The sequence below is a fragment of the Ovis aries genome, chromosome 1 (genome assembly GCF_016772045.2).
Source record: "Ovis aries strain OAR_USU_Benz2616 breed Rambouillet chromosome 1, ARS-UI_Ramb_v3.0, whole genome shotgun sequence".
NCBI lineage: Eukaryota > Metazoa > Chordata > Mammalia > Artiodactyla > Bovidae > Ovis > Ovis aries.
Genome location: NC_056054.1, coordinates 14,831,694 through 14,962,092, shown reverse-complemented (window position 1 = coordinate 14,962,092; position 130,399 = coordinate 14,831,694). Strand labels below are relative to the sequence as shown.

The 130,399-nt window shown below is 43.8% G+C and overlaps 3 protein-coding genes, 1 long non-coding RNA gene and 2 pseudogenes across 5 annotated transcripts; 4 read left to right on the top strand and 2 right to left on the bottom strand.

Annotated features, from left to right (window-relative positions):
- The first annotated feature begins 36,186 nt into the window (after positions 1-36,186).
- On the top strand, positions 36,187-51,620 carry COL9A2 (collagen type IX alpha 2 chain). Its single transcript, XM_027968337.3, has 32 exons — positions 36,187-36,345; positions 37,645-37,719; positions 38,905-38,940; positions 39,024-39,086; positions 40,128-40,181; positions 40,306-40,341; positions 40,434-40,457; positions 40,777-40,830; positions 41,145-41,198; positions 41,319-41,366; positions 41,595-41,651; positions 41,734-41,787; positions 42,121-42,174; positions 42,550-42,603; positions 42,708-42,761; positions 42,882-42,935; positions 44,122-44,175; positions 44,571-44,624; positions 44,844-44,897; positions 45,847-45,891; positions 46,229-46,282; positions 47,027-47,080; positions 47,345-47,398; positions 47,484-47,555; positions 47,795-47,830; positions 47,960-48,004; positions 48,094-48,126; positions 48,343-48,489; positions 48,752-48,806; positions 49,097-49,285; positions 50,320-50,397; positions 50,841-51,620. The coding sequence occupies exons 1-32, from the start codon at positions 36,274-36,276 to the stop codon at positions 51,038-51,040; spliced, it is 2,067 nt and encodes a 688-aa protein (XP_027824138.1). The 5' UTR covers positions 36,187-36,273; the 3' UTR covers positions 51,041-51,620.
- Positions 51,621-59,244: 7,624 nt separating this feature from the next.
- ZMPSTE24 (zinc metallopeptidase STE24) lies at positions 59,245-104,562 on the bottom strand. 2 transcript variants are annotated; one of them, XM_004001840.6, is made up of 10 exons: positions 104,390-104,562; positions 102,347-102,493; positions 94,107-94,193; positions 88,659-88,775; positions 87,964-88,116; positions 86,518-86,659; positions 81,544-81,728; positions 67,807-67,911; positions 63,701-63,844; positions 59,245-60,856 (listed from the first exon to the last, which is right to left on the bottom strand). In XM_004001840.6, the coding sequence occupies exons 1-10, from the start codon at positions 104,510-104,512 to the stop codon at positions 60,632-60,634; spliced, it is 1,428 nt and encodes a 475-aa protein (XP_004001889.1). In that variant the 5' UTR covers positions 104,513-104,562; the 3' UTR covers positions 59,245-60,631. The 2 variants fall into 2 exon arrangements, with proteins under 2 accessions (XP_004001889.1, XP_042102132.1); XM_042246198.2 differs by lacking the exon at positions 102,347-102,493.
- LOC105604745 (uncharacterized) lies at positions 60,932-66,897 on the top strand. The gene is made up of 2 exons (XR_001024327.3): positions 60,932-61,308; positions 66,576-66,897. It is a non-coding gene; the product is annotated as an uncharacterized LOC105604745 (long non-coding RNA).
- On the top strand, positions 75,300-75,717 carry LOC114114393 (large ribosomal subunit protein eL33-like; annotated as a pseudogene).
- Positions 104,563-117,392: 12,830 nt separating the features above from the next.
- On the top strand, positions 117,393-118,440 carry LOC101121982 (large ribosomal subunit protein eL19-like; annotated as a pseudogene).
- Positions 118,441-120,929: 2,489 nt separating this feature from the next.
- TMCO2 (transmembrane and coiled-coil domains 2) lies at positions 120,930-126,861 on the bottom strand. Its single transcript, XM_004001839.6, has 2 exons — positions 124,859-126,861; positions 120,930-122,817 (listed from the first exon to the last, which is right to left on the bottom strand). Exons 1-2 carry the CDS (start codon positions 125,090-125,092, stop codon positions 122,503-122,505), a joined length of 549 nt encoding a protein of 182 aa, XP_004001888.1. The 5' UTR covers positions 125,093-126,861; the 3' UTR covers positions 120,930-122,502.
- Positions 126,862-130,399: the final 3,538 nt, after the last annotated feature.

Below are 130,399 nucleotides of genomic sequence, written 5' to 3'. Positions count from 1 at the left end.
GATTATTGACATCTTTGGACATTTTTTGCCTAAACACTTTCTTGTTTAATTCCTCAGTTCTCCCAAAATAGTGCAGTTTTGTGCAAAAGACCTTTACTGAAAGTTATTTGGAGAGGTGAGATGGAGAGGAGGGGCTATTACAGTAAAACACAAGAATAGATAACTAATTAAAATGGTTATTAAACATCATTGTCTAAAACCACCCTTACTACAGAGTGGCTTAAGTACAGAATTTCTCAATGGCTGTCCTTTTCTTTAGGGAACCACCTGCCATCTGGCAGATGTTTTCGTTCACTCATTCATTCTTTTAATCACCTAATAAATTGTTACTGAGAAACTTCTAAGTATGAGGCACTGTCCTGGGGCGGGGTGAGAGGGAACAATGTGATTCAGTTAATGGTTTTAAGAAGTCAGTCTGGCTGCTATGGGAAGAGTGGATTTGGGAAGCTGGTAAGACCAGATGTTCAGAGTTATCTCTAGTCAAATTTTCCTCCATCTCTTTGCTTCCCTGATGGCTCAGCGGTAAAGAATCCATTTGCAATCCAGGAGACACAGTTTCAGTCCCTGGGTTGGGGAGATTCCCTGGAGAAGGAAATGGCAACCCACTCTAATGTTCTTGCCCAGGAAATCCCATGGACAGAGGAGCGTAGTGGGCTACAGTCCATGGGGTTGCAAGAGTCAGGCACAACTTAGTGACTAACTACCACACCATCTCATTACTTTCCCCTCAAAGCAAAACTTTCATCAGAAAAAAACTAAAATTTTCTGTTACCGTATTAATCAAAACAATCTGATTCTCTGTCTAAATGTCTTTCCGTCTAAAGATTTGATTTTCATAAACACAGAAGTTCATTAAGGTATTTTTCCTAAACAAATTCTCAGTTCTTTCTCTAGAAGGAATTCTGCCTTCCTCTGAAGCTAATATTCTCAACCTATATCCTATTTGTAATCATTTTTCTTACATTAACTTACTTAGATTTTCTTACTTTAACACTTATTTTACTAATGAGCAAACGGAGACTTAGAATAATAAACTCCTTCATCTAAGGAGTAGTAGAGCTGGGATTTTTAACCTAGATCTCTATGATCCCACAGCCTTAGTAGTGTCAGAGTTTTTGCTTATGGTATCTATCATAATCCAGAGAAAGCCCCAACAGGATAAGTAATAATATTAACATAACAATTTTTCAAAAAAATGATGAAACAGAGTCTCAAATAGATGAAAGAAAGGCTCAGGCTTACCCAGTAAATTGTAATCACTGTGCCTTAGTTCAAATACTCATCTTCATCCCGACACTATGCAAATAGACTTTTTGCCTTAGTCTAATTTTAGTTAATTTGATCCTTCCCTGTACTCTTTGGAGTAGCTGCTGCTACTGCTGCTGCTAAGTTGCGTCAGTCGTGTCCAACTCTGCGAGACCCCATGACGGCAGCCCACCAGGCTCCACCGTCCCTGGGATCCTCCAGGCAAGTTTTTCTTGGGCTGCAGTCCATAGAGTCACAAAGAGTGGGACATGACTTGTCCCACTCTTTGTGACTCTATGGGACTTGTGCAACTCTTTGTGACTCTATGGACTGCAGCCCAAGAAAAGAAAATCTATCACTGCTTCTACTTTCCCCCTTCCATTTGGCATGAAGTGATGGGACCAAATGCCATGCTCTTAGTTTTTTGAATGTTGAGTTTTAAGCCAGCTTTTTCACTCTCCTCTTTTACCCTCAAGAGCCTCTTTAGTTCCTCTTCAATTTCTGCCATTGGAGTGGTATGATCTGTGTATCTGAGGTTGTTGATATTTCTCCCAGCAGTCTTGATTCCAACTTGTGATTCATCCAGTCTGGCATTTCACTTAACATACTCTGCATATAAGTTAAATAAGCAGGATGACTCTATGGCGAGAGCTTTCTAAATGGCAAATCTGGTTGACTGTCTCCTGCTTAAAAACCCGTTAGCGCCTCTCATGATGTATGGCAACACTTCTCAAAATTTCCCATCTTGAGAGAGATTGTCTAGTCTAGTAGTTAAGCACACAGATTATGGGACCAGAATGACTGGGTTTGAATCCTGAGCTTTACCACTTAGTATCTGCATGACTTCTACCGGGTAACTTAACCTCTCTGTGCCTCAGTTGTTTCATCTACTAAATGTGAACGATAGTGATATTAAACACCTCTTTCATAGGATTTTTGTGACGCTTAACTGAGATAACACCTGTAATATATTTAGAATAGCTCTTGGCACACAGTGAGTGATAGACAATCAATGCTCTTCACCAAATATTTCTCGCCTTCTGCCTTCTGGGCGCATGGTAGGATTTTATTTCCTGGCTCTCTTACTGTTGGATGTGGCCAATGAGTTTGAGCAGAAAGGTTATGTGTCCCTTCATGCTTTAAGCATTTAATCGCTGCTTTGAGACTCCTCAGATTCTCTTTCCCTCTGACGTGGAAACTATCAACGTTCAAGATGGCGTTTGTCTTAGTACCATGACAGAATACCATAGACTGGGAGGCTTATAAACAGAAATGTATTTCTCATAGCTCTGGAGACTGGGAAGTAAAAGATCAAGGTGCTGAAAGTTTCTGTGAGAGCCCACTTCCTGGTTCACAGCAGGGGATGTAACACTGAGTCCTCATAAGGTGGAAGGGGCGATAGAGCTCTCCGGGTTCTTTTTATAAGGGCACTGATGGACAGGGAGGCCTGGCGTGCTGCAGTTCATGGGGTCGCAAAGAGTTGGACACGACTGAGTGACTGAACTGAACTGAACTGAACTGAATCTCATTCATGGGGCTTTCCAGGTGACGCTAGTGGTAAAGAACCTGTCTGCCAATGCTGGAGACGTAAGAGACGCTGGATTGGGAAGATCCTCTGGAGGAGGGCATGGCAACCCTCTCCAGTATTCTTGCCTGGAGGATCACGTGGACAGAGGAACCTAGAGGGCTACAGTCCATAGGACGCAAAGAGTCGGACATGGCTGAAGTGACTTTGCATCCATGCACAATCTCATTCATGAGGACTCCACCCTCATGACCTGATCCCTTTTCAAAGGCTGAACTTCCTAATACAATCACATTAGGGGACAGGATCTTAATATATGCATTTGGGGAATTATGGACTTAAACATTCAGTCCCTAACAGTGGTTGTTCTATTATTCTAAATTCCCCAGTAGCTATAAGTGAGAGCTCTCTGCCAACCCATAAAGGATATGTAGCGTGGGCAAGAAATTAGCCTTCTTTGTGTTAAGCCACTGAACTTTGTGTACTCTACCCCAATTGATACACCAAACATGTGCTATTGTTATTATTATTATTATTAGCACAGGAGGGAATTCCCTGGTGTCCAGTGGTTAGAACTCTACTGGAGGGGGCATGGATTTGACCCCTGGTCAGGAAATTAAGATCCCAGGTGGTGCAGTTAAAAAAAAAAAAAAAAAAAGGCAGAGGAAAGTGAATGCATATTCCAGGGTCTCAGTATATGGCCAAAGCAAACTTCTTCTCTTCCCAAGTACATATATTTGTATTGAAGTCTTGAATTTTTCCTTGACAATTCTTGCAAAAATGTTCCCTCCATTCCATACTGTGACTGTGTTATCTTGTCATTAAACTGTTTAACATTAGCTACCACCAGAGAGAAGAGTTTCTAATCTGTCTCAGTGGCTACGGGATACAGTTTGGTTGCCTATGGATTTCAGAAAACTGGGATAAATTGAAGAGACCTGACACCATATATACTCAACTTCCAGGTGACTTCTCTTCTTGGTCTTTATATCAAAATATTCTGAAACCTCAACTCACATAAATGAAAGTACAAAATAGAAACTTGTTTTTAAACTGTTACATTAGAATAGTCACTGTGGTAAAATGCCCAGAATACTACAAAAAAAAAAAATGATATGGTGAATATTTTGGGACTGTTGTTATTGGAAACTATCATTAGTGTATCTTTTTGCTAAGAGATCAACTCTCCTGAGTCATATATTGAAATAAAGCAGCTTCTAATCCACTGGTCAGACACTTTACCTATTCAAGGTAATACTCAATAAAATGACTTTGGTCAAGCAAACTGAGATAACCAACCAGGACCCACTGTATAGCACAGGGAACTCTACTCAGTACTCTGTAATAACCTATATGGTAAGAGAATCTGAAACAGGATAGAAATATGTATATGTAAAACTGAATCACTTTGCTATACACCTGAAACAGACACAACATTATAAATCAATTATACTCCATTATAAAATGGTGGTTTCATTGCTAAGTCGTGTCTGACACTTGCAGCCCCATGGACTGCAGCCTGCCAGGCTCCTCTGTCCATGGGATTCTTCAGGCAAGAATACTGGAGTGGGTTGCCATTTCCTTCTCCAGGGGATCTTCCCGATCCAGGAAACAAAACCAGGTCTCTGCATTGCAGGCAGATTCTTTACCAACTGAGCTACAAGGGAAGCCTTCCATATAAAATAAAGATTGAAAATAAAGCTGGATAATTAGGTTTTCCATTTTATTACCAGCTCTTACGCTTTGTCACATGTAAATGAACTTCGTGTCTCAAGTGAACTCATAATCTAGTCAATAGCTCTCTTCAGGCAACTCTCAATTTTTTTCTCAGTGACGAGAACTTGTGATTATTTAAAAGCTTCCACTCCCTTGCAAACATATGCCTGCGCTGGAGGCCAACTCTCTGAGCTCTGAGGCTGAGCTAGGTGCCCCTCTTCTGCTGCTCCAGTTCCCGTTTGTCTATTTGCACAGCCTGAGATTCGAGGAAGAGCCTCAATTTTCTGTTGTTGATGGAATGCTCTGTGAGAAAGCCATGTTTCTGTCAACAGCACTATTTCTTGCTGTTCACAGCACTTTTTGGGATTCCAGGTGATCAGTTGTAGTCCCCTGCAAGGACAGAGAGATGGCTCCTCTCCAACTCCATCACACGTCATCTGGGCCCAAATGGCTGGTGTGTAGTCCTACAAGGTCTTGCTTAAAGGCAGCTTAGCTGGTGTTTGAACCTCTCCCTCTCACCTAGGGGCTCAGGCCCATTGTCCAGAAACCCAAGGAGTCTGAGGGGCACAGACTTCAATGCCGTATCAACCCACCATTTTTCTCAAGACAACTTGAGCTTCTGACCTCTACTAAACATCTCGACCTCTTTTCTCTCTCTTGGTGATGGTGGTGGTTTCGTTGCTAAGTCGAGTCCAACACTTGTGACCCCATGGACTATAGGGCTTCTCTATCCATGGGATTTCCCTGGCAAGAATACTGGAGAGGGTTTCCATTTCCTTCTCTAGGGGATATTCCCGACCCAGGGATCAAACTCGCATCTCTTGCATCTCCTGTATTGGCAGGCGGATTCTTTACTGACTGAGCCACAAGGGAAGCCTCTTCTCTTTCTCAGCTTCACAAAAAAACTTCCCATGACTATCATCAACCACCACTAATCTGGGAGAGGAGGCAGAGCCCTCTGTACCAGCAATACGTGAATCCCTGCCTAATTCACCATCACACCCTTCTTGCTATGTTGCTCACAGGTGCGTAATGGTGACCAGACATCACATGTGAGCAGTTGGATTGCAGCTATGGAATGATGCAGGAGAGTGGGCACCGATATTCCTATTTCTTGCATTTTCAGGGTCTAGGAGGAATTGAGCAAGTATGCCTAACATTGCCTGGCCTACTCTGGGGACCCTGTTGTATAATAACAAAAATTTAACCCTCATCAAATAGCAGGACACTGGGGGAAAGAGAGGCTCCTAAGTTTCCAAAAAGGAAAAACAAGTCACATAAAAAGAATGCAAGAATCAGAATGGCACAGAGTTCTCAAGAACAACTCTGGAGGCCTGGGGACAATGGAAATTGCCTCCAAAATCCCAAAGGAAAAAGAATTGCCAGCTCAGAATTCTATACTAGCAAAACTATTGCTCTAGAGGCAGCACCGAGTAAAGACACTTTCAGATACACTAAATTTAAAACTTTTGCTTCCTATGCTGTGCTCCATTGCCTCCTCCTGCCCCCATCCACTCTCCACCCTTCACCCTGCGTTGTGCCCCAAGAGGCTCTGTGCCTGGTATCAGCTCCTCCGCACATTGACTTCTGGTTGGATTCAGCCAACTGGAGGCATGAGTGGAATATAAGAGGGCAGGAGCAAGTGGAAGCTGAGTCATTCAAGGAGTTCCCTGGCAGTCCAGTGGTTCAGACCCCACGCTGTCAACGCAGGGTGTGTGGGTTAGATCGCTGGTCAGGGAACTAAGATCCCACGTGACATTGCAACACGGCCAGAAAACCGAAGAAAGAAGACGACGATGAGTTATTTATTTCTCTGCTCCCTCCCTGCTGACATAACTACCACATTTCTAAGTGACAGCCAGCGTGCCCATGAGATGGCCCTCTCCTGTGGCTGTGGGTCTCACTATGTTCTAGGAACACCTGCTTCTCTTGCCCCTTCCAGCTTTAAGGGTAAGAGCTTCCAGTTGTTGCTAACCCCAGTGTACATCATGCCTCTTGATTTTTTCTTTTAAGCCTGCCCACATTTTGTAAAATGATTCCTTCTTTAAATTCTCCTCAATTGCCCTCTTTGTGTTGGCCATATGCTTCCTGTTGGAACCCTAACTAATTCATCTCCCAGAACGCTTACTGATGCATACTTTGTCCAAAATGACAGAGTAAATCAAGAAAAATGAAAACACCAAGTCCAAAAAAGGAGAAAATTTAGGAGGATGAGGACAGAGGCTATTCCCAGGGTGATGGTGAAGGGAAATTCCAAGGTGACAGTGATACAACAGAATGGCTACCCTAGATTGCAGCACTGAATGGCCAGGGCCAAGAAAAATGAAATTCATAGATTAGCTGAAGTGTTGGAACCAAGAGGAAATTCTCTCTGTCAGAGGATAAGGGTATGAATTTATCATAGATTCATAGAAAATTAAACAAATAAAAATGGAGCAATTATTGACTCCAGAGGGGAAAAATTAGCCAGAAAAATGTAATCAATGAATATAGGACTCAACTGTCAATAATATTTAGTCATAATATGAGAGAGATTGAGTATTAATTGAACAAAATATTGTTATTTAACTACACTGGGAAAATGTTGGACAGGAAGTATGTGGCGCGGAATAGGGAAGGATATAAAGAAAGAAATCTAAGTGCTCATCTTCCACAGCAGTACATGAATAAACAAAGCCCAAAAGGTATATAATGGTAGTATAAGCATGTCATTTAGGTAAACTTGTAAATTCCAGAAGAAACAAGAAGAATTGAAAATGGTTGCTTCAGAGGAGTAGAAACAGTGTGGGTAGGAGTGGAGCGGGGCATTCTCCTTCATCATTATAAGCTTCATATAATCAGATTTTTAAATTTTTATACATGTTTTACTTTGATAAGAACATTTCTAGTTAACATAATATTTTTAAAAACCCACTGTCTTTCTACGATCAATACCCATGAACTCAGAGAGATGTTTCAAAACATTTCCTGTTGAAGTGATTTTTACTCCATGCTAAATTAGCCTCAGATAAGCATCCGCCTGGATTTTTCTCTCCATCTGCCCTCCGCACAGAGTTCCGCTCTCTGTAAATTCAGAATGCTTTTGAATGTGAGTCACAAGAAATCCAAATAACCATGGCTTAAACAAATAGTGGTTTATTTTCTCACAGAACAAGAAATCCATACGCAGAGCAATTATTTACATTGATTCAGCTGCCTGACAAGGCCATCAGCACCCATACTCTATCATTCTGTTTTGCCCTCATCAGGCTATTGAATTTTCACCTTCATGTTCAGTGGTTCTCAAGGGTGGTCCCCAACTCAGTAGCATCAGCATCACGTGAAAACTTACTAACAACGCAAATTCCCAGGCTCATTCCAGAGCTAGAAATAGGTCTGGGATAGGTTCCAGCAGTCTGTGTTTTAAGAAGTCCTCTGGGACTTCCCTGGTGGGCCAGTGGTTAAGAATCCGCCTGCCAATGCAAGGGACACAGGTTCAATCCCTGGTCCAGGAAGAATCTACATACCTCGGGGAAACTGAGCCTGTAAACCACAACTACTAGACCTGTGCTATAGCACCTGTGAGTCACAACTACTGAAGCCTGTGGGCTTTAGAGCCTGTGCTCCACAACAAGAGGTCACTGCAGTGAGAGGCCGGTGCACCTCAGGAAGAGATTAGCCCCCGGCCACCACAACTAGAGAGAGCCCACGTGCAGCAACGGAGACCCAGCACAACCAAAAATTAATTAATTAATTTAAAATTAAAACAAAAGAAGCCCTCTGGGTGATTCTGGTGCACGCTCAAGTTTGAGAACCACTGCTCATGTTTATCACCTCATGGTCACAAAACGGTTGTCACAGCTCAAAACATCACATTATCTTTGAAGATGGAAAGAGGGGAAAAGAATGCTTTAAATTCCTTTTATCAAGAAAGCAAAAAATTGCCCAGAACTTTCCAGCATATTTTCCCTTAAGACTCCTTAGCCAGAATCAGACTACATGACTCAACCCCTAACTACAAAGATGATGCGGAAGCCGTGTATAGCTTTCTAGGCCCTAGACTTGAAGGCAGCAGTAGAGAAAAGGGCTAGGAATGGCTGCGTACAGTAAGCAGACAGCATCTGCCGCAGGGTTTATGATGGTCGGGGCCATAGACAGCATCGTTCCTGACCTCATCATGGAAAAGCAGCATCAGATCTTGTCACTCTTCTGCAAAAATAGCTTTGTGTGTGCGTGCTCATTCAGTCACGTCCCACTCTTTGCAGTCCCCTGGACTGTAGCCCACCAGGCTCCTCTGCCCATGGAATTTTCAAGGCAGGAATACTAGAGTGGGGTGCCATTTCCTTCTCCAGGGGATCTTCCCCATCCAGAGATGGAACCCGCATCTCTTGCATCTCCTACATTGGCAGGAGAATCGTTTACCACTAGTGGCAACCCACTCCAGTGTTCTTGCCTGGAGAATCCCAGGGACGGGGGAACCTGGTAGGCTGCCTTCTATGGGGTCACACAGAGTCAGACACGACTGAAGAGACTTAGCAGCAGCAGCAGCAGCAGCGCCACCTGAGAAGTCCTCAATATAGCCTTAGAACCTGGCAAATTCTTCAGATGGGAGAATCTACAAGACATAGAAATTGAATTCTTATTAATATTATCTGCTTCTTATGGCATGGTGTTTCTTACCATAATTCATTATGCAGAAAGAATCCCTGCCCAGGGGAAAGAGGGGACAGAAAATCCTGTCCTACCACACTGGCTGAAAGAAACACTGTTTTACATGTTAACATGGAGATTTGACATAGTGACTGCTTTGATACCGTTGATCAAACAGCACATCAAGATGCCCTGTTTTGGTACACATAACACACAAAAAGGAGTGCTTAACTCTATCTTAATAGAGTTAGTTTCTAGGCAATCAAGCAGGACAGTCGAGGCAGAAAAAAAAAAAATGAGTATTCCTAAAAGAGCAGAGGTGGGAAAGGAGAACAGTGAATTGTTAGAAAGGGTCCAGGTGATGAGCATTAGGAGAAGCTGGAGAAAGAGCAAAGGGCCTTGTGTGCTGTGCTGAGGAGGTTAAGCTCTACACTGTTCCTGATATCATTAAAGCTTGGAGGATGTCTTAAGCTGGGCAGACAGATGGACTTTAAACCTTGTCAATCCTCTGAAATTAGAACAGGGACTTCATGGCTGTGCAGGTGTGTTCCCTCTTCTGAGGAGTAGGCCCTAAATTTTGCTAAGATATATACAACCCAAATGAGGTTAAGAATCACTTCTTTGAGGAGTCAAAGAATTAGTCATTAGATTTTGTATTTATCACCAGAATAAATTCAGACTCCAACCAGATTCTAGGCCCAGGTTAACTAGAGAAGGACAGAGCTCAGACTAGCACCAGAGTTCCATTTTCCTGTCCAGAGTCCTTTCCTGTGAAATCTCTGAAGTGGGCACTCTCCAACAGATGCCCAGAGAGATGGGTATTCCTCCAGTGTGTGAGAAACACCTGCTAGGCCCTACAGTTCCTCCTTTTTCCACAAACCTCTCAGTCCTGCCCTCTATCGCCCCTTTCACGTGATGAGAGAGGAGGAGATGGAGCATCTACAATGTAAGAACCACTGCTATCCATCACGGCTGGACACTCCAGAATGGCACACTTTGCACCAAGAAGTCACCAGAAAAATGGAACAGGAGTGAATGTTTCCAAGGTGTGTGGAATAGGTGCAAAGGACCTTGTCACCTGTGACTTGTCCCTGTGATTCCCCATAAAGAGTAGGACTAACTGGGGACTTCTGCGGTGGTGCAGTGACCTGAGACTCCAAGCCCCTAATGCATGTGGTGCGGGTTCCATCCCTGGTCAGGAAACTAAGATCCCACATGCTACAATGAAGACCGTGTGCGCAACTAAGACATGGTATGGCCAAATAAATAAATAAATAAATACATTTATATTTATATATAAATATATATATATTTTTAAGAGTAGGATCAATGAGATCTCTTCCCTCCCTTGTGTCTTCAGAAGTCTTTTAACTCTGGCAGCTTACAACCACTACTTATGATGAATGAACCAGCTTCAATTCAGTTCAGTCACTCAGTCGTGTCTGACGCTTTGCAGTCCCATGAACTGCAGCACGCCAGGCCTCCCTGTCCGTCACCAACTGCCAGAGTCTACCCAAACCCATGTTCATTGAGTCGTCAATGCCATCCAACCATCTCATCCTCTGTCATCCCCTTCTCCTCCTGCCCTCAATCTTTCCCAGCATCAGGATCTTTTCAGATGAGTCAGCTCTTCACATCAGGTGGCCAAAGTACTGGAGTTTCAGCTTCAGCATCAGTCCTTCCAATGAACACCCAGGACTGAACTCCTTTAGGATGGACTGGTTGGATCTCCTTGCAGTCCACGGGACTGTCAAGAGTCTTCTCTAACACCACAGTTCAAAAGAATCAATTCTTCAGTGCTCAGCTTTCTTTACAGTCCAAATCTCACATCCATACATGACCACTGGAAAAACCATAGCCTTGACTAGACGGACGTTTGTTGACAAAGTAATGTCTCTGCTTTTGAATACGCTGTCTAGGTTGGTCATAGCTTTCCTTCCAAGGAGTAAGCATCTTTTAATTTCATGGCTGCAATCACCATCTACAGTGATTTTGGAGCCCATAAAAATAAAGTCAGCCACTGTTTCTACTGTTTCCCCATGTATTTGCCATGAAGTGATGGGACCAGATGCCATGATCTTCGTTTTCTGAATGTTGAGCTTTAAGCCAACTTTTTCACTCTCCTCTTTCACTTTCATCAAGAGGCTCTTTAGTTCTCCACTTTCTGCCATAAGGGTGGTGTCATCTGCATATCTGAGGTTATTGATATTTCTCCCGGAAGTCTTGATTACAGCTTGTGCTTCATCCAGCCCAGCATTTCTCATGATGTCATCTGCATAGAAGTTAAATAAGCAGGGTGACAATATACAGCCTTGACATACTCCTTTTCCTATTTGGAACCAGTCTGTTGTTCCACGTCCAGTTCTAACTGTTGCTTCCTGACCTGCATACAGATTTCTCAAGAGGCAGGTCAGGTGGTCTGTATTCCCATCTCTTTCAGAATTTTCCACAGTTGATTGTGATCCACACAGTCAAAGGCTTTGGCATAGACAATAAAGCAGAAATAGATGTTTTTCTGGAACTCTCTTGCTTTATCGATGATCCAGCGGATGTTGGCATTTTGATCTCTGGTTCCTCTGCCTTTTCTAAAACCAACTTGAACATCTGCAAGTTCACGGTTCACGTATTGCTGAAGCCTGGCTTGGAGAATTTTAAGCATTACTTTACTAGTGTGTGAGATGAGTGCAATTGTGCAGTAGTTTGAGCATTCTTTGGCATTGCCTTTCTTTGGGATTGGAATGAAAGCTGACCTTTTCCAGTCCTGTGGCCACTGCTGAGTCTTCCAAATTTGCTGGCATATTGAGTGTAGCACTTTCAAAGCATCATCTTTCAGGATTTGAAATAGCTCAACTGATATTCCATCACCTCCACTAGCTTTGTTCGTAGTGATGCTTCCTAAGGCCCATTTGACTTCACTTTCCAGGATGTCTGGCTCTAGGTGAGTGATCATACCATCGTGATTATCTGGGTTGTAAAGATCTTTTTTGTACGTATGAACCAGCATAGTAGGGCAGAATATTATTACTTATTTTTCTTAACTCAGAGAAATTACTTCATAAAAAGTGTTTTAGAAGATTATACAGAAACGTTCTTCACAGAACTAAACTGTTTGACAATGGTGTTCTTTTTGGTTCTTTTCAATCAATTCCTGAGTTTAAGATGGCTTTTAGGTTCTCGGCCCTTCAAGTACCACATCCTTAAAATATTCATCCAGTAAACTCAACAGACCTCCAAGTAACTATCAGCACCCTTGAGCTGGGTGGGAATTTCCCTTGATCTAGCAAGGCGGGGCCCTATTACCCACGTATATTGCACAACTAGTGCCTAAACAGGAAGTAGCCCAGATTTGCACATTGCCACACAAGTTCAGTTTTGCACCAGCAAAACAATCTTCCTCTTGGTTTTGTCTCTTACCAGTAAACAGATGTATCACCCTTTGTTGAACTTTGGTCTGCCCTTGAAGTACTCACCAATTCCTGGACCTCGTCTGGGCAGGCTCTTATGGTGTCATAGACAGGGATCTCAGATTTGTGTGTTGCCTTCTGTGCCTTTTGTTGAAAACAGTGTGATGGGTCTGATCCGACTACTACATGTCCAGTGCTGATGTGCCCTGAGGTTTGGCTGGTTCTGTTTCGGTGTCTGCCGAAGGTCATGGCTGGGGGACCTCGTGACTTCTCCTCTGGCTCCTCTGGCCTGGTCTCTGGTACTGGATCCAGCTGGGCAGCTATTCCCTGACTTCTTGAGACAGGAATCTCATGAACAGACACCTGCTCCCCTTACTGATGGGGAATTTACCCACACATCCTCTGAGAAGACCTGTAGTGAGTACTGTCCACCCCACCAACCTGGACTCTCTGGAAAGGTTGGAGAAAATTCTTGCTGTCTGTCTGACTCACCAACCCTCTGCTGTTTCCAACAAGTGCCTATGAGATGCCATACTGGAAAAGGTGCTCCTGTGAGTGATCTTAGAAGGGATGGAAAATGGGTGTTTGAATTGCAGAGAAAATAACACTGCACGTGTTGTCATGAGGATGAGAAATAATGAAGAGCTTTCCACTTATTCTCTGCGTGACTGCAGGCAACCTACTTAACTTCTATGTGCCTTGGCATCCTCATCTCTAACATGGGATTAAAGGATGATTCTGGGACTTTCCAAATTAGAGATACCAAGGGAACATTTCATGCAAAGATGGGCTCAATAAAGGACAGAAATGGTATGGACCTAACAGAAGCAGAAGATATTAAGAAGAGGTGACAAGAATATACTGAAGAACTGTACAAAACAGATCATGACCCAGATAATCACAGTGGTGTGATCACTCACCTAGAGCCAGACATCCTGGAATGTGAAGTCAAATGGGCCTTAGGAAGCATCACTACGAACAAAGCTAGTGGAGGTGATGGAATTCCAGTTGAACTATTTCAAATCCTAAAAGATGATGCTTTGAAAGTGCTACACTCAATATGCCAGCAAATTTGGAAGACTCAGCAGTGGCCACAGGACTGGAAAAGGTCAGCTTTCATTCCAATCCCAAAGAAAGGCAATGCCAAAGAATGCTCAAACTACTGCACAATTGCACTCATCTCACACACTAGTAAAGTAATGCTTAAAATTCTCCAAGCCAGGCTTCAGCAATACGTGAACCGTGAACTTGCAGATGTTCAAGCTGGTTTTAGAAAAGGCAGAGGAACCAGAGATCAAAATGCCAACATCCACTGGATCATCGATAAAGCAAGAGAGTTCCAGAAAAACATCTATTTCTGCTTTATTGACTATGCCAAAGCCTTTGACTGTGTGGATCACAATCAACTGTGGAAATTCTGAAAGAGATGGGAATACCAGATCCACCTGACCTGCCTCTTGAGAAATCTGTATGCAGGTCAGGAAGCAACAGTTAGAACTGGACGTGGAACAACAGACTGGTTCCAAATAGGAAAAGGAGTATGTCAAGGCTGTATATTGTCACCCTGCTTATTTAACTTCTATGCAGATGACATCATGAGAAATGCTGGGCTGGATGAAGCACAAGCTGTAATCAAGACTTCCGGGAGAAATATCAATAACCTCAGATATGCAGATGACACCACCCTTATGGCAGAAAGCGGAGAACTAAAGAGCCTCTTGATGAAAGTGAAAGAGGAGAGTGAAAAAGTTGGCTTAAAGCTCAACATTCAGAAAACGAAGATCATGGCATCTGGTCCCATCACTTCATGGCAAATAGATGGGGAAACAAGGGGCTCCAAAATCACTGCAGATGGTGACTGTAGCCGTGAAATTCAAAAACACTTGCTCCTTGGAAGAAAAGCAATGACAAACTTAGACAGCATATTCAAAAGCAGAGACATTACTTTGTCTACAAAGATCCGTATATTCAAAGTTATGGTTTTTCCAGTAGTCGTGTACAGATGTGAGAGCTGGACAATAAAATAGGCTGACTACCAAAGAACTGATGCCTTCAAACTGTGGTGCTGGAGAAGATTCTTGAGAGTCACTTGGACAGCAAGGAGATCAAACTAGTCAATCCTAAAGGAAATCAGTCCTGAATATTCACTGGAAGTACTGATGCTAAAGCTGAAGCTCCAATACTTTGGCCACCTGATGCCAAGAGTGAACTCATTGGAAAACACCCTGATGCTGGGAAAGACGAAAGCAGGAGGAGAAGGGGATGACAGAGGATGAGATTGTTGGATGGCAGCAGTGGGACGTGAGTTTGAGCAAACTCCAGGATACTGTGAAGGAGAGGGGAGCCTGGCGTGCTGCTACCCATGGGGTTGCAAAGAGTTGGACATGTCTGAGTGACTGAACAACACAATATTCCATTGTATATATGTACCACACCTACTTTATCCATTCATCTGTTAGCAGGCATTTAGGTTGCTTCCATTTCTTGGTTATCGTAAACAGTGCTGCTATGAACGTTGAGGTGTATGTATCTTTTTGAATTAGAGTTTATGAGAGCTGATTGCTAAGCCTAGTGTTGCCATTTATGGTACAATTTTGATTAACTCATTGGAACTCTGGAGGAATTGAAACTATTAGGTCTGTAAAATCCTGGGTACAATTCTGATTAAAACATTCATATTCATAAACATAGAGTGAAAATGTCAACTTCATCAAAATTGTGTCAGTGAAATGTCTGGCACAACCTCCCTACTAATAAAAAGAAAAGCAATTACTTGGCTAGTGCATGTTTTTCCTATCACAGGAGCAAACACATGAAAGATAGATACGGTCTGGTGTTGGTGCGGGTGTAGAAAAATGTCCAGGCTCACAAACCATGGTGGGAGCATAAAAGGGGCTCCAAACTTTTTGGAAAGTGGTTTGATACCTTTTTTGCAGTGATATTTAAATGCACATGCTACTGAACAAGGGAGTCCTCCTCTGGTGATAGATCCTACAGAAATAATAGCAAAAACACCTTAAGAAGCACAGTCAGTGGTATCCACTGCAGTGCTGTTTGGTAATCCTAACACATCCAAGCAGCCCAGTCTTAACATGGAGTCACATTCAAAGATGCTCAGCAATCATGGGTGGACCTAGAGATCATCATACGTACGAAGTCAGACAAAGACAAATATTATATGGTGTCACTTATAGGCAGAATCTAAATATGATGCAAATGAATCTACATACAAAACAGAAACAGACTCACAGGCAAGGAAACAAATTTATGATTACTAAAGGGAAAGGGGGGTGGGGGACAAATTAGGACTATGGGATTAACAGATGCACACTACTGAATGTAAAGTAGATAAACAATGAGGATTTACTGTACAGCACAAGGACTATATCCAATATCTTGTAACAAACTCTAATGGAAAAGAGTCTAGGAAAAAGAATACAGATATATACCTATGAATATTGTGTATAACTGGATCACTTTGCTGTGCACCGGGAGCTAACGCAATATTGTAAATCAACTATATATCAGAAAAAATGTTCAGCCATCAAAGTCAAGTGCCAGTCCATGAAAAGATGTTCAACATCTCTAATTATTAGAGAAATGCGAATCAAAACTACAATGAGATATCATCCACTGTACCAGCCAGAATGGCTATTATCAAAAAATCCATGAACAATAAATGCTGGAGAGGGCGTGGAGAGTAGGGGACCCTCCTACACTGTTGGTGGGAATGTAGACTGGTGCAGCCACTACGGAGAACAGTATGGAAGTTCCTAAAAAACCTAAAAATAGAGCTACCATATGACCCTGCAATCCCACTCCTGGACATATACCCAGAGAAAAACACAATCTGAAAAGATACATGCACCTCAATGTTCATTGCAACACTGTTTACATCAGTCAAGACATGGAAGTAACCTAACCTAAATGTCCATCAACAGAAGAATGGATAAGAAGATTTGGTACTTAGATACAATGGAACATTACTCAGCTGCTAAAAAAACATGAAATAATGCCATCTGCAGCAACATGGATGGACCTGGAGACTGTCATACTGAGTAAAGTAAATCATACAGAGGAGGAATATCATAGGACATTTCTTATATGTGCAATCTGAAAAGAAATGATACAAATGAACTTACTTATAAAACAGAAACAGGCTCACAGACTTAGAAAACAAACTTATGGTTGCCAGGGGGAAGAATGGGGGTAAGGGGTAATTAGGAGTTTGGGATGAACATGTACACACTGCTATATTTAAAATGGATAACTGACAAGGTCCTACTCGATAGCACATGGAACTCCGCTCAGTGTTATGCAGCAGCCTGAATGGGAGGGGAGATTGGGGGACGATGGAGACACGCATATGTACACCATGTACTTGGCTGTACACCAGAAACTCTCACAACATTGTTAATCGACTATACCCCAATACAAAATAAAAAGGTTGTTTTAATTTAAAAAATAAAATAAAATAATCAAGTGCCAGCAGAAAGACATTTCAATGCTTTATTTCCCAAAGGGCGTTGAAGGGAAGCTGCAGCCACACTTCATCCCCTATTCTCCAGGCATCTCCCTGGCCAAACCTCCAAAGGCTCGAGGCTTCAACCTTTTCCTCTGGCCTCCTCCACTTCCTCTCTCTACCTGTACCTGGTCTGGAATAAAAGAACCTGGGAAAGGACAGAAATTTGTGTAGAAGGCAAGATAGAGGCAGGGTAAGGGGAGAAGCTGAGCAAAAACAGATTTGAATTTGATTGGGGACAGATTGTTCCTAAGGTTCAGATTGGAGAACATTGGTAACTGCAGAAAAACAATAATTGGAAGCCACAACAGAGTCCTTCATTTGTGGGATATGGTTTTAACACTACGTGATTGTATACAATAGATGCAAGCATTAAAAAAAGAGTATGTACTGATCAATGAAATCCATGGTATGTTGAAGAAAAGCAGATTACGTGTGTGTGTGTCTGTGTGGGTAGAGAGAGAGAGCTTGAGAAAGAAAGCATTTTTAAGAGGTGGGAATCTGGATGTTACTTCTTATTTTGTTTTTTTTACACACAAAAAAATTAAAACAAATAAATGTGAACCTTTAGAGTTGAGAAGTCTCCTTTCCATCAGCAGAAAGGAAACTCCTTGAATATCCCAGGGTGTGATAGTTGGGGCTGGAAGTGTTGCCTTCTGAGCTGGGAATCAGCAGCACAATCATTAAAGAAGCAACAGTCTGGCCACCCAACACTCCTGCTTCTGCCTCTGTCATTCAAAGCTCGCATCACTCCCACAAGCACGATGACTGTCTTGGACACCTCTGCCAAAATCCTCCAGCATACCCTGCAGTGAGAGTTCACAGAACAGAATGTGTGAGCTGGAAGGAATCGTGTCCATTATTTCTCAAAGCAAACTCAGGAAGAGCCTGCTTCACAGTGGACCCTGGCGGGACCACACGCAGAGACATGGCAGCCGGGCAGGCACAGCCCCTGGCCTCACAGACTTACAGTCTAGTGGGAGAGACTGAAAGGTTCGCGGGTACTCCAATGCCATAAAACACAGCTTGCCTTGGGAAAAGTGCTGGAAGGCGTTGCAGGGGGACCACTAACCCAGGGAAGGTCCAGAAGAGGACGATGCTCGACTGGACCTGATGCTGAAGGCGATGAACAGTGACCTTGGTCATGGCACTGTGCAGCTGCAGCAGTTCAGTGAAGCCGTATAGTCAGGTGCTTGAGGCTGGACAGAGGGCAAGGTGAGAGCGTCCAGTAGATAGGGACGAACAGATCGCAAAAGCTGCTTTATAACAGCTGCAGTAGGAATCTGATCGGTAACCCGAAGTCCGTGCTCAGTCACTCAGTCGTGTCTGACTCCTTGTGACCCTAAGGACCATAGCCTGCCAGGCTCCTCTGTCCATGGGATTCTCCAGCCAAGAATACTGGAGTGGGTTGCCACTGCCTCCTCCAGAGGATCTTCCTGATCCACAGATCAAACCCACGTCTCCTGCCTTGCAGGCAGGTTCTTTACCACTAGCACCACTTGGGAAGTCCACCCCAAAGTCTACAGGGAGCCACTTAAGAGGTTTTTTCCATTGTTGGTTTTGGGTTTTTTAATTGAGGTATAACATATTAGTTTCAGGTATACAGCATATTTTGATATTTATATATATTATGGAATGATCACCAAAATAAATCTACTTAGCATCCATCACCATAGTTTCAATTTTGTGTGTGTGATAAACAACATGTAAGATTTAGTCTCTTAGCAACTTTCACTTATGTAATACAGTATTATTAACTATCGCCATCATGCTGGACACCACATTTCCAAGGATTACTTATTTTACAACTGGAAGTTTATACCTTTCGACCACCTTAGCCTATTTCACCCACCCCACCATCACCAGTCCCTGCCTCTGGCCACCACCAATCCGTTCTCTGTATCCATGAAGTTTTTTGTTTTTCTTTTTTTGGTTCCACATATAAGTGAGATCATATGATTGTTTTCTTTCTCAGTCTGGCTTCTTTCACTCAGCATCATGCCCCCAAGGCAAAACTCATGTTAAGAATTTTAAGCAGGAGACTAACATGATTGAATTTGTTTGGGGAAGGCCATGCTGGCTAAAATTTGCATGGGTATGGTGGTAAACAGAATAATAACCTCCCACAGATGTTCACATCCTAATCTCTGGAATTTATGAATATGTTACATTATGTGACCAAAGGGATTTTGCAGGCATGGTTAAATTAATGCTCCTGAGATGAGGAGACTATCCTAGTTTAAGCAGATGAGTTCATCTTAATCACAAACATTCTTAAAAGTGAAAGTGTGGGGTTAGGAGCAGAAGAGAGGGGCAGAGGAGCTTTTGCCATGGAAGAATGGTAAGAAAGATGTAACACCACTGGCTGTGAGAAATGGAAGGGAGAGATGTGAGCCAAGGAATGTGGGAAGCCCTTAGAAGGTAGGAAAAGGAGACTTCTCAGGCAGTCCAGTGGTTAAGATTCTGTGCTCCCAACGCAGGGAGCACAGGTTTGATCCCTGGTCAGGGAACTAGGATCTCACATGCCACATGGTGTGGCCAAAATTTAAAAAAAGAGAGAGGGAAAAAAAAGGTAGAAAAGGAAAGGAAAGAGACTCTCCACTAGAGTCTCCAGAAAGGAAAGCAGCTGTGCTCACCTCTTGATCCTAGCCCAGTGTTGGACTTCTGACCCACAGAATTTTGACATAACAAACTTCTGTTGTTCTAGGTCACTCAGTTTGTGGTAATTTTTTACAACAGCAATAAGAACTAATAACATCTGCTGTAGCAGATATCTGAACAAGTGGAAGTGACTTTGGAGTTGGACAGTGGGAAGAGGCAGGAAAAACTCTGAGGGATATGAAACAAGAAACCCCGGATCACCTTGGACAGACTTTAGGAGAAATCTGGGTGAACTGGCAAGGACTCAGAAAAAACCACGGCCAAGAAAACAAAACAACCTGAAGAATACCTAAAGCACATGAATATACTTGTAGCAATGTGGGAGCTAGAGGCGCTGCCTGTGAGAGCACCCGCTCGGAGGAGATGAGGGACATGTCATTGGAAACTGGAGGAAAGGGTGATCCTCAGGAGCTCCCTGCCCCCCGCCCAAATTAGAATTGCATGCCCTGCAGTTCTATAGACAGCAGAACGCAGATATTTCGCTGAGGAGACTTCCAAGCAAAGAGTGGAAGGGTGTGGCCTGGTTTCTTGTTACTTTTGGTAAAATGAGAGGGGAAACAGGTAAACTGAGGGAAGAACTGGTCAACAAATAAGAACCAGGACTTGATTTGGGGAGTTCTCAGCCTATCTAAACTGCATATGATATTAACATCAAAAGATTCACTGCCAGGAAAGCTCCTGGAGGGGAAAAGCTGAGGATGTGTTCGACAATCTTTTATTAATTTCTCTGAAAGATTACAAGACTGGAGTATTCAATCACACAAGGTTTTTTGGAGATGAAGTATGTAACCCACAAATTACCCTCAGGTATCTCAACAGAAGCCAAAAATAGAAATGAAACTATCTAGGGAATATCTATGGATCTTCTTGTCTAATGGAGTGCATTCTTGGGACGAACATGAGAGACCTACAAAGTTCTTGAGAATTTCACACCAGGAGACACAGTGGAACTTGGGCTGAAAGGGACAGAGAATGAAATAAAAGACTACACAACTCGCAAAATTCTATAGACAAGAAACAGGCTGATACAACTAGCCTGAGGGACTTCCCTGGCGGTGCCCTGGATATCTGTCTGCCAATACAAGGTACCTGGGTTCAGTGTCTGGTCTGGGAAGAATTCACACTCTGCGGAACAACTAAGGCCAAGTGCCACAACTACTGAACCTTGGTGCTGCAACTACTGAAGCCCGTGCACCTCGAGGCTGTGCTCCACAGAGACACAACCGCAACTAGAAGCCCATGCTCCCCAATGAAGAGTAGTCTCTGCTCACTGCAACTAGAGAAAGCCTACACACAGCAACCAAACATAATAAATGAATAAATATCCAGTTCAGTTCAGTTGCTCAGTCGTGTCCAACTCTGAGACTCCATGGGCTGCAGCACGCCAGGCTTCCCTGTCCGTCACCAACTCCCAGAGCTTACTCAAACTCATGTCCATTGAGTTGGTGATGCCATCCAGCCGTCTCATACTCTGTTGTCCCCTTCTCCTCCCACCTTCAGTCTTTCCCAGAATCAGGATTTTTCTAATGAATCAGCTCTTTGCATCAGGTGGCCAAAGTACTGGAGTTTCAGCTTCAGCATCAGTCCTTCCAATAAATATTCAGGACTGATTTCCTTTAGGATGGACTGATTGGATCTCCTTGCAGTCCAAGGGACTCTCAAGAGTCTTCTCCAACACCACAGTTCAAAAGCATCAATTCTTTGGCACTCAGTCTTCTTCACAGTCCAACTCTCACATCCATAAATGACCACTGGAAAAACCATAGCTTTGACTAGATGGATCTATGTCGGCAAAATAATGTCTCTGCTTTTTAATATGCTGTCTAAGTTGGTCATAACTTTTCTTCGAAGGAGCAAGCGTCTTTTAATTTCATGGCTGCAGTCACCATCTGCAGTGATTTTGAAGCCAAAAAGAAAAGAAAATATCTCACTGTTTCCATTGTTTCCCCATCTATTTGCTGTGAAGTGATGGGACCGGATGCCATGATCTTCGTTTTCTGAATGTTGAGTTTTAAGCCAACTTTTTCACTCTCCTCTTTCACTTTCATCAAGAGGCTCTTTAGTTCTTCACTTTCTGCCATAAGGGTGGTGTCATCTGTGTATCTGGGGTTATTGATATCTCTCCCAGCAATCTTGATTACAGCTTGTGCATCATCCAACCCAGCATTTTGCATGATGTACTCTTCATATAAGTTAAATAAGCAGGGTGACAATATACAGCCTTGTCGTACTCCTTTCTTGACAAAACGTGGTCCACTGGAGAAGGAAACAGCAAACCACTTCAGCATTCTTGCCTTGAGGACCCCATGAACAGAATGAAAAGACAAAAATAAATATTAAAATGTATACATGTATAATAAATCTTTTTTAAAAACCTAGCCTGAAAAGTGAAAGTGAAAGTGAATTCGTGTCCGACTCTTTGCAACCCCATGGACTGTAGCCTACCAGGCTCCTCTGTCCATGGGATTTTCAAGAGAAGAGTACTGAAGTGGGTTGCCATTTCCTTCTCCAGAGTATCTTCCCGACCCAGGGATCAAACCTGGGTCTCCTGAGTTGTAGGCAGACGCTTTTATTGTCTGAGTCACCAGGGAAGTCTGAAACAGGTGCTATCTTTAAAGAAAAAGCAAAAATGACTCAGATGGCAAAGCTGTAGGTCCAGAGGGCTGAACCTTGAGCTTCAGAGTATTATTCCTAAGCCTTGAAATCTAACGGAGTTTGTCCAACTTAATTTTGAAATTGCTTGGGACTGGCTATTCCTTTATCTTTTCTTTTTCTCTCTTTTTGCATGCAAATATCTATAACTGTGCCTTATGCCAGCACCACCATTCTATTTTGGGAGCAGAAAACTTGTTTTCTAGTTTCACAAGTCCACAGATGGAGAGAAACTTCGCCTCAGGATAGATTATACTGAGTGTCATCCAATTTCTAACACAGATAATTTCAATGATGAGATTTGGGACTTTCGAGCTTGAGAGATTTGGATGAGATTTTTGAACTTTGAGTTGATAATGTGAAAGGCTGAGACTTTGAATGAACTTTTGAATAGGTGAATGTATTTTTTATGTAGGACAGACACGAATGTTTCGCGAGCAGAGAGAAGATTATGGTAGGTAGAATAATAGCTCTCCAAAGATGTCCACTGGAAGGACTGATGTTGAAGCTGAAACTCCAATACTCTGGCCACCTGATGCGAAGAGCTGACTCATTGGAAAAGACCCTGATGCTGGGAAATATTGAGGGCAGGAGAAGAAGGGGACGACAGAGGATGAAATGGTTGGATGGCATCAACGACTCAATTGACATGGGTTTGGGTAGACTCCGGGAGTTGGTGATGGACAGGGAGGCCTGGCATGCTGCATTTCATGGGGTCGCAAAGAGTCGGACATGACTGAGCAATGGAACTGAACTGAAAGATGTCCACATCCTAATCCCCAGAGTCTGTGAATCTGTTAAACTACATGGCAAGAGAGTCTTTGTAGATATCATGAAGTTAAGGATCTTGAGATGGAGAGATTACCCTAGATTACGCCAGTGGGTCCAATGCAATCACAAGAAAATGTGATTTTTTAAAGAAAAAAAAGTAGAAGAAGAAACCAGAAGAGAGGAATCTATGAAAGAATGCTCAGAGAGAGGTAATTCTTCTGGCTTTGAAGATGGAGGAAAGGGGTTATGAACCAAAGAATCGGGGAAGCCACAAGAAGGTGGAAAAGGCTAGGAAATGGACTCTGCCCTGGAGCTTCCAGAAGAGAACACAAGAAACAAACAAGGGGCCAAACCTAGGCAAAGAGTCCAAGTCAGACAAATTCAAACAAAAAACTCAAATTCAAGCAAAAGAGAATGGAGTCCAGGGTTGCGGTGGGGATGGACTGATAAACACATAGTCCATGGGGTCGCAAAGAGTCGGACACAACTGAGCGACTTTCACTTCACTTCATAGCTCAGGGAAATCCAGCACTGTGGTTTATCAATGTCACACCAGACTGAGAAGGACTCAGATGGGAAAAAATAGGGGGAGATACGGAATCAGCACCAGGATTTGGCAGGTCACAGGAGTTCGGAAGATATTCGTTGAAGCTTGAGAAGGAAGTATGACAGTTGGCATTTTCTATCCAGGTATATATGAGGACTGCCAGAGTTCAGGGGAGCAAACCTGCTTAAGACGGGGGCTCAGCTTAGAGTACGCAGCTGATTCCAGGAAGGGCTTCCAGCTCCCCCCACTTTGCTATGGCCAAGACCTGTCCCTCCCACCCCAACCCCACTCCAGCAGGGAAGAGGGATCATGTCATCTACCTGGTGTTCTGAACATTCATCCTGTTCCCTGCCTTTGCTTACACAGCAGTTCCTTCTACCTAAAATAACTATCCAAAGCTTGCTGGGCACTATGCTAAGCACTTCATGGCCATCAAGAGGCATGAGTGTTTCCTCCAATTACAAATGAGGAAACAGGCTCAAAGAGGTGACATGACTTGCCCAAGGTCACACAGTTTGTGGTAGAATCACACGACCCAAGTCTAGCTGAATACAAATTCTAAGTCGCAGTTCCCCAAAAGTCGTGGTCTTTTCGCTCACTGAGTTCCCACCGTGTTTTCTCTTCTCTCTCCTTTCCATCTCCCTAGGATTCTTCTGCCTGAGAAAAGGGCTTTCCAATCACTTTTTCAGCATGGTGTGATGCGGCCGATAACCACTAGGTGGCGGCAGAGTACCAGAAGCCTGATTCCGGCTGGCCAGGAGCGCGGAAGAATTGGGCAGCAAGGAGATCAAAGCAGTCAACCCTAAAGGAAATCAATCCTGAATATTCATTGGAAGGACTGATGCTGAAGCTGAAGCTCCAATACTGTGGCCACCTGATGCAAAGAGCTGACTCATTGGGAAAGACCCTGATGCTGGGAAAGATTGAAGGCAGGAGGAGAAGGGGATGACAGAGGATGAGATGGTTGGATGGCCTCATCAACTTAATGGACATGAGTTTGAGCAAGCTTTCGAGATGGTGAAACACAAGGAAGCCTGGCCTGCTGCAGTCCATGGGGTCGCAGAGAGTCAGACAAGATTGAGCGACTGAATAACAGAAAAGGAGTTGGGCTCTCCCAGGGAGGGAGGAATGGGTGGGGAAGGGAGCCTGCCTTTTCTTCCTGACCTCCTTCCCATAAAAATGCAGAGAAAGGATCAGGAGATGGGAAGTTTAGAGATAAGAGGTCTGAGGATTGTAAACTTGAGTGCTCCAGGCCTTAATTCAAAAAGAAGACTTAAGAATTTGCCTCCAAGGAGAGCTGTGCTCACGCTCAGTCTCTCAGTCCTGTCCAACTCTGGGACCCCAGGATGCAGCCTGCCAGGCTCCTCTGTCTGTGGGATTCTCCAGACAGGAATACTGGAGTGGGTTGCCATGCCCTTCTCCTGGGGATCTTCCCAACCCAGGAATTGAACCCACGTGTCTTGCGTCTCCCGCGTTGGAAGGCGGGTTCTTCACCACCAGCGCCACAAGGACTAGGAGCAGCAGCGAATGCAATGGCAGGCTTGTGGCAGGGACGGATTTCATTCCACACCTCCCTCTGTCATCCACTTTTGTGCGGAGCTCAAATTGCGCAGCCATACACTGTGATTTCAGTGGAAAAGGGAGAAAATGCACATTCCTGGTACCCACCATAAGGCAGTAACTGTGGAAACCCGGCTGAGCATTTCTGGGCAGATCATTTCTCGGAGCCTCAGTCTTCTTTTCATGAAATGGGAGTAATCAAGGGACCTATCTCACTGATAGGTTCTGATTAAGTTCTGATTAAGTTCTGGAGACTTAACCAAACGCACGTAACACATGAGTGCAATGTCTGTCTTACAGCAAGTGCTTTGTATATTCTTATAAATACATAATTATATTATTACAATACAAATGTATACATGATGAATGCTCTACTTAGTAGTCATTTCTAGCTAACTTTTTTTTTCTAGCTACCATTTTTATGATTTTTGTCATTTAATTAATTCCTCACGCTTCAGGCCTGACACATAGTAAGTAGGTCCTTGGGAAATATTAGTGAAATGAACATTTTTTAAAACAATGTTCATGTTCTCTGGGCTAATCCAGGTTGTAGAGGCTTAGTTTCTGGGGGTGGAGTCTTTAAGGACCAGCTAAAAATAAGCACAACCTCTGTAGTGTACAGAACAGTATCTGTGTACAGAGACAACATTTTATTTCTCCTCCAAGTTTCCCTCACACAGTAGGCTTCCTTTTTATCTGAACTCCCAGCCCCAGGTGTGAGCTCTGTGAAGTGTCTACCTTGTTCAAAGTTATACCTACACAGTATAAAGCAGGTGTTCACTAAATAGTTGTTAAATTCCTAAACTGGGCTGAGTTCCAGTTCTGGTAAGAGTGGATGTCAAAATACTTAACATAAAAGCTGAACTATGGAACAGGAAAGTGACCAGAAGCAGGCATAAACTAAGGGAGGGACTTCCCTGGTGGTACAGTGGATAAGAGTCTGCCTGCCAATGCAGGGGACATGGGTTCGAGCCCTGGTTTGGGAAGATCCTGCCTGCTGAGGAGTAACAGCCTGCAAGTCACAACTACTGAGCCCATGTGTTGCAACTACTGAAGCTCGCGCGGCTGGAGTCTGCGCTTCACAGGAGAAACCACTGCAATGCGAAGCCCATAAACTGCAGCTTCAGAGTACTCCCTGCTCTTGGCAACTGGAGAAAGCCCACGAGCAGCAGTGAAGACCCAACACAACCAAAAATAAAACAAATAAATAAATTTAAAAATAAAGGAGCTACACTGAACCTGGATTTTCTGCTGAAGGTATTCCCCAATCTTCACAGCACAGGGAAGCTAAAAATCAGGCAGAAATCCAGAACCCTATTGTTTGATAAATCAGAGGACAAGGTTCAGGATGATCACAGTGTCTAAAATTGATGAGGAACCTCCAAAAACGAAAGCGCCAAAAGGAGAGACGGCCAAAACTCTGTGCATAAACTGCCCTCTACTCCTTTGTTGCTGTTCAGTCTGTTAGTCTTGTCCAACTCTTTCCAACCCCATGGACTGCAGCACACCAGGTCTCCATGCCCTTCACCGTCTCCCAGAGCTCGCTCAAACTCATGTCCATTAAGTTGATGAGGCCATCCAACCATCTCATCCTCTGTCATCCCCTTCTCCTCCTGCCTTCAATCTTTCCCAGCATCAGGGTCTTTCCCAATGAGTCAGCTCTTTGCATCAGGTGGCCAAAGTATTGGAGCTTCAGCTTCAGCATCAGTCCTTCCAATGAATATTCAGGATTGATTTCCTTTAGGATTGACTGGTTTGATCTCCTTGCAGTCCAAGGGACTCTCAAGAGTCTTCTCCAATACCACAGTTCAAAAGCATCAATTCTTCGGCGCTCAGCGTTAAGATCAAACTCTCATATCCATACGTGACTACTAGAAAAACCATAGCTTTGACTATACAGAACTTTGTCAGCAAAGTGATGTCTCTGCTTTTTAATATGTTGTGTAGGATTGTCATAGCTTTTCTTCCAAGGAGCAAGCATCTTTTAATTTCATGGCTGTAGTCACCGTCTGCAGTGATTTTGGAGCCCAAGAAAATAAAAGTGTCACTGTTTTCATTGTTTCCCTATCTGTTTTCCATGAAGTGATTGGAACCAGATGCCATGATCTTAGCCTTTGAATGCTGAGTTCTAATCCCTGGCTAACCTTGAAGAGCACATGCATGAACAAGACTCCAAGTACCGCACGGGGAAATCAATAATGAAGGATGAGAGAACTGAGCAAAGATTTTAGCTACTGCCCACTGTAAGAATGACGGTTGGGAGTTAAATGATGCAAAGTTAGAAATTCTTAGTAAATACCCAGGACATTCTATTAACATCTCAAAAGGACCACACCTTAGGAAAAAGCTATATATCCTAGAACTAAGAGTTAGACCCTAGAACTAGGAGCAAAACCAAAAGTAGACTTATTTTAACAAAGAGTAAAGCTAAACATCCACAAATTCAAGATGATCCCCCAGTAACTTAACTGTTGGCTGAAAAATATGTGACATTCTTTGGAGGAGTATTACAAAATTCAGAGTCACTATAACACATCACTCATGTTCAGCATATGTACTGCTGCCGCTGCTGCTGCTGCTAAGTCGCTTCAGTTGTGTCTGACTCTGTGCGACCCCATAGACGGCAGCCCACCAGGCTCCCCCATCCCTGGGATTCTCCAGGCAAGAACACTGGAGTGGGTTGCCATTTCCTTCTCCACAGTATATGTACATATGCAACAAAATCAAGAAAATGTGACTCATAGTCAAATAGAAAAATAAATCAATAGGAACAGAGCCATAGGCAACTCATATCCTGGAATTACCAGGCAAGGACTTTAAAATAACCATGAAAAATACGTTTAAGAGTCCACAAGAAAGCATGATTACTTACATTAGGTTAAAAATGAGGGAGTTCAGGGGAGACTCTGAAACAATAAAAAAGAACCAAGTGGAAAGCCTAGAAATGAAAAATACAGCTTCTGAAATTTAAAAATGTATTGGATATATTAATAGCAGATTTGACACAAAGAAATAATTCATAACTATAAGACAAAATAACAGGAATCAAGCAACCTGAATCACAAAGAAAAATAAAAGATTGCAGAAAAGTAATCACAAACTTCATGACCTACGGCATACTATTGAAAGCTCTAATATGTGTATAATTGGAGTTTCAGAAAGATTAGAGAGAGATTATGAGGAATAGCAAAATTTTGAAGAAATATTGCTGACAATCTTCTAAATTTAACTTTTTTTTAAATGTAGCAATCTATAAACTGTGGAAAATTCTGAAAGAGATGGGAATATCAGACCACCTGACCTGCCTCTTGAGAAACTTGTATGCAGGTCAGGAAGCAACACTTAGAACTGAACATGGAACAACAGACTGGTTCCAAATAGAAAAAGGAGTACGTCAAGGCTGTATATTGTCACCCTGCTTATTTAACTTATATGAAGAGGACATCATAAGAAACGCTAGTCTGGAAGAAGCACAGGCTGGAATCAAGATTTCCAGGAGAAATATCAATAATCTCAGATATGCAGATGATGCCACCCTTATGACAGAAAGTGAAGAACTAAAGAGCCTCTTGATGAAAGTGAAAGAGGAGAGTGAAAAAGTTGGCTTAAAGCTCAACATTCAGAAAACTAAGATCATGGCATCTGGTCCCATCACTTCATGGGAAATAGATGGGGAAACAGTGGAAACAGTGGCTGACTTTATTTATTTATTTATTTATTTATTTATTTATTTATTTATTTATTGGCTCCAAAATCACTGCTGATGGTGACTGCAGCCATGAAATGAAAAGACGCTTACTCCTTGGAAGGAAAGTTATGACCAACCTAGATAGCATATTAAAAAGCAGAGACATTATTTTGTCAACAAAGGTCCATCTAGTCAAGCTATGGTTTTTCCAGTAGTCATGTATGGATGTGAGAGTTGTACCATAAAGAAAGCTGAGCGCCGAAGAATTGATGCTTTCGAACTGTGGTGTTGAACTGTGGTGTTCAGAGTCCTTTGGACTGCAAGGAGATCCAACCAGTCCATCCTAAAAGAGATCAGTCCTGGGTGTTCATTGGTAGGACTGATGTAGAAGCTGAAACTCCAATACTTTGGCCACCTGATGTGAAGGGATGACTCATTTGAAAAGACCCTGATGCTGGGGAAAATTGAGAGCGGGAGGAGAAGGGGACGACAGAGGATGAGATGGCTGGATGGCATCACCAACTCAATGGACATGAGTTTGGGTAAACTCTGGGAGTTGGTGATGGACAAGGAGGCCTGGTGTGCTGCGGTTCATGGGGTCACCACGAACTGGATACAACTGAGCGACTGAACTGAACTGAACTAATATCAAAAAAACGTTTAGGATAATTATATTATAAATTAGGGAGGCTAAAAGGACATAAAGGGAGATAAGTTTTATGTTTCTCTGAAACTGATAAAATATGATGTTATTTATCTATAATGTAATATCTCTATAGTTTTGCTTTCAGACCAATGGTAGCTTCCTAAAGTGAACTGAAAAGTGTTCTCTCCTATTTTCTGGAACATATTGTTGAGTTCTTCTGGATTCTTGCTGATGTTCTAGCTGTAGTATCAGTTGTTGAGAGAAGGATGTGCAAGTCTCCAACTCAAATTGTGCATTTGTCTATCTCTGTTTCTCAGTTCTATCAACTTTTTAAATAACAGTTTTGTTGAGATAGAATTCACATTCACACAGCTTATCTACTTAAAGCACGTAATTTAACGATATCTAGTATTTTCACAAAGTCGTACAATCATCACCACAGTTAATTTTAGAATATTTTCATCATCCCAGAAAAAGAAACCTGTACCTATAAGAGTCACAGCCCATTTCTCTTCAGCCACTTCCTTCTCTCAGCTCTAGCCAATCAGTGATCTACTTTCCGCCTTTACAGATTCACCTGTTAGGAACATTTTGTATAAATAAAATAATAGAATATGAGGTCCTTTGTGACTGGCTTCCTTTCCTTAGGATGTCTTCGAGGTTCATTCACGTTATAGCATGTATCAGTACTTCCTTTCTTTTTATTGCCAGTTAATATTACATTATATGTATATGCAATTGTATGTATATATATCATTGTATTTTATTTATTCATTCATTAGTTGATGGACAAAAAGTGGGGTTGTTCCCACTTTTTGACCATTGTGAGTAATGCTATAATAGACATTTATGAACAAGGAACTGCCAGGCTGTTTCCAAATTGGCAGTACCATTTTACATTCCTCTTAGCAGTGTATGAGGGTTCCAATTTCTCCTCATCCTTGCTAACATTTTCATTGCCTGATTTTATATTATAGCCACACCAGCAAGTGTGAAGTAGTACCCCAATACTAGTGGTTTTGATTTGCATTTCCCTAATGAAATTAAAAGACCCTTACTCCTTGGAAGGAAACTTAAGACCAACCCAGACAGCATATTAAAAAGCAGAGACATTACTTGCCAACAAAGGTCCGTCTAGTCATGTATGGATGTGAGTTGGACTGTGAAGAAAGCTGAGCGCTGAAGAACTGATGCTTTTGAACTGTGGTGTTGGAGAAGACTCTTGAGAGTCCCTTGGACTGTAATGAGATCCAACCAGTCCATTCTAGAGGAGATCAGTCCTGGGTGTTCTTTGGAAGGAATGATGCTAAAGCTGAAACTCCAGTACTTTGGCCACCTCATTCGAAGTGTTGACTCATTGGAAAAGACTCTGATGCTGGGAGGGATTGGGGGCAGGAGAAGGGGACGACAGAGGATGAGATGGCTGGATGGCATCACCAACTCGATGGACGTGAGTTTGAGTGAACTCCGGGATATGGTGATGGACAGGGAGGCCTGGCGTGCTGCGATTCATGGGGTCGCAAAGAGTTGGACAGGACTGAGCGACTGAACTGAACTGAACTGAACTGAACTGAACTGAATGACTAATGATGTTGTGTCCAGGCTCTGTGCATCCACTGGGAGAGATGAGGGTGAAAGGGTGTGATGTCAGTGTTTCCTTCTGGTCTACTATCTGGCTTCCTGGGCCCCCGTTTTCAGGTTATTCTTGCAGAGGTAATGACTATGGCAGGTGGAAAGACAAGAGCAGACATTTGAGTTTCTTTTTTTGGCATTTTGAAATGATCTTAAGCTTCTTTAATAATGTGGTGAATCACATTAATAGGTTTTCTAATTTTAAACCCGGTATAAAACCAACTTGGTCATGATGTTTCCTGTAATAGATTGCTATACTCAACGTGCTAATATTTTAAATAGGATTTTTCCATCTGTGTTCATAGGATAGATTGGCCTCCAATATTCCTTTCTGTTACGGTCCATCACTGCTTTTGATATCAAGGTTTTCTTAGCCCCGTAAAATGAGCTTGAGAGTGTTACTTATTTTTCCATTCTCTAAAAAACTTGTAGAAGATTCAAATTAGATAATCCTTTGAAGTGTTTGTCAGAGCTTGTTTTATTGACTTGTAAGAATCTTTTGTATGTTATTCATATTAAGTCTTTGATAATGTACATGATGAATATTTCCTTTTTTGTTTTTAATTTTATCTAAACATGTTTAATATAAAGATATTTTAAAAGTGTTATGAAGTCAAATTTAAACATCTTTTCAGAGTTTTGTCTATTGCTCAGAATAGTTTTCCTTACTCTAAAACTGACTTTTTTTCTGACTATATATCCAATTACTTCAAAAGTTTTTGACTAATCTACCCTTTCCTCAATGACCTTAAATTTAACATTTATCATAAACTAAATATATAGGTCTTTATCATAGATTAAGATGAGTGTGATGAGTGTGAATACGTGTTCTCTCTCTTTCTTCTGTCCTTGGGTTGATAAAACTCTACTTGCTATATAATATGTTTTGATCTCTGGTGGTAAAGATGTTTCTCATTTACTTTTTAAAATTTTCCTGGCTATTTTCATGCCACTTCTCTCCTAGAGTCTCTTTAGAATCAGTTTGTCAAATTTCATAAAAAACTACATTCTGCTTCTTCCTGCTGGTCTTGGAGGGTCTCCTGGGGAGGCTGCGGCTCTCTCTTAAGACATAAAAGCTGGTGGCAAGCATACCCAGGAGTTCTCACCTGGTGATGCAGTGGTAAACAATCCACCTGCCAATGCAGGAGACACGGTCTTGAACCCTGATCTGAGAAGATGCCACCTGCCACGAAGCAACGAAGCCTGGAAACCGCAGCTACTGAGGCCACGTGCTGCAGCTATGAGGCCTGCACGCTGTGGAGCCTGTGCTCTGCAACAGGAGAAGCCATAGCAACGAGAAGCCCCTGCACCACCACGAAGAGCAGCTGCAGCTCGCTGCAACTGGAGAAAGGCCCGCACAGCCAAAAACAAATGAATAAAATTATGTTTTAAAAACTGCATTCCAATGTTGATTGGGACTGTGTGGAATTCATAGACTAAGCTGACATCTTTGCCACATTGAGTCTTCCTATCCAGGAATGTCAATATATGACTCTCCATTTATTCCCTGCTCCTTAATAGCTATATGAGATTGGCTGGAACATCTGGTTCATGACTTGTGTCTAAGATTTCTCTTGATCAGCTCCTACTTGGAGCTTAAGCTTCCACTGAATTGGTTCATTTTATAAGCCCAAGTATGGTAGATTGCATTTTCCAAAAATAGCTGCACCAATATATGTTCCATCTCCCATGCTGTTTTTTGTTTTGTTTTTTTGTTTGTTTGTTTGGCTGGTTCGTTTTTTTTTTTTTTTGCTTAAACAACAGAAGTTTATTTTCTCACAGTTCTGGAGGTTGGTAATTCAAGGTCAAGGTGCTGGCAGGACTGGTTTCTCCTGAGACCTCTCCCTTCTCATGTTGCAATGGCTGCCTCGTCACTGTGTCTTCACGTGGTCTTTTATGCATGTGCGTTTCTCGTATCTCTGCTTCTTCCTGCTGGTCTTGGAGGGTCTCCTGGGGAGGCTGCAGCTCTCTCTTGAGACATAAAAGCTGGTGGCAAGCATACCCAGGAGGACTCACCCAAAGGCCAAGATCTTGCTTGGGCCCCATGCTCTTGAAATGTGTCAGTGACACTCCATCAAGAGGTGGGAGTCCCTGTTCTTTCCCCTTGAAACTGGGCAAATCTTTGTAATTGCCTGGACCAAAAGAATGCAGTGAAGTTAACTCTGTGTGACTTCCAAAACTAGCTCCTGGGTGGCAGTTCTGCTTTAGTCTGGTATTGTCCCACTATCTCTGAGCTGCTATGTAAGAAGTTTAGATACACTGAAGCTGCCACGTGGGAGAGACCTTGTGGCAAGCCCACAAAGGGATCAAGGACAGAGACACCCAAGAAATTCCACTTATTCCAGCCCCAGCTATTGAAGGATTCCCAGTACAGACACCAGACACGTGAGTGAAAAAGCCTTCTGGTGACTTCAACTCCAGCCACCATCTAACTGCAACCTCATAACAGACCTCAAGTTAAAAACCAACCAACAGAGCCATTCCTGAATTTCCAAGCTAAGCAGGGTTGTTTTAAGCCATTCAGTTTTTGGATGGTTTGCTATGCTGCAATAGACAATGAATACACTCATGTATCCTGTTCAAAGATGAAGCTCATTCTCTTTCCATCTTTCCACACACAGGAAAAAAACAGTACTTACTCCTCAGAGACTTTTGTGTGTTCAGCCCACAAAGAGAGGAAGAAATGAACAACATGAAACCAACAACTTTGGACATCTTGTTACTTAGAAATCCTTTACATATAATTCCACACACTCAGGCAGTGCCCACCAGCTCTCTCTTTCCTCCTCCTCTCATCTTACTTCCTACAAACTCCTGATTCTCCTTCACTCTGTTGGGCAGAGCAATTCAGTTCTCTCAAAAGCTTTCTCCCAAACTCAGGGACACTTTTCAAAGCCCAGAGCCCTTTGCCAACATGCTGAATGGAGTTGAACTTTCCCAGGTTTCATAGAGTATTCTCCTTCACTATTTTAGCTGACCTGCTTGTGGTTATCTTCCCCACACAACAGGACTGATACAAAGAGTCCTCAATAAATCATAATGAAAGCAGAAATGTAGCAAGCACCTACTATGTGCTGCTTGTTAGGTTAAATACTTCATATGTATCATCTCATTCAATCTTCACAAAACCCCATAAGATAGGGACTACTATTATCTCCTTTTAAAGAAGAGCAATCTGAGACTTACCAAGTGGCTCAGTGGTAAAGAAAAGGCCTGCTAATGCAGGAGACGCAAGTTCGATCCCTGGGTCAGAAAGATCCCCTGGAGAAGAAAATGGCAACCCACTCCAGTATTCTTGCCTAGAGAATCCCATGAACTGAGGAATCTGGCAGGCTACAGTTTATGGGGCTGTGAAAGAGTCAGACACAACTTAGCAACTAAACAACAACAGCAGCAAAGACTTCATATAGTTTCAGGGCCTGTGGTCATACTTAGTGACAGAGTCAGACCCCAAAGCACTAAACCAGCATTGCTTAGTGAATGAAGGAGAAGGCAGGAGACTGGAGAGAGGCTATCGACTCTTTGCGACCCCGTGGACTGTAGCCTACCAGGCTCCTCCGTCCATGGGATTCTCCAGGCAAGAATACTGGAGTGGGTTGCCATTTCCTTCCCCACGGGATCTTCCCAACCCAGGGATCGAACCCAGGTCTCCCGCATTGGAGGCAGACACTTTAACCTCTGAGCCACCAGGGAAGCCCACTATATTTGACAAGTAGGTTTTAGAAACTCTGGTAAAGAAGCTGTGGGTTGTTTCTGTGAACATGGAGGAAATCACCTGGAGGTAGAGGAATGGTCAGTCCTACAGACCCTGGTGCTTAAGGGAGCTGCAGAGAAGAAAAGGCAATAGAAGAAGAAGTGCTTGGGATCTCCCTGGTGTTCCAGTGGCTAAGACTCAGTGCTCCCAATTCAGGGGACCTTGGTTCAATACCTGGTCAGGGAACTAGATTCCACATGATTCAGCTAAAGATTCCACATGCTCCAGCAAAGATCAAAGATCTGGAGTACTTCAACTAAGACTCAGAGCAGCCAAACAAAAAAAAATCTTTTTAAGAAGGATGAGTAAGTGGAAGGAGGAGGGTTGAATGGTGGATACCTGGGCAGTGAAGACTTCAAAGACAGAATGGCCAAGCCAGACCCAGGTGCCAACAGCTTCATGACTGGAGGACTAAAGAGCCTCACTGGTCTCCCAGCTGGGGTGGAAACACAGAGATGAGAGGGAGATGAGAAAGTTTAGAAACGGGATGCAGACAGATTGGCTAGTGTTAGCAGTGAAGCCGGGGGAGAAGGTGAAGGGGTATTCATAGCATGGCTGATCCAGGAAGGGCCTTTGCTGTTCAGTCGCTCAGTCTTGTCCAGCTCTTTGCTGACCGACCCCAGGGGCTACAGCACACCCGGCTTCCCTGTCCTTCACTATTTCCCGGAGTTTGCCCAGACTCACGGCCATTAACTGGATGATGCCATCCAAACACCTCATCCTCTGCGGTATGTTTTAATAGGGACGAGGCCTGATTGATCGTAGGTGGAGAGGAACTAGGTGGATGGAGAGCCGGGCAAAGCCTGCTACAAGGTCGGCAGAACCTGCGGTGTCCTCGGCCTGGGCCCTGGACCAGGGCACCCAGGCCCGGGCTCGCAGGCTGAAGTGGCTGAGGACAAGGCGCAAGTTATGGGAGGCAGACTGCGGGTCGGGGAAACGGGCTGGGTCCCGGAGATCGGGCTGGACAGGCAACTCGGACGGCCCTCTTCCTCTTCATGGAGGAACGGAGCCGTGGTCCCGGTCCCGCACCCTGGCCGCTCTTCGGATCACCCGGCCGAGGCCTCCGGGAAGCCCGGCGAGAGGATGGAGGGTGGGCGCTGGCGGCAGCACAGAGCGGGGCGGAGCTGGGCCGGGAACGCCAGCCTCCCTCCCCGGGTCCTCTCAGGTGACAGACCCCGCGGGCCCCCCGCCCCGCCCAGCCGCATATTCAGGAGGCCCTGCCCGCCGGGTCCGAGAGCAGCCGGAGCCGTCGCGCCAGGAGCTTCAGCCGTCGGTGCGTGCGTGGTGCCCGCATCAGTCCACCTCGAGCCCGACGCCCGCCATGGCCCCCGCGGCCGCCCCGCGTAGCCTCCTGGTTCTCCTGCAGGTGCTGGGGCTCGCCCTGGCGCAGATCGTAAGTCCTGCAGCCACTCCCGCGCCGGGCTCCGGAATGCGGGATCTGGGTCCAGGGTTCCGGATCCTGGGGTCTGGCGGAGTGTTCGGCTTGACTCCCACCCTCCATTGACACCCCCTCGCCTGAGGGGCAGAAGCTCACGTTCCTTCAGTAGGGGCACAAATGGGGTGGGGGGTGGAGATCTCGGCATCGTGAAAAGAGGTGGACGAGCCGGGGAGCCAGAGGGACCCTGTCCGGAGATGCTCGGCGCTGCCCGGCCCGGCGGCGTGGAGCAGGAGCTGGCGCCGCGTCCTGGCGGCCTGGGGAGCCCAGGTGGCGGGGGAGACAATGGTGCCCATTCACGGAGCTCGGCATCCTCCGCCCCCGCCGCCTCCCAGGGGGCGCCGTCTCCAGCCAGACGCCGCTCCGGCTCGGCTGACGCTCTCCGCCGGGCTAGCGCGCCCGCGTCTCACTTCCGAGGGCCGGCTGGGGGCAGGGGCCCTCACGCGACGCGGGCGCGGAGGGGCCTGGCCGGGGCGCCGTCTGGGGCCTTGGGCGGTTCGCAGCTCGCCCGTGGGACGCCAACCTGGCATTTCTCGGTCTGGGGGTGGGGGTGGGAGCGCGGGCACCTGGCAAACGCCGGACCCCTGCCTGGGTCTAGGATGGATCGCGTTAAGAGCGCCATCCAACCGAGGACGGAGGAGCGGTGCTGGGAGACGGATGCTCTCAAGAGGAGGAGAGAACAGGCTTGCCCTCCCTAGACATTTCGCCCCCCAACGGCCCCATCTCTCTTCGCCTCCCCAACTTTCCCGTCGGGCTTTATCTGCACCAGGGGGAGAGGTAGGGGGTACCTATCCATCTTCAATATCTGTCGTCCATCTAAAAATAATCCAAGCAACCGTTCATTGAGGATCAAGCATCTCTAGGTACCGTCTTCCTTAAGCATCCGTTATTTGAGTCATCAGCATCTCCTATTCTCCACCCACGACGGCGCAGGGGCAGCGCGGTGGAGTGGAAGGAGCTGGGCAAACCGAGGACGGAACTCTAGCTCCACAGTTTACCTCCTATAATCTTTCGGAGCCTGAATCCGAACGGAGGGTGGTCGCTGACCCCTGAATCTTTAGGAGCCTGTTTCCTCACCTGCAAACTGGGGCTCGTTAGTTTCGGCTCACAGTTCTGAACCAGTCAATAAGATAATATATGTGAAGGTCCACAGTGTGTTCTCAGTGAAGGAGAGTTTACGGCTTCTCAGCGGGGAGGTGCGCCCCTGGACGCCCAGTTCCCTGTAATGTCTGAGGGCTGCCCCCTTTGCGTTTTCAGAGAGGCCCGCCAGGAGAGCCGGGGCCTCCGGGGCCCCCAGGGCCACCGGGAGTGCCTGGATCCGACGGAATCGACGTGAGTCTCTAACCCGGGACCGGCGGGGCGGGGGGGCGAGAGGCTGCGGACCAGGGAATTTTGTGTGCTCTGGGAGGGGAAGCAGGGGGTGGCGGCGGTGAGGTCGGTGCCTGGAGGTGCAGTGCCCCCAGTTGCCAGTAGGCAGCGCCGGCCTGCCCCACAAGGAGCCCGTTTGTTCTACACAAACCTCAAAGCAGCCTGGAGCGGCAGAGCCCGTTATAGCTGCTGGTGGACAAGGAGCTGCTGTTCGGTCCGCCTGCCACAGCTCACAGCGATTCCTCATCCCCCGCCCCCTCCTCCCTTTTTGGGGTGGGAGAGGCCTTAACTTCGCGCTGCCCCCTGGCAAGTCTGGGTGCCTCTTCAGGGTAGTTTGGGAGGCTTGGCCAGACCGCTGTCCAGTGGGGGCCAGACTCCAGTCTCTTCCCTTTACATTTTTATTCCCGATTTAGAAGCAGCTGGGCTCGTTCCCTGCTCTCCCCACCTTGGTGAGAGTTAAATACCTTATTCTGGATGCTCCCCCAGGAGGTCAGCCCCATATTTACCCATCTCCACAGCTTTCTATTCAACTTGGTGCCCCCACCCTCCAACCATGGGCGCTGGGCCCCTGCCAGGCTCTCTGGCTGCCACAGGCCCTGAAATGCCTGGAGGCCTCTCTGGGGCTGAATGTGATTCCACTGGCCACGTATGTTCTCCATCAAGGAGCCTTTGTCACAGGGGAAGGAGGTCCTTCCTGCCTTGGGGACAGATTGAAGCTGCCCCCTTGGTACCTCCCCCTGCCCCATCTCATTCTCCTGACCCCAATATACCACTGCCCTCTTCGCTTACCTCCTCTTCGTGTTTTCCTAAAAGCCCCAAAGTTTCTTCTCACACTTGCTCAAATCCAAGAGGCACCACTCTCCGAGGCAACCCTTTCACAGATCTCTTGACTGGCACCGTCCCAACACTGGCATGTCTAGAACTCACTTGCATGTTGATATCACCCTCTCCAGCCTACATGGGGTTGGTCTCAATCCACCTATGGTTTTCTTGAAGGAAAGGGAGCTATTTTCCTAAAAAACACGAGGTTTGAGAGGACCCAGGACAGAAAAGGAGAGGAGCACGTAGACAGGTCAACCAGGGCTTGTGTGTGTCCATCTGGGGTAGCACAAGCCGTGGTAAGCTTTCTCAACAACTTATATCTTGCAGGGTGACAAAGGGCCCCCTGGGAAAGCTGGCCCTCCGGTGAGTGCTTTTTCCCCTTGACCTTTGATGCTTCCAGGTCTCTCCTGCCTGTAGCTAATATTTGCTCCACCTCTGTTTTCAAGGGACCTAAGGGAGATCCTGGCAAACCGGGAACAGATGGGCCAGACGGGAAGCCCGGGATTGATGTGAGTACCTACCTGACTGTCAGGTAGAGTAGGCTTGGGCTCCACCCCCTGACTTCCAAAACCCAGTTCTGGCATCTTCCCTGATCTGCTGTGCAGAGCAGGATGGAGACTCTACAGCTGTGAGTTCCCCTTACCTTCATGTGACTTGTGACGTCACACCCACGCCAGGAGCACTGAATCAAGGGCAGATGGGCATCCAGAGGGCTTAGCAGCAGTCAGAATTTAGCCTCACATTTCTGGCCTCCAAGTATTACACTTAATTCTCTGGGCAGAGCTGTCCTTTTGCATCCTCACCTTTCCTCCCCTTTACCCTTCCCCACCCCACCCCCTTATAGCCCCAGGCACTACTCAAGAGAAGAACATCATTTGGTTGATAGCGTGCAGTTCCAGGGGTTCATGGGCTCAAGGCCACAGGCTCCTGGACACAGGCTCCAAGGTCACTGGTTCCTGGACAGGGTTATTGGGAAGTCATCTGGTTGGGGAGACACTTGAGTCAGTCACTAAAAGATGGGAGGAAAAAGTGACCCCCCATGAATGGCCTGCTGGCTCAAGAAGTGCCCATTAGGGCTGTGAGCAGCCACAGGGTTGCTCCAACTCATCCACACCCTGCAAAGATTACAAAGCATATTGCCTTACACATCGATTTTCATAACCACCCCGAGAAGCAAGCATTGATTATTAACCCATTTTGCAGATGAGAATACTAAGGCTCAGAAAAAGTTGTCAAGGGCAGACATTAAGAAAATGGCTAATCCAGACCCATATCTATCTAGGTTTTCTAGATTCCTAGACTGGAGATGTGAGATCTGGGCCAACAAATCATTGGGCCTTGGTTTCTTATCTTTCAAAAGAGGATAATCATCAAGGGCTAGTATGGGAACTGGAAGAAAGAAAAGTGAGGTGTTGATGCCCATAGGCCTTCATGCAGTGTGACGAAAGGCAGCCTGGGCCCAACAAAGAGAGAGCTCTACCCACCCTATCCTCCCACTGGTCAAGGAGCAGGTTTGCCCCTCACAGATGTATCTTCTTTTTCTTCTCCAGGGTCTAACTGGAGCCAAGGGGGAGCCCGGTCCTGCAGGGATCCCAGGAGTCAAGGCAAGTGGCCTGCTAGGGGTTCAGCATGGGCAATCTAGGTACTAGAGTTTAGGAGGGGCTGTTGCAGAGAGGAGCAGAAATGCAGGAGACCCCAGCCTCTGAGCCTCTCCCATTGCTTTTGCAGGGCCAGCCTGGGCTCCCAGGTCCCCCCGGCCTGCCAGTGAGTATAACCTGCAATGGCTTTAAGGGCCCCTTTGTAGGTAGGGGGATTTGTAAAAGGAGCCATGAACCTAATCTTTCCTTCTGTTTCAGGGCCCTGGCTTCGCCGGACCTCCTGTAAGTCCTCAGGGGTGGGGCAGGGTCCCTGGGACTCTCAGAGGGGGAGGGTAGAGAAGGACTTCCAGGGGACTGGCCAGCATGGGGAGGGGCCAGCATGCTGTGATGGTGTCAGAAATGGGCAGACTTGTCAGAGAACCCTGGGCCTATCCACTGACTCTGAAATTCTCTGGTCCTTAAAGCCCTAATTTGTCCGCTTCTTTGGGGCTGGTTGCAAAGTAGAAGTGGGGAAAGGGGCTCTGGGCACCTGTTTCTATCTTTGTGGCAGGGCTGGGCTAACCCTCTGAGGCATCCTAGCCACTGATGTCTCTGTTCCTAGGGACCACCTGGACCTGTTGGCCTCCCTGGTGAGATTGGACTCACAGGCCCCAAGGTGAGCCCCAGTCACTCCTCTGCTCCCTCTGTCTCCTGCCCTCTGCCTTCAAGTGCAAGCTGAGCACCTCTCCAGGAGTTCCTGGTCCTGCTTCTGGCCACCAGGAATCTCCTCCAGGTCTGGGGCAGAAACCCCTCCTGCTGAGCACACCAACGGCAGGGCATCCTCTGCAGATCAGGCTTTGATCTCCCCAGATCTCAGGAGGGGACCTGAAGGGAAGGATGGACAGGGCAGTAGGGGGAACTGGAGCAGGGGGCAGAGGTGACCTAGCCAAGGCTGGACAAGGGTATCATTTGGGGCTTTCTTGCTTCCAGGGGGATCCTGGACCAGAGGGACCATCAGGGCCTCCGGGACCCCCTGGGAAACCGGTAAGTGTCCTCAGACCTCCCACATGGCAAGGTGTGGCTGGGGAAGGACAAGGGTCTCCGGCACAAGTCTGGGGAGAGGAGGGTTCGAGTCAGGTTCCATCTTCATACGTCTTTTCTCAGGGCCGCCCTGGAACCATTCAGGGTCTGGAAGGCAGCGCGGATTTCCTGGTGAGAGGCGGGGCCTGGGGCGGGGCTAGTCCGGGGAAGGGGCGGGTCATCTTGAGAGGGGCGGGCAAGGAGACAGGTCCCATTCGAAGGTAGGGTCCCTGGGAGACGGGGAGAGGCTGCAGCGGAGAGGCGCAGCCAGGTGCGGATGGAGGAGAGGTCTTGGGAAGCACTGCTCTGTTGGCCTGGGGCAGGCCAGTGACACAGAACCCTGCGGGATTTCTCTTCCAGTGTCCAACCAACTGTCCAGCGGGCGTGAAAGGGCCCCCAGGGCTGCAGGGCGTGAAGGTGAGCTTCTGGCCCAAGTCTTGGGGGGCGGAGCAGGGGAGGGGGGGACGGGACGTACTCTAAGCTCTCTCCTTCCCCGCAGGGGCATCCAGGCAGACGCGGGCTTCTGGGAGATTCCGGCCGCCAGGGGAAGCCTGTGAGTGCGAGGGCGGAGGGCCGTGGGAGAGTGTGTGTGGAGAGGGTCCTGCTGGAGCCTCCCCGCATCCTTCTCCCTTCCCTTCACCTGTGGGGCTCCGAGGATGAAGCCTTGAGCTGGGAGGCAGGAGGCCTAGGCGCTAAGTCAGTGTGTCCCTGGGCAAGCCCCTTCCCTTGCTGTGCCCCCATTGCCCTATCTGTCCTCCCTGGGACCCTATGCTTTCCAGGACGCCTTCCTGCCTGCTCTTGCTGAGAAGAGGATGTTGTCTTTGGTTGTCTGAATATTTGTCTCTCCATCTGCCTGCCTATCTGATCTCTCTTTCCTGGCCCTTAGGGTCCCAAGGGAGATGTGGGTGCCTCTGGAGAGCAAGGCATCCCTGGACCACCGGTAAGGAACACTTTCCCCGCCCCACCTCATCCCCTCAGGAGACCTTAGTGGAGTCATTCCCTTGCTCTGGGCTCTAACTGATGGAAGAGATGCCTGTGTCCAGCTGGTGAGGCTCTGGATGAGGCTGCCTGTGAGACACTGGGGGACTGGAACCAAGGCTGCTGTCAGCCAAAAGGCTCAGCTGGGGCCCTGGTTCTGCCATGGTTCCTTTGAGTGACCCTGGCGAGTCCCTGGCATCTCTGAGTCTCACTGACCATCTGTGACAGGGACTCTGTGCCTGCCTTAGGGAGACATCGAGAAGACTGGGCTGGGGTTCAGGGAAGGTGTCATGACGTGGGCCTTCTAGTTGCCATCACTGTCATTCTGTCTTGACAGGGTCCCCAGGGCGTCAGGGGCTACCCAGGCATGGCAGGACCCAAAGGAGAGACGGTGAGTGGGTCTGGGGGGTTGTCCTGCAAGAAAGAGCTGCCGGAACCAGCCCTCTGGCTTCTGGGGTCCAGCCAGGACTGACCCACAATCTCTCCTCTCCCCAGGGCCCTCAGGGGTACAAAGGCATGGTGGGCTCCATCGGCGCTGCCGGGTCACCTGTGAGTCTGCTCCTACTTCCTTGCGCCCACTTTCCTCCCCTGGATGCAGCTTCTGGGGTGCAAAGGATGTGAGTTCCCTGAGCCCATGTAACTTGGATTTCTGTCTGTCCTTCCTGCCAGGGTGAGGAAGGTCCGCGGGGACCACCGGGCCGAGCTGGAGAGAAGGGTGATGTGGTGAGTCCTCAGTCACCCCTGTTGCAGTCAGGGCCCCGTGGGATAGAGCTGGGTGGACTCGGCTCCACCCAAGCCTCAGGTGGATACACTGAGGTGCACACGTGTGTCTGGGTGTGTGCACATGTAGATGCATATCTGTGTGTGTGCACATGTATACACCCGTGCACATGTGTTATTCTGTGTGTCTGTGCATGTGGGTGGCTGATGTGAGGGGAGAATATCTGTGCCCATAGCCCAGCTAGCCCAGCAGCTCCTTCCTCCAAGCCTCGCCTACTGCTGGTCAAATTCAGGCTTAGGGAGAAGCTGGAGGATCCAGTCCCACAGTCACCAGGCCAGACAATGAAATTCCAGCAAATCAGTCATGGGGCTAATGAGATTTGGCCCAGATCCCAGATCTCTTAATGCTCTCCTTTTTAAAATTAATAAGAGTATTTCTTCTGAGCAATTTTGAGTTTACAGAAAAATTGAGCAGAAAGTAAAGTTAGGGGTTTTGTTGTTATTGTTAGGTTTTTAAAATTATTATTATTATGCAAGTCTTTAAACATATGCAAAAGTAGGGAAAATAATACAGTGAACCCTTATGTCCTTCTCTCCCCAAACTAATCTTTTGCCACACTCACTTTATCCATCCCCTTCTCCCTTTCTTTCCTTTACTCTGATATTTTCAAGCAAATTCTTAACATTATGTTGTTACCCATTTCACTTTTCAATGTATCTCTTAAAAATAAGGTTCCTCACATAACCACAATATCACTATCACACAAGCAACATTATCCAGTTATTCCTGAATATAATCTAATGATCAGCTTGTGCTCAATTTTTCCTAATGATTTCAACAGTGTCTTTTCAGGGTTCTTGTTCAAATCAAGACCTAAACCAAGCCCACACATTGTCTTTGGTCGCTGGGTTTCTTCACATCAGTGTCACTCAGGGCCTTGGTGGGTCACACTGGCTCCTCCCCTGTCCTGCCGCTGCTCCTGCACAGCCTGCTTGATGCCCACCTCTGCTCCCTCCCGCTGGGTCCAGGGCAAAGTCACACGAGCACCCTCTCCACCAGCCCCTGCACAGCATGGCCTGTGCCACAGGGACCCTGGGACTCAAGAGGTCACTGTTCTCAGCAGTTCTCTGAATAGCCAGACTGGGATTCAGCCTCCTGAAGGCGGTCTGCTCTCTGTCTACTTTGCAGGGGAGCCAAGGAGTTCGAGGACCCCAGGGACTAACAGGCCCAAAGGGAGCAACCGTAAGTAGATAGAGGGCAGGGTCCAGGCGGGTCTCCAAGCCCCCAGAGGAGGAGGAGCCTGGGGTTCTAGACTGAACTCTGTGGCCAGTGGGCTGGCTCTGTCACCTTGGGAAATGCCCTCTTTCTGTGCCTCGGGTTTTTTCACCTGTAAATAGAGTGGTGATGTAGGAGGGGTCTTGAGACACTCATCACCCACACAAGGGAAGGACTGTCATCCATCTCCTGAAATCCCTTCCCACTTCCATTCTGCTCCCCCAGTTGGCTGCTGGGGCTTCCCAAGCTGACCAGGCCCACTTCCCACTTGCACACTGCCCCCCACAGAGGGACGTGGAGGGGGGCCCTGACCCCAGGCATCTCCCCATTGTGAATCTCCCTTCAATTTTCCTGCTGAGCAGGGACCCCCAGGCATTGACGGCAAGGACGGGACCCCAGGCACGCCTGGAGTGAAGGTAGGAGTGGGGACGGCCCCTGGGATGGGGATGAGGGTCAGGGGTCCTCCCAGCTGAGGCTCTGAGTCCCACTGCACTGAGCCTGGAGGCCTCGGAGCCTCAAGTGTGTCACCAACACATCCTTCTTGCTTCGGGGCCTCAGTCTCCCTGCCTGCCCTCAGGGGCCATGGACCCCCCGGCTGGAGCTCTCATTTATGCCTCTGGTTCTGTCTCTCGCAGGGCAGTGCGGGACAGGCGGGGCGGCCGGGAAACCCAGGCCACCAGGGCCTAGCGGTGAGTACAGGGTGGAGCCATGGGGGCCGCCACAGGGCAAGTCGCTTCTCCTCCACTGAGAGCCCAGGCACTCTGTGGCCCCCTTCCCCAAAGTGGGGTGAGTGGCTGATGAGGTGGAAGTCACATACTCAGGACTTGTGCTCTGGACCTTGTCCCTGCTCAGCTCAGGCCTTCTCACCAATTGCGGCCTGGCTTAGGCCTCATCATTTGGACAGCCGCCCCAGCCTTCTCTTGGATTATACCAACCCTCCATGTTGGCTAAGTGGAATCTGACCGTTTCCCTGCTAAATGTCTTCCATGGTGCTCCACCCTCCCTGTTCCCCAACCCCCCCACCCCCACTGCCTGCAGGAAAATGTCATTCTGTCCAGTCATTCAGCAGAGTCACTGAGGTGCAGGAAGTGGCAGGGGAACGGTTATGACCAGGATAGCCACACTCCTCATCCTCACAGCTCATCTTAGCATCCAAGGACCACCATAATCTGACCCATCAGCCACTGCCCCTCTTCACCCTCTCCCTTCTCAACAGAGCCTTAGCTTTTCTACCACCACACCTTCAGGCCTTACTGGTTCCTCTTATTGGAATGCCCTTCCCATCTCTGAGTCTTCTCACAATTCAGGCCCGCCTCCGTCCCCCACCTTCTAGGAACCCCCATCCTTCCCTGCCAGGGATACTTGAGGACTGCTAACATATCCATGTGCAGACCATGTTCTTGTATGCTCTCGCATGTGCTCCTCTTCTCCCTGTGGACCACAGGCCTTGGAAAGCAGGTCTTTCTGTTGCTATCTCCTGTCTCAGCAGGGATTCAGGGCTGGGCACAGTCAAGTTCATGGCTGGGCCTTCTGCTCTTCAGCTCCCACAAGGCGAGAGAGGAATCTGGGAGGCAAAATAGCAGATGCTCAGGGCTCCCTGCTGCCAAGGGAGAAACTGACATCAGCTTCCTTCTACAGGGTGTGCCTGGTATGCCTGGGACAAAAGGAGGCCCTGGAGACAAGGTAAGGTGACCCCAGGCTGGGGGCAGAGAGTTGGCTTCATCTGAGCAAGGGAGCCTGAGGGCAGGGACCAGGGTTGTGGCTTAAAGACTGCAAGGTCCAGGCCTTCTCAGGCTCAGAGACTGGGCTTGAACACAGATTCATTGGGCCTAATCACCTCCCTCCTGTTGCCTCCCTCCCACCTCTCATCCTGGCTAGAGAACAGGATGGCGTGGCTGCAAGTCAGTGGAGTCCAGAGGCCCTGACTAAGAACCCGGTCCGCTTCTCAACTCATTGGCTTCTCCAATGCCAAGGGCAGGCCTAGGCTACACAGACTGACCTCAGAACTCTTTTCCTGCAGGGTGAGCCAGGCCGGCAGGGCTTCCCTGGAGTCTCCGGTCCCCCCGGGAAGGAGGTAAGTGCCCCCTCCTCTGACTCAAGGGCTCTTCTTGCTTTGCTTCCTCCCTATCCCTCCCTCCAGGCCTGAGGACTCTGCTTTTAGCCTGTGGAGCCAGAGTGAGACTGTGGGGTGGAGCCCTTGCTTCAGAGTGCCCTTGGGGCCAGTCAGGACTCTCACGCTGACCCAGGAAAGCTCTCATCTCTCTCCACCCCCCTTTCCCTATGTACAGTGCAAAGAGGATGGGGCTGCTTCTGTCCTGGGGTATGACCTCTCTAGATGACTGGGGCTGACAATCCAGCAGGCAGACTCATTCACTCATTGCATAAAAGAAAGAAAAGAAAGAAAGTGAAGTCACTCAGTTGTGTCTGACTCTTTGCGACCTCATGGACTGTAGCCTACCACGCTCTCTGTCCATGGGATTTTCCAGGCAAGAGGACTGGAGTGGGTTGCCATTTCCTTCTCCATCACTCACTGCATAAACATTCACCAAACATCTGCAACCCACTAGACACTGAGATAGACAGTCTCCTATTTACATAGAGCTTACAGATTTGTGAGAAAGACACTGAATTAAAGACTCCGAATGTATTGGGTCTTATGAAGGAAAAGGACAGGGACCCAAAGAAAGAAGGTGAAGGAAGTCTTCCCTGATGACGTAAATTAGCTGAGCCCCAGGAGTGGGTAAGGGTTGGTCAGGTGTGGAAAGGAGGGAGGGATCCTCCAGGCTACTGCTCACCTCCGGATTTCTCTGTCCCCCAGGGAGAGCCAGGGCCTCGAGGAGAAATCGGTCCCCAGGGCATCATGGGGCAGAAGGTAAGTGCCTGGCACAGTGGTCCCTCCCTGGGGGCCTCTGCAGCAGCTGGCACTGCTGGACCCAGAATCTGGGTCCTCTCAAAGCTCCATCGTGAGGCCTCCCCAGCCAGGACCTCAGTCTGCTGGTCTGTGAAGTGGAGCCAAGGACCTCCATGGTGGTGACCGCAGGAATAGAGGGCGCGCTGACCATGCAGGGTCTGGGATCTGGCAGGGAGAGGCTGCCCCCGCTGATGGCTAGGGTGTGACCTTCACTTTCCATTTCAGGGTGACCACGGGGAGAGGGGGCCAGTGGGGCAGCCAGGCCCTCAAGGTCGGCAGGTAAGTACAGGGCAGCTGAGATGGGCTCTGGGAGTACGTCTGGGCACCTTGTCTGACTTATTCCTCTGGTTTCTTTTCTCCTCAGGGCCCCAAAGGGGAACAGGGTCCTCCTGGAATTCCAGGGCCCCAAGGCTTGCCAGGCATCAAGGGAGACAAGGTACTAACTGGGACTGAAAAATACCAGGGGAAGAGGCCTTCAGATTCTGAGGGAGGGGTCAGTGGAGCTCCAGTGCCTCAAATCCACCTGGAGAAATGACCCCTTGCCGGTCCCCAGGGACCCTGGGGAGCGAGGTGGAGCTTCCGAGGCGGCTGTGGCTGGGAGCCTGGGTTGGGGAGCCAGGCCCAGCCTGCCCTGGATGGGAGCTCACCAGGCTCTGAACTCCCCACTTCCAACAGGGTTCCCCAGGGAAGACAGGGCCCCGCGGTGGAGTGGTGAGTGCCAGCAACCCGCCTTCCCCCCAAACCTCCTCACCCCCACCCCCAGGGCATCTCTCGCATCGCATCGGGATGGGGGTGCGGGGGTGTCGGGCCGCCGCGACCTGACCCTGTCTCAATCTGCAGGGCGACCCGGGGGTGGCTGGCCTCCCCGGAGAGAAAGGCGAGAAGGTGAGCGGGCTGCGCGGGGTGGAGGAGGGGAGCAGCGGGCGGGCCTGGGTACCCCACCGCCTTGGGACAGCACCTCCTTGTGCCTACAGGGCGAGTCGGGCGAGCCGGGACCCAAAGGACAGGTGAGTCCTGCAGCTGTGACGCCACCTTCCCCCGCTCCTGCCGCCCCTCCCGCCCACCCCCGCCCCGTTGCCTCAACGCCGCTGGGGACTAGGCCCTCGACTCTCCCGGCTTCCCTGCCCCCCACGCCATCCTTCCCTTACTCCTGCATAACCCCCACCCCCCACCCCTGCGCGTGCGTCCCCTGATTCCCGCTGGGAACCCAACCCACCCCGCAGCAAGGAGTCCGCGGAGAACCTGGCTACCCCGGCCCCAGCGGAGATGCGGGAGCCCCGGGGGTGCAGGGCTACCCGGGGCCTCCGGGCCCTCGAGGACTGGTTGGAGACCGAGGCTTGCCGGGACAGCCCGGGAGGCAGGGCGTGGCGGTGAGTTGGCCTCCAGGGGAGGAGTCTCTTAGAGAACGCGCCTCTTTGGGTTGGTTGCTGCTTATCCCCTCAAAGGCTGGGAGTTCCTTCCCTGAGGCTGGTACCCGAGATCAGAGAGGATGGGTGTGGGTGCTGGAGGGATTTCAGTCAGATGCTGAAAATACCGCGGGTGAGAAAATGGGAACAGGAAGGGGTCATAGCACCAGAGCAGTCAGACCTGGCAGCCAGGGGCTTCTTCCTGAAAGACCTCCTCTGCTTTCAGGGCCGAGATGCTAGTGACCAGCACATCGAGGACGTGGTGCTGAAGATGCTGCAAGGTGAGGGGGCACCAACTCCTCCTCACCTCTAGGGCATCGCCACCCTTCAGAAGACTGACTCTCCATGTGGCCTTGTGGGAAAGTCACAAGCTCTGCCTCCAAGGGGTTGGGGACCTTACCTATGTCCTCACCCACTCAGGACCTTTGATGTCTGCAGAGCAGCCTGAGGAAGGGGGAGGTTGACCCCCGGCTGTTCTGTCTGCACATCCAGAGGCCAGGATGCTCTGCCTTCCCAGTTTTTCTGAGCCACACCCACCTTACAGACTTCTCTGTCTCCTCCCTCTCTCCAGAGCAACTGGCAGAAATGGCTGTGAGTGCCAAGAGGGAGGCCCTGGGTGCGACTGGGATGATGGGTCCTCCAGGACCCCCTGGGCCTCCTGGGTACCCGGGCAAACAGGGACCCCATGGGCACCCCGGCCCTCGGGGCATTCCTGGCATCGTGGGAGCCGTGGGTCAGATTGGCAACACTGGGCCCAAGGGTGAGTGCTATTCTGTGGTGGCTGGGAGATGGGGATTTGGCCAAGACCAGCGTCCTGGGGTCTCAGTTATGCCAGCTGATGGCTCAGCCTCCTGTTTTCTCTCTTTTATCATTCCCCTTCCTAGGATGAGGTATAGACATTCTCATCCATGGCTCTTCCATATAACTCCTAGGCTTGCTTTTCAGTAGCAAATTGATAGAAACAAATGTACTAATTTATAGCCTGGGTTTTTTTTTGGGGGGGGGGATGTTGTTTCTGTTTTAAATTGACTTAGTTGTACTCCAATGGCAACCCACTCCAGTACTCTTGCCTGGAGAATCCCATGGATGGAGGAGCCTGGTAGGCTGCAGTCCATTGGGTCGCGAAGAGTCAGACACGACGGAGCGACTTCACTTTCACTTTTCACTTTCATGCATTGGAGAAGGAAATGGCAACCCACTCCAGTGTTCTTGCCTGGAGAATCCCAGGGACCGGGGAGCCTGGTGGGCTGCCATCTATGGGTCTCACAGAGTCAGACACGACTGAAGTGACTTAGCAGCATAAACATCCCTCCATGTCTCTAAAAGAGGGGAGGCAGATGAACAAAACAGTAAGGAAGGCAAGCTTGAGTCAGAGCAGGTGTTGAATCCAGACTCTCTCACTTTCTCATTGTGGCTCTTGGACAAGTTACCCATTAATATTCCTGGGTCTTAGATTTATCATCTGTGAAATGGAGATATTTATAGCAACAATCTTATAGTTGCCAGGAGGATTACATTTAGAGGTAATTTACATGGAGTTGGTATATACTAAATGCCGACTTTTGACATTATCAGACACTTTCCTGTAATGAACTTTTATCAGCTTTATAGCCTTCCATCCTTTGGACTTGCCTTTACTTAGTCAGTTCTGCAGTCATTTCCAACTGTCTCCTATTATAAACTAGCACAAAATAGAAATAATTATTGTGTGTGAAGTAAAAATTAAATAGCAAGCCAAGAAGAAAAAAAATTTTTCCTATTCTAAAAAATTAAGGCTCGGTTCTTTCTCTGCAGGAAAACGTGGAGAGAAAGGTGATCAGGGAGAAGTTGGCCGTGGGCACCCCGGGATGCCTGGGCCCCCGGGGATCCCAGGTAAGACCGTGGCCCTGCCCAGTAGCAGTCCTGTCCCTCAGTCCTGAGATTAATGACCCAACACAACTGGGTCTCTTCCATGGAGGCCTCCCTCGTGCGCTCACATGAGGCCAACTCAGTCCCACGCATCTAATTTTTGCATCCCTTTGGAGCAGCCAGGAGCCTCTGGGTCAGGTCTGGCTGGGAACTGGACAGCTGGGATTCCAAGGACTTCCTGGGTTACACAAAAATCTGCTTCATGGAGGGAAGGGAAGGGGCATTTATTCCCCCGACTCACTGACTGGGAGTAATGGACCATGAGACATGACTCTCTTAGAACCTGTGTCTGGGGCAGAGTCCCTTCTTTCTATGGTGTCTTTGACTTCAGTTTCCCTGAGAGACTGAGGAATTCGAAGGCTGAGATAGGAGGAGGCCTTGATGTCTTGACCTTTTCCCTTCCATAGGACTGCCTGGCCGGCCTGGTCAGGCAATCAATGGGAAAGATGGAGATCGAGGGGCTCCAGGGGCCCCAGGAGAGGCAGGTCGACCTGGCCTGCCAGGCCCCATGGGGCTGCCAGGCTTCTGTGAACCTGCGGCCTGCCTTGGAGCCTCAGCCTACGCCTCTGCACGCCTCACGGAGCCTGGATCCATCAAAGGGCCATGAGCATCAGGCCAAGACAGAGCCCAGTGGGCATCCTGGGGGGGAAAGGACTCAGGCCCCTCTGGGTGGACATGCACCCCATGCCTCAGTCCAGGAAACTAGCTTTTCCAGGACCTTCCATCTGGGATCCAGGAGTCCTGAGGAAAAGGAAATTCTAAAACATGGGGGAAGGGAAGGGAAGGGAGGCATCAGATGAAAAGGTGAGGCCAACAGGGCACGTGGCATTGGAGAGTTCACGGTCCAGAGAGGATGGGGTGGCCTTCGTTCCTGGAGCACTGCTCGGATGTCATCAAAACAAACGTGTCCTTGATCTGCACCATCCTCCACTGGCCATCTTGTCCCTGGGGCAAGTGGACCGAGGCCTTTGCTAGTTCCTGATCCCGTTTTCGCCCCCAGGCTTACTGGGTGACTGCCCAGAGGGGGCCATCCCTAAGCCAGTCCTCTGCTTCCTACCTGCCTTCCTCCCATCTGAGTATTTAAACACCCATCTCCCTTTCCTTCCTGGCGTCACCCTTTCCCACCAAACCCTAGATCCACCCAGGCCTTTCTGTAAATAAAAACCCTCAACTTGGGTACAAGCCAAGATGTGAGTGCTGAGCTTAATTTCTCGTAGGTTAGGGGTGGGCCCCCACGACCTGAGCAGGATGGTCAGGGGTTCTAGAAAGGGGAGGGTGGAAGGTGGGGTACTTTCCTCTGGGCACATCCTGAACTGTGAGGGTGGCCTGGCCTATTTTAGGAACACCTGTGGGAAAAGCCTGCAGGTAGAGTCAGGATGGTGGCCTGCTATCTAGCTGTAGGCAGATCCCTTCCCAGCCTTTGTACAGCTGGGCAAGGACCCAGGTTGCCTCATTTATCCTGTAGAGAGTACCCAGTGTCTCGCCAGAGCCTGGCCCACAGGAGGTCCTCTGTGAGTTTTGGCACTCAGCGTGTGCTGGTCTTGGGGCAGGAGCTGGCAGCCAAAGATGGGAGGACCTGGCTCTTGCTTTCGAGGGGTTACCAGGTCCGTGAGAAAAAACAGACCTGAAGCTGGATGATGAGAGCAGAAGTGACATTCAGTCACGCCACTTTCACTGAGAGGACATCCAGGGGAGACTGGCTCGGATGTGACCGTCTGGGGCCTCCCAGCCTCATTAACTGTGTAGGCCAGCAAGGCTACTCCAAGCAGCAGGAGCAGGAAAGGGTGTGGCAGGTGCCTCTGACCCATGCGATGGTGGGAGCTGTTGAAATTCAGCTAGTGACCAACCTCTTGGCTCCATTATTGAAGAGTTCTGCTGGCTCCCTCCAGGAGACACAAGAACTCCAGCCTGAGGTCCCAGCATCTGATGAAGTCTGGGCCCTCCTAGACCTCACCCTAAACTTGGTTGCATGTCCCCATTTGTACTGAAGCAGCCTTCTCTTCCCCTGGCCAGCAGAGGCCGGGACTCCCCTCAACAGCCTCCCCTGCATCCATCCACACACACACCATGGGTGACTTCTCAGCTCCTTTACCCCTCCAGGGACAGATGGCTACTCTCAGGTAGCCCTAGGGCCCACAGAGGTGGCTTCAGCGCCAGTGCTTTCGCAAATCCTGAGTCACAGCATCCCAGGCCCCTCAGAAGGCCCTGCTGCTGCCATAGGCTGCTGGGGGAACACTTGGAATGTGGAGAGAATCAAGCGTTCCGTGCAGGGGAAGCAGATGAGGGCTGCAGGGGGCAGTGAAGACTGGCCCCGAGCCGGCTCCCAGGTCATCATACCTGATGGGGAAGCATTCTCCTTTCCAAAGCCATGGCTCTTTACTGGTCCTGGTGCCTGAGACTTTGGGCTTAAAGAGCCAGTCTACCTAGTCCTTGAGGTGTCCTGGCCTCTTTTCTTGTCCCTTTCTGTGACTTTCTCTGAGTAGGTCCACTGGAGGATTTGATTTACATGATTCACAGATCTTAAGCAGGATTAAGGGTTACACTTCATTCCTTATGACTCAGGCATTTGAAGGAGCCAAAAGGGGGCTGACTCCCAGGGACTAGTGGAAGGTAGCCTTTCTGATACTTTCTGGAGGGTGATTCACTCAGGAAAAACCCACATCCTTACTGTGATCTACAAGCCTCTCTGACCTCATGTCCATGCTTGGACCCTGGTTTGTTTCCTTCCAGCTACTCGAGCCCCTGCGCTGCTCCTCAAACACGCCATGCCACATGCATGCTATTTATGCTCTGAACCTGGAAAGCTCTTTGCCAAAATGTAGTCCATGGTCTCAGGCCAGGTCTTTACTCAAAAGTGACCTTCTCATCCCTACCCCAATATTGATATTCATCTTGGGTTTTACTATTTTTCCTTAGCACTTGTCCCTATTCAATATATAACATACAACAAATAAGGGCAGAAACTCTGGTCTCATAGGCCACTTCATTCCCCACCATATAGAACAGTGCCTGGTAGGGAGCTTATGTAAAACATAAGTGACTATACAGTTGATAAGACTATATAATCGAAATTTGCTGAGTAGAATTTAAATGTTTCACCAAAGATACATATATGCATACATACTCTATACATCGGGAAAAAATCATGTGTAAAGAGAAAAATAAAAGAGTTTCAAAGACAAAGACTAAACAGTGCCTGGCACATACCAGGTACTCAATAAAATAGTGATTAAGTGAATGCATAATTATGTTCAGGGTGCTGAGAGAGGACCCCACCAATCATCAAACCAGGAAGGGATTTGGTCTCAGCTTGTGTGTGGCTGAGGCATTTCTTAAGATGGTCCAGAGCAGCAGTCCCCAACCTTTCTGGCACCAGGGACTGGTTTCTTGGAAGACAGTTTTTCCACAGACTGGGGGGATTAGAGGGGATGGTTCTGAGATGATTCTCATAAGGAGCGAGCAATCTAGATCCTTCGCATGTGCCGTTCACAGAAGGGTTCATGCTCCTGTGAGAATATAATACCACTGCTGATCTGACGGGGAGACGGAGCTCAGGCAGTAACGTGAGTGATGAGGTTGTGTTTATAGTCGCTCAGTCATGTCTGATTCTTTGTGACCCCAAGGACTGTAGCCTGGACTGTAGCCTGCCAAGCTCTTCTGTCCATGGGGATTCTCCAGGCAAGAATACTGGACTGGGTTGCCATGCCCCCCTCCAGGGCATCTTCCCAACCCAGGGACCAATCCCAGGTCTCCTGCACTGCAGGCGGATTCTTTACCAGCTGAGCCCCCAGGGAAGCCCGACTGATGAGGAGCAGCTGTAAATACAAATGAAGCTTTGCCTGCTCACTCACTGCTCACTGCCTGCTGTACTTCTGAGGGTCGAGGACCCCTGCCCTAGAGCATCCAGGTTATTCCCTCCACCGCGAGTGGGTCTCAATATGATGGCACTGGGTGGGCTTCAGTTCAGTTCAGTCGCTCAGTCGTGTCTGACTCTTTGCGACCCCATGAATTGTAGCACGCCAGGCCTCCCTGTCCATCACCAACTCTTGGAGTCTACCTAAACCCATGTCCATTGAGTTGGTGATGCCAGCCAACCATCTCATCCTCTGTTGTCCCCTTCTCCTCCTGCCCTCAATCTTTCCCAGCATCAGGGTCTTTTTATATGAGTCAGCTCTTCACATCAGGTGGCCAAAGTATTGGAGTTTCAACTGTTGGTGGGAATGCAAAGTAGTACAGCCACTATGGAGAACAGTCTGGAGATTCCTTAAAAAACTGGAAATAGAACTGCCCTATGACCCAGCAATCCCACTGCTGGGCATACACACTAAGGAAACCAGAACTGAAAGAGACACATGTACCCCAATGTTGATTGCAGCACTATTTATAATAGCCAGGACATGGAAGCAACCTAGATGTCCATCAGCAGATGAATGGATAAGAAAGCTGTGGTACATATACACAATGGAGTATTACTCAGGCATTAAAAAGAATACATTTGAATAGGTTCTAATGAGGTAGATGAAACTGGAGCCTATTATACAGAGTGAAGTAAGCCAGAAAGAAAAACACCAATACAGTATACTGATGCATATATATGGAATTTAGAAAGATGGCAATGATAACCCTGTATGCGAGACAGCAAAAGAGACACAGATGTATAGAACAGTCTTTTGGACTCTGTGGGAGAGGGAGAGGGTGGGATCATTTGGGAGAATGGCATTGAAACGTATAATATAAGAAACGACTCGCCAGTCCAGGTTCGATGCAGGATACAGGATGCTTGGGGCTGGTGCACTGGGATGACCCAGAGGGATGGTACAGGGAGGAAGGTGGGAGAGGGGTTCAGGATGGGGAACACATGTACACCCGTGGCAGATTCATGCTGATGTATGGCAAAACCAATACAATATTGTAAAGTAAAATAATAATAATAAATAAATGATAAATGGTTAAAAAAAAAAAAGTATTGGAGTTTCAGCTTCAACATTAGGCCCTCCAATGAACACCCAGGACTGATCTCCTTTAGGATGGACTGGTTGGATCTCCTTGCAGTCCAAGGAGGCTTCTCCAGCACCACAGTTCCAAAGCATCAATTCTTCGACACAGCTTTCTTTATAGTCCAACTCTCACATCCATACATGACTATAGGAAAAACCATAGCCTTGACTAGACGGACCTTTGTTGGTAAAGTAATGTCTCTGCTTTTCAATATGCTGTGTAGGTTGGTCATAACTTTCCTTCCAAGGAGTAAGCGTCTTTTATTTTCATGGCTGCAGTCACCATCTGCTGTGATTTTGGTTCCGCCACTCTTATGCTGTTCATAAGGTTACAACCAATTATAGTGGATGAGGAGAAATGTGTCCTCTGCCCCTTTGAATACCTTTCTGCTAAGCACCTCAAACTCAACTCATCCAAAACTGGTCACCCCTGCCCCTAACCTGCTCCTCCTCCTTAGTATCTAGTTCTACCATCCACCTAGTACCCAGGACTGTGAAACCCGCATCATCTGTAACTCTATCTGCCTTCACCTTGTCTTGCAAATTCATCTCCAACCCTGCTGACCATCTTTTCACAAATGAGTGAATATTTAGCAAAATATTCACTCATCCTTTGAGTGCTGTTCTTTGTCTCCTCAACAAGAATATAAGCTCCATGAAGCAGGGGATCTTGTTCTGTTCCCTGCTGTACCCTCAGAGCCTACAACAATGTGTGGCATTTAGCAGGGATTTAATACATACCAGCTAAACGCCTGATTGTATTATACAGGATAATATTCATTTGCTTTATTATGGCACACAGGCCTTTACGTGTGGCCCTCCCTCTCCGGCCTCACTTCTCACTCTAGCATCTCATAGTCCCCCAAGTACCCCATGTTCTCATAATTTTGTTCCCCCTTGCCCTTGTCTACCTGATTCCTTCTCTTTGAAAACTTAATCATGTCCTCTAGTAACCCTCTCCTCACCCCAACTGCCAGCTGCGTTAGGCACTTGTTTTTTGTGCTTATTTACACCACAGCAATTATGATGAATTATTAATATCATTATCATGAATCAGTTATTGAGCTCTTATTATCTGTTGTGCTAAACATCCTGCAAATGTGATCTCGCTCAACCCTTAAGATAGCTCCAAAAACCAGGTATTATCCCCATTTGTCATGTTAAAAAATGAGTCTCTCTCAATCCCACGTCTCCTTACAGCTACCATCCCATATTTTAGCTCCTTTTTATGGGAATAAAGTTGTTTTAAAAAAGTTAAACTTCAGCTTCTAGCTCACCACCCTGTCCTACTCAGATTCCTTTGCTGGGTCTCTCGTCTCCCCAGCATGTGAAAGTCAGAGGACCACATGGCACATCCTTTTCTCTCACTCCTCTTGTGGTCTCATTCAGTTCAGTGGCTTTAAATTCCGCCTATAACTCCCTAGCTTGAACCTCTCCCCTTAATTCATTTATTGGACTGCTCACTCAACATCCCTCCTTAGATGTCTAGTAGATATCTCAATTTTCACATGAGGAAAATGTTAAGATGCTCTGCCCCTCCAAAATCCCCCTGCTCGCCATCTCAGTTACTGGCAACGCCATTCTCTCTGTGACAAGCTAAATATGCTGGAGGCATTCTCTACTCCACTCTTTCTTGTACCTCTGTCTGATGCATCAGCAAATCCTGTTGGCTCAGCCTTCAAAATATTTCTAGAATCCAACCACTTCTCATCACTTCCCTACTACCCTAGCATCCATTTTTACTTTTTTGCTGGAAGTATTGCAAGAGCTTCCCAACTAGTCCCCAGCTGGTACCTTTGCTCCTCACCCTAGTAGCCAGTTAACACTTAGATTATGCCACTCCCTGGCCCCAAGCCCTCCAGTGTCTTCCCCTCTGCAGTCTAATCAAAGCCTGAGTCCCTCCAGTGGCCTATGGGGCCCTCTAAGTCTGCTCCATGTCTGCCCCTCAGACTATCTCCGGACGCATCTCCTTAGAACACCCCATCCCAGCCTCTCTGGCCTCGTGGTGTCTCTAAAACACTGCCTCACTCCCACATCAAGGCTTTTACACTTGCTGTTGGTGTTCACTCTTCCTGGAACGCTCTTCCTCCAAACACCTGTAGGGATCACTCACTCCCTTCCTCCAGGGCTTTGTTCAAACATTACCTTCAGTGACACTTTTACAACCATCCTGTTTAAAATTACAACTTCCCTCCTACCCCATAAACACCTCAGGCCTTCCTTTTTCCCTAAGACATGTACCACTGCTGAATTTCTACTCTGATTGTCCGTTTCTCCACCCTAGAATGTAAGCTCCATGAGGTGGGGCTCTTTCTGGGTTTATTTGCTCATGCACCCTGCGGCACCCAGAGGAGAGCTCGGTACCCTGTTGGGGCACCGTATGCGCTGACTAAACAACAGATGAGAGACATAAAAGCTCCGCTTCTTACCCACGGTCTGCCTACTAAGTGGTGTGTTACATTCTAGAGCCCTGCCCTGGATCCTAAGCCTAAGTGAAGCTTCCCTGCTGGTCGCTCATCAGGCAGAGAGCCAGAGGAGAGCTCTCTCCTGAAGGTGCAGGCTTCATCCTCCTCACCGGGTGGGAACAGTCCTGGCTTCACAGGGTTTTAGGACACATGGAGGTATCTTCCTACCTGTTCAAATTGTTTGGGAAACCCTCCTCCCTGGAAACCATCCTGGATAATAAGAGAAGGGCGGAGGTCTCCCTATCCATATTATCTGAACAGGGCTATACCATCCCACTGTGGATTGTTCCTGCTCATCCACCAGACTGTACATAGCCTGGTACCGAAGTTACTTGCTCACATCATCATGATCCTGAATCAGGAGTTTTTGGAAAGGGGTTCTCTGTACTTTTTCTTTGTATGGCCTCTAAGACAGAACTTAAGGCCCACAAGGTAAGCTTTCTGCTATGGGAAAACTTTTCTGCAAACGATGGCAGAACTCTCAGAACAATCAAAACTACATGAAGTACATATGCACACACACAAAAAAGACGGATGACAAAGACCAAGTGGAAGAAGGAGACCTCAGGGAGGGGAGTCATCACACAAAGGATTAGGGGTGACCATGAGGATATACAGGTCAAAGGGCAAGCTGGGACCATCATCGGTATTAAAATCACTGACTTGATCCCAGCTCCTATCCTAACAGAGGTATCACTTACTAGTAGCTCTGAGACTTTAGCATAGAACCAAGTCAGACAAAGGCAGTATATACACACAGCAAGGACTCTGCCTTAGATTCAGAAATCAACCCCGCTGAGGTCATACCATTTTATCTGAGGCTGTATCTACTGCATTCTGTCCACCAAGTATTAGCGTACAGAGTGCAACCTCCTTCCCTCCTTGGCTGGCCTTTCTCCCTTCCTTGACTGGCCAATACCTCAGGAACCTACCAGTAGTAGCCTCTGGCCATCCCTAGGCCTCCCATAAATTGTAGGGGACCAGGTCAAAACAATCGCGCATTAAAAAGCTAGTTATTGTTGCCACATGAAAGGAAGGCCGGAGAGGCAGCTGGAGTAGACCAAACAGACCAAGACAATGAGAAGTTACGGGAATGGAGAAGGATGGTTCTGAATGACGCTTCTGAGCAGACGTCGGCAAGAACTGGTAACGCTCTGGACTGGAGCAGGAGGAAGGCAGTGAAGAGGGCTCTGAGCGAGGTACAGCAGTGGTCCTGCCACCACGCAGCACGATGGCTGTCCCTTCTACTCTTTGCTACTAGCACTCAGCTCCTCTAGGGTAATAACCATACATCCCAGGTAACAAATGACAGACAGATTTTGTCAAATCACAGACAAAGTACATCAATCTGCACTGGCAATTTTTAATGTTTCACTGGTGTAGAACTGTATTTAAAGGCAAGAAAGGAAGGAAGGGCAGTTATCACAGCATGAATTCATAGGTAAAAGATGCTGGATAAAGTCACAGAACTGTTCCTTAGGAAAATAAATAATGCGGTACTAAACTAGAGGCTTGCTTTTATTATGTTTCCATGTAGAGACATCGTCCAAAAGCAAAAGACTTTCTGGCCAGAGGCCAAGCGCACACAGTTGATCCCACTTTGGAATAAATGCCCAGAAGGTATATACATCACCAGTGGGTGGGACTCTGGGCACAAAGTTGGGTCTCATTCAGAAAGTGAACAGAGATTTGAGTCAAACATGCAGCTTCAGAAACTGGAAATCTTTCATGACGTTTGTTTTGAAAATAAAAATTGCCTGCATATCAAGAACTATAATTTTCTAAAATGGAATTATGCCTGATTAAATAAAATAGTACTCATGACTTACTGATAAAAATTAGAAAAATAAAAACAAACTTTTCTGTCCAAAGAGATAGAAAATTATATTTTTTCCTGTAATATCATAAGAGAATCATCAGTATTTCACTCTTATGTCTCTTAAAATGTCACTTCTTCTTCTTTCCACAATTCTCCCACTTTTAACAGCAAAACCTGTTCAATATGGCAATTTCTGCTAAGTAAAAGGATGCACTATTTATTGAATACTTAAGAGTATGAATGAAAAAAGCTGAATGTTTGGGATAATACTATATTACCCCTAATGGGATCATACCCACCAGGTGGAAAGAAAGATAAAGACTGAAATTTTCTAAAAAACAAAAAGAAAACCCAATGATTTAAAATACTCTGTACATATTTCTAACTACTTTCAGTTGTATAACATCAGCCTTATGAATTATTACTTTTTTTTCCTTATTTAAAACACTGATTGGCCAGCTTAAATCATAACAGCATAAAAGTAGAAATAAGTTTCAACTTAGGTATGAGCACAGTGATTTGGGACCACTGTTTCTGCCTTACAGAGAGAATTCAGAGGTGGTGTTCCCTTTTAAACATATGCCCCCAAATACCTTATATGCAGGTTCCGTATAAACATGTAAATAAAACAAGTTCTGTATTTTCTGAAATAATTTTACAAGTTGATGGTAAACTAGATTTTAAAGATAAAACTATGCCTTTAAAAACATTAAGCCTCAAAATTTCATCCAGTGTTTTCTTTAAGAAATGGATTATTAAAATCATTTTTGAAATGAGATATTAAATGTATTTAAAGCTTCGCTTTTCTGTACTTAATCATTTTTCCTTAAAAAAAAAGTTAAAAACATCAAGAGCCAGAACATGCTGCCAGGACAGAAAATAATCAGAAATGTCTTCAGTTGCAGACCCTGGGCAACTCAGTCTTGTTTTGAATTTTTCAGAGCTTGAAGTCTCTCTAGTAGTGGAGGATGAGAATAATGCCACATGGAAAACAACCAGTCAGAAACAGGGAATCCCAAGTTGTCTTTGTTCAGTTTGATTAAAGCAGAATATAAGTCTTTGGCCTTCCCAAGTTTCTTGGCAAATGCATCGGCTTGAAACTCAAATCTGCGGCTGAGGACTGTTAGGCAAAAAGAAAGAACCTGAAAAAGGAAATAAAAGCATTTTAACCACTTCCCCTCTTTGTTGTCACTAAAGCTTTCATGAGCCAATACTGCAGAGGAAGTTCAGCTCAGGACAAGAGAAACAGCAAGCCAAAAGAAACCTCACTTGTATTTTGGAGACCCTAGGGTGGGGGAATTACTGGAAATTGAGCCTTTCCCTCTTTAAGCAAATAGACCAGAAACAGATATATATCCAAAGACACGTCAATCTTAATGAAGAGATACTTCTGAGGACCTGCCATGGGCCAAGCGCTGAGTCGGCGTTTTACATCCTCCAGCAATCCTACAAGGTGGTGACTCTTACTCCTGTTTTACAGATGAAGAAGGGGTATCTCAGAAGCGAGACAACTTATTTGTGGTCACACAACTAGAAGGTGGTAGTGCTGACATTCTCGACGACTCCAAAGCCCATGACACCGTCTTTCTCAGAGGTAAGATGTGGTGGTTTATACTCAGACTCTTTTTTCCATTAAAAAAAGATAATCTTGCTTACTTATCCACCTTTAGATGTTAACAACCGTCTTCACTGAGAATGTTCTAATAACATAGACAAGTATACATGTATACATGTATATACATGTATACACACACACTATAGCCTCTAATGATGGCCTCAAAATAGAATTTTTTAGAGTGTTCTGAGCTATGGTAGCTTCATTAAAATAAATATTCAGTCTCTGAGGGTGACTACTAGGAAGGGGACAAGTTTCATTTGAAAATAGAAATTTTTGAGGGAAAAATTATTTATTTGCATAAGTTGGATGACATGATGTCTATTTCTTACCTTAAAATACATCAGGCAATAAAGCAAAAAGAAAGTTTAAAGTCTCTCAACTGTACCTCATATTGCCATCAGCAGATCCAGAGCTTCAACATAAAGTCTGGGAGCTCCTGATATCTTCTTAGACATGTTCAAAGCTAATATCTGGCTCCTACCTGAAATGTCTTTCCAAATCTTGAATGTACTTTTTGGGTTATAATCATTAACTAATCTGTCTATGTGTCTCCTGACTTCAAGTGTCCCCAGGCAGCTGTCCCTTGAACCTCACTGTGACACAAATAAGCCCTGAACAGACACTCGCCCGCGCCCATCTGCTCCACTGTAGGTTTTCAAACCCTTCTTGATAAGGCATGTTTCCCGTTTCCCAAGAAAATCTCTCTTTCTTATTATGACCTCTTAAATGTGGACATTAAACATATGGTTTTCTGTTTAAATACTTAATCTTTTTGAAATGAATACCCTGGGCTCATTGAGGTTTTTAAAACAGTTGCTAATATCTCCAAATTAATTATATTTCAAATCACTCTAATATCCCACATTTACTTAGCTATTTTTTGAAGTGAACTCAACTACTCAAAATATAAGGAGATAAAATAAAAAACTGAGAGGCCAAATTAGATGCCCAAAGCAGGCTAACATTACTGGTGCCTTACTTATCAGAGGACACTTATACACTCGGTCAGAATCCAGTAACTTTTACCTAATGAATTTGATTATCTGATTTCCCAGTCTCTAGTTGGTTGAAGAAGAAAATTTGAAACAAATAATGACCATATCAGAAAGGTCACTGACATTAGCAAGGATTATCAGCTTGACAGTCAGCAAGAGATTATAAGAAAATTAGTTATATAAATAGCATGACTGCATAAAGAGCAGAGGATTCTGGGACATTTCATACACATAGCTCAGTGTCTTTAAGGCATTCCTGAATTGTGACTGAAGACAGAAATGACAGTGTCATTATGGTGGTAGTTTAGTCACTAAGTTATGTCCCATGGACTGCAGCCTGCCAGGTTCCTCTGTTCATGGGATTCTCCAAGCAAGAATACTGGAATGGGTTGCCATTTCCTTCTCCACAATATCATTACAAGCGGTTCTATAACCTCTTTGAGAAGTAACGATCAGCATACTTTATAAGTATCAGAATACTTTATAAGTATTCTCAACAAAAGTTGAAAAATTAAAACATTTAGAGTTTAATGATAATAAATCTTACTTCTCTGGAAAATGAATGTAGATTCTGTGGACAATGCTATACAAACATGATCTCTTCCTCCCTGTTTGTCTTTCCTGGTGCCTTAAACCTCACCCTACTCCTACCTTTTAAGGAGCAAGTTAAAACCTTAACTCTACAACTTGTCCCAAAGGAAGAATTCTTCTGAATGGAGATATCTCAAGATCCCTGATCTCTTGGCTTACTCTGGAAGCCTCATCAATTAGTATGTTGCCATCACTGGACTTATTCATATACAGTCTCATTAATCCATGTCTTATACCATATATGGCGTTCCCCTACTGAGCAGTCATGGAGCAGTGGTTCTCAAACTGCTTACCATGAAACATCCAACTTTGCTTCAGAGGGTCTGGAGTCAGATGCTAAGTCTGTTATGAAGCAGGTGGTCAGGAAATGCAACCAGAGGAACACTGTCATACAATCTCTCTTATCCAGTCATACACACAGTCAATTATCAGTTGTTTTGTCCCCTCACACACAGATTTTCGCCAACACTTGACGAAATGTGGTCTAGGACATAGTGTTCCAATAGTTAATTTCCATCTACCAAGTCTCTGAGGTACATGCTACATCGAGGTTTTCACCACTAAAGTCTAATTCTCCACTTTTTTTCCCCTAACAATATAGAAGCACCTTTTATTTGGGACTGGGTTTTTCTGCTACATTCTTATACTGGCCAGTAAATCAAGGGACTAAACTTGCTTGTTAAAACTATAGTTTTGTTTGTTTCTTTTTTCACTACTCTCAAGGTTCTAGATTTGAAACAGATAAGAGCATATGTGAGATAATTTTAAAGATTATACATTACCTCATTATAAGGTGAAAAAATAAACTGGAAGATGATCAATAGTCCAATCAGAGTGGGCTGGCTGTCATTAAAACCAAATGCAACGAACAGCTCCTTTCGACCAATTAATACAGCAAACAAGAAAAAACACAGGAAAGAATTCATCTAGAAAGAAGGATACAAAATTTCTAAGTTATTACTAAGCTAATTTCTTTTTTTTTTTTTTTTTTCACCAGAGAAAACAGCTTTTATTGATGAGTTATCTCCAGAAACCAGAAAGACTATGTATCCACTTTCGGTCACCCCCTATCCCTCTAGACCTCGCAGTGCTCCACCTAGGGAAGGGATATAAATCGCCTCTTGGTTTTTCAAGGCTCTAGTTTTTCCTCTTCCTCTGTAGCCCAACTTAAGAAATCCAGTAGCAATGCTGTTTTTTCCAGCAGTGTCTGCTGCAGCTACTTAGTAACAATTATGGGTGAAAGGGTGTCAGGGGAAGCAGTTAGATGAGTAAGAAGAATGATGCACAGGAAAACAGGAACTGCAGCCTATCAAAGGTCCCTCTGTCCTGCCTCAGTGGCTTGATCCTTCATTGGCTGCATTTCTCTTTATGCTGAATCACTCCCTTCTGAATCAGATCGGGGATTTCCACTGCCAGCCATGGACCCAGCCCCAGAGCCATGAGATGAGCTAGTCCAAACTTAGGCACATTCCTGGCCCACAAAGGCTTAAAGTGATCAGTCAGACATATTTTGCCACCCCTGTACATCTTTGCTGTTTTTCCATCTAGTTCAGGTAATGCAATTTCTGGAGCAGTAGCGGGATATGTGATAGGAATGTCAAACTTGATGTCAAACTCATATTTGAGGAGGTCATGGATGTACCAGCATTTTCCAAACCACCGAGTCCCTTCCTTGTTGGACTCCAGTCGGAACCAGTCATTGTCCGCATTCTTGTTGTTCTCCACATATCTCTGTTTACCCAACTTTTCTGACATAAGTTGAAGTCAAAGCCATATTGGTAAGTAGGGGACTTGTGCAGAACAGAGAATAGAATGCTTGGGTTCTACTCAATTTAACAGGCACAAAACATTTTATGATGTTGCCTGGCTTTTCTTCTCACTTCTGACAATGTCAGCGACAACTCATTTTATGGCATATTCCTTCCCAAGACTTCATTTTGTCTTGATTTTGACTAGCACTCATATGCTGATAACTTCTAAATCTTTACCTTTAAACTAGAGCTTTTCTCAGAGCTTCAAAGTCTATATCCAAATGTATTTTGAAACTTCTACCTTCATTCCACAGGTACAATTCAAACTTGGCAGTGCGAGTTTCCCCCTAGTCCTTCAGACTTGTTTCTCCACCGCACCAATCTCCATTGGCAGTATTAGCGTGCAGTCACCCACGCTAAAAACCTGGAAATCATCCTTAAGCCTCCTTCTCCTTTACAAACCAATCTTTTATGATATTCTGCTGATTTTACCTTCTGAATATTCTTCAAGTCTACCTCTCTTTACCATAACTGCTGAATTTATATCATCACTTTTCTTTTGCCTGGAATGACAGCCTCCAAACTTCAGCCTTAGCCCTGCCAGTTCTGTTTTCCTCTCTTCTGCCAGTGACTGATCTAAACCCAAATCTCATCATGTTAACATCCTCTGGTTAACATCCTTTAAAGGTATCCCAATGCCTCCAAGATAGAATTCAAGAGTTCCAATCTATTTATTAAGTCTTATCTACCACTCCCTGACACACCCTGATGCTCTAACAACTCTGAACTACTTGTGTTTCTTCATATAGGTCATGTATTTCTAGCTTCCATAACTTTGCTCATGCTGTTCCTTTTGCCTTGAATGTTCTTATGCTCGTTTTTTATAAGGCTAACTTATGTTTACCCTTTCAGTCTCAGCTCAAGCATTGCCTCTTCTAGAAAGCCTTCCCTGACCAGACCCAGGCTAGATTTAGGTATCTCACTTTCTGCTTCAAAATATCCTAGCAATTTCTCAGATTCCTTCTCCCTCTTTCTCCACCTTATGTATTATAATAATATGTTTCTGTCCATCGGTAGGCTCCACTTTATTCGGCTTTGGATGCCCCTCCTAGGTACTAGATGTACATTATTTTTTAAATTTATTTTTTAGTGAATACATGCATCAGGAAACCTTTGAAACAGAGACCACCGCAAGAAGTCAAATTCTTTCCACAGAACGGAGATTAGCTGAGAAAACGGTTCATTCCTAACTGAGCTGAGCTCCTCATCTCTCTGCAACTAATACCTACTTTAATTTTTCGATCTAACATGTATTCCTACCTTAGGACAAGTGAAAGAGCGGAGGGACACAGGCCCGGACTTAGGGCTCTAAGAAATACTTAAGACCACCTCCCCTACATCCAGGAGTGCAATCACCTGGGGCCAGAAGGACACGTCATTTTCCTGGGCCGCGTATCCCTAAAATTACTGCTGCTTTCAGGAAGAAAATCTGGCCCCACTGTAGTTCCTAAGTTGAGTCTCTTCTGCCTGCTCCCCACCGCGGCTCCTTAAGTCCCCCAGCCCCGAAGTCCACTAAGCTAATTTCATTGTGGGATCAGTAGAAAAAGACATCACAATGTGATTTTAAGAACAATGTTAGCGTGACCATAGAAAAAGTTACTTGGGTGGTTTTATAGTTTTACTTTTATTCTAGAAGTAGAGAGGGTCTGAGTTGAGGGTATATATATACTAATTCATTATTAGTGAGCAAATATTGGTTTAGCTGGGTGATTAGGGCCTTGGAGCAAACTAGAGGATGGATAACAAGCAGATGTGGAAAAGAGTTATGTGGGAAAACTTCCAAAACTAGCCCAGAGTATGATAATACTTAGGTCTAATAAGAATCTTCACCGAAACTATTCCACAGCAGGGGAGGCTCTGTCAACGCTCAGGTGGAGAAGATGCCTGTGGATGTTGGCCAGCTTCTGTGCCCAGCCACTCTAGGACTTGGCCAACTGCTCATGAACAGAGGGGCCAGGGTGACAGGGATGGAGTCAATGATTAATCAACAACGCAGACCTTCCCCACTGGCTCCAGCTGAAGCGCCCCATCTATTAGAAGAGGCAATCAACTCCAGCCCTGATGAGGCACCTCTGGGATCAGCCCACTACCCTCACAGTAGGCTGCTGGACCCCTTCTTTCATGAATGGAGCAGTGATTTTCCTTATTAAACTGAGTACTTAAATACACTTGCATTTGGACTTATTTAATGTCTTACTCACTGCCATGTATCCATACAACATAGCTTCCAGCCAAGGCGTTCATTTTTATACCTACAGATGTAAGGCAACAGAAGAGTACCTATAGGAGCAGGTACACAAGCCTTCCCATGTGATCCATCACCCAGAACCAGCTGACCTTTTAGAAAGCTACAAAGACCATTAAAGACGCATCTGAGACCATATATGCTCAGAATCAGTCCAAAAAACAAGAGTGCTATTTCACTCAGAGCCTGAAAACTATCGTCATTCTGTTGGTTTAGCGGTATAAATACCCAAAGAGGAATGTTACAGAAAGTATTTTCTTCTTTATATTTACTATTTTTTGCAATTTCTTTTCAATGTTTGTACAATGACTTTTTTAAAAGAGAAAAAATGTTTTTTAAAAAACATTTTAATGCCCAACTTATCTAGGCTCACTCCTTTTGATCTTCACAGCTCCTGCAGCTGAGCAACTGATAACAACAATAAACATTTATGTAGTACTTGCCCCATTTCAGGTACTACTCCAGACTCTTTACATGTATTAACTCATTTAATTCTTTCAGTCTTATGAGGTATCATCATTCAACAAGGGAATGGAGGCAGAGAGAGGCTCAGGAACTTGCCTGAGGTCACAAGGGTAGTAAGTCAGCAAGCTGTGATGTGAAGCTTGGCTACAGAGTCTGTCTTCACTTCTCTACCATGTGAACTCTCATGCCTGCTATACTTATTATTTGACTCTCCTGCCATAAAAAGAGAATTGTCAGGACCTCCCTAGTGGTCCGGTAGTTAAGACTCTGTGTTTCTACTGCAGGGGGCATGGATTCGATCCCTGGTTGGAGAAGCTGGCAGTGTGGCCAAGAAAAAGGGGTAGAGAGAGAATTACTCCAGACTTACCTGGCTAATAACGATATTTTTGACTGTGTGTCCCAACTTCCAGTGCCCCAGTTCATGGCCTAGTACAGCAAGCACCTCTTCATTTTTACATCCTTGTTTCTTATTCTGAATCAAAGAACAAATTGAAAATAAACTATCAAGAAGCTTCAAAAAGTTTATACCTTTTAACCAAGTAAGAATCCTTTTTAGAGTCTAACTTAAGGAAACAATCAGACTTTCGTGTAAAACTGTTCATTCACTGAACAAAACACTCCTCCAGCCACTCCACATTAGATACTGGGTTAAGCTCAAAATACAGAATCATGAACAAGACACACATATTCTGACTGCATGAGTCTAATTTAGGTTAGAAAAAATATAAATCAATAGGACAAGAGTTAAATAAATCATGACAAAGTCATGTAACAGCCATATTATAATCCCACTGGAAATTTTGCTTTCAAAGACCATTATAACATGGGAAACTGCTCATGATAGTGCCTAACAACATTTATATTTTACATCCATTAGAAATGTTTTGAAAGAGTATGTTCTGACATGGGAAAATGGTTCATTAGGTGAAGAAAGCAGGAAACAAAACTAAAAATAAATAGTATGATTCAAATTATGAAAAAGACCAATGTATACGTAAGAATACACAAATAAAGAAAACAGACTGAAAGTATATCAAAATGTTAACAGTTTTTTCTGTATGGGAGAAATACAGTGATGTTTAACTATCTCAGATTATTCCTATTTTCCAAATTATCTACAAATAAGTACATGTCACTTGTGACCTTCAAAAACACCATGAATTGCCATTTTAAAAACTGAGACCTCCAAGTTAAAATGGCAGAAGGAACATTTGCATCTAATTTTATGTCCTCCAAAAACCCCAGTAAAACTACAATCAAGAATTTGTTTTGTTTTGTTTTAAGACATAAACAGGATAGGGAAAATAGGACAGGGAAAACAGGAGAGCTGGCAATAGTAACAAGATTTTGGAAGCAGGAAAGCAGACAGATAAATAAAAATGGACTAGGCAGGTCAAGAAAGTTGAATCATAAGCCAGCAGTGGAGAAAATATATAGAACCAGTCAGATCTACACTGCAGTGTCTTCAAAGGACCCAGGTACTTCTGAAATGGGAGGAACAGGAAAGAGGTTGTGGCAAATATAAGAACTGGGTGAGAGCTGTTTGAGAAATGGTACAGATTCCTCTCCAACTCCACACTCAAGCAAAAGGCAATTGCTTGTCCCTCATCCTGGCAAAAGCCTGAAAGCTCACTTTGGATAGGGCAAAGAAAAGGACACTTCAACTGGAAGTTCGACATAGTTGAAGGCCTGGGTACACTAGCAACAGACCATGGATTTGCTTACCTAACGGTATGTATGGTACACTGACTATGGGGCACTCCCTCTCCCAAGCTAGCCCTCTCCCCATACCTGGCTCTCAAAACACTGCCCTCCCGGCAAAAGACTGGAAGAGTACTCCTTGGGAACTCCGATCCCTCTACCAGGAAAGACCAGGAATTCCCCAACTGCAAGCACCCCTAGGACATACCACAGTGAAGCTCAAAGTTCATAAGCCTTACCTACAGGCCCAGAGAATCTAACCAGCTTTTTAGTCCCACTCTCTTCCTAAACTGAAAGAAAGTCAAAGTTGCCTAGTCGTGTATGACTCTTTGCGATCCATGGACCGCAGCCTGCCTGGCTCTCCTGTCCATGGAATTTTCCAGGCAAGAGTATTGGAGTGGGTTGCCATTTCCTTCTCCAGAGGATCTTTCTGACCCAGGGATTGAACCCAGGTCTCCTGCACTGCGGGCAGATTCTTTCCCAACTGAGCCACTAGGGAAGCCCATTCTCTTACTAAGGAGTAGACAAACAACTGTATATATTATAAGATGTACAAGGTAAGGGTCAAGATGGAAGACCAGATACAGAAAAAATGCAATATGGAAGAAACAAATTACCTAAGAAGAAAATTTAGAGAGATACTGCTTTCATGGAAAAACTGAAGATACTATAAAAAATGGGAAATTTAGGACTTCCCTGGTGGTCCAGTGGTTAAGAATCCAACTGCCAATGCAGAGGACACAGGAAGATTCCACACATCTCAGGGCAACTAAGCCTGTGTACCACAACTACTGAGCCTGTGCACCACAACCACTGAGCCTGTGCACCACGACCACTGAGCCTGTGCTTGAAAGCGTGTGCTCTGCAGTAAGAGAAGGCACTGCAGTGAGAAGCCTGTGCAGCGCAACTAGAGAGCAGCCCTCACTGGTCACAACGAGAGCAAGCGTGTATGCAGCAACAAGGACTTAGAGCAGCCAAAAAAAACCCTAAAAATAACTTTTTAAAAAAAGGGACAGAGAAAAATAATGCTTAGAAATTAAGGCTTAATAGACTGATTGGAAGATGATGTATCTCCCAGAAAATAGAAGAAAGAGATAAGCAAATGGAAAAGCATGGAAGAAACAGTAAGAAAGTTCAGTATAAGGAAGCCAACCTTCAAATAATAGGAACTCTGAAAAGAACGAACAGAAAAAATAGAGAGGAGAAAATCATCAACAAAACAATTCTAATAAGTCTCCTAGAACCAATGAACTTCAATTTCCAAATTAAAAGGGCCAAATACATACCCAGCACAATGGGTAAAAACAGACTCACAAGGTTGTACGCTGGAAACTAGTATAATATTGTATATCAACTATACTTCAGTTTTAAAAAACAAAAGCCACACACCAAGGTATGTGAAATTTCAGAACACAGAGAAAAGATTCAACAATTTTCCAGAAGAATAAAATCAGGTAACATACTAAGGATCAGTAATTTGAATGGTTTCAGACACCTCACCAGCAATGTTGGAATCAAGACGGTGATGGAACAGTGCCTTCACAATCCTGAAAAAAAGTATTTTCAATCTAGAAATCTAAACCCCAATCAGGTGACAGGAAAAAAACGTGACAGAAAAATGAAGGCATTTTGATGCAAGAACTCAAAAACTTTACTATGCAACCTTTCTCAGGAAGGCGCTGGAGGATGATCTTTAGTAAAATGAAGGAGTAAATTAAGACCAAAAAGTCATGGAATACAGGACACAGGAGACCCCGTGAAGGAGAGAAGTGAAGGGAATCTCTAGCGGTGAAGGGCAAGCTCAGGATGACACCTGTACATCAGATAAAAGGGGGAGGCCCATTCAGATTTACACAATGTGTCTCAAAAGACAGTCTTGAGGACTGCCGTGACCGTACTCTCTCAGTCACCATAGCACCCTTTTAACCTGCAGAAACTTGTAGAAGACGTACACTATTGAGAGAACACAGTAGATCAACATGGATTTCAACCTAAAGAAAAGGAAAAGGAATACAAGAGTGACCTGGTGGTCCTGCGGCTAAGACTCAGTGCTCCCAAAGCAGGGGGCCTGGGTTTGACCCCTGGTCAGGGAACTAGATCCCATATGCCATCCCACACGCCGCAACTAAGAGCTGGCACAGCCAAATATAAAAGAATAACCACAGGGGAAGTCTATATGAGAGCTGGAGAGCAGGACTTAGAGAAATACCCCAAAGAAAGAGAACAGAGCTCTCTCCCAGGGTGTAGGACGGATGAGGGGGACTAAAACTAATAAGGTTAATGATGCAATTAACCTTGTAGGAAATTATACTGAGAGACAGCAGAAGTTGTGCGAAAAATTAGCAGAAAGAAAAAGGAACACTAAAAAAAGAAAAAAAGAAAAAGGAACACTAAGCACTTTTTTTTTTAAGCAATTATTAAGCAAGAGGGGAAAAAAAGGTAACATATTCTCAGCAGTGAAAAGGTACAGTATTATTTAACAATAATGTTTTCAATACTGTTTTGATACTGGTTGAAAGATAGACATAGAAAACAGACCTATGGATGGGGTGGGGGGTGGGGTGCGTGGGGGGGGGGTGGAAGGAAAGAGTGGGATGAATGGAGAGTAGCGTGGACACAGCACACTGCTGTATACAGAAAAAGATAGCCAGTGGGAATGTGCTGTATGGCTCAGGGAACTCAAACTGGGGCTCTGTGACAACCTAGAGGGACAGGATGGGGTGGGAGGTAGGAGGGAGGTTCAAGAGAAAGGGGACATATGTATACCTACAGCTGACTCATGTTGCTGTATGGCAGAAACCAACACAATATTGTAAAGCAATTACCCCTCAATAAAAACTAAACAAATTAAACACACACACACACACAAGCACTGCAACTGGACTATACTGGAAGAACTGGGGGAAGGCAGGAGCAGAGCACACGTTAGGCCAAGAGCTAAATCCTCGTCTACCATGATCAACAGGCAAGGTAGTGTCAGTAGATGATAGTATACACATATTGTATATATAAATGATACGCATAAATGTCAGAAGAAGCTAACAGAGTTGAAATCTGTAAGGAGAGGAGCCTGAGGGGGTGAGAGGCATAGAGAAAGGAGGAACATGAAACTACTACATTTCATTATATGCCTTTTTGTACTCTTAACTTTTAAACAATACGTTTGTATTACTTTAATAAAGTTAAATTTAATGTTAAAATTTATTGGCGTTCTACTTCCCTAATTTTACCATAGCTCCTCAAACCAACATTAAAAATACATATATGCAAATACATATATATATATATACACAAAAATATACATACACACATGCATACATCTATTTTTCTCTTTCAACACACATGAAGAATAGGCTAGGAAAGATTAAAAAAATAACAACAAATGTTGGTAACATGTACCAAACACTGACTATGTACCAGACCCTCTGTGCTATATACTGTATTATTTATACATCATAATCATGATATGAAATAAGTATACTTATTACCACTTTACAGATGAGAAAATCTAGGTACAGAGAAGTTAGCTAATTTTCCTATGGCCACACAGCCAATAAACAGAAAACCTGGGATTTGAAGCCAAGTAGTCTGATGCCAGAGACCTGTGCTTTCAACTTTCACACAAGTATAGATAGAAAAATAAATTATTTAACACTTATCAAATAAACAATTTTTAGTTAACAGATATGGAATCTGTTATAGTATTGTTATAGTATTGCTTTTAAAATAAACATAAATGGTAGGTGGTCATATGAATGACACAATATAATGTTTACAAAGCCAAATAAAACTCTCATTGTTTATAAACTTTCCAGGTTCAATTTAAATAGTGCCAAGACACAATGAACAATTTCTTACACACACACTCACATGTGCATACCTACATTCACTCACCAACACACACACACACCCTGAAAAACGTCTAAAAAATGCTTAATAAAGTAAAACAAATATCCTTTTAAACATACAGTTTAGTTTACTTTAAAGTAAGGAAAAGCCAAAGCTGAGGAGTTGAAATTAACATTCCTTGTATAAAACTATGAATGGCTATACTCTGAGTCAAAGAGCGAGCGAGAGGAAAAAACTGCTGGTAAAATAACCCAATCGTGTCAAGCTCACCTAAAGTGGAGAAAAACAAAAGTCTCTCATTGAAATTAAAAACATGGGACTTCCCTGGTAGTCCAATGGTTAAGACTCCACACTTCCATTGCAGGGGGCATGGATTCGATTCCTGGTTGGGGAACTAAGATTCTGCATGCCCAATGGCATGCGTGGCAAAAAAAAAAAAAAAAATCTAAAACATTATCTGCATGGACCAGAAAATGCCAAGCTGGCTTGGTAGCACTAGGGGCAACTGATAGAAGCAAATGCAAACGCTCTATTGAGGAATGTACCCTAAATCCAGACCCCTCAAGATTCCTGAAGATTAAGATCACTGAACTAATTTGAATTTACAGTAAAAATTATCAAATACTTCAGAAAACAAGCCACAGTAAGAGTTAGCAGAAACAATACAGGGTTGCAGTAGTTCCTTAAGACTTCAGATAATGGAACCATCAGATACAGAATAGGAAATAAACATGTTTTACATAAAGAAGGGTGGGCTTCCCAGGTGGCGCTAGTGGTAAGAACCTGCCTGCTAATGCAGGAGATGTGAGAAACGCAGGTTCAATCCCTGGGTCAGGAAGATTCCCTGGAGAAGGGAATGACTACCCACTCCAGTATTCTTGCCTGGAGAACTCCATGGACAGAGAAGCCTGGCAGGCTACAGTCCCCCGGGTCGCAAAGAGTCGGACACGACTGAAGCAACTTAGCACAGCACACATACAAACAAGGGAACTAAAAACATGAGAAAGGAAAAAGAGGCCACCAGAAAAGACTGATTTGAAAAAGAACCAAACAGAACTTTAAAACACAATGGACTGGTCAAAGAACAGACTGAATGCAGCTAAAGAAATAATCTATGAACTGGAATGTGGAGCTCTAAGAGACAAATTTAAAAGTGTCAGCATCTGTGGGAGACAGAATGAGATGGTATAACATTCATCTAACTGGAATTCCAGAAAGATAAACTACGGAGAATGGGAAAGAAGCAATACTCAAAGATAGAACCCATGGTGGATTCATGCCAATGTATGGCAAAACCAATACAATATTGTAAAGTAAGCCTCCAATTAAAATAAATACATTTAAAATAAATAAATAAAACAAAAAAAGATATAATGGAAAAAATTTTTTAAGCTTCAGGAAAAGACATGAGTCCTTATAGTCCTTATATCCCAAGCAGGACTGAGATAAAGTTCATACTTGCACAACACAAAAATCAATGAGAAATCTTAAGAATAACCAGAAAGAACTAAAAAACAAATAAGTAAAAGACAACTAAGCTCAGAGCAGACTTTTTTAACAGTAACAAAGGAAACCAGGACAAAATAGAATGGTATCTTTAAAGTGCTAGGATAAATAGTTGTCAATCTTGAATTGACATCAAGAATGAGAGCAAAATAAAAACAAAACCAGAATTTTCCAAAGAAATTTCTAAAGCATATACTTCTGGAAGAAGCAAAGTAGTTTCTAAAAGGAAGGTGTGAGGGACCTCCCTGGTGATCCAGTGGTTGAGACTCCGCGCTTCCACTGCAGGGGACGTGGGTTTGCTCCCTGGTCGGGGAGCTAAGATCACACATGCTGCATGCGGCCAAAATGAAAAAAGAAGAGAAAAATAAACAAGATAAAACTAAAATACAATATGAAAGGGCTAATTAGATCAAACTGTTTATTTAAGGTTCCTCGATTGTTTAGGAAGCAGTGAAGATATTGTATATTTTAAGATTTTAGGCTTTGTGGGCATGACTTATTTTTAACAGCAACCATAAAAGAACAGTCATATATGAACTTCAAACCCAAATGAAAACTCAAATATAATTTTTTAAAAACCTTTCATCAGTTCTAAAACTAAAGCAGAAGGAGGTGTGTTTGGGGTGTGTTTGGGGCAGAGGTGGGGTGAGGGGATATGAAAAGGATAAACGGGAAAAAAGGCCATAAAATAATATGGCAGAAATAATTCAAAATATATCAGTAATCACAATATATATGAAAAAACAAAGCTAGTCAAAAAAAAAGATAGTGTCAATTTGGATTTAAAAGCAATCATACTCTTGCAGCCATCTTGGACCCTGTGAAGGCCTGCTGGGCACGGGACTTCTAAAACGACAAATATGTCTGGAAGGCTGTGGTCCAAGGCAATTTTTGCTGGCTAAACGGGGTACGGAACCAAAGGGAACACACTGCTCTCCTGAAAATTGAAGGTGTATATGCTCGAGATGAAACTGAATTCCATTTAGGCAAGAGATGTGCTTATGTGTACAAAGCAAAGAACACCACAGTAACTCCTGGTGGAAAACCTAACAAAACCAGAGTAATCTGGGGAAAGATCACTTGAGCTCATGGAAACAGTGGCATGGTTCGTGCCAAATTCCAAAGCAACCTTCCTGCTAAGGCCATTGGACACAGAATTCGTGTGATGCCGTACCCTTCGAGAATTTAAACTTCTTGAAAATAAATAAAAGTGTGGATTTTAAAAAAATATATAAAAGCAATCATAACAACAAAGTATATCTATGTATGAGACAAAGATACATGGTAAGGTTAAAAGTAAAAGGATGAAAGTGATATGGTGATGGCTACACATTAAGAATATATTTAAAAAACACTAAATTGTACACTTTAAAATGGTTACAATGGTAAATTCTCTATCAATACTATTTTTAAAAAGTTAAAGGATGACATCCAGCAAATATTAACCAATATTAACACCAGAAAACATCAACTTAAAGGCAAAAAGGATTATTAAAGAAAGTCACAAAAGAATGATAAAAGATTCAATTTACCTGGAGGACACATAATTCTAAATTTATATGTTCCTAATACTAACGCCTCAGATATATTCATTCAAAATTATCAGATTTACAAAGAAAATCTGACAAATGTATCATAATAGAGAATGTTAACACGTCATTATCAATTAAAAGACATCAAGCAAATAAAATGTCAACAAAAGTAAATAATAAAAAAGGCTTAAAAAAAAGCTTCATCTATGGGAGACTTATTAGTTCTACAGCAAGCAAGGAGAGAATATATATTCCAAAAAGTGAAGGCTAACAGTTTTGAAATAAACTCCAGCTCCTTAAAAGAGTGAAGTACAAATAGATGAACATGGAACTGATTTTGTTTTATACACCTTAGAAAAACACAACCTAATGGGAACACAGGCAGCAAAATACTGGAATCTAGATATTCCACCAGTTTTCCATTTCTTCACCAATTCCTCATCTTTAAGGAAAATGACCACTTGAAAACGAGGCTGGGTAGATGCATGAAAAAGAGGGATAGATTAAAAGTGATCGGCAAGACAGCTTTTACATTTACTATCTCTTTTCCTTTTAAACATCAGAATCTAGGTCAGAATACACTTGGTAGAGAAAGCAAAGAAAGAGCTAACTAGCCTAGTTTCTTAAACAGCTAAAAGACACGTGTACCTGTACCTTCAGGGAATGGCCATCAAGAGGGAAGAACAAAGCACTAATTAATAGACACCTATTCTAAGAGATGCAACACAAAAATATTCATTGCAAGAATATTTTTAACAGTAAAAAACTGGAAACCCATATACCCAATAAGAGGGAAAATGATTTTTAATTAAAAAAAAAAAAACAGAAACAGATATAGTAAGATGTTTATAGTTAGTTGAACTACTCATGTTTTCTAATTTATCTATTACTTTAGTAATAAGCAAAATAGGCTGCTATGTTTAATAATAATAATAGTTTCCATTCATTAAATGACCTATGTACCTGACATTGTATTATTAGATACTTTACAGTTTGTTAAGCTCCACTACTACAAGGCAGATATCATCAGCCTCATTGCTTCTTAATATGAACTATGAATTAAACCTTTTATAAAACAAGTAGGTCTCTATTAGAAAACGTAGGCTCTTGTATCTTGGTTTGATGTCTGGGTTTAGGAAGCTATTCAGAACTCAAGGAATCATATTCAAAGATATGGAATGACAAGAGCTTAAATAAGGGTCATTTTTTGCAAAAACGAAACTTATTTATTTGTGGTAGATTCTTAAGATAAAATTGGATTTTCTTTTCTTCCCATGCTAATTTTACATATAAGAAAAAAAATAAGTATCTTTCTCTTTTCTATAGCACTTTCCTTTTCATAAAATAAAATTCACATGCTGATTCATTTGATCCTTACAACAGCAAGCTGGGCAAGTTGGGAAGTATTATCTTCATTTTAGAGATGATGGATGCCAGGAAGTTAAAATGTCTTAAGATTATCATGCTAATAAGCAGTGGGTAAAACCCAAACTCACACCTACGGATCTTGTCCTCTTTCTATTATACCTATCAACTGGGAAGACATTCACATGACCCTAGCTCTTGCTGGGGAAATACTTGTTTTCTTCTATAAAAGGACAGTTTTTATATATTTAAATTTTTCCTTTCACTTAAAATGCTTTTGAGACAGGTTGTTCTAATTATTGAATTTGTATTCTGAAGGATAAACTGCAGGAAGAAAGTCTCCTAGACATTTTTAAAAATGTGAATGGCCAGTATGGAGATACTCATCGAAATGTTAATAATAGTTATCTCTAAGAAGAGGGATTTAGTTTTCTTCTTTAAACATCTGCTCAAATTGAAACACTTCATCCTCTCTACACTATCCAGACTTAAAAACATTTCTGCTTTCCCCACTGTGCTGTATCAATATGTAGTAGGTGTACAGTAGCAGGTGCTGAATAAACCACTATGTCCTAAACTTCTGCCACACTTGTATATTTGCTGTGTGATTATTTAATATCTTTTAAAAAATAAATTCACTTTTTACAACTTAGCCTTATCCCAAATAACAATTTTCATGAAATCATGATACAGTAGTTTGATCTTTTTCCTAATATTCATTAATACACATATAGCCATTCAAATTCCAAATATTGATATCCTACCAAAATCACCTCACCTGTATACATGCACTGAAAAGCAGTACATGAGATCTGGGTCAGTCTTTGACTTTCTCCTTCAGTCTCCACAACAGCAATCACCATAAGTCCTTTAAATCCATCTTTTGTTATGACTCCACACTTACTCTGACCTCTCACTCTAGTGTAGGCCCTTATTTCATGCCTATCTTGGTTATCTTGATGCAGTAAGTCTCTAGTAGCCCCCTTTGCCTCTAATCTTTGCTCTATCATATATGTTGCCATCAAATCTTAAACTTCCTAAAACAAGCTTTGGCGTCTTTCTCCCAAGGGATCATCCTGACCCAGGGATCGAACCTGGGTCTCCTGCATTGCAGACAGATTCTTTACCATCTGAAACACCAGGGAAGCCCCTTGGCCTCTACCCAAATCAGTGGAAACTGCAGACAACCACTCAGAGAAGGTAATGGCACCCCACTCCAGTACTCTTGCCTGGAAAATCCCATGGACGGACGAGCCTGGTAGGCTGCAGTCCATGGGGTCACTAAGAGTCAGACACGACTGAGTGACTTCACTTTCACTTTTCACTTTCATGCATTGGAGAAGGCAATGGCAACCCACTCCAGTGTTCTTGCCTGGAGAATCCCAGGGATGGCGGAGCCTGGTTGGCTGCCGTCTATGGGGTCGCACAGTCGGACACGACTGAAGCGACTTAGCAGCAGCAGCAGCAGCAAACCACTAGAATGTCTTCAGGAAGAAGCACTTTAGAAAATGGTCCCGGCCTACCTTTCTATCCCCTTCTACAAGAATCCATTTATTCATTAGTCTTAGAATAGCCATTGTGCAGCTGTTTTTATAGCTTTATTCATTACATATCTTCATCCTGAAAAGCCCCAGCCCCAAGTCAAAATTCAAATATTTCCTCTCTTTTAAGAAATCTGTCTGACCATTAGAATCTGCATTCATTTCTTAATTTCTAAAAGTCACACTATTTCAGCCACTTATTTACCACCCCCTGCCTTAAACTATGAGCCATATCTAGTCTCCTCTACTACAGGTTCTCTAGGGCAAGACTATGCAATTTATATATAGATGCTAAAATATTTGCATCTGGACTTCCTCATGGTACAGTGGATAAGAATCCGCCTGCCAAAGCAGGGGACACCGGTTCAGTCCCTGGTCTGGGAAGATTCCACGTACTGAGAAGCAATTAAGCCTGTATGCCGTAACTACTGAACCCACGTGCCACAGCTACTGAAGCCTGTGCTCCACAACAAGAGAAGCAATGAGAAGGCTGCACACCACAACAAAGAGTAGCCTCCATCCACCACAACTAGAGAAAGCCTGCATGCAGCAGTGAAGACCTGGCTCAACCACAAACAAAATAATTTTTTTTAATTTGAAAAAATAAAATTTTTGCAGCTATCAATGAAATAGAGCAGGCTCTTCAAGAAGCTAGCAAAATAACTCAAACTACACTCAACACAGTTCAAAAGACTAACCTTTTCTAAGATCTAAACCAAAGAATACTGTTCCCATAGATACTGTGTTATATGTGTTAAGTCACTTCAGTCATGTCTGACTCTTTGTGACCCCATGGACTGTAGCCCACCAGGCTCCTCTGCCCATGGGATTCTCCAGGCAAGAATACTGGAGTGAGTTGTCATTTCCTCCTCCAGGGTCTCATAGATACTAAAGGTCAGTAATTTCATTAGATTGCTTGAAACCAGCAGACCACTATCTAACACGCAGGTCTGGCTATCGTCATCTACCCTGTATATAGATACCACTTCAGCAAATTGACTTGCTGAACATGCATGATTCCTCAGTGTTCTTACCTGGTTACTCTTTCTGGACTTCAGTTTTCCTATTTATAAGATGACCTTAAGAGCTCTTACTAGCTTAAAATCCTATGATTCTTGGTCAGACCAAAATGACTTTTATCCCAATAGCCTGATAAAATAAATCTACTTAAAAAAAAAAATACAATCCAAAGAGTTAACCCTCATCCAATGCTATTTAACCCCTTCACATTTTGTTCCATCTAGACATTTATAACAGTCCAGGCACTCTATTAGAAGATATCTATTAGACCGTCTCTTTAAAATCAAAACAGATGCTCAATGATAATAGGTTTTTACACTGGTACTCAGAATACACAGGTTTTTCTCATGTATTATTTCATTTAATCTTCACAATCCTAAAAGGTAGGCATCTTTATCTCAGTGTTTTTCAACTAGCAGTGATCTTGCCTCCTCTCTCCCAACCCTGGGGCCATCTGGGAATATCTAGTGACATTTTCCATTGTCACAATTGCTGGGAAAGGAGGGACTGATACTGGCACCTGGTAGGGAGAGGCCAAGGATGCTGCTTAACATCTCATGAGACACAAGACAGGCTCCCACAGAGAAAAACTATCTGGTCCAGATGTCAATAGTTTCAAGATGACAGCCCCTGCTGGCATTGTCTATCAGTTAAGAAATCAAAGATTTAGAGAGCTTAACTTATTTGCACAGTTACACAGACCTCAGATCATCTCTGAATGCCATCAAAGCCAATGACATGTCCCATCACATATGCAACTGCTAGAGACTGTTTTTGATTAAACATACATTGTTTTCTTATCACTATCTCCCCTTCCCCATTTAGTCTTGGTATACTTTATATTTTGCTAATTACCATCAGTTGACCTCATCTAGGAGAAGATTCAGAAGAAGCTTTCTCAGACTATAAGGTCAGATTAAAGAAATATCTTCTCTTATGCTATCACTGCATCCAGTACATATGGCTTTGCTGCAGCAACTACCATATGGAGCTGTGCTTGTATGACTTTCTCCCCTTTAGACTATTAGCTCCTTGACAGCAAGGTCTCCCTCTTCGTTTCTGAATTCCAAAGAAAGTATCTCAGCAGAGTTTACAATTCATAAATGTTTGTTAAGCAAACAAAAGAAAACTGACCAAGTTACACAGTATACTCCAAAAATGCACAGCTATTAAATGACAACAGGATTCAGATTGAAGTCTCTCCATCACCAAAGCCTATAATTACTACATCTCAGTGAAGTTAAAAATGAGATGATTATTATCTCCTCTTTATCTTGTCTGTGGGAATTCTTCAATCATAAACATATCAGGAATTATATATAAAGTCCCTGTTTTAAAAACAGTTTATAATCATACAAATTTTCCTATCTTATACTTGTGAACATTCTGTGAAAGCTTGAAAGATAGTTAACATGTAACAACAGTGATATTCTTTCCCAAATACCACAATTATAAAGGGGCAGTTATATTTTTATTTGACAGTCTCCCTGAGTTCAACACTCACTACATAGAAATTAAGGTTATTTTGAGCTGTCACAGAAACTGTTTATAAAAACTAAGCCAGGGTCTCTTAGGAAAAGAAGAACTCACTTTAACTTTAGCTTTTATTTCTTCACTGTCCCCTTCTCCATCATTGCGGGGTTCCATGCCAGACTCCTCCTGGATGTCTCTGTTTAGTACAGAATACTCTTCTAGTAGAGTGTCAAACAAAACTATTCGCTTGTTCTTGAAGAAGCCATAAAAATAAGCATTGCTGTGGGAAGAGCGTTTAGATCCTAAGGAAAAGACAGTTCAAAGCATGGAAAATAATTAAAAAGTCTGGGGTCTTTTGGAGAGATGCCTAGAAACTGAATTACTGGAAAGGATGTTAACATTTTCAAATTGTTTAAATACCTGAAGAATATTATATCAACATAAATCACCACCAGCAGTGGAGACTGTCTGTTTCTCTTCAGTCTTAACAACAAATATTTATGCTCATTGCAGCTTTCTAACAAAATAAATAAATAAATAAAGCCTAAATATCCAATGGTCGTGGAATGATTCAATTATGATAAAGCTATGAGTTGGAATTTTAAGCAGCCAGAAAAAAACTATACTTTTAAAATATTTTAACAAGATAGGAAAAGCTCACCAACATACTGAAAAGGATATAAAACCTTGTGTATACAAAGTTCCATTACTGTTGTAAAAAAATGTACATGTAAAAGAAAAGCCTAACACAAACCTATTAAGAAATATATTAAAGTACTGAAGTGTTTATCACTGGCTTATAGAAACATGGATTTTTGTTCCCTCCTTTATACTTTCTTCTCTTCCAAAGCTATTAAAGTAAGTATGGCACCCCACTCCAGTACTCTTGCCTGGAGAATCCCATGGGCGGAGGAGCCTGGTAGGCTGCAGTCCATGGGGTCGCTAAGAGTCAGACACGACTGAGTGACTTCACTTTCTCTTTTCACCTTCATGCACTGGAGAAGGAAATGGCAACCCACTCCAGTGTTCTTGCCTGGAGAATCCCAGGGACGGGGGAGCCTGATGGGCTGCCGTCTATGGGGTCGCACAGAGTCGGACACGACAAGCGACTTAGCAGCATACTTATTTAATCAGAAAAAATTAAAACTATCTTAAAATCAACTGGAAAAAAAGGCCCTAAATTTTTAGTAGTGGCTAACAGTAGCTAAACTATGGTTAATATTTATTTTCTTCTTTTTATTTTTCTTTATTTTCATTATATTTTATGTTCTGCCATGTGCAGTGAATTTATTGGTTAACAATAAACTTTAAGTTCCAATCTTGGCTCTGCCATGTATTATTTGTATAAATGCAAGAAACTTTCTTAATTTCTTTGAGCTTTATTTTCCTGTTTATGATATGAGGCTAGGACTTTTTGGTTTGATTGCCTGGAAGTTAAGAGCCAAACATGTGGTCCAATTTTATCAATGATATAGGATCTTAGCATCTGGAAAGTTGTATATCTGCATTTTATATTTCTATCTCATTTCTATCTTTCCTAATTTTTAAATTAATTTAAAAATATTTCTTAGAAGTTACCTAAAGTTATCTATGGAAGTAGGCAGATAAGCAAAACAAAATTAATGTCTTAGTATCTCCCACTGGCCCAAGGATCTCAAAGTATGGCCCAAAGAATGCCTACACCAAAATCACCTACAGGTACTTGTTAGACATAAATGGTAGAAACATCCAGTAAGTCAAAATGTCTGGGAATGGGGCCAAGGAATCTTTTAACGGATTCTCCGGGGAATTCTTATACTCACTGAACTTTAAGACCATAAGCTCTTGTATCACTGTGCCTTGCATGTAGCATTTACTCAATAATGCTTGTTTACTGAATAGATTTATCGTACCATTTGAGGTATGAAGTAATGTATTTGAGAATTCTGAACACCAAAATGTCCTATGTGATTGTATGGCACTGCCAGCTGTCTCTTCATCTTTTGTTTGTGATGTCTTATCTTAATCAACCTCTCAGCAGCATCTGATACAGTTGACCATTCCCACCTTGACACACTTTCTTCTCTTATCCCAAAAGAAACAACATCTTCTCCTCATTTTCTTCCTACCTCAGTGATCTCTCCTCCTCAGTCTCCTCTGCCCGCTCTTCCCCCTCAGCTGACCCTGACCTGAGTCCCCTTCTCTTCTCTGAACGCCCTCATGCATAGAAGTATCTACATGCCAGATACTTTCCAGACCACTATGTCCAGCCCTGGCCTCTCCCTAGAACTCTGGACTCATATATCCAGCTGCCTATTTGACAAGCCTACATCTCCACAAGGATGTCTATAGTGCATCTTTGTTGTTTATATTCTCACCTGTCATTTTCTCCCTGACCAGGATTAAAATCCCCTTGCAGAGTTTAGGGAATTTAGCATCATGCAAGCCTTGTAAGAGACTGTTTCTCATTTAAGAAATCCAAAAAAGCTGGATAGTGCTTCCCCAGCCCAGTGCCCTGGCTCAGTCCATCAGATGCACCCACTGGGGACTCTGAATAGTAGCTAATTACACAAGGAAGCAGGGCAGGGCAGTGAGAAATTAATTCTGCAGGTGCTAGTGGGAGGGTGTTAGAGATGCAAACTGCTAAACTCCAGCAGCAGTGTCCTCACCAGACTGGTTCTTCAGGGTGATTCTGAGTTCCTAGTCTCCCAGTGAAGAGCCCATTTCCCAAGTTTGGCAAATTTAACTTTCCTATGACCTTGTGACTTATCAAATATTGTTTCAATAAGGAATTTTTCATGTTAAATTAACCATAGTTGGTTTCTATGGCTGACTTGCAATGAATTATTGCTTGTAGAACTCTGGTATGATATTGAATAGGTATCTCAAATTATAACACACCTAGCAGAACTTCAACTCTCACACACTTGTTCTTCTCCCAGTTTTCTTCCATCTCAGTAGCCTACCATTCATCCAACTGCTTAGGCCAAAAATCTAAGTCATTATCTTTGAGGTTTCTTGCTCCCTTATTCCTTTACATGTCATCTATTATCAAATTCCATCAACCCTACCTCTAAAACACATCCTCGATACACCCACTTCTCTCCATCAATTACTACTGTTGTGTGGTTCAGTCGCTAAACTGTGTCCAATTCCTTGCAACCCCATGGACTGTAGCCCACCAGGCTCCTCTGTCCATGGGACTTCCCAGGCAAGCATACTGGAGTGGGCTGCTATTTCTTCCTCCAGGGAATCTTTCTGATCCAGGGATCGAACCCAGGTCTCCTACACTGGCAGGTGGACTCTTTACCACTGATCCATCAGGATAGACTACTCTCGTCTAATTAACCATTCTCTCCTCCTGAACGGCACCAGCCTTCTGATTGCTCACCCTGCTTCTACTCTTGCCTCCCTACCAACTTCTCTATATGGCAACCTAAGATAGGTTAAAAATTAAAAACCAAGGCCATGTCACTTTCCTGCCTAAAACCTTCCATAGCTTTATCTGTGGACTGAAAATTCAAGATTCTTATTCTGATTTACAAAGGCCTATGTAGTCTGACTCTTGCCTATGTCTCAGATTTTATGTCAAAACACTTTTCTGCCATGTGGCAGCCACACTGAACTTTTTTCTGTTTCTTGAAGATATCAAGCTCTGGACAGTCTCCCCATGGATGGCTCCTTACTTCAGATCTCAGTTTAAATTCATTTGCTTGGAGAAGTCTTGTCTAATGACCTAATCTAAAGTATCTACTCAGCCATTCTTCGTCATTTCACACCAGTTTAACTCTCTGTGCATCACCTGCTCTCTGATATTTTCTGAGAGCAAGACTACTAGTTTTTCACTTGATTTTTCCTTTCAGTTTACAAATCCATAATATGTGTTACTACTGTTAGTGACAACATTCATTCACTCAAAATATTTTTGAGGATTATTACCATTACTAACAACAACAAAAATATGCATTACAGATGAGTACCTACTGTTTAGCAGAGGTAAGTTCCCCAAAGTCAAAAAGGGACTGTGTTATAGAACTAGAATTTAAACCCAAGCCTATTGGCTCCACAACCCGTCCTCTGAAATGCTACCCCCACCTCCTCAAATCTTGATTTTCCCATAAAGTCCCATAAAACCCTCCATAAAGCTTTCTCTATTTCAGCTAAAATCATATAGTACTGATAGTGTATTTCACATATCTTCTCAATTACCTCTATTGTCATAGCATCAGCATTCACATTTTCTGATTATAACTTAAGTGGTCAGCAACTTAGGTTGCTCCCTCAGTAAAAGTGCCTCAGAGATTGTTCTACTATACTCATCATTGTGCTACTAGTTTAATATTAATTAAAAGAATAATAATCTCAGAGGCTAAAGTAGTATGCATTGGTTTATTTTTCTACCATTTCCCCACAGACATGTTCCAGTTGTGCCTTCAGCTGGCCACCAAATGTCTAAGGTTTCTTTACTCTTCCGGTCACTGTTAATTCATCTTTCCTTGATGAAAGACTCCTTGAGACTTTAGCAGTCTTACACAAGCTAACATAGATAGCTTAACTCTCAAAAGTAGCCATCAGAAAAGCAGAATATAACTAATATAAAGTACTCAGTGGTACCAGCCTTGGGTAATTTGCAGGTGAAATCAGAGTCTAGCAGAACACTGGAAGTCTTCTTGGGGGAGATAAAGCCAATAACACTGGTTTTGTTTCCAAGCCCCCAAACCAGTGCCAACGGATCTGACAAAGCCAGAGTCCAGTTCCATTACCTAAAGAAGCCAGGTAGGTAACAGGAGTGAATAAATCAGTCTGGTATCATGACATAACAAGGAGTGAAGAAGGCCTCGGCCCAGAATGAACAAAACTGTAAAGCCAAACAAACGCAGCTAGAGGCAAGAGCAGGATTTGGCATCAGGCCACCAGTTTCTATCCCTGGACTATGGTATCAACTCTTATAAATCTTCAAAAGCCAAAGTGGAAAATCTAATCTTTAAATAACAAAAACAAACAACCCCCCCAAAAACCAACTGATGCGCTCTTTTATTAAAGTTTTAAGAATAAAGTACTCAACTAAAACAAATTACTCAAATAAAACCTTCTTACCCCAGGGAGCCTTACCTTCAACAACATACACCTTAGTCAAAGGGAAGTCAATACTCTTCGCCATGACTTCGATTTCTTGTTTCAGCTTTCCCTCAGGAAGAGGGGTAAATTTGTCAAATAAAGGGGCAATGTAATCAGCATAGATGGTGACAAGCACCTGGAAAGCAAATGTTAGAACAACCTGATTATGTCCTTAAAGAGAAACGACTCACTATACAAATTCAATACAGAAACAATTATGTAATTCCCAGCCCTGAAAACAGGGACCTTATCTTATTTGTTCTGGTATCCCCAGCCCCAAATGGTACCAGACAGTAAGCACTTAATATGTGTTTGATGAAATAAATAAAAATGAGTAATCCCTAGATGATAATAATTAAGAAGCCAAATGGTCTGTTCAAAACTACCTTGGGTATTTCTGACACTTCATAAGCCCATCATAACTTGGAATTCTTTCAGGGTAATAATAGACTAAAAGCGTTTGCTAAAAAAAGAACTACTAGAGCTTAATTTGCCTGCTAACACTAATGACTTGCAGTTCACAATGGTACACAGTGGCTGAAACAGCACCTCTTTAAGCATTTTGGGAGCATCTCTTGTGCTCTCTCTCCTCTCATTTCAATTAGCCATACAACATATATTTGTAAGTCCAACTAGCACCCGTTTTGCAGTTATAATCCACTGGCTGGAAGTGAAGCGATGAGCATCATGGTAACCTCATCATGAGTGCAGCTGAGGAGCTGATAGGTGGTATTTTCTGGGGGCTGTTAATAGGCCATTTTGATTGTGTTGTACGTAGTGTTTGTGCCATGAAGCAGTTTAGAATTTGGGAAAGAGAAGAGGAAAAGAAGACATGAGGCAGGGAGAATGGGGGAGAGGAGAGGAAGAAGGGGAGGGAGGAGGATGAGAAGGAAGAAGAGGGAGCTGGGGGGAGAAAAGGGAGGAGACAGGGAGAAGGGAGGGGCACAGGGGACAGAGAAGAAGAGGCAGAGGGAAAAGGGAAGAAGGAGGAAGGGAAAGGCAGGGAAGGAGGGCAGAAGAAAGCAAATACAGTTACGCTTTCTTCTTCTTATCCCACTTACATCTATTCTCTCTTCAAAATATCCACGGTTTTTAGACACTGGAGCTCAGTCAAAGGTCATCAAAATTGTCAGTCATCACTCTGGTGGCAACTCACAAATGCACAGCCCCAAACTGCCTGACAACTGGATAATCAAAAGTAACTAACAACTAGCTTCTAGAATTTGTAAGAGTCAGTATAAGGAGAGGAAAATCTATGGTCAGAGTCAGCTCTCCTATTTCTATAGCTAAAAGCAGAAAACAAAAGGGGAATTTATATGAGTACTTATTTATATATCTTCTGCTTCTTAAGAACCGTACAGATGCTAACAAAGATTAAATCACAGTTATCCCATCAAGGTACGCTTTGTAAAAGAAAATCGAAACAAATATTTCACTCACCAGAGACACAACTAGCGTGAACAGCCAGGCATAAATAAAAAAATAGTCTCCCCCAATTTTAATAATGTAAAGTAGAAGTGAAGATACAGGTAATAAAATGCACTGAGTCACAACAAATTTCTTGATTGCATCTTTCATGAAGAACCCCAAAGTCTGAAAATATAAAAAGTCATCACAAGAAACTAAGAAACTGCTTTTTAAAATAATCAGTGAATAGAAAGGATACATTATTAAAGCAATTTTAAAAATGAAAAGGCAGTCATATAAAGACTATATGACAACAGGCAGCCTAAGACAATACATCAATGCCTTGCATTTTACAATTTAAAATAAACTTGTTTAAATGTTATTAGCTAAAAAACACTAGATGTTAGTAGAAGAGTTTATGGCAAGACCTTAAACTATGATCTTTACCATATCTGCAGTTCCTTTTTTCTAGATTAATTCATGCTGTAAAATAGCAAATTGTTGTTGTTGTCAGTCACTCAGTTGTGCCCAATGGGGTCCAGTTTGTGACCCCATGGACTGTAGCCTGGCAGGTTCCTCTGTCCATGGGATTGTCCAGGCAAGAATACTGGAGTGGGTTGCCATTTCCTTCTCCAAAACAGCAAATTATGTTTTAATTACTACCAGCAGAGGACAAAAGCACAAAAGATCTTCACACTGAAAAGAGAACATTGTATTCTTTATTTTACCTGTTGATTGAAACCATGTTTTTCTTCTATCACAAAAGTATTATAAAGACTCCATGGCAAACCAGTCAATGCACTGAAAAGTGTAGCCAGCAGCAGAAACACCAAGGACTGAGTGATCTAAACACAAGAGAAAAAAGGCAGTTTTTAAATATTAATTGATTCCTCAAACAAATTGCTAGGCAACAAGTCAATGAGTATACACTAAGTATAACTAGAGCAATGTGCTTGATTCTATGGCTAACACAAGGTCTAAAACATCACCTCCACCCTCGGCTTATTTGTAAGATGGGGAGGCAATAAAATACTTCTTTAATCACACAGGCACCATATGAAAGTTAACTTGAAGTCATACAGACAAAATGGTTAAAAGAACTTAAAAATGAGAGACAGCCACATATGCTGATGAATTCAGGAGGCTTACAAAGCTGATGAGACTGGGAGTGCTACTCTGAAGAAAGAGATAAATTAGTGGAACAGAAGAGACAGAGGAATTCCACAGAATCTGTAAAAGCAAGGAGAAAGAAAAGAGCACTCTGAAAGCAAAAGATGACAAGACGATGGGCCTGGAGAAACACAATGGGGCATCAGAAAAGCTGGGCCAGGGCAGGTGGGGCAGAGTGTGCTGAAATTTTCACAGAGCCCAAATCCAACAGAGACAGTTGTTCTCAAGGATTCCTTTCATTGCCTTTACAACAGATCCTTAGGAAATTAAAAGCTAAGAACTGCCTCATTTCTCTCACAAATGTTTTCCTAAGACAGTGGAAGACAAGGACTAATTAGCACAAAGGGACTTGTGGGGATGGGGAAAGGGCACTGAAGCAAACAGAACCCTCTCTTTCCCTCCCACCACATTATCACTCCCCCTCTTCCTCCCCAGTGGACAACTGAATTCTTTTTTAAAAAACATTAATTAATTTTTTGCTATGCTGGGTCCTCACTGATGCGTGAGTTTTTCTCCAGCTGCCGTGAGCAGGGGCTACTCTCCAGTTGCAGTGTGCGGGTTTCTCAATGCAGGGGCTTCTCTTGTGGAGCACAGGCTATAGGGCTTGCAGGCTTCAGCAGCTGCAGCAGGCAGACTCAATAGTTGCAGCTCACTGGCTCTAGAGTACAGGCTCAATAGTTGCGGTACTTGGGCTTAGTTGCCCCAAGGCATGTGGGATCTTCCTGGACTAGGATTAAACCTGGGTCTCCTACACTGGCAGGCAGATTCTTATCCAATGCGCCACCAGGGAAGCCCCTAAAACTGAATTCTTTTAGATGGGAGTATACCACCAAAGCATATTTGATTTGTCAGTAAAGATGTAGCCACTATGTTTCTAAACATAGAAAAAGGGAGAAGGGAAGAGGAAGAAAGGAGATTTGGCTACAACATGCAGGTGATTCATTTCAGCATTTGTCCCCAAATGGGAAATGAGATATTAAAAAACAAACAAACAAACAAAACAGATTCCAGGACCTTCTTTAAAATTACTGAGTCAGAATCCCATCTTCAAAAAATATAACCATATTAAATAACAGCGAGTAACATAATCTTGGTATAGGATATGCTTGCTGCAACTTCTGAAGCTCAAAAGCTCCAGAGCCCATGTGCCACAACTAGAGAGTCTGGGTGCTGCCAAAAAGATCCCGTGTGTGATGTAACCAAATAATTAATTAATTAATAAGTCTAATTCCCTAATCACTGGGCTTATTTCCCCCTTAAACACTATGATTGCAAGGGTGTTTTAAATTATTTTGCCTTAAACACTAAAACAGCCAGCACCATTCCCTGACTATTATCAATCCCTCCCCTTCCAATCCATCCTATATACACATCAGATGAATCTAAAAATGCAACTTCTCTACTTAAAAAATTTGTAATGGCTCTAAAAGACTGCAAACTCATTACGCTTTTAACGATTTTCATAATCCAATCCCCAAATGCTACTTTTCACTACGCTTTTCTAAGACCCTTCTACTCCTAACAGATAACTGTAAGCTAGCGTTTAGAAAGATGATTGAGTTAAGGAAGATATTAATACTCTAGTTGAAAAAAGGAGGTGTGACAGTCACACTGGGAAAACTGGAGAATACACAAACACTCAGGACCTTTTCTCAGAAGAACCCTAATTCTAACTCAGAAAGGAGAAAACATCTTAGAAACAAGATCTACTGGGCAGTGAGGGGAAAGGGTTTTGACTTATAGCTTCTCAAAGGCAACAAGATCTGGGCTCTAGCCCCATAAGTGAATAACTTAAGGTTCCAGGACACAGAACATTATAAAGTCCTGAGCCACGAGGGTGGAGTGATCCAGACCAAAATGGCCTGATGGCACACTTCACCTCTTGTCTGAGATGAACCTACTCATTCCAGCTCATATTTATAACAAGGGAACAGAACTCTGGAGCATTCTGAGTCTTTAAGTTAAGCACTTGCTGGAAAAGGCTGGGCCAAATCTCACTGCCAAAAAGTAAGGACGCTAATTATGAGGCCACTTGTTGGTATTCTTGAAAGCAGAAAAGTGAGTGCAAGTCACTCAATCGTGTCTGACTCTTTGCAACCCCCTGGACTATACAGTCCATGGAATTCTCTAGGCCAGTTTACTGGAGTGGATGCCTTTCCCTTCTCCAGGGGACCTTCCCATCCCAGGGACTGAACCTAGGTCTCCCACAATGCAGGCGGATTCTTTACCAACTGAGCTATCAGGGAATCCTGGAAAGCAGAAAGTCCTGTTGAAAAACACACTACCTATGCCTAAGGATACGTTGAGGTCCACTTAGTTCTCTTCTTTTTTTAGTGAAGAAATTGGTCTTCATTATATAAGAATTACATGCTCATTACTAAATTTTCTTAAGAGATAACCAAAAATAAGGAAATAAAAATTGCCAAAATTCTCTCCAGAGGAAACTACTTTTCAGATTTTAGTATGTACTAGTTCAGGTTTCTTATAGATGTGAAACCTGTCTACAACAATGGACACCTCTATATGCAATCAAGAAAAATTGAACCACCTTAAATATTCATCACTAGGACACTAGTTATATGAAAAATCTGAATGGACATTCACATACTTTTACTTTCATATGCTGCTTCATTACTGACTTTTCCATTCAACAATAAGTTATATGAAATAATAGTACAATAATATTTTCTCCCTGTCCAACTGGCAAAAATAAGAATATCATGTATATAACAAGTACTATTGGGATCCAAGAAAGAGGTACTTTAGTACTTCATACACTATGAAAAAACATAAAGCAAGAACAGTTGTTTTAGGTAAGAATTTGGTCAGCTCTTCCCTCTATACCATGTACGTTAGATGTGAATTTCAATACCAATCTTTCCCTCCTCTACTCTTTTTTAAGCGTTCACTCATCTGGCTGCATCAGGTCTTAGCGGTGGCCCACAGGCTCTTTGTTGCAGCCTGCAGGCTTCTCTCCAGTTGCAGCACACGGGCTTCAGAGCACACGGGCTCTCAGCTGTGTCACATACAGGCTTAGCTGCTTCGTGACACGTGAGATCTTCCCAGAGCAGGGGTGGAACCCAAGTCCCCTCCATTGGAAGGCAGACTCTTAACCACTGAGCCACCAGGGAAGTCCCTATACTTTCACCTTTGTTGGCCAACTCCCTCTTTCAGTGATCCATCTTTGTGAAATGTCAGGTGGGTTTACAGCTGGGAGACAGGAGACAACACAACTGCATACTCCGAATCACTGAACAGCACCTGGGCAGTGACCAGCCACTGGCAGAATTTGAAGAGTGATGTGATCAGTCACTATATGAGCATCTGTTATTTGCACAGTGATCTGTGAACTGAAGAGCTAGCAAGGAACTTGTACTTTATGCAGTGACGCACATAACATATTGTGGTAAGTGAAATTTGAAACTGCTGAGGGGCTGGTGTTATTAACTAAACCAGGGAAACTGAAATGTGTGTATATCAGAATGGTACAGAGTGAGGACTGCTGCCAGTACCAGGCACCCATCAAAGAAAATGAAGATCTATATATAGACAGAAAGAGAGCTCTAAAACATTGTTAAATGCAAGGATAATATCTAAGAACATTATATAAAAAGCTTCCTGTTAAGGTAAGGAATATTTTTATATGTATGTATATAGATTGGGTTCATTAATTCAACAAATATTTATGAAGTACCTACACTGTGACTAGCACTGTTCTAGGCACAAGTCACAGCAGTGAAGAAAATATGTAAGGTCTCTGTCCCCTTATAACCTAAAAGTTTTGTCAGGGTGATAGATCAAAAGTAAACAAATAAACAATAAGATAAATGGAGGGCTTCCCTGGTGGCTCAGACAGTAGAGATAAATGCAGACAGTGGTAAATGCATTTGTAAAGAAAATAAAATAAGGTGATGTGCTTCACTAAAGAGTGACAGAAGGATGATGTTTTAGCTCATAGTGGTCAAAGAAGGCCTCTTAGGAACCGGTCATGTTTACAGAAAACCACCTTAAACGGTTTACAAAACAATGCAGAGAACAGCAAGTAAAAAAGCAATAGTGCAATGGCAGGTCAGGACATGTCTACCAAAATACTGAGATATCACAGGAAGAGGAGGTCTTAAAAAGAGTTTGGCTTCCTTAGAAAATGGTATACAAAAAGCGATGCAGGATGAGCTGAATTAAAGCCCAAGGTACCTACACATGTCATGTTGAAGAGATGCATCATTTCACATAAACAGGAAGGAGAGAACAGACCAATTACCGAGAAAAAGTCAAAAACAGTGTCCCAGCATCCATTATAGGCAAAGTCTCAGGTCTAAGGCTTTGATTCCAACACTGTACCTAAAATTCCCAGAAGAAGTGGGCTGCCAATTCAAGGAGCTCAGTGGAGATACTAGGAGATATATTCTGTCTCTGTTGAAAGTATCTGCTATACATGCGTAGCACAGGGATCTGCTTAGCATAAGTTCAACAAAATTCATGCTTCACTTTTCACTGATTGCACAGAGCAGTTTCTAAGAATCAGCTGCCTACCCAGAGGCTACACTACCTAGCTCCCTTGCATCTGAGACTAAATGACTGGTTCACCAATGAAATGTGAATGCCAAGGACAGGTATCACTTCGGAGCCAAGGGAGTTAAGAAGGGGATGCACCTTCCCCACCCTCTCATCCCTTCTGCCTGCTGGATGCAGAGAACATAGGTGCACTTAGGCAGTGGCAGAGCCATATAAGAAGAGACTGGGTCTCTGGCTTACCACATAAAAGGATGTCACCTGTTGACTCCCCAAATACTCACACTGGACTATTATGTCATTGAGAAATAAACTACTGTGATAAGCCATTGAAATTCTGGAGTTTACTACAGTAATGTACATTATCTTAACGTAAGTGGATGAGAACTACACAGAGAAGCCTTCATTAAGTAGAAGCCAAAAAATTAACTTGAGTAGAAAGCTGGCCAAGGAAGAAGAAAAGACTGACAAATATATGCTAATGAATGACATACCTCATATTCTGGTCCAAAGCCAGCATAACCACAGAAGCGCCCTGAGAGTCTCCAGAGGTACGGAATTCCTCCAAAGAGAAGAATAAGCTGTAAAACAAAGCATATGTTGGTCACATTCAGGCAGTACTAGAAACTACCATATGAGAGTATGTTAAAAAAAAAAAGAGAGAGAGACTTATCTTATTTAGGATAAAATACACATTTAGACAAATAGAAACCAACTGAGATACTAAGGTTAGACCATTAAGCAAAAGTTTTTCACCTATACATTTTATATGGATGAATTGCATATGTTATTTTATCTCAATAAAGCTGTTTAGAGAGAGAGAGGAAAAAAAAACTTTTATCAAAAGACCTCAAAAGATCTTAAGAATCAGGAACTAAGCTTAGCATGACTGAGTCAACTTATCAAAAATCCTATGAGTGACAGAAATGGGATTTAAGCCAGGCTCTATGGCTCCATAACTGGTTCTCCTTGAAAGGAAACAGCTCTATTGGTTAGGACAAAGTTTTAGTATTGGTGTAACTAAACATGTCCACCTACCAAACTGGGGGACAGAACAGGCTATCAGAGCCATCTCTGGATAGGAAAAAGTGAATCCTGAGGAGGGAATCAGGGTTTCACAGGAGTAGGTCCCTTTCTCAGCACCACCCTTTGTCTTGAGCAGATAAAGTGAACAGAGATATTCACCAGACCAACAAGACATATGAATGAGGGAGCAGCTTTTAAAAATGTGAAAAGAATATATGCTTACGAAACATGACTTCTCACAACAGATACCAAGTTTGTGGAAGCATTTTGGCCAAGAGGAGTCAATATATTGTTTTTTCACCCATGGAGCCTTGGAAACACAATGATCATACTCCTTGGTTAGAAGCAAAATATTCCCATCCATTCAGACATGGTTCCTTGTGGCTTTGAGAATTTGGGGCATTATCATATATTGCACAGGTGTTCTTCCAATCCACTTTCCATTTTTATATATGTATCCATAAATAACATAGTGGTTTGGTGCTAGTGGTATTGTTGTTTAGTTGCTAAGTCATGTCTGACTCTGTCTGACCCCACAGACTGTAGTCTGCCAGGCTACTCTGTCCATGGGATTTCCCAGGCAAGAATACTAGGGTGGGTTGCCATTTCCTTCTCCATGGGATCTTCTCAACCCAGGGATCAAACCTGCATCTCCTGCCTGGCAGGAGGATTCTTCACCACTGGAGCCACCAGGGAAGCCTAATATAGTGGTTTACCTATGCTTTCTAAGAATATATATAACTGAGATCATATTGTATTTATCATTCTACAACTTGCTTTTTACACTCCACATCTTTTTAGATCCATATGTGGTGAGTTTTAACTTTATTTGGCATTATCAGCCTGTTCTCTAAAGTGTTTATACCAAATTATACCCCCATTAGAGCATTCCTGTTTTCCCCACTCTCTCTCTCATACTTGATCTACTCATCTTTCAGATTTTTATAAGTATTTATCTGGCTGCCTCAGGTCTTAGCTGCAGCACGTGGGATCTTTTGTTGTGGCACATGGGCTCAATAGTTATGCTGTATGGGCTTAGCTGCCCAGGGGCATGTGAGATCTTAGTTCCCCAACCAGGGATCGAACTCACATTCCCTGCAGTGCAAGGCGGATTCTTAACCACTGGACCACGAGAGAAGGCCCCATCTTTTGGAGTTTTACCAGTATGCAGGGGATTGATATAATACCACAGGTTTCAAATATGGTCTTTGGAACAGCATCAGCATCGTCTGGGAATCTGTTAGAAATACGTCTCCGGCTCCACCTTAAAACCAGAATCAGAAACTGGGAGAGGGGCCCAAGAGTCAGTCTCCAGTTGTATGTGATATACAACCAAAGTCTGAAAATCACTATTTTAATAAACTGCTTTTTAAAAGTAAGGCCCCCTTAACTCTATAGCCATCATTTCCATTTTAACTCACTCAATCCTGGATATAAACTATTTTCCCAGAGGACATGCTCTGGCACCACTCTGTGTGGTATGTGCTCCACTTGTTGAACTAATTGACTTGGAATGGCATTTCCTTCATCCTATTCTCAATACTAATAAATAATGCAGAATTAAGGATTTATAATGCTTTGGGGAAAAGACTGGAACACCTATGATTAAAAGTCCAGCTTTTAAGTAAGTATCAAGGGTAGCTTTAATATGAACTCTGAATGCATTTGGAAACAGCCATTGCCAATGTTGTTTAGCATGCTTTGGGGAACGAAAAACAAAACACAGCCAACAGTAAAGTTTCTCTGTATAGACAGGATGTCCTTTAAAAAGAACTAAAGATGCCAAGAAAGACAAGTCACCTGCTTCCACATATATTATTTCACTAAAGTCTTGAAAAGCAGCCAGGCTAGGGAGCACAGTAATCTCTGTCTTATAGATAAGGCGGCTCACACACAGAAATGTGAAAGTAACTTGCCCAGAGAAACCCAGTGACTAAGTCATTGCTTTGTGTTGAGCACTGTACTAATTGCTTCATTTATCTTATCTTACTCAGTCCTTGCCACAAATCATATGAAATACAATATTAATCTATCTGCTTCTCATCTTAAAAGAGGAGAAAAAATGAGACTCAAAGAGGATGAACTGCTCACTCAGAAGTGATCAGAAATTAGAGAAGCTAGTTTGAAAATTTTCCGCTCTGCCTTACTCTACTCCCCAACCACTCCATTTCTTGAGAGGGCTCTTTAGTGACACCTATGAGATATCGGGAAAGTTCGTCTCAGAAAGGGGGGACATTTTATATCTGGGTGCTCTGTCACAGTTGTGTGAACAGTGGCATCTGTAATTGGTCACATGAGCCTCTTATGTTCCCTTGGGTAGAAAGTAGCACAGCAAAAAAGTCTAATTTAATTTTTGTACTTTTTCTTTGTGACCAAAGCTTACAAACCAATTAATTTTAATCAACACAATGGGAACTAATGAACTTGCTTTCAAACAGAACAGGATTTCAAAGTAACACAAACGCTTCTTATCTAATGGCAAATATAGTTTACTAATTCCCCAAGGATAAATTTACTATATCCATGTTGCCAGTCCTAGAGTTTCAAGAATAGTTTCTTCTTTAGATTCAGAAGAACAGAGTCTGAAACTCCGTTCTCTCATTTGGCAGTGAGGGTCACCTGGCCATTATATGGTCAAGCTGTTTAATTTCTCTGAGCCTTTGCTTTCTCATCCATAAAAAGAGAATAATAACGCCTATATACTTTCTACTTCAATGTGTGTGTGGCTAAGTCACTTGAGTCATGTCCAACTCTGTGTGACCCTATGGACTGTACCCCCAGGCTCCTCTGTCCATGGGATTCTCCAGGCAAGAATACTGGAGTAGTCTTGCTCCATGCCCTCCTCCAGAGGATCTTCCTGACCAAGGGATTGAACCCATGTCGCTTACATCTGCTGCAATGACAGGCCAGTTCTTTACTAGCGCCACCTGGGAAGCCCTTCTAGAACCTCAGCGCACTGTTGCAAACATCAAACAAAACAATAAATATAAAAGCAATATATGAAGTGAAAATCACAACTCATACAATTATTATGAAGATAACTGTTACTGTCCCCAGGTTTAGCCCATCAGTGCAGCTTCTAGTTTGAGCCATAGCACATTACAAAGGTCTCTCATTCTATATATGGATTCTCCCTACCTCTGTCATCTCCTAGAACAAACTGTGCCATTCCTATGGCCATTAAGCATAATAAACAAGCTACCACCCATCTTTCCTAGAATGGTTTACGTGACAGCCAAGGAGACTGAAAATATTTTCCCTGTCATTGTACAATGGCCTTGTAGGGGTAAGTGAATGAATTTCAAAGAATCAAACATCAGTGAGGGAAGAGGACAGTGTCTAATTCTACCCCTCTACATGCATCTGAAGGCTGATTTCCTACTTGGACCATGTCTCTAATAGAAGAAATGCTTCAGATAAACTAGCCAAAACCAGATACAATCCACATATATCACACATGTATACCTTTCCTGGCTTGGCTGGAAGGCACTGAGTTTTGATATTAATCCTCAATATCTCAGTAAATAAACTTGGCTTGGATTAGTAAAAATATAATAAAAGGTCAAGTCTGAAAGACTAATTACTAGCAATCACTGTGTACCCCAAAAGGCAATATAATTTTATTTTTCAGACCATTTATTAATTTTTCTAAAATGCCTCTTCCAGAATCTTTGCCACTTTCCATAATCTTCAGGAAATGAGAGAAGTTCCTAACAACTCAGTTCTAACCACACTAGTCTTAATAATACATATTTGTCAATGCAATTTTTGTGACTTACTAGTCAAGGCTATGGTTTTTCCAATGGTCATGTATGGATGTGAGAGTTGAACTGTGAAGAAAGCTGAGTGCTGAAGAATTGATGCTTTTGAACTGTGGTGTTGGAGAAGACTCTTGAGAGTCCCTTGGACTACAAGGAGATCCAACCAGTCCATCCTAAAGGAGATCTGTTCTGGGTATTCATTGGAAGGACTGATGCTGAAGCTGAAACTCCAATACTTTGTCCACCTGATGTGAAGAGCTGACTCATTGGAAAAGACTCTGATGCTGGGAAAGGTTGAGGGCAGGAGGAGAAGGGGACGACACAGGATGAGATGGCTGGATGGCATCACCGACTCGATGGACATGAGTTTGAGTGAATTCCGGTAGCTGGTGATGGACAAGGAGGCCTGGCATGCCGTGATTCATGGGCTTGCAAAGGGTCGGACACGACTGAGCAACTGAACTGAACTGAGACAATTCTATAATCATTTAATAAAGCTACAAACAGCTCATTTCTTTAACTGATGAAACAATTATGGTAGCCAATCTCAACTACTTTCACTTGTCTGTATTTTTGCCATGAGCTTCTTTGCCTTAAATATGTTGCTGCAAACATTTTCACTGCATAACCAACTGGCTGTAAAGAAATTTCTTGTGAAAGATAAAACAACTGGTTGACAGTTTGGGGGTTGACAGTTTGGTTCCAACTGCAAAATTAGTTACCATAACCTGCAGTTAGTGATGTTATTGATGGCTTTACTGAATTGGCTTCTCACTTTGAAACATACTACTTCACAGGAGAAAGAGGCATTGAGGGTCTCAAAGGTGCACAGTTGAACCCATATTTGCCATAGAATTTTGGAACATCTATCAGTGGACATATTACAATACACCAGAAAAAAATACAGTACAGAGTCTTTAACAAAGCAGTACAGGGTTCAGTTACAAATATGCCTCCTAGTATTTATAAACCAATACTTCTCTTAACAAACGAATAAGTTTTAGTGAAAAAGTGCAACACTAAACAATGAGACAAATCTACAAGAAAAAAATGTATACAATACTATGAACAAAAGACTTGGATGACAAAAATGCTTATGTACAATTTACAAAATAATATTAGTTATTACACAGTATTGACACAAATTCACACACGTTTTAAATGCATTGAAATGTTCTACATTTTGCAATAATGTCTTCTCAATTTTGGTATCAATTTTACATGCTTCATTATGTCTTTTTTAATGTCCCTCTTTTATTTTTCATTATTTTATCTTTTATGGCAAAAATGCCTTACAGTCAATTGGTTATGTGAAGAAAATGTTTGCAGCAAAGACGAAAGTACCCAAAACCTTTGAAAGTACCTAAAACCAGTGAAAGTACCTAAAACCTTATTTTCAATTTAGGAATCTTTCTCTCAGTGATATTGAGGGACCTAAAAGAGTTCTGGAGAAATTATGACAGAATATTCTCTCAAAAGGAGTATAAAATCAAGCCATGAAAAGACACAAGAGACTTGAGTGCCTATTACTAAGTGAAAGAAGCCAATCTGAAAAGGTTATAAGCTATAAGATTCCAATTTCATGACATTCTGGAAAAGGCAAAACTGTGGGAATAATAATAAGATCAGCTGTCGCCGAGGATGAGAGGGCAGGCAGGGACGAACAGGCAGAGCACAGGCCAGTGAAACTATTCTGTGTGGTACAGTAATGCTGAATATTTGTCATTATACTTTTGTCCAAATCTACAGAATGGAAAACACCAAGGGAGATGGTAATGTAATTATGGATTCTGAGTGATATCGATGTGTCAGTGTAGGTTAATCCATTGAAACGAACATGTCATTGTGACTCAGGATGTTGACAGTAGGAGAGTTCTGCACATATGTGGGGTCTCAGGGTATATGGGGATATCTGTACTTTTCACTCAGTTTTGCTGTCAACCTAAAACTGCTCTAAAAGAACAGTCTAGTCTTTTCTCAAAAAAGAATATATACCCATTTTTCATTAATATAAACTTATGGATTCTGTTCATGTATATATTATTCTATACCGTACTATTTATCAATAGTAGCTCTTAGAAACTTCAACAAAATTTAACATATATAACTTAATTTTGTGCCTAATGAAATAAGTAGAGTATGGTGTTTGGGCTCAGTTAGATATATGATGGATACATAGAATGAGTCACATTTCAGAATAACAGAATGGTGCTGAGTTTTTAAGTTTTATAAATGGATAAAGAGTAGCAGATCTGTCTTTAAAACATAAACAAATAAAAATGTGAATAAATAAAAGAGTTCTGGGGGGTTAGTGATAACCATGACTATGATGATAAAAAACACAATAGACAACACTCACAGTGTTGAACATTTACAGTGGATCTGGCCTTGTTCTCAGCATCCTATGTATATTAACTAATTTTCAATCCTCTCAACAACACATGAATGAGGAACTATTATTACCATACGATTTTAATGGAAATTTTAGGCACAGAAATGTTGAATGACTTGCTTGAGGTCACAAAGTTAGTATGACTGAGCTGAGATTCAAACTCAAGCCACTGCAGTTCAGCCAGCTCTTAACCACAACAGCAGGCACTTTCCATTGTTCCTGCTGTTTACTTGCGCAGTCATGTCCAACTCTTTGTGATCCCATGGACATAGCCTGTCAGGCTCCTCTGTCCATGGGATTTTCCAGGCAAGAATACCTGAGTGGGCTGCCATTTCCTTCTCCAGGGTCCATGATTCTCAGGGGTGGAAAATCAAGAATCAGTCTTATGGGTGCCGGTGTGAAAAAATCTTACTCATTTTATGTATAAAGCACAGTTTTATATACACAGACAGTACAGAAACAGACATACAGATATCTGTGGAGGGGCAGTTAGGAAAATTGGCTAAAGAAGTACCCAGGAAAAATCACAAGGGTCAGGAGCCAGGAAAGATTACAAGAAGAAGACAGAGAAACGGCTTGGTACTTTACAGCGTCTCTTCTTTTAGCATGGGGAAAGACTGGCCCTGTTTTACTAAGTAAAAACTATCTGTCACTCATTATTTCATTCAGTAAATATGAATTATATGCTTATTATATGCCAGATACTAGGTATAAAATGATGAACAAGACTTTAAAGTACCCTGTCTTTAGGGAACTACCAAGCTGTCATCCAAACAGGCAAGTTCAATACAATGTGCTAAGTAAGTACTCTGATGGGAATAATGATGGGATGCTGCCTGACGCAGACTTGAGGGATGGGGAAATTTCAAAGAGTTTCTCAGAAGAGATGATGTCTCAGGTGGATCCTAGTGGAAGAGTAGGGATTAATCAGGCCCCAGTGCAAGAGTGGAGATGAAGGGGGACAGGAATGGCGGCCCAGACAGAGACAGCAGCATGTGAAAAGACTCAAGGTCATAAGAAACCAATCTGGGTATGAGATGGACAATAAAGAAGTGGGAAGAATCTGGGGGAAGGAATAAAAAGATGAGGCTCAAGTAAGCAATGCCCCAGCCAAAAGGACCTCTTAAATCATGCCAGGAAATTTAGACTTGACTCTGAAAGCAACAGTGGGCCAGCAAAAGGTTTTACATAGAATAACACGATCAGAATTGTGCTTCAGGATTCCTTGGGCTGCAATGTGGAAGATGGGTTAGAGTCATGAGTGAGGCAAGAAAACAAGCTGAAATTGCTACAAAAGTAACTTACAATGTAAGCCTCTTTTTGGTATGTGGCCTCAGGGTAACAGTTACCATATTCCACAATTTTCAACTGACAGTTATGTTTCTGCCTCCTTTGCTCCCACTCATTACTATCAACAATAAAGGTTAAGAAAGTATTCTGGGATTTGTAGGTGTGGTACCTACCCTCTTGTATCACAAAACACAAAAATGAAAGTAAACATTACAAGGTATTAAATAATTTGAGAGACTGTCTCTCGAAGAAGTAAGGTACTCACAGTGCCTTCAACCTCTGAATAGAGTCCTGACCAGAAGCTGAAAGTACTTTTATCCAGCTGATACAGTCGAGATTTCTCAAATGTTTCTGAATCCATGATCTGTCCTAACTCCAGTGGCACATGAGTTGTAGTTTTATATACCCGTCTCTGAAATATTTTGAAGAAAACACCTTAAGGAAATAGTCAAGCCAACTTGTTACTTATTACAATAGTTGTTTACAAATACTGACTGGCTTATAACATTAACTTGCCACTTAAGCCTGATGAATTTGCTCTATACATGCACAAATACTGCATTTGATCAAATATACTGACCACTAAAAACTGGTGGAAGAAAGTAAAAGGAGAAAACCTGAAACTAGTTGACTAGGTGAAATTAAAATCAAAGCTGTCATCACACTTAAGTTTGCACAGGTAAACCAAAATTGTAACTTTACAAAGACTACCAATCATTCCAGGAATAATATATATCCTATAACACAGAAACCAAATCCCTGGATAGAAGAAAGTAAATATGCTAACCACAGGTATTAACAGCTACAGGGACTAGTCATTAAATTTGCTTCTAGAAGCCAAATTAAGGGAAATTTGAGAAATGACAGAAATAGATCAGGTCTTCAAGAAAGAAACTCTTATCATACCAAACTCTAAAAAGTAATTTCAGCCCATGGTACATAACAGAGGGAACAGATTCCAAACAACATAATGGACAGCATTTTCTACAATGGTTTTACAACAAATGGTTTTTCTATTTATTGTTTAACAAACCCTTGATAGTTGGCGTTACATTAAAGCATAATTGAATAAAGAAGACTGCCAAAAAGTAGTTACTATAACTAGGCTTATTATTAAAGATAGGTAGATGTTCAATACCCCATCTTCAATTTAGACACTACATTGTGTGCTTACTTTCTGCAAAGGTATTTCTCTAGGCCTAAAGATTCTGTACTAATGAATCTATCCTAAGAGCTTAGTCAGAGAATCTAGTGCTATACAGCTTAACACCTCTTTGAATATCGTGGACTAAAAAAAAGAAATCTAGATAGAATCCAGACATTGACAGACATAGAAAAATTAAAATTTTCGATTTAAAGATTCATACAGAATGCAATCTGAGAGGAAAAATTTGCAGAGGAAAAAGAATGTAATGCTCAAGAAAAAGGTTCCAGCAGTTAAAAAAGGAAAGGTTTTCCTAACCATCACAGTTGACAATTCATTGCCAACATAGAAGAAAACCAGCAGTGAAAGACTGGTCAATTAAAATGGTCAATTACACTTAAATATCTATCTCATTTTAAAGCTCACATTTCAGGAATTCCCTGATGGTTAAGTGGTTAGGACTTCTGCCCTTCCACTGCCAGGGTGAGTAGGGAAACTAAGATCCCTCAAGCAGTACCGTGCTGCCAGAAAAAAAAAAAAAAAAAAAGTGTTCTGATCTGTAATCCATCGAACTGTTAATTCTGATTATCTCCAGGGAACTGTTACTAAGTAACTTTCACTTTCTACTTTACTGTTTGAACAAAAACAATAAATATGCTTTTAAGAAAATACTGTTCTTTGGGCAAAAACCAACATAGTTGTTTCTTTTTTTAAGGGAACAGTTCAGGTCCTTGGAAGGACTGAGAAATCTTTATTTTCAAAAAACGGCTTCCTAGTCCTACGGTTAAGCGAGAAACAAATGTCCTGGGGAAGCTGTGATTCTAAACTTTTAGCACCTTCCTTCTGAAGGCTTATGGGTTGCTGCTTCAGGAAGCTGTTGGGTAGGTACAAGAGCTCAGGCCTGACAAGGCGGAAGCCCTGATTGCCCTTTCACCAGGCCCTAATCGGCCTGGGGCCCGTGACCACGTTGCGGAAAACATTCTGAAGCACCAGATTCCCTCAAGGCCTACCCCGCCATCGGGCCAAGCTAGGAGGCTCACAGGGACCCATCACGTCAAGGTTGCTGCTGTGGCCGCAGCAATCATCCAGGGACTTGGAGTGGAGATCGAGGCTGGCCTAGGGCAGGCCGGGTGTCGGGGTCAGGTGGGCCCTGTCTAGGCTCACCTGCCGCTGTGCTAGGAAGGTCTCCCAGAGATACACTGTCCAGGAGAAGAGCAGCACGGCCCCGAAGATACGCTTCTCGGCCGGCATCTCCCACATCGCGTCCAGCAATGCCCACATCCCCATGGCCACCCGGTTCCGCCGGCTCCTTCAGCGTGCACTGGTGCCACACCGACACCCGTCCCCTCAGAGAGTCCCCGCAGTGTCACAGCAATACGCGTCCCTCCCGAACGCCCCTATCCCGACACCCCGCCCATCCCATTCCCTCCGCTCAGCCCGCAGTGTTACACAGACACTCTTCCCCATGCTGACGCCCCCTAGGGCCGCCTCGTGTCTGCTGGAGAAGGACAAGCCCCGCCTTTCTCACTTCCGGCCCGAGGAAGCTCCAGATACCGATTTCCGGCCTCCGCCAGCCTCAGCGTCCCTGTTGCTGCGCTGCCGCGACATTTCCCCCCTCCATTCCACGCCAGGTGCCTGCTAAGGGTTCCCGTTTCCCTTCTGTCCGAGGCAGTGTGGTGGGATCTCCGCTTTCTAGCCTCCAGAGGGGAAATTACTTCTTGTTCCGGGTCTTGTCCTTGTTGGGCTACAGTCTCTGCTGTACTTTCCGCGGCCAGGACCGGTCCACTGTATTTGGGGCCAAGTGGGAACGGAGTGGACCGCTGCTCCAGCCCTGAGGAAAAACGGAAGACGAGCCGGCTTCCCAGGCTCTAGAAATCGTTCCTCTAAACTGGTGCTTCGCAGACCATGGTGTTCATCCCGGGGAAGCTTTAAGACTAAAGGAATAGTTAAGAGTGGGAGTAGACATTGTAAGTGTAATATTTTTACTTTATTGAGCTGTTTTGAATTTAGGCATGTTAGAGAGTGGGCCGTAGTAAGGAATTTGTTTTCTTTTGCCACTTTGTACCGGTTAGGTTAAAAAAAATTCTAGAACGTCCCACAGAATTAAGGAAAACACCTCACTTACATTACAGGTTTGTTATAAGAATACAACTGAGGAACAGCCACATGGGAAGTGGTAAGGCACGGTATGGGCTACAGGGTGGCTTAGTGGTAAAGAATCCACCTGCCGATGTAGGAAACACCGGAGTTGCAGGCTCAATCGCTGGGTCTGGAAGATCCTTTGGAGGAGGAAATGGCAACCCACTCCCGTATGCTCCCCTGGGAAAGTCCATGGACAGAGGAGTCTGGGGCAGGGGTTCAAGGGGGGGCGCTACAGTCCATGGGGTCTCAAGAGAGTTGGACAACACTTAGCGACTAAACAACAAAACCCAATACAGTATTGTAAAGTAAAATAAAGTAAAAATAAAAATTAAAAAATAAATAAATAAACAACAACCTCTTAGAGGCTCTTAGTTCCTCACCAGGAATTGAACCCAGGCAACAGCAGTGAAAGTCTTGAGACCTAACTGGAGGTTTTGCTAGTTGCAGCAGGCTGGCTCAGTAGTTGGAGCATGCGGGAATTTTCATTTAAAAATCTCAGCGCTCCCATCCCAAGTGAAGTCAGAGGTGGCATTTTGCCAAAGAGAGTGTGCCCTGGATTAAAGCAAAGAGCTAGGGTAGACATACCTGAAGTGAAGGAACTCTCCTACACTGTTTAAATTGGGAATTTAAATTGATACAGCTACTATGGAGAACAGTATGGAGTTTCCTTTTAAAACAGCTACCATATCTTGCAGTCCCATTCCTGGGCATATATCCAGAGAAAAACACGATCTGAAAGGATACATACACCCAATGTTAACTGGAGCACTGTTTACAATAACCAGTGCCTGGAAGCAACCTAAATATCAACCAACAGAGGAATGGATAAAGAAGACATGGGTGTGTGTGTGTGTGTGTGTGTGTGTGTGTGTGTGTGTGTGTGTGTGTAATGGAATATTACGCATCCATTAAAAAGAATGAAATAATGCCATTTGCAGCAACATGCATGACCAAGAGATTGTCATACTGAGTGAAGTCACAGAAAGAAGAGTATCCTAATATGATATTCAGTTCAGTCGTTCAGTCGTGTCCAACTCTTTGCGACCCCATGAATCGCAGCACGCCAGGCCTCCCTGTCCATCACCAACTCCCAGAGTTCACTCAGACTCACGTCCATCGAGTCAGTGATGCCATCCAGCCATCTCATCCTCTTGTCCCCTTCCTCTCCTGCCCCCAATCCCTCCCAGCATCAGAGTCTTTTCCAATGAGTCAACTCTTCGCATGAGGTGGCCAAAGTACTGGAGTTTCAGCTTCAGCATCATTCCCTCCAAAGAAATCCCAGGGCTGATCTCCTTCAGAAGGGACTGGTTGGATCTCCTTGCAGTCCAAGGGACTCTCAAGAGTCTTTCCCAACACCACAGTTCAAAAGCATCAATTCTTCAGCGCTCAGCTTTCTTCACAGCCCAACTCTCATATCCATACATGACCACAGGAAAAACCATAGCTTTGACTAGATGGACCTTAGTCGGCAAAGTAAGGTCTCTGCTTTTGAATATGCTATCTAGGTTGGTCATAACTTTTGTTCCCAGGAGTAAGCGTCTTTTAATTTCATGGCTGCAGTCACCATCTGCAGTGATTTTGGAGCCCCCCAAAAATAAAGTCTGACACTGTTTCCACTGTTTCCCCATCTATTTCCCATATGATATTGCTTATATGCAAAACCTGAAAAGAAATGATACAAATGAATTTATTTGCAAAACAGACTCACAGACTTAGAGAACAAACTGATGATTGGTTACAGGGGAGGAGGAGACTATATACATATATATAGCTGAGTCGCTTTGCTGTGCACCTCCAAAAGTGTCAGTAACATTGTATCAGTTATACTCCAATATAAAATGAAAAGTTAAAAAAAATACCTAAAGTGAAAGAGCTTTACTCCTTATCTAAGAACAGATTTCTATCAAAACTCAGTGTCATGTGTGTCTTGAAATTTACAAATGACTTGTGGTCACTAACACCTGTTAGCACATTGATTTGACTTGAAAATTTTTCTAAATGAAGTCTGATTTAGCTAGTTTGACAGAGACTGGCCTTGCTAATTTGCATGATTCTTATTTACAATAAATTGAGCTGCAGCTGCAACTAAGATATATTTAAAGTGGTATTTTAATGCTAAAGATGTGTTGCAATTAACAGTTTCTCAAATTTCTCATCTCTTCCTAAATGCCTCTCAGTGAGAGTGATCAGTATAATTAAAGGTCCCTTGAGAAAGTTAAGGAATCTAATGACAGCATAACAATTTTTTTTGCAAGTCACATGGTTATAAGTTCTTTGCTTTCAACAAAATTAGTGGTGGAGCTAACTGAACTGTCAGCTGATGAAGGAACACTATTGGATTTTTGACATAAAGTCAGAAGGAAACTGTCCAAAGAAAAAAATGCAGAACCTAAAAGCTGAGAATTATGTGTTTTTTGAGGACATTGCTGAAGACTATAACGTGGGAAGGCCTCTCAGAACTCTGAGGGACTGTTTCAAAGAAGTAAGGGATAAGCCAGGATAAGTGAGTTTTTGCTGGGGAAAAAACAAAACATGTAGTCAAACACGAAAAGATTATTGCTAAGCACAAAAACAGGCATCTCAAGTTAATGGTTTCAGTGCTTCTCTATGTGAATCAGTTCAGTTCAATCACTCAGTCATGTCCAACTCTGCGACCCCATGGCCTGCAGCACGCCAGGCTTCCCTGTCCATCTCCAACTCCCGGAGCTTCCTCAAACTCATGTCCGTCGAGTTGGACATCCAATCATCTCATCCTCTGTCATCCCCTTCTCCTCCTGCTTTCGATCTTTCCCAGCATCAGGGTTTTTTCCAATGAGTCAGTTCTTTGCATCAGGTGCCCGAAGTATTGGAGTTTCAGCTTCAGCATCAGTCCTTCCAATGAATATTCAGGACTGATTTCCTTCAGGATGGACTGGTTGGATCTCTTTGTAGTCCAAGGGACTCTCAAGAGTCTTCTCCAACACCACAGTTCAAAAGCATCAATTCTCTATGAATGGGAAGATGTAAGACTCTGGGCTCATTGTAATTATTCCTTTTGCTATATGTCTTACTATCTAGGGCCAGTATGCTCATATTCTCCATCCTAAATTCCTCTCAGGGCACAATGCTGGGGCAGCTGCAGTAGCTGATGATGTGACGACAGGCAACATTCTCTGTTTTTGCTGTTGATGTTTTCTTGTCTTTTTGACCACATGCAGCTTGCAGGTTCTTAGTTCCCTGACCAGGATTTGAACCCAGTGCCACTGTAGTGAAAGCACAAATTCCTAACCACTGGGGCAGCAGGGAATTCTTACAGGTAACATTCTTTGTTTACTGAAATAGCAGGCAGCATTTTTTTTGTTCATAAAACCAAAAAACTGATTAATAATCTTCTAACAAAACTACCAGTGTTATCATATATTTTTGTGAGTAATATTCCTCAGCACTGTATCAACTAAAACAAAGAAGAAATAAAATTGAAAGGGAAACCTTTTATGTAACAGTAGGAAGTAGTCATTCAGATACATGAATTAATTGGTAGAGAAACCCCATCTATCTCACAAAGAGTTGCATTTCCAGTAGAATTTTACCTTTTATGTTTATGTATTATCTAATTTGTAATCATGTCATTTTGAGCAGTTACGTGTTAAAGATGACTATAATAATTAGTTCAGAAGAATTCTTTTTAATACAGTCAAACAATTACACAAAATATTTTAAAATTTTACCTATATACATATTTTTATTGTAAAGATGTGATAAGTAAAATGTTTTTCAAACATAAAACGTATTACATTTGGATACCATTCTATGGGGAAGTAGAACATAAATATAAGTTGTAAAAAAACAGTGTAGAATTATGGAATGCTGATGACCTCATTTATGTAATTTTAAATGGATAATGGTTATTCAGTTATTATGTAGATCCTGTTGGATATATTATGACTAATGATTTAAATTTTATCTTAAATTGTCATTATTTATAATTTACAATTACATCAAAAAAGCAAGAGAGTTCCAAAAACACATCTACTTCTGCTTCATTGACTATGCCAAAACCTTTGACTGTGTGGATCACAGCAAACTGGAAAATCCTTAAAGCGACGGAAATATCAGACCATCTGAGCTGCCTCCTGAGAAATATGTATGTAGGTCAAGAAGCAACAGTTAGAACCGGACAGGGAACAACAGACTAGTTCTAAATCGGGGAAGGAGTACGTCAAGGCTGTATACTGTCACCCTGCTTATTTAACTTTTATGCAGACTACATCGTGAGAAATGCTGGGCTGGATGAAGCACAAGCTGGAATCAAGATTGCCGGGAGAAATATCAATAAACTCAGATATGCAGATGACACCACCCTAATGGCAGAAAGTGTAGAAGAACTAAAGAGCTTCTTGATGAAAGTGAGAGAGGAGGGTGGAAAAAGTTGGCTTAAAGCTCAATATTCAGAAAACTAAGATCATGACATCTGGTCCCATCAGTTCAGTTCAGTTGTTCAGTTGTGTCTGACTCTTTGTGACCCCATGGACTGCAGCATGCCCAGGCCTCCCTGTCCATCACCAACTCCGAGAATTTACCCAAACTCATGTCCATCAAGTCAGTGATGCCATCACTTCATGGCAAATAGATGGGGAAACAATGGAAACAGTGACAGACTTTATTTTGGGGGGGCTCCAAAATCACTGCAGGTGGTGACTGCAGCCATTAAATTAAAAGACACTTGTTCCTTGGAAGAAAAATTATGACCAACCTAGACAGCATATTAAAAAGCAGAGACATTACTTTGCGAACAAAGGTCCGTCTAGTCAAAGCTATGGTTTTTCCAGTAGTCATGTATGGATGTGAGAGTTGGACCCTGAAAAAGACTGAGCGCCAAAGAATTGATGCTTTTGAACTGAGCTGACTGACATTTTTCCAGGATTTACATTTTTTTTTTCTTTGCAACTATTTCAATTTATGATGAAAACTGTTAGACGTCGTTCAGTCACTAGGTCGTGTCTGAATCTTTGCATCCCTGTCAACAGCACCCCCTGGTGTGCTGTCCTTCCCTGTCCTTCACTATCTCCCATCAGTTCAGTTCAGTTCAGTCCAGTCGCTCAGTCGAGTCTGACTCTTTGCGACCCCATGAATCGCAGCACGCCAGGCCTCCCTATCCATTACCAACTCCCGGAGTTCACTCAGACTCACGTCCATCGAGTCCGTGATGCCATCCAGCCATCTCATCCTCTGTCCTCCCCCTCTCCTCCTGCCCCCAATCCCTCCCAGCATCAGAGTCTTTTCCAATGAGTCAACTCTTCGCATGAGGTGGCCAAAGTACTGGAGTTTCAGCTTTAGCATCATTCCTTCCAAAGAAATCCCAGGGCTGATCTCCTTCAGAATGGACTGGTTGGATCTCCTTGCAGTCCAAGGGACTCTCAAGAGTCTTCTCCAACACCACAGTTCAAAAGCATCAATTCTTCAGCGCTCAGCCTTCTTCACAGTCCAACTCTCACATCCATACATGACCACAGGAAAAACCATAGCCTTGACTAGACGGACCTTAGTCGGCAAAGTAAGGTCTCTGCTTTTGAATATGCTATCTAGGTTGGTCCTAATTTTTCTACCAAGGAGTAAGCGTCTTTTAATTTCATGGCTGCAGTCACCATCTGCAGTGATTTTTGGAGCCCCAAAAAATAAAGTCTGACACTGTTTCCACTGTTTCTCCATCTATTTCCCATGAAGTGATGGGACCGGAAGCCATGATCTTCGTTTTCTGAATGTTGAGCTTTAAGCCAACTTTTTCACTCTCCTCTTTCACTTTCATCAAGAGGCTCTTTAGTTCCTCTTCACTTTCTGCCATAAGGTTGGTGTTATCTGCATATCTGAGGTTATTGATATTTCTCCCGGCAATCTTGATTCCAGCTTGTGTTTCTTCCAGTCCAGCGTTTCTCATGATGTACCCTGCGTGTAAGTTAAATAAGCAGGGTGACAATATACAGCCTTGACGTACTCCTTTTCCTATTTGGAACCAGTCTGTTGTTTCATGTCCAATTCTAACTGTTACTTCCTGACCTGCATACCGATTTCTCAAGAGGCAGGTCAGGTGGTCTGTATTCCCATCTCTTTCAGAATTGTCCACAGTTTATTGTGATCCACACAGTCTAAGGCTTTGGCATAGTCAATAAAGCAGAAATAGATGTTTTTCTGGAACTCTCTTGCTTTTTCCATGATCCAGTGGATGTTGGCAATTTGATCTCTGGTTCCTCTGCCTTTTCTAAAACCAGCTTGAACATCAGGGAGTTCACAGTTCACGTATTGCTGAAGCCTGGCTTGGAGAATTTTGAGCATTACTTTACTATATCCCATAGTTTGCTCAAATTCATGACCATTGAGTCAGTGATGCTATCTAACCATCTCATCCTCTGCCGCCCTCTTCTTTTGCCTTCAGTCTTTCCCAGCATCAGGGTCTTTTCTAATGAGTCTGCTCTTCAAGGTTAGGTAGCCAAAGTATTAGAACTTCAGCTTCAGCATCAGTCCTTCCAATGAATATTCAGGGTTGATTTCCTTTAGGATTGACTGAATTTATCTCCTTTCAGTCCAAGGGACTTTCAAGAGTATTCTCCGGCACCACAGTTTGAAAGCATCAATTGTTCAGTTGTCAGCCTTCTTTTAGAAGACAAATTAGATATCAACTTAAAAATGAAAGGAGATAAACATTTTTCTCAGAATACCCTCTTGGACTTTTATTGCTGTGTCCTCTTCAATCTTGTCTCCTCTCTCTGGGTCCATCCAGCCTGCTGCATTTAGTTCAGAGCCTCCCAGAAGCCCCTGCCACCAAGACTGTGTGGCTGAGGGCACAGATGTAGAGTCACTGCTTGCATGCTAGGACTTCACAGCTACACCACATATTAGTAACGTAAACCTGTGAGCATCATTTTCTTATCAGTAAAATGAGAATAATGCTATTTACCCCCCTCATTTTGTGAGGATTAAATGAAGAAAATCATGTAAAGCTCTTAGTCATGTATCTGGCCCTGAGTTAGTGCCCAATAAAGATTAACTACTAGCTCACCATACTTAGGAGAATCACACCTTAGTTGATCTATCACCATTAGTCTGAGTAGACAGAGGATCAGAAAGCTGGTATGAGGTTTCTAAAAGTCAAACTGGAATGCAGTCATTTATTTAACAAATATATGTCTACTAAGTACTAGACAGTGTTCTAGGTGCTGAGGATATTACAGTGAACCAAACAAAGCCCCTTTCTCTCTTGAAACTTAACTTTCTTAGTGCACTGAAGTGGATGACAAGTTAATGGCTAAGAAGCACATATACAGCAGTAAAAGCTGAGGATGTGATAAGTTATATGAAGAAAAAGTAGGGAAAGAGGAATGCAGTGTGTTGGGAAGGGCACTATTTCATATTAGATGGTCAAGGACAACCTCTCGGGTTGTTATGCAAAAGACTGGGTCACCACTCTTTATGGTGGGTATTGAGCCAAAGAACACAACCAATGGGAATCCCCTGGCAGTCCAGTTGAAACTGTTCATGTCAGATTGAGACTTGAACCCTGGCAAAACCCATGGTCTTCCAACTAAGATCACACACCTGATTTTAGGACTTAGTGAAGCTCAAGTTCTTGATGTCTCATCACAGAAAGAATTCCTTGAGAGACGAACTGATAGGCACGAAGTAGATTTATTAATATAGGAAGCTTGCAAGAGATGAAGGGGCAGGCGAGGAAGCTCTGCCCCAAGGATTAAGTGGGCTACAATTTTATAATCAAATGAAAGTTTTGGAGTAGGAAAGACCCACTTGTTTGAGTTGACATCAGGTTTACACCATTAGCTCCTCCTTCATATTGAGAAGACAGAGTCTGACCCTATGAGGTCAAACTAGGGTTGTCATAGTGCTTACTCAAATCAGTAGAAGGGTAGTGACATTTTTCTTTCACCTAATGACCTGGAGGCATATCTTGTGCTCTTACTGGCTTGACAGTTAAGCAAGACTACTTAGTTTCATGACCTTGTTCTGATAGCTTTCTTGAGCGATCACTGACATACAGTGGTCTCCCAAAGTCCTAAAGGAAATCAACCCTGGATATTCATTGGAGGTGGCTTCAATACTTTGAAGGGGACGACAGAGGATGAGCTGGCTGGATGGCATCACTGACTCGATGGACGTGAGTATGAGTGAACTCTGGGAGTTGGTGACGGACAGGGAGGCCTGGAGTGCTGCGATTCATGGGGTCGCAAAGAGTCGGACACGACTGAGCGACAGATGCAAACAGCCAACTCATTGGAAAAGACCCTGATGTTGAAACGGAGCAGGACCATATGGTCCTTGACCCCACACCATGTCCTCTGCCTGCCTTTTGCCTGTGGAAAACTTTAGTCAAAGAATAAGTGTAATCAGAGAAGTGAGAAATGTGGAAACAAAGCAAAACAAAGGAGACTAATAATAATGTAGTCACTAAGCATAGACTTTAAGCATAGTCAAGGGCCTTCAGTTCTTTCTCAAGAGCTATAGATAATGTTCTGAGCCATATCCCGTGAGCTGTCTTATAGGTACCAAAACACCAGGTGGAGAAGCTAACTACATGCTGACCAGACTGTACCCAGGACTGGAGCTGCCACAGTTCTGAGAACTGACCTCAAAGAAATGGAAACAAGTGCACCCTAGAACTGAAGATTTAACTATACCTAAAACAACCAAGATGATGCTGGTCGGACCACTGATGACCAATTGAACATGACTGTTAGAGATGACTGTGCTGTTTCTGCATGTAACCCACTGCCCCCCAAACCACTCTATTCATAAAAACTCTCACTACCTCCTTATTGGCAGGGGAGTTCGGGGGCATTGATGCTTTTGAACTGTGGTGTTGGAGAAGACTCTTGAGAGTCCCTTGGACTGCAAGGAGATCCAACCAGTCCATTCTGAAGGATTTCTTTGGAAGGAATGATGCTAAAGCTGAAACTCCCATACTTTGGCCACCTCATGTGAAGAGTTGATTCATTGGAAAAGACCCTGATGCTGGGAGGGATTAGGGGCAGGAGGAGAAGGGGATGACAGAGGATGAGCTGGCTGGATGGCATCACTGACTCGATGGACATGAGTCTGAGTGAACTCCGGGAGATGGTGATGGACAGGGAGGCCTGGCGTGCTGCGATTCATGAGGTCGCAAAGAGTCGGACATGACTGAGCGACTGAAATGAACTGAACTGAACTGAACTGGGGGGAATTGGCCTTTGCATAGATGTCTGCCACCCTCCCCACCCCCACCCCCAACAGTTGCCGGCATCTGAAATAAAGCAAACTTAACTTTCCACCAACGTGGTCTGCTTATTGGCTTTTGAGCGCTGAGCAGCCAGACCACCACCGCCCTCCCCCCACCCCCATACACCTCCTTTGGGTAATAATGCCGGGAAATATTGAAGGCAAAGGGAGAAGGGGGTTACAGAGGATGAGATGGTTAGATAGCATCACCAGCTCACTGGACATGAATTTGGTCAAACTCTAGGAGAGAGTGAAGGACAAGGAAGGCTGGTGTGCTGCAATCCATGGGGGTCACAAAGAGTTGGACATGACTAAGAAACTGCAACTTTCACAGCTACCTGTATAACTATTCTATTCCATTCCTATTCCCAGGTGGCGATAGTGGTAAAGAATCCATCTGCCAGTGGAGGAGACATCAGAGATGCAGGTTCGATCCCTGGGTGAGAAAGATCCCCTAGCGGAGGGCCTGGCAACCCACTCCAGTATTCTTTTGTTTGTTTGTTTTTACACTCTGGTATTCTTGCCTGGGAAATCTGGTGGACAGAGGAGCCTAGAGGGCTTCAATGTATAAGTTCGAAAAGAGGCAGACACGACTGAAGTGAATTATCACACATACATTCCTATCACAGTGGTTAGGACTCTTTGCTTTCACTGCTGAGGACCCAGGTTCAATCCCTAGTCAGAGAACTAAGATCTTGCAAGCCATGTGGTGCAGCCAAAAACAAAAACGACACAAAGCTTCCCTGGTGGCTCAGAGGTTAAAGCATCTGCCTGGAATGCAGGAGACCTGGGTTCGATCCCTGGGTCGGGAAGATCCCCTGGAGGAGGAAATGGCAACCCACTCCAGTACTCTTGCCTGGAGAATCCCATGGACTCCTCCGTCCATGGGGTCACAAAGAGTCAGACACGAATGAGTGACTTCACTTCACTTCAAGCCAAAGAGTGGGAGAAGGAATGATATATTTCTTGCAGCAAGTAAGGAGGACACCATGATTTTTCCTGCAGCGGTATCTCCCCAAACAGCAAAACTGGGGAAGTTTTGAACTATGGGAACATGCATATTCATGAAGGGGCTCAAGCTAAAGAGAATTTAGCATAGAATTGGGGCAAAGCTTGCCAGAACCCAAGCTTTAGTTGATTGAGGGTCAAAACAGGTCAACATTATCATTCCTTGGGTTCCAACCAGTTTGGGATCTTTGCATGTATTGACAGTTACCATCCTCCACCTGGGTGGAGACCTCGTGTGTTAGTTGCTCAGTTGTGTCCAACTCTTTGCCACCCCATAGACTGTAGCCCGCCAGGCTTCTCTATCCATGAACTTCTCCAGGCAAGAATGCAGGAGTGGGTAGCCATTACCTTCTCCAGGGGATCTTACCAGCTCAGGGATTGAACCCAGCTCTCCCGCATTGCAGGCAGTTTCCTTACCATCTGATCCACAAGAGACGCCACTAAGGTGCAGACCTCAGTTCCTGAAGAACAGCTCAAAGATATATATCAGATTGTTAAGACTGTTTAGCACTCAACTATTGCTTCTTGACTGCTTTTCCTTTGTTCCTGCCTTCTTTTGTTCCCTTGTTGTGGCTGTTCAGTCTCTAAGTCCTGTCCCATTCTTTGCGACCCCATGAACTGTGGCATGTCAGGCTTCCCGGTCCTTCACTATTTCCCAGAGTTTGCCCAAACTCATGTCCATTGAGTCAGTGATGCCATCCAACCATCTAATCCTCTGTCACCCCCTTCTCTTGCCCTCAATCTTTCCCAGCATCAGGGTCTTTTCCACTGAGTTGACTCTTTGCATCACGTGACCAAAGTATTGGGACTTCAGCTTCAGCATCAGTCCTTCTAGTGAATATTCAGGGTTGGTTTGCTTTAGGATTGACTGGTTTCATCTCCTTGCTGTCCAAGGGACTCTCAAATTCAAGGGACTTTCCACAGTTCAAAAGCATCATTAATTGGCATTTCACCTTCTTTATGGTCCAGATCTGACATCCGAACATGACTTAAGTTCATTAATTACCAAGACCTGTTCAAGGGCAACCATTTTGGCCAGGCTTAGATCACAAAATGGCTTAGGCCAAAAACAGATTCTCTTATGTCAAGAAAGCCATCCCTGGTTTTCTCTAAGGGCCCCATATGTTATCTGTTTACAAGATTAGCTGACATTTGAGTACAGACAGACCCAAAGAAAGTAAGAGAAAAACTGTGGGGCTGGGAAAAGTGTGCCATGCACAGTGAACAGCAAGAGCAAAAAGGCCCTGAGGTCTGACAATGTTTAGCGTATTTGAGAAGGAAGAGACTGGGGAAAGAATGGGAAAAGCAAGAAGGAGCGGGGAATGTGCGTCATGCCATCATGCATAGTCTTTCACTTAAGAATTTGACCTTTACGCAGAAGGAAATAATAAGCCATTAAAAGCTTTAATAAAACGAGTAATATGATGTTTTCAGCTACTCTGTAAAGAATAAATTGAAAGGGGACAAAGATGAAAGTAGGGAGTCCAGTTAGGAGCCCAATTCATAGAAGATCCAGGTGAGAAATGTTTGCCCCTGGGACTTGGGTGGTAGGGGTGTAGCTCTAGAGAAGTGAATCATGGAAAGTGAGTAATAACTTGTTCCCCTTTTCAGAAAAATAGTATTGATAGATGGGTTGGAGAGCTCTACGAGGCAGCCCCTGTTCATCCTTTGTAACTTTAGCCCTGACCTGGCACAAGAAAGGGGCTCTGTAAATGTCAATGCATCAGTGAAAAAAAAAATACTTTTTTTTTTTTTTTTGGCCGCTGCAGCTGCAGCCATGAGTATGCTTAGACTTCAGGAGAGGCTTGCCTCCAAGGTCCTCTGCTGTGGCAAAAAGAAGGTCTGGTTGGACCCCAGTGAGACTAATGAAATCGCCAATGCTGACTCCCATCAGCAGATCTGGAAGCTGATCATGGGGAAGCCTGTGACTGTCCATTCCCAGGGTTGATGCCAGAAAAACACCTTGGCTTGCTGGAAGGGCAAGCATATAGGCATAGGTAAGCAAAAGGGTACTGAAAATGAAGTTGCTCAGTCGTGTCTGACTCTTTGCGACCCCATGGACTATAGCCTACCAGGCTTCTCAGTCCATGGGATTTTCCAGGCAAGAGTACTGGAGTAGGTTGTCATTTCCTTCTCCAGGGGATCTTCCTGATCCAGGGATCGAACCCGGGTCTCCCATATTGTAGGCAGATGGTTTACCCTCTGAGCCAGAATGGGAAGAATGCTCAAATGCCCAAGAAGCTAACCTGGATGAGGAGGATGATAATTCTGTGCCAGCTGCTCAGCTGATACCATGAATCCAAGAAGACTGACCACCACATATATCACAGCCTGTACCTGAAGGTGAAGGATAGCATGTTCATAAATAAGCAGATCCCCATGGAACATATCCACAAGCCGAAGTTAGAGAAGACTCACAAGAAACTTCTGGTGAACCAGGCTGAGGCCCACAGGTCTAAGACCAAGGAAGCCTGCAAGCACCATGAAGAGCATCTCCAGACCAAAAAGGAGGAGATCATCAAGACTGTCCAAGAAGGAAGAGACCAAGGAATAAAGTTCTCCCCTTCTTCTCTGTACATAGTGGCCTCAGCAATTGCATAGATCACTCAATCAATAAAAAACAAGCCTTCATCTACCAAAAAAAAAAATATATATAGATGGGTCGGCCTGTGTGGAGGCTGACACGGAAGCCTCAAAACAGGCTGTTGTCTGGGTTTTGCCGAAGCAGAGAGACTGAATTTGGTGAGCAAGGATTCTATTAGAGTGGTGGCCATTGGTTTAAGGCAGTTCATGTACCCCACCTAACCTGAATGGTAAAGTAGCTCTCAAACCTTTTCCCTATTTTGCCTTGATTCTCTGCTTGCCAAGCATCCAAGATCTCTTAATTGATGTATTTTACATAAGTGATTTGATCTCAAGAAAAGAATGACCCTCCCCCACTAGGAATGAGTATTTGGTATCAATCTCTTATGATTGTAGTTGAATCACCTATCTTTTCTGGAACTGAGAGCCAGGAACAAGGTGACCCCCATCAGTTTCTTTTGCATCTAGCTCATTGTATCCTCTGTTTCCTGCACAGACTACCAAATCTATGTTACTCGCCTGTTTAGAAACCTATACTGGGCCATTTCCAAGAGCAATGGTATGAAATTTAAGGCCCTTCATTACCTGACGTTGAAATGGTGCACCTCTGATTGGAACTTGAACCCATGGTCTTTTCATTAGAATCACTTACCTGGTGTCTGGACTCACTGAGGATCAGGTTCTTTGTGTCTCAGAGCAGAGAATTCAGTGAAAGACAACGTGATAGGTAAGAAATGGATTTGTTTAGAGAGAAGCACGCCCCACACACAGTGATTGGGCCATCTCAGGAAGCAAGAGACCCTGAAATATGACATGGTTATTTTTTATGGGCTGGGTAATTTCATAGGCTCATGAGTGGGAGAATTATTCCAGTTATTTGGGGAAAGGGGTGAGGAGTTACAGGAATTGGGCCAATACCCACTTTTTGATCTTTGATGGTCAGTCTCAGAACTCTCATGATGCCTGTGGGTGTTCATTTAGCTTTCTGATGTGTTAAAATGAGTGTATACTGAGGCACCAGGTCTAGCGGAAGTTGACTTGTCCACCATCTTGGACCTACTTGGGTCTAATCAGTTTATGTCACGGAGAAGGCAATGGTACCCCACTCCAATACTCTTGCCTGGAAAATCCCATGGATGGAGAAGCCTGGTAGGCTGCAGTCCACAGGGTCGCTGGGAGTCGGACATGACTGAAGCGACTTAGCAGCAGCAGCAGCAATTTATGTCATGTCCTTGGGACATTCTCTTAAAGTTTGTGCCCTGTTTCAACATCACCCTGCTCTTCTGGGTCCTTCTTTTGATCTAGCCCAGAGCTGTAACCAAGAAAACTGGGACTTTGCAGGAAGGCGCTGAAAATTAGCACAAAAATTGAGACACTGACTTTAAAAGATTGATTGGCACTCCTTCAGCAGCACAATTAAAAACCCTCCCACGTACACTGTCAGATAATGTACGTTATTGATAACCCCCATCTGTTCTGTTCACGAATTAAAGCTGATTTGAGGATGAGGTTAGTGTGTCCTTGCCTGAAGCCAAAATCCTTCATGGTAGCTCTGGAAATAGCCAGTTCTCAGTCATCCTGAAATTCTCTTTGTCCTCCAGGTCAGCCAGCCTCTTTTGTCTATGGCTGTGTGATAACCCCACCAGTAGGAATACTTTCCATGTCATTGTCTGCCTATGTAACCCTTTATAGGATAGCTCAATGTAGCTTTCTCTGCAAAGCCTTTCCTGGCCCCCACCCTGTATTCACTAGCCAATTTTTGCATGGTCTCATCTTTATTCAGCAGTTACATTTTAATTCCTGTGCACTAGACAAAAGTTATGATCAGAATTACCTGAAGAAATCCCTTAGGAAGATGTCACTTGAGAGACTGCTATATTGTCTCCTGTGGAGCAAGGCAGCCAGTTTTTCTCGAGTATGGCAACAAATCACTGTTTATTTGCACATAAAATATTTCATTTAGGTGTCAAAGTGTTTCCATGACTGTAATCACACTTGTTGTGGCAAAAAGCACACACAAAAGCTATGACAAACATAGACAGAGACATCACCTTATCGACAAAGGTCCATATAGGTATGGTTTTTCCAGTAGTCGTGTACAGATGTGAGAGCTGGACCATAAAGAAGTTGAGTGCCCAAGTATTGATACTTTTGAATTATGGTTCTAGAGAAGACTCTTGAGAGTCCCTTGGACATCAACGAGATCAAACTAGTCAATCCTAAAGGAAATCAAGCCTGAATATTCTTTGGAAGGACTGATGCGGAAGTGCCAATACTCTGGTCACCTGATGTGAAGAGCCAATTTAATGGAAAAATCCTAATGCTGGGAAAGATTGACGGCAGAAGAAGGAGGTGACAGAGGATGAGATGGTTGGATGGCATCACTGATTCAATGGACATGAATTTGAACAAACTCCAGGAGATAGTTCAGGACAGGAAGCCTGGCATGCTGGGATCCAGGGGGTCTCAAAGACTAGCATACATGGGGTCTCCAAGAGTTGGACACATCTAAGTGACTGAACAAAAGACACAGTTTGTGGAATCTGAGACTCACTGAGAGGACCACCTACCACCATCTCTCCAGGAAGCTATCTATCTATCTAATCAGGGGGACACACTCATTGAGTGGAACAGCAGATAGGTGCCTCCTTCCCTTCTTCCCTCCCTGCTAAGCCAGGATTCACATGTGGAAAATTCACATAAGTCGAGATGATATGACCCTTGTTCAGTATTATCTTTTTTTTTTTTTTTTGACCACACGGCTTGCAGGATCTTAGTTCTTCAACCAGGGATCTGATGCCGAAACCTCAGCCTCTCTGTATACTGCTGCCTAATTGAATCTGGGAAACAGAGTTTTGGGTGAAGCAGAAAAGGATAGCTTTATTGCCTGGTCAGATGAAGAGGGACACAGTGGGCTAATGCCCTCAAAATCATGTGTCCCACTGGGGAAGATAGCAAGAAGTTTTATAGTATTGTTCAAAGATGGCATGATCAATTCCTGGACATTCTTCTGATGGGTTGGTGGTGAGTAAGTTGGAGTCAGCATCAACAACCTTCAGGTCCAACTGGTGTGGGGTCTCCATGCTGTGGGCAGCACACCATTATTAATCAATAACTTGTCCCACCAGGAGGGGTTTCAGTATCTGCAAAACAGCTCAAAGATCTTCTTACAGGACCTTGCCCCAAGGCTGCTCTTGACTGTTTCTCCCTAGTCTTCTATCTCCTCCATCCTTAATTATGGCCTTCCCTGGTGGCCCGGCTGATAAAGAACCTGCCTGCCAATGCAGGAGACATGGGTTCCATCTCTGGGTCAGGAAGATACCCTGCAGTAGGAAACGCCAATCCACTCTGGTATTATTGCCATGGAAATCCCATGGGCAGAGGAGCCTGGCAGGCCACCGTTCATGGGGTTGCAATGAGTCGTCGGACAAGACCAAGCACTCATGAATGCATGCACCGCCCTTCCCTAATTAACAACGTTGAATCTACCCACTGGAGCTCAGGGAAGGCCACGGAGGCTGAACGAAGGCCATCTCCTATAATCAAAGAAATGGGGCACGCAGAAAGACCTTGTGCCTAGGAGCCCCACAAGGCCCTGCACAGTATCAGATTGAATCCATGCCCTTGGCAGTGAAAGTGTAGGCTCCTAACCACTGGGCCTCCAGGGAATTCCCTGTATTGTTTTTGTAATTCCTTATTCTGAAATTACCCAACCAGCTACCAAAACTGAGTGCCCCAGAAGCATTCAGGACAGATTCCCAAGAATTACCATAATGCTCTTACTCAGCACAGAGTAAGAATTAGCAAAAGTTGGATAAATTCAAACAATCTCCTTTATGTCCAGCCCCATCCTTGCCCACCTCTGAACAATTAATGCAAGGAGATTCCAGGCCACATATTTTAGACCAAAAGCAAGCAAAAAGGTCAGCCTCCCTCTCTACAGGACAGTCCACAGCATCGCCCGTAACAGTACTCCCCTGTTTTTATTGTATCTAATCTAACCTCTTCAGCATGGAACTCAAGGTCACATCCCTGACCATTCTCCCTTCTGTTCCCTCCGCCATGGTTCCTTTTCTATATGGCTGCTTATGGTCTCCAGCCTGCCAAGCAGGCCCCACAAACTCAGACATTTTTAACCACCATGATCCCCCATGTGATCCCACCACACACACACAAGTGGAAACGGCCCTGCTGAATAGAGAACCAGTCCTGGCCAGGTCATTTCAATATAGTTCTCTGTCTTTACTGATACACCACCACACACATGAGGAAAACAGCGTTTTTCTAGAAAAGGTTGGAGTCCATCACATTTCAGATGTGGATGTAAACCCTGACGTGAGCAAGGGACTCTGGCAGTCGGAGCAGCTGCAGTAGTGCTCAGAGGAGTAATCCCTCTTTGTGGTAGGTTTTTGGGAAATGATCATCCCTTCCAAGTCCTTCACTTTGTTTTCCACTGTCTGAAGCTTTTTCAGAATCTTCTCTTGCAGACCCAAAGACAGGAAAATATTATTGTCTTGAAGTGTGAGATCACTCCCTTCTGGGTTGACCAGCAAAGCCTGAAAAAAATCTGAGCCTTTCTTGTAAAATTTGTAGAGTGTGATTGCAAACAACAGTATTTTCTAAAATAAAACAACAGAAGTTAAACGTTACTTGTGTATTCACATGAAATGGCACAGTCTACTGTAGATGCAAAAACAAAACTCTAATAGTAATAATGACCCCTCATTCCTAACAAAACATCCTCACACCTATTTTGTCTTTTGATCTTTACTTACCACAAAGTGGAGAGGTAGGCAGGTCAGGGATTATTATTTGCATCTAATTAATAAAGATTATAATAGTAGATAATGTGTGCTGAAAGTTTGCTTCATGCAAGGCTCAGTGCTAGAAGTTTCCTTGCCTGTGCAGGACCTATTTATGTAGGGAAAAAAAAGAACCAGATAATCATTTAGATACCTTCCAGTTGGGACCCTGTCATTGCCCAAGGTCATATACTTGGAAATGGTAGAGCCACAGCTGGAATCTAGGAATTCTGATTCCCATGTATATTCTCTTAGGACACGGCAGTCTGAAACACTGGATTTCTTGGTAATGGAAATTTTTTTTAAAGATGCTAGGTCAGAGTCTAACTAGGAAAAGAAAAAAAAATCACCTTTTCCCCTTTTAATAACTAGCCTTGCTTATTGAGCACTGTTACGAGCTGTTTCATACATACAATCAGTTCAGTTCAGTCTCTCAGTCGTGTCCGATTCTTTGCGACCCCATGAATCGCAGCATGCCAGGCCTCCCTGTACATTCTCACAAAAAACCCCAAGGGGGCACTGTTATCAAACCCATTTCACAGATAAGGAAACGGGTTTAGAGCCTAAGGGATTGCTCTCAGCTCACTCAGGAAGTGGTGAAAGCAAGAAACCCCTGTAGTCTGACTCCAGAGTTTATTAACCACTCTGTTGTACACCTCCTTTCCTTGGATGAAGTGCCTGGGGGGCTGCAAATTCATCTGATTGAACTAAGCAAAAACCAAACAAGAGCAGAACTGAGTAGCACGATAAGAGTTTGGTGTTTTGCCTTCTCTTCTTCTACTAGCTAGCTGAAATGCAGAATATGAATATGTAGACACACAAATCCCTGTTAGGGATTTCGATCAGTTGGACTATATTAAATGAGATTTTGGAGAATGTAATTTGGAATGCTAAAAACTGAGTTCGAATCTCAGCTTGGCCAGCATTTACAATCTATGCCACCTTGGGTAGGTGATAAGCAAATTCCCTCACCTACAAAATGGAGTCAATAATCCCTGCCCTGCCTACCATGCAGCGCAAGTTTTCAAAGGTTGGGAGAAATGCAGGTGAGTGATTTAAGAGGAGTGACACAAAATTAAGTGAATGCTACAAAATAATCCAATAATAACTTCTTTCAGCATTCACCAAGTAAACCAGTCACTCCTTAACAAAGTCCTCTTTAAACCCCATCTTCTTAAATTTAGGCTGAACGTCAATGCACCTGTTTCCTTGTTTGTCACATGGAAAGAAACTCTATCCATTTCATGGAATTGTTGAAATTCTCAAAAGATTTTAATTATATTATAAATATAGCTGTTATTATTGGTAATTAAACAGAAGTATATAAAATCCTAAATGTTTCTTGTAATTCCAGCCAGTTATACTCCTAATCCCCAAAAGAGCACCTGTACTTTCATTGCAATGACTTAACAGACATATACATGCTTCCTCATCAGTTACAGAGCAAAGGCGCAGTAAGAACAGAGAGGCAAAACCCAAGATGCCAGTTATACTTGTGGTGCTATTCTATAGGAAGTACTCTACATGGTGTCAGGCACGTGGTTAGACACTCAGAGATGAACACCAATACATGATCAAAGAAATCTGGAGATAAGGCTGCCTTCTCATGTTATAAGCTTCTTTAATCTGTTTTATTATAAGCAAGCCAAAGATCATTGTGAGAAAGCATTTTTATGTCAAAAAGCTAACTGAAGGAAAAATGTTAAGAATAACCTAATTTCAACCAACTACAGAGACAAAAGGTGCACTCTCGCTCATCTGCATGGTCTTAAAACTGGGTGGCAGCAATATGGGAGAGAACCGACCAAATTTCACAATGCGTAACTACTTAAATTTCTCCATAACAAAAGAGTATAACCTGAATTGACTGAACACTTCGTTTCCATAAGGCATACATTCCCACTCCCAACAAAATCAAAAAGGAAATTCCCAGGATAACTTGCACAGCCGGAGCAAGGTTATCTAGTGGCCCCCAGTTTGTTTCCTGAGGCACACTAGTCTCTCCCAGAAGAGTTGCTTGTAGATAATTCCATATCGAGCTCAGAGAGAGATAATCTATGATGGCGTCCCAGATAGAAGATGAAGATGACATTTTAATATACCAGCAGCTCCAGGAACTACATGTGCAGAGGCTTCAGGAACCTGGATATGAGTTAGGAAGAGTGGTCTGGGGGTCCAGGTGTTCTGGAGCCACTGTGAGCTGTTCTTTGTGATGTCACTGTTCTGGAGGTCAGCTTGCTTCCCACCCACCCACTGAACCTTCTCACTCAAAACCAACCAGGCAATGGCTTGAGTTTTCAGTTCAATCATATCACTTTATCTGATCTTTGACCAGTCCTAGCACTGACACGGCACTGTTCAATAGAACTTTCAGCAATGATGTATCGCTCTTTCCAACGTGGAAGCCACTGGTCACTTGAAATGTGGAGAGTGTGGCCGAGGGAGTAAATTTTACATTTTATTTATTTTTAATTAAATTTAAGTAGACACATGTGGTTACCCTCTTCGTGTATAGTGCATTTCCAACAATCCACGGGATGGAGAGCAGTTATTTTCACATTTCAAATAAGAAAAGTGAGGTTAAGTGGAGATTTGAGGAGACAGGATTTGAAGAGGGACTTTCTAAAGAGCTGGGCTTCCCTGGTGGCTCAGTGGAAAAGAATCTGCCTGCCAGTACAGGAGACACGGGTTTGATCTCTGGGCTGGAAAGATCCCCTGGAGCAGGAAATGGCAACCCACTCCAGTATTCTTGCCTGGGAAGATCCCATGGACAGAGGAGCCTGACAGGTTACAGACTACAGGGTCGCTCAGAGTCCAACACGACTACACACACACACACACACATCCAAGCTAACAGTGTACCTGGTAAATGTGCAGGGAGGTTATTACTGGATCATTTTGTAGCATTTCCTTTTTTGGATGTCACTATTGCTTAGAAATTGTATCTTTGGGAAAGCTTTTGACATATTTGAGCCTCACTGTGCTCACCTATTTACATCTCCTTCCTAAGATTTATATAGGAACAAATGGTATAATTGCCTAAGCACTTTGTAAAGAGTAGCATGCTGTCCCGTAACCTATATGCCATGTTATCAAATCCATTATTTACTGACTAGTACCTATGTACTTGACAAGGAGGTATGAAAAGATAAAATACAAGGTCTGTTCCCCAAAGTCTTACACGAAAAAAGGTAGTTCACACACAAGTGAATCACATAAATTGCGAGATCAGTTATGAAGACAGCAAGAATCCAACAAAGGGCTTGTACCAAGAGGAGAGGAGGGGCATGGTAAGGAGAGAAAGGGGGAATTATGAAAACTTTTAGAAAAATATTGTCTGATGCTCTTCTGGTTTGTTCATCTGGTTGACTGAAAGAAAACATGGATAGGGATGGCTGGAAAATATAACTATTTTGTTCTTTTTAAAAAGTTGTTGAGTTTTGACTGTGCTAGGTCTTCGTTGCTTCTTCGGCTTTCCTCTAGTTCTGGTGAGCGGGGACTACTCTGTTGGGGGTGTGGGCTTCTCACTTGGTGGCTTCTCTTGCTGCGGAGCACAGGCTCTAGGTGTGTGGGCTTGCTAGCTGCGGCCCTATGCTCAGCAGTTGGGGTGCATGGGCTTAGTTGCCCCGTGGCATGTGGGATCTTCCTGGACCAGGGATCAAACCTGTGTCCCTTGCATTGGCAGGCAGATTCTTAACCACTAGACCATCAGGGAAGTCCTAACTGTCTTGTTCTTGCAGGAAGGGGAGGTACGGCAAGTTGCTCAGGTGTCAATGTGTGCCGTGTGCTTAGTTGCTCAGTCGTATCCGGCTCTTGCAACCCCACAGACTGTAGCCTGCCAGGCTTTTCTGTCCATGGGATTCTCCAGGCAAGAATACTGGAGTGGGTTGCCATTTCCTGCTCCAGGGCATCTTCCCGACCCAGGAGTCGAACCTGGGTCTCCTGCAGTGCCGGCAGACTCTTCACCAACTGAGCTACCAGGGTGTCAGGGATACATCTAGAACATGGAGTCCAGAATGCTGTCGGATATATAGTATTAAAACCATGTCAGGTCAAAATGACATACTGATTTAGGCATGACTGTTAATGATGTTAAACCTATAGTCTGCTTGTGACTGATCACAATGAGAATCTTTTCTAAAAAGGAACAAAAATTACTCAGGTAATTGTTTTACCATAACAAGTTAAACATAGGCCAGAAACCATTAAAGAATGGTAACCAGAAATTTTTTGGAGAAAAATATGGTTGTGACAACAGAATCATTACCTAAGACATCCTACACTAGATCCCCATTACATGGCACCTCGTATTTTACTTTCAAAACACTTGACATGATTAAGGTTATTTGTGCAGTTTGGGGTTTGATGTGTCTTCCGTGACTACTGTGAACTGAAGGAAGACAGGGACACATTCATTTTATTCACTACTGCATGTTCATTGTGGGCTTCCCGGGTGGCTCAGAAGGTCAAGCGTCTGCCTGCAATGCAGGAGACCTGGGTTTGATCTCTGGGTCAGGAAGATCCCCTGGAGCAGGAAATGGCAACCCACTCCAGTACTCTTACCTGGAGAATCCCATGGACTGAGGATCCTGGTAGGCTACAGTCCGTGGGGTCGCAAAGAGTTGGGCACGTTCATTGGACATGTTCATTGTATTCACTGCTTGGTACATAGCAGGCATTCGAGTATTTTAAACTAAATACAAAGTCCCCTAGAAGAATTCCAAATATCTTTATAGCCTGAACTGTTTAATCATCAAGTGCCTATTCCATTGGTGTGCTTGTTTCTATAGAAGTTTTACAGAGTAGCTGTTAAAAGAGGAGTCTAATGGATCTGGCTTCAAATTTTGGCTGTACTATTAACAAACTTTGTTACTTTGGGCAGGTTACTTGAGGCTCAGTATCTTCATTGGTAAAGCAAGAGTAATTCCCCTTATAGGACTACTGTAATGAGAATTCGGTAATTTGTGTAGAAGGTAAGGCAACTATTATTTATAGTGATGTTTATGATCAAATGCTAGGTATTGCAGACTTCAATAGTATCAGTTCAGTTCAGTCACTCAGTTGTGTCTGACTCTTTGCGACCCCATTAATCGCAGCATGCCAGGCCTCCCTGTCCATCACCAACTCCCAGAGTTCACCCAAACTCGTGTGCATCAAGTCGGTGATGCCATCCAGCCATCTCATCCTCCGTCGTCCCCTTCTCCTCCTGCCCCCAATCCCTCCCAGCATCAGAGTCTTTTCCAATGAGTCAACTCTTTGCATGAGGTAGCCAAAGTATTGGAGTTTCAGCCTCAGCATTAGTCCTTCCAATAAACATCCAGGACTGGTCTCCTTTAGGATGGACTGGTTGGATCTCCTTGCAGTCCAAGGGACTCCCAAGAGTCTTCTCCAACACCGTAGTTCAAAAGCATCAATTCTTCAGCACTCAGCCTTCCTCACAGTCCAACTCTCACATCCATACATGACCACTGGAAAAACCATATAGAGCTCCTCAAAGAGAATCTAGTCTGAAAAACCCATTTATTGTTTGACTCCTCTTGGACTTCTGAACGCTGAGGAAGAATTGATCACAATGGAAGATATATCTCAGCCCTGCTTTAGTATCATCCATCCATCCATCCATCCTTCAGACATTTCCACAGTAGTGCCCTATTGACTCTGACTTAAAACACGCGGCAACTTGTGATTTATTTGGTACACTTTCAAACCTTCACTAGGCTCTTCATTTTCTGTCAAACAATACCCAAAATCTAGAACATGGTTATAGACACTGAAATACTGGCTGCTGACCTATCTCATCTTCTAACCCTTTCCCTTTCCCTTACCTCTGGTTCTACTAGACGTCGCTAACACACCCAGCTGTTACACCACAAAGATTTGGCACAGAATTGGATCATCCCAACTTCTCGTTTTTCCAGGTTTAAACATTGCTTTCTTTACGGAAACCTTTTCTGTTCTTTTTGGTTCCCCCAGTCTGGGCATCTTTCGTAGCACTTTTAATTATTTGTAGTTTGTTTAATGTTTGTTGAACAGGTTACCTTCCTCGAAGAGGTTCAGGCCCCCAAATGCAGGCTGTTACAGAGTATATTTCTGCAAGTGTAGACCAAGCAGGCCTGTTAGCACAGTGGACCACTCTTTGCAGGCTGTTTTACATACTAGGAGGCCATGTCCCAAGTCAGGAGTATAAAGCCACACGGTCTCACAGGCTACGATGGGTATAAAGAGAGGATAGAGCAACTTCTCTTTTAGAAGTTTCTTTCAGAAACATTGAGAGGCTCCCCTGGCGGTCCAGCGGTTAGGCCTCTGTGCTTCCACTGCTGAGTGGGAGCACTGCTGTGCTTCAATCCCTAGTTGGGGAAACTGCAAGTAGCCTGTGGTGTGGCAATAAAAAAAAAAAGAAAATCCTTTTCAAAGGTCACATGTTATTCACAGAAACAGTAATTTCTGTTTTCCATCTCTTTCTCAAATGAGGAACTGTCAGCACTGGACGCATAACTGGAGTTGAACCTGCATGACTCGGAGTTGGATGTGCATGACCTGGTTTTTACCTATGCTTCCAACTTTACTTCCCACTACTCACTTTCACAGGAAGTACGGCTTAATTACAAAACTGGAATTTCTGGTACTTTAAATGCCACCTGCGACTTTCCATCTTTCATCCTTCACGTTAAGTTCCCCTTCCTGTTATTTTCCCAGTCAGATGAGACGGGAAAGAAACTTAGCTCCACTTCTTCCTTTTATCAGCTAGACACTGCATCCCTATCTTTTTAAGCTGTCAAATAAGAATACTAACAGTACTGACTTCATGGAGTTATGAAAATTCAACAATTTTATGTGAAGTACTAAAAAAAAGTATAATTATCCTGCAATCTCACAGCACTTTCCACTTTGTATTCTAGGCCTCTGTCTCTAGAACTTTTCTGTGCCTATGAATCATCTGGAGATGTTACTGAAATGCAGATTTTGGTCAAGAAGGTCTGGACTTGACATTCTACATTTTGAACAAGTTCCTAGATGACATCCATGCTGCCGGCCCACAGTTATTCTTTGATTCTTTGCAACCCCATGGACCGCAGCTCACCAGGCTCCTCTATCCATAGGCTTCTCCAGGCAAGAATACTGGAATGGGTTGCCATGTCCTTCTCCAGATCTTCCTGACCCAAGGATTGAACCAGTGTCACTGAAGTCTCTTGCACTGGCAGATGTTTTTTTTTTTTAACCACTAGCACCACCTGGAAAGCCTACCCCAGCCCTCACATTGAAGCTCCATGATGGCAGACTCCTTAACAAATTCGTTGTTTTTATCTCCCCCAAATACCTGTAATTATCTTTAAGTATGTGTGTACTTGTTTGGTTAATGACTCTGTCCTTCAATGACTGTCCTTGCCAGTGCAGCTCA

What these genes read in the sequence shown, in the direction of transcription:
- COL9A2 (XM_027968337.3), top strand. Translation starts at nt 36,274, where the DNA reads ATGGCCCCCGCGGCCGCCCCGCGTAGCCTCCTGGTTCTCCTGCAGGTG. An exon ending in CTGGGAAAGCTGGCCCTCCG is followed by an intron (nt 38,941 to 39,023) that starts GTGAGTGCTTTT and finishes TCTGTTTTCAAG; the next exon opens with GGACCTAAGGGAGATCCTGG. An exon ending in TGGCAACACTGGGCCCAAGG is followed by an intron (nt 49,286 to 50,319) that starts GTGAGTGCTATT and finishes CTTTCTCTGCAG; the next exon opens with GAAAACGTGGAGAGAAAGGT.
- ZMPSTE24 (XM_004001840.6), bottom strand. Translation starts at nt 104,512, where the DNA reads ATGGGGATGTGGGCATTGCTGGACGCGATGTGGGAGATGCCGGCCGAG. An exon ending in GCTTTGGACCAGAATATGAG is followed by an intron (nt 88,776 to 94,106) that starts GTATGTCATTCA and finishes TCTTGTGTTTAG; the next exon opens with ATCACTCAGTCCTTGGTGTT. An exon ending in AACATGGTTTCAATCAACAG is followed by an intron (nt 88,117 to 88,658) that starts GTAAAATAAAGA and finishes TTATATTTTCAG; the next exon opens with ACTTTGGGGTTCTTCATGAA.
- TMCO2 (XM_004001839.6), bottom strand. Translation starts at nt 125,092, where the DNA reads ATGTCATCTTCATCTTCTATCTGGGACGCCATCATAGATTATCTCTCT. An exon ending in GAAGTGTTCAGTCAATTCAG is followed by an intron (nt 122,818 to 124,858) that starts GTTATACTCTTT and finishes GTTTTATTTTAG; the next exon opens with AAAATACTGTTGTTTGCAAT.